Genomic DNA, 144,179 nt, shown 5'->3' on the forward strand with positions numbered 1-144,179 from the left:
TTTCCTCTGCTGGTCATTTGTGTAACAATTATATCCCCATTACCTTAGCTGCCGATATGAACTGCAAATTATTTGAAAACTTCATGAAGTTAGACGTTTTTAATATAGATTAAATGCTTGAAATTCACGTGTGTGCACTTTGGACTTCCTGCTACGTCCTTTTGCCATGGCTACGTCTGGTTATTTGTCCATTCTAGTGATATGCAGGAATGGCTGCCCATTCCGTTGTTATAAGTGGTTATTCTTGGGCCAAGGAATGTGTAACTTTATCATTAAAAAAAGCTAGCAGTGTGCCTTAGCAGCTAAAATTTTGACAGTGATGTTTTCTTTTTTGTGTATACTACCAACCTGCTGAAATATTTCAGGGTAGGTTTCGACGCCTCGGATTGAGCCATTCTCTTGTCAGAATATTTCCAAATGCATTGAGTTCCTTGCTACAAAAACCGCGTGGCGGCACTAACATTTTCGGACGGTCACGACAGCTGGTATTTTAAGGCGAGCAGACACTTAATTAATTTTTACTATTTTTAGTTCTTCATCTGATGTGATGTTTTGATTTTGGTAGCTTTGTATTGGGTTGTTCCGAGTAAGAACTCTCTTCGAAGTAGAAGAATATGCCACCTGTTGATTATAAATTGTGCTTCCACTACAACCCTACATCATTATACACATTCTGATCAGTGAATGTTAGTGCAAGGATGGATGTTCAGGCTGGGTATCGTCTTTTTCCGTTTCAGCCTGCGCTCTTGACTCATGTCAGACAGCATACATCACATGTTTATGGGGTGGTTACAAAGAGACATTTATAAACATTTAAATCAAATGATCAGATTATTAAATAAAATGTACCTCCGCAAGTCGCCACGTTACGATGTTTGGATATATGTTAATGTGTATTAAATGAGGCCTAATGCGCGAGCTTATGGCGTACACGACGTGATGTGCGGGGCGGTAGCAGAGATAAAACGCAAGCGATATTCCTCGTTGTGTTTTTATTGGCACAAAGAAAAGTAAACAAGAACATTTACTGATGTCGACAAAGTAGTCGAAACAAAACACAATTTAAGGGGGTAGGACGTCAAACGGGCCGACTTGGAAAAGGATAGGCATCACAGGACATTTTAATTTCCATTGTCTATACTGTCACAAATAAAAACGTAAGACTTTATAGGTATGACCTGGAAATATTCAGGATTCACACTCATAGAAGTGGAAGTACAAAAACATAACAAAATAATTTTTTTCATGTGAAATATCATCTTTTTGTCACTTACTATTGGCTGAATTTGTTGCTATAGGTACAAACCTATTAAAAACTGTAGTAAAAATACAGATAATTAACTATAAAATTTGAAATTTTTCTAAACATGAAGTTATCTTCTCATAAATTAAATAAATTCTAGAGTTTCATACACCTGTTCTGTGCAAAATTCATCATAGAATATAGTTTACTTACGAAGAAAGCTCTCTGGGGACTGTTTCCGATCATGTGAGTGTCGTAGGAAAGTAGTCCGCTTGTTGATAGCGATCTCTGGCGCTGCTGTCGATCAGCGGTGCTCGGTAGCAGGCCCTGGCTGCCGTTGGCTGAAACACGAGGCTCTGTTTTTGTCTGCGGCAGCGGTCTCGGTCGTACCGTAAAAATATGTTTTGGTTTCACTTGCTGTAATTAAGGCATCCCGCATCTCTGTTCCGTCATGCAGGATGCCGATGTCGCAGGCGAACGGGACGAGCGCTGCACAAAGTATACACTTACTGAACTAGATATTCGTCATCCCCCTAAAAAAAAGTACGGTGGTCCCTTTCTATGGCTGAAAGCGGTGTATAACTGGTACCAGAAGGTCGTTAACCCCTCCGTTAATGATGAATATCGTCGCAGTGGAATATGTATGTTACAGTTTGTTGTATGGTATCTGGGCAGCAAGACTGGTCGATGTGGAGACGTTACAGAAAGCGAAAAAGGACCCCAAGAAATTATCGTGAATGAAGTTTCCCGATTTGTTGTGTCATCGCAACTTCCACAGCCAAGTAACAGTGAGCGAGAGCAGTGGTTGTAAAACCGACAGAGACGTAATAAATATGCCACGCGTTGTCAATAACAAACGGTTACAAACCTAAAACGAACTGCTGTCACCACTCAACGCAGGTCCATCTGAACCATTTGCAAGCATGCAACACATTTTGGGCGTAGGACACCTTGCAAAAGGCCATTGCTCTCAGGGGTAAAAGAAACTGCACGTATTCAGTGGTGAAAACAAAATTAAAAGTAAAAAAAAAATGGGGAATAGCTGACTGCAGGCATATAGTGTAGTAAGTCACGATTTGGTCTCTATTCAAATTGTTAAAGGGGTCGAGTGCACACACACGGCCTAATAAGGTAGTGTAATGATGGTTTAGTTCAGGTCGGATGTGGCTCTATTATATTTTAGGGTTTGTTTGCGTAAGAGGACTTTGACCCTAACATTCTGGTTACCGTGAACATGAACCAGGATTACTTTTACATCAACATTCCACCTGACTATATGCTTCATGATAAATAATATGTTTGAACTAACCAGTGTCATAAGTTTCAAAGAGATGGACAAAGTGTACCATACATGGAAGAAAATGTTTTACAAAAGTGGCCACTTGCTGAGATTATTTGTGACTGTTGAAACTGAATTTAAATTTCAGTTTCTGGATACCATATTACGGCCTCTCGTGGTGAAAATGTCGATGGCCTTAACAGATAGAAATCGACTTTCGATTTGTGAGTTCTTTGAGATGATAAGCGTCATTCCTGTGCTGGTTCATTATCAGAGGATCTGTGCGAAACTTTCGCACTTTTATAGTTTTAAATAATGACAGTGTTTGGAGTAAGTGTAGTCGTCAGGATAAGAATGGTTGTAAGCAAGGTTCGATTCCTGCCAGATTCAAATTTTTCAACAAAGGTGCTCGTTCTATGAATATTTACGTGAATTGTAAAATACGAAAGGTTAGAAAAAATTTAATGTGTAGTTTTTAACCATGCGGTCTTGATCAACAAATTGGATTTCTTTCTGCAGTATACAGCTAGAAATAAGAAGAAATGCGTTTTCCATAGAAATGACAATTAAACGTGTTAGTTAGTATTTATTGTATTCAAATGACGTAGGTGTTCGAGGTAAACGGAAAAAATCGGAAAGAATAATGACTGATACGAGAGTCTCTTCAGTTCCTATTTTATACTGCAACCGTCGGTTCTTTTATTTTCACGAACTGTTGCATTCGCATAGAGCAGTTCGAGAATTACGCCCATCTCATACTTCGAAACATTTTGTGTTCTTCTTTCGTTTTCCATTTCGCCAAACATAAACGAAAGGATTAGTAGCGGGGTATAAACATACTTTTGCTTTTCACAAAAGTGAGATTACGTGACAATGACGACACTCATCAGATGGGCTCTGGCGGTCGCAGAGGGTGGTCTTACTGGTAATTGGGAGCTCCAACGTCAGGCGCGTAATGGGGCACCTTAGGGATATGGCAGCAAGAGAGGGGAAGAAAACCAATGTGCACTCCGTGTGCATACCGGGGGGAGTCATTCCAGATGTGGAAAGGGTCCTTCCGGATGCCATGAAGGGTACAGGGTGCACCCATCTGCAGGTGGTCGCTCATGTCGGCACCAATGATGTGTGTCGCTATGGATCGGAGGAAATCCTCACTGGCTTCCGGCGGCTATCTGATTTGGTGAAGACTGCCAGTCTCGCTAGCGGGATGAAAGCAGAGCTCACCATCTGCAGCATCGTCGACAGGACTGACTGCGGACCTTTGGTACAGAGCCGAGTAGAGGGTCTGAATCAGAGGCTGAGAAGGTTCTGCGACCGTGTGGGCTGTAGATTCCTCGAATTGCGCCATAGGGTGGTGGGGTTTCGGGTTCCGCTGGATAAGCGGCTACACGGGTAGCAAGGGTTGTGTGGCGTGGGCTGGGCGGTTTTTTAGGTTAGATGGCCTTGGGCAAGTACCATGCGGCGACCAAGCAGCAATCGGTATTGTAATTGTAAACTGTCGAAGCTGCGTTGTTAAAGTACCGGAACTTCAAGCGCTGATAGAAAGCACCGAAGCTGAAATCGTTATAAGCACGGAAAGCTGGCTGAACCCAGAGATAAATTCTGCCGAAATTTTTACAAAGGCACGGACGGTGTTTAGAAAGGATAGATTGCATGCAACCGGTGGTGAAGTGTTCGTCGCTGTTGGTAGTAGTTTATCCTGTAGTGAAGTAGAAGTGGATAGTTCGGTGTGAATTATTATGGGTGGAGGTTACACTCAACAACCGACCTAGGTTAATAATTGGCTCCTTTTACCGACCTCCCAACTCAGCAGCATTAGTGGCAGAACAACTGAGAGAAAATTTGGAATACATTTCACATAAATTTTCTCAGCATGTTATAGTCTTAGGTGGAGATTTCAATTTACCAGATATAGATGTTTAGGACGGGTGGTAGGGACAGAGCATCGAGTGACATTGTACTGAGTGCACTATCCGAAAATTACCTCGAGCAATTAAACAGAGAACCGACTCGTGGAGATAACATCTTGGACCTACTGATAACAAACAGACCCGAACTTTTCGACTCTGTATGTGCAGAACAGGGAATCAGTGATCATAAGGCCGTTGCTGCATCCCTGAATATGGAAGTTAATAGGAATATAAAAAAAGGGAGAAAGGTTTATCTGTTTAGCAAGAGTAATAGAAGGCAGATTTCAGACTACCCAACAGATCAAAACGAAAATTTCTGTTCCGACACTGACAATGTTGAGTGTTTATGGAAAAAGTTCAAGGCAATCGTAAAATGCGTTTTAGACAGGTACGTGCCGTGTAAAACTGTGAGGGACGGGAAAAACCCACCGTGGTACAACAACAAAGTTAGGAAACTACTGCGAAAGCAAAGAGAGCTTCACTGCAAGTTTAAACGCAGCCAAAACCTCTCAGACAAACAGAAGCTAAACGATGTCAAAGTTAGCGTAAGGAGGGCTATGCGTGAAGCGTTCAGTGAATTTGAAAGTAAAATTCTATGTACTGACTTGACAGAAAATCCTAGGAAGTTCTGGTCTTACGTTAAATTAGTAAGTGGCTCGAAACAGCATATCCAGACACTCCGGGATGATGATGGCATTGAAACAGAGGAAATACTAAAATCTGAAATACTAAAATCTGAAATACTAAACACCTTTTTCCAAAGCTGTTTCACAGAGGAGGACCGCACTGCAGTTCCTTCTCTAAATCCTCGCACAAACGAAAATATGGCTGACATCGAAATAAGTGTCCAAGGAACAGAAAAGCAACTGGAATCACTCAACAGAGGAAAGTCCACTGGACCTGACGGGATACCAATTCGATTCTACACAGAGTACGCGAAAGAACTTGCCCCCCTTCTAACAGCCGTGTACCGCAAGTCTCTAGAGGAACGGAAGGTTCCAAATGATTGGAAAAGAGCACAGGTAGTCCCAGTCTTCAAGAAGGGTCGTCGAACAGATGCCCAAAACTATAGACCTATATCTCTGACGTCGATCTGTTGTAGAATTTTAGAACATGTGTTTTGCTCGAGTATCATGTCGTTTAGCGAAACCCAGAATCTACTACGTAGGAATCAACATGGATTCCGGAAACAGCGATCGTGTGAGACCCAACTCGCTTTATTTGTTCATGAGACCCAGAAAATATTAGATACAGGCTCCCAGGTAGATGCTATTTTTCTTGACTTCCGGAAGGCGTTCGATACAGTTCCGCACTGTCGCCTGATAAACAAAGTAAGAGCCTACGGAATATCAGACCAGCTGTGTGGATGGATTGAAGAGTTTTTAGCAAACAGAACACAGCATGTTGTTATCAATGGAGCGACGTCTACAGACGTTAAAGTAACCTCTGGCATGCCACAGGGGAGTGTTATGGGATCATTGCTTTTCACAATATATATAAATGACCTATTAGATAGTGTCGGAAGTTCCATGCGGCTTTTCGCGGATGATGCTGTAATATACAGAGAAGTTGCAGCATTAGAAAATTGTAGCGAAATGCAGGAAGATCTGCAGCGGATAGGCACTTGGTGCAGGGAGTGGCAACTGACCATTAACATAGACAAATGTAATGTATTACGAATACATAGAAAGAAGGATCCTTTATTGTATGATTATATGATAGCGGAACAAACACTGGTAGCAGTTACTTCTGTAAAATATCTGGGAGTATGTGTGCGGAACGATTTGAAGTGGAATGATCATATAAAATTAATTGTTGGTAAGGCGGGTACCAGGTTGAGATTCATTGGGAGAGTCCTTAGAAAATGTAGTCCATCAACAAAGGAGGTGGCATACAAAACACTCGTTCGACCTATACTTGAGTATTGCTCATCAGTGTAGGATCCGTACCAGATCGGGTTGATGGAGGAGATAGAGAAGATCCAAAGAAGAGCGGCGCGTTTCGTCACAGGGTTATTTGGTAACCGTGATAGCGTTACGGAGATGTTTAACAAACTTAAGTGGCAGACTCTGCAAGAGAGGCGCTCTGCATCGCGGTGTAACTTGCTCGCCAGGTTTCGAGAGGGTGCGTTTCTGGATGAGGTATCGAATATATTGCTTCCCCCTACTTATACCTCCCGAGGAGATCACGAATGTAAAGTTAGAGAGATTAGAGCGCGCACGGAGGCTTTCAGACAGTCTTTTTCCCCGCGAACCATACGCGACTGGAACAGGAAAGGGAGGTAATGACAGTGGCACGTAAAGTGGCCTCCGCCACACACCGTTGGGTGGCTTGCGGAGTATAAATGTAGATGTAGATGTAGATGTAAATGTAGCACTATGGGACTTAAAATCTGAGGTCATCAGTTCCCTAGAACTTAGAACTACTTAAACCTAACTAACCTAAGGACATCACACACATCCATGCCCGAGACAGGATTCGAACCTGCGACCGTAGCGGTCGAGCGGTTCCAGACTGAAGCGCCTAGAATCGCTCGGCCACTCCAGCCGGTTCGTCACTCATCAGCGATTGTCTAGAAAATTTATGTATATAGTCTGCCATGTGCTTATTCATACCTCTGTTATCATATTCGCATCTCCAGGGCGCCTTCCATTCCAATTCATGGAGTTAGTCGTAGTCAAATGCATGGCTGGCTGACGACGATTTGCTGACCGGTTGTTAAGGTTGGTGCACCAAAGACGCATTTGAAACGCAGTTTATTTTTAACCGCAATCACGGGATGGTGGTTATCTTGCTTTTAAACCGACGTTGGTGCACTCAGTCAGTCGTGCGACTTCTTTCCTTACGTTATTCCTTCATTCACCTCTGGCAATTAGCTGTTGCTGTGAAAACTGTGAAGTTGCACCGTAACTCGGAATCTACGTTGAAACGTAAGCCCTGGCTTCAGTTAGTCATGTAAATCAAATCAGAGGCCGGGAGAAAGCAAGGGCATAGCATAATGCCTAGTAAATGTTGGCGTGTTCAAACCAGTCTTACGGTTTACATCGAAATAGTTCCCCAACTTACCATATATGCAAGATGAGGCGTCTACGTTTCCTGTTTCCTAAGCTCAAAAAACGGATTTGGAGCGAAGTAATGCCGAATGAAAAAAAAAGAACAAATATCTTTACGTAAATGATAAACACGTCACAACCTCAGGGAAGCAAATGCATTAATATGAGTTCAATTTCTTCAATTGTAACTTTATTATTATTGCAAAACAATTACAAACTCTGAAAGTTCTTTGGTACTGACCTAATGATACAGCTCCGAGACGTATATGTATTTACACTAGGTTCTCGAATCGGTATTCTTTTGTACATAGGTTATTTTCCATATTATCAAAAAAACTGATATGTAGCCGTCTCTGTGGTTTTCTTCACAGTCTTGGCCGCGCGGGATTAGCCGAGCGGTCTGGGGCGTTGCAGTCATGGACTGTGCGGCTGATCCCGGCGGAGGTTCGCGTCCTCCCTCGGGCATGGGTGTGTGTGTTTGTCCTTAGGATAATTTAGGTTAAGTAGTATGTAAGCTTAGGGACTGATGACCTTAACAGTGAATTTCCATAAGATTTCACACACATTTGAACATTTCTTTCACAGTCTTGATGTGTTCTCGCAATTGCATTAGACGATCAGTCCAAATAATCCTCCAAGCTGTTTTCTTCGGCACAACGGTAGCTTCTTTAGATAGGTTAGAAAGTTCTATAATCTTTCCGCATTCACCATTATCCATTGGCATGGTCCTTCACTGCTCCAAACATTCTGCGTAATATTTTCCTCTTGAAAATTCTGAAGGTTTCGTCATCTTCTTTTTCGTCAGTATATAGACTGCTGTATACTATGTATCTGTATCAGTAATATCTGTGTACAGCGAACGTCTTTTTCTGCGCTTGCGATGTTCAGTTGTTACCACCAGACAATGACATTACTAGACGAAAGCCGGTTCGTGATTTTAAAAAAAAAAAAAAATGTTTCGCAGAACGTTGGAGAAGTGTTTCCCGTTTCAGTTTTTATTACATTCTATCATGCATCCAAGTATGATTCAGTTAATGTTACTTTAAGTGTTATATATTAAATAAAAGGATAGTTTTACTTTTTATTTTCAGGTCTGAATACGAAATTATGAGACAATGGATATCTGTAATCTAAACACGTAAATGCGATTGTGACTGTCAGCACAAATTATTTTAACAAATAAAGCAGTCACGGTCGTTAGCAAACGCCAAAAAACGTCGCACCTCACAAATGATACAGAATAAATCAGGAAGAACAGAAAATATTTTCGAAGATTGTAGTAAAATGTTCGTATAATATGTATGCAATTTACACTGACTACAGAGGTACAACTTGTTACAAAGATAAGTTCTAAATTCTCTTGTTAAGACTCCAGTTGCTATGAGTTCATTTAGCGATTCACATTTATGTTTTGAAGTTAAAGTAGTTGAATTTACATCAATGCAATTTTAAACCGTGATTGTTATTTATTGACTAATTGTACTATACGGTTATAAACGCTGAGTATGCATATATAATTGTACACGATTTTAGTACTGGAAATGCTGCTGCTGCTTGTAGATAGTACAGTAGACGATTCCGTAACCGCAGAGTACCAGTTTCAGGAGTGTTTACTCATTTCACTAAATGCACAATGAGTGAGACTGGTGCGATGTACAGTAGGCATATCTCATCTGAAAATGCTGATTAAGTAAAAGTGAATTAACACAGTTCTTCATCAAACACACACAGTATTTCTACTTGTATCAGTGCTCCACATACGAGAATATGTCGGAAGTTATGCATGCACGGCCTCCATCCTTCTCATTATTTTACAGTGTGTGCAACACCTTGAAGAAGAAAATGTAAAACATAAATAAATGTACATACCTTGTTTGGTATCAGGTTTTTTCGGGTATAACAGTTTGTCAAGTTTCTTTTCCACAAATGCTTTTAATTTCAATCCGTACTTTCCTGAAAAAGAATGCCAATTGCGTGTATGACTCCAATCAGTAGCAAAGTCTACAATGGCTTTAGCATCCAACTGCTGCACTCGTTGTCTAAATTCTTCTTCCGTAAAAACATTTTATCGAGCTTCCTTCAATAAACGATCGTACCCAACGTCGTGTTCTTTAGCAATGGCATCAGCTCCACTTCGTGGTGCGTCTATATTTATAGGATTTCCAGGTCCAACGTAATCACTACCAGGTAATGTTAATCCTATATTTTTTACTCTTTCAACTAATTTTGTAGCACCGTACGCTACTCCTGCACCTGCTAAAGCTGTTACACCAGCAGCTCCAGCTATTTGACCTATAGATAACGAGGTGCTTAAGGTCGCACCATCAACTGCTGTTTCAGCTGCCCCAGATAAAAGTGGCGTATTTTCAGATGCATCTGTTTCTATTGCTGTATGACCTTCTTCACCGTACTGATATGGACGACGCTGGGGCAATCCAGTATTTACGTCTTCTGTTGGCCTTGGCTCCATTTCAAATTCAACAACTTCTTCGTCTAAATCACCGTATGCTGGATTTTCTCCATACCTAATTTCATCTGCAGCATCTTTACGGAACATTGTCCTTATACTATCACTCCTATTAACATTAAAAACGTTTCCCCGTTCCGCCATTTCAATATCGTCCACTGGTCCTGGATATAAAGTTCCTCCGTCGTACTGTATTGAACCATGTTGTCCCGTACTTAAATACTCATTTAACCAAGACATTGTGCTGACTAAATAAATGTTACTAGTTTCTGCATTTATATACGTAACAGCAACATCTGTCACTGCATGGCGCAAATGGCTGTGACAGATTACTCGCGATTTCTTTCTGACGCCAAGCTTTTGCTGGCGTGGGTGCTTGCCCAGATAGCCTGCTTGAAAAGCCAACTATCTCAGCTCCACAGCCACAGGCGCCATGGCGACCTTGGGACCAGGGAACCCGGAAGGGGGTGGGGGGGTGGGGGGAGAGATAGAGTGTATGCTCAACGAATCGACGAACATGTGCGGCCGAACGTGCGTCATTATTCATGTTGAACATACACTTCTTGGAAATGTTATATTTAGATGACTTGCTAGATTTAGATGACTTGCCACATGACGATTCGAATGTGCATAGGCCCCGTCATGATGAGAGAACAGCCTATCCTTGTAGCCAAACAAACTTTTTGTAGTGTCCTCGTCGACGCTGTTGAGTCGTGTACCATAGGAATCAAGGGAGAGGATGTTGTTTGGTGGACGGTATCCTCTTTCTACAACACAACTGCACACATGTATTAACAAGGCTCTTTATTTACTTAAACAGATAGCTGCTACTTAACTTTAACAGCGTCCATGTGTTGTGGTAAAAGCTCTTCCGTAAAAGTCCACTTTAGCCACAGTGCTGGTGAAGTACAAGTCCCGCTATGTGATGAATAACAGACGCTGAACTGGAGTGCGAGTTGGTGCGTCAGTGTCTGAGCTACTGACTAAGCGACTGAGCAAGTGCCTGAGACCGTCTGAGACTGCCTGAGGCCCTCCACTCAGCGACGGCGATCTGAATACTTGCCGTCGAGAGTGTGTTGGCGGCATGTTGCTTTGCTTGTGAGTCTGTCTTTGACCTCTCTCCTGACAGGCGCGTTTGATCCAGACCTACTATCGATCTTCTTGCTACGTCTTTGCCGATCGGTGTGATGGCGACAGCTTACGCCAGCACACTATTCCCAACAATGTTGGAAGCTCGTTCTGAAGAAAGTCTAGATAAAGGGGTCATGTAACACAACAGGCCCAATCAGCTGCTTCTCTATCATACCATACCACAAAGGGAAGCGATCTTACAATGTATATCCACAAATGCATGTGGGTTTTCGTTGAACCACCATTGGGGTTACGAGTGTTATCGATACCTTAGTGAGTGAAAGTGACTTCATCGCTAAAGAGTATCATAACTGTTCAACAATTTTCTGTTTCCCCACAGCCAAATTCCAACCGTTACAGCAAAAGTAATTGCCCGAAATCCTAGGATTGCCTTTCCTACAAATTCCAGTGAAACAGAACTTGCAACTTTAAATAAAAATAAAAATATGATTACTAGTGTGAGTATTAATTTAAAAATACCTGGTGTTAACGTAAAGCCTACTGCATTTGGTAACTCAGCTGCTATGGAAACAACTAGTATAGACCATAAACGTGATTTTTCGCCTATTTGGAAATCATGGTATGGGTATAAAAATGATGAGGGCGACTATTTAACTACCGTTCCTGCACATCAATTTGGGCAACCCATTAACTTAAAATACTATTATGCGTGTGCAACAAGTACAAAAGAAAAAGCTCTACACAACTGGGGTTGGAAATGTGTACAATCATGTGTTTCCTACGTAGATGCAGGTGCTCGTACTGTAAGTATTATTGTTAATTACGAATACAAACCTACTTTAGGTTTTCTTAAAATCCTAAAACCACCAAATATTGATATTTTCCCAATAACATCTACTGTTCAGGGTGCACCTCGACGGTACGCAATCAATGGTGACAAACACTCCACTCCATTCGTAACATGTGATAATTTTTCTACAACACCATTTGAACCAGCACAAATACATGAACAGTTAGTAGGAGCTATTTCTCCAGTAACAAACATGATTCATCTGGATATAATAACGCAATAGAAAAAGCTGATATTGCTTCTGCTGGGTTTAATATTAGACTTCATGATACCAGTGTTTAGACAAGTCTTCATGTAGGCATAAATCCTACATATGCTTTAAGTACGAGTAGTTTGAACAGTGATTTTACAAAGTATACAGATACTCAAATGTTATTTGAAGTGATAGCTGAAGGTTCTGTAAACTCAGATGGTTTAGAAACTCATTATCCTCGGGCAAATGTACCAAATGTTCGAGTTTCTGATATGATATATATGTCTAATGTAAAAAGGAATGAGGAATCATCAGCGTACAAGGGTTAATATGAAATACAAAAAGTGTAATATTTATTTTGTATAATGTAATATTTTATTTACCTTTGTAAACAAGTTATTGAAAATATATGTATTTCAAAATTACAATTGGTTTTCATTTAATATTCCACATTATACATTTGTAATAAGCTGAAAAAAGCTAAGGGATAAGGCTCTTTTGTTGCATTTTTCAAATCTTCAAATCTACTCCACCTTATAGTTTTCACACGAATATCCTTAAAATCAGGGTGCCTGCAAACTGCAGGTTGACTGTTGAAAATTAGTAAAAGTGTTGCCCTCCTTAAAACTGCATCGCCTTTATACTTCACTCTAATGTTACATGAAATTCCCTCGCACACTGTTTTAAAATCTTCTAAGGCTCCTTCTTCAATACTAATTTCATTGCCAACAATTAATCTTCTATTAACAGCATCTTGCATTGCGAATTGATTTGTTTTGTTATTACATCTACCTATATGACCAACATTAAGAGCTAAAGATACAAAGTAATCAAAGAACCAATTTTTATCACTATTTGGAGGACCAACAATACACAAAGTGTTTATCTTTTTTGACTGTACATATTTATCATTATTCCAATAATACAATCCATTCTTATTGAACCACGAAACTAAATTTAACAAAAATTCTGTAGCTTTATCATTGTCATCTTCACATTGGAATAATAGAATTTTGTTTAACCAGGTTAAACAATCGCCCAAAGTATAATAATATTCCCATACATTGTTAGAGGTAGCATATAATATACTATCCTGTGAACCAGAACATAAAAGCGATTCAATTCCGCTAAGATCTAAATCGTTAATGGTTTTCTTGTATAACTCTAATCCCATATCGAAAAATCTTTTAAATTTAGGATCAATAAAATTCATGAAGTAACCATGATCAATTGGAAGCACGTTTGTAATGTTCTCAGGTGATATACAATTGTACTGAAGAAGCACGGAAAGAACCTGGCGCGCGATTGTTGTCGGGTTGCACCCTTTTCCTGTAATGATCTGTTTGCGTCTCGAATAAGACTGTTTACATGGCGCATTATTTGCGTGCCTCTGGTCGCTGTCACCATCAGATCGATTACTTTCCCCTTCCAGTATTGTTTGGTATCCTGAGAGGCAACTTTCCCATCGTACAATTTCAGCTGGATAAGGTAGTCTTTTAATGGCTCCTCCAATCCAAGTTTTCCCGCGGCTATACCCCTTTTGCACATGGAGGTATAACAGTACATTGAACCAGTCGATATCTGAAATTTCTGCAATTGCTGTTTTCCGTCTGTGGAGCTTCTTAATTCTGGAGGAAATAAATGTATCACTTCGGAGCCAACATCTGCATCTCCTCGAGGAATAGACACAGTCATGAATGATGTGGAAATGGTCTCCGTCTTCTCTCCAGAAGAGAATTTCTCCAGGATATCTCTTTGAGAACTCAGTAAGTTTGCTATGCAAGATGTCAGCATCTCCCGGTCTTTCTGTGACAATGACGTCACTGTAGTACCACCTGGTAGAGACCTCACATAATTTAATAAATCCTGTAAACCACGGGAACATGAGTAGGAAGTCAGTTCGTATTTTGTGAAACAGTTCATGGTTATATTCAAGCACGTTAACAAAGCTCTATCGTCTTCTCCCAGTGAAGATAGGATACTCGTTACCAGGCATGTGAGGAGCTTCAGGGATGGTTTCTTCACTTCGTCTTCCAGCATCATCCACATCAAGGTTATCAATTCCACCATGTGTTCCATTTTCAGAATTCTGCAAACAAATTATCAAACATTAACTCATCATCTCCATCAGAACCGGAAACTGCACCTAGACAACCTCCACAACGTACACTACGAAATAGTGGGGTGTTTGCACAAAATGAGCACCAATAATTATATTTAGTTACAATGAGTGGTGCAAATACACCTTCCACAACTTCCATAGGATTAACAACTAGTGATATGTTGCCGACACAAAACATTTTATAAATCTTTGCAAAAACAGACATAATGTCTTAAGGGATGACAGCAATAAGTGATTTTATAATGTTACTTAAAATCCGTCTTGATTGCAAATTTTTTTTTATTATACATATGACCGGTTTCGGTTCATTCAGAACCATCTTCAGATCTGATATTTCAGCTACAGGAGTAACCCGTCCAAATCCAGCAACTTTCACATGCTACGTCACATCAAAAGTAGCCCAAGAGAACAAACCCCAGTTTGATCCTGCAGCCATTAACAACCAAGACACAAAGAGTTTGAAGCAATTAGCTGTCAGTGAGCTTTGATTTATATCAATGGGGAAAGTTAAAAATTTGTGCCGTACAAGGATTGAAGTTAAGGCGAAGATGGCCAATAATCCGATGCACAATGACCTCGAACTTTTACGGGAATCGGCGAGATACCGAGAGGAGTGAGACTAATGAGCAGTGTGTGGTGTAAGTTGAGAATTTGGGTCTGACTGCAGGCGTGCTAGGATATAGTAGTGATCTCTGTGTCCGGATGCCCTATTAGTCAGCACATCTGCCTAGTGCGTAGGAAACCCGAATTTGAATACTGGCGCGTACAAATTCTAAAGACTTTAATTCATTTGTGTTTTGATTCATAATGGGTGCAGGAACAAAATGGTGTCTGTTCATTCGGAAATTATATATTTAATTGTTTGCGTTTGACTAACACATTCAGTGAGTATTTACTTGGGTCAGATACTAATACTGATAAAAATCTGACATGTGTTTTATGAAAACTCCTTAAATAATTTATTACCAAACACTGTTTCTTGTAGACACGCCACACCTCCCGTATTACGGAATCTAAATTAATGATTATTTTCAATATTAATGACGAAAAGTGCGCAAATACTCGGAAGTTATTATTTTCATTCAAATATTTGTCTAGAAAATCTTTTTTATAAAAACACCATCTATTCTGTAGATTAATCGAGTTTCTGTCTGTTACCCGCGTCTTCCCTGCACAATATTACAGCTGCGTGACTCGCAGTCTTCTTCAGGTGCTGCCCGACACTGATTCCCGTGTGGAACGAGTCCGGTGTTTATGCCTACTTTGTACTAAACGTTCCCTCTACAGTCCACGCTGCACCTAGCGCTTTGTCCGCGGTGTGCGCCGACCAATAGCAACGGCTGTAGCGTTTTCTTCTAGCCCGGCTGTTCCGAAAGCTGTGCGCTTACTTTGTGGTTATTATCCGTTGTCAGTACAGTTGGATTAAGTTCTGAATGCGTCCAAGCTGTGCTGGACGTTTTATCTTCCGATTGCCGTCATTTGACTCCTTCTGTGTATTAGGACGTTTTGTTACCGTGTTAGGCGTTCCGTCTGACGTTCTTGCCCCCCCCCCCCCCCCCCCCCCCCGCCCAGGGGCGGCTGCAGTGTTATTTTCAGGCTGATTAAGTTCAGATTGTTTCTTGAGACTCGGAAGAACGTCCTCACGCATTGTGTCTGTTGTCTGACGTACCATTTGTTACCACAGCCTTTGTTACATGTATAACAGACACTGTACCTGAGGACTTTCTTCCGAGTCTCGAGCGACAATTTGAACATAATTAGCCTGAATGAGATTTTCACTCCGCAGTGGAGTGTGCGCTGATATGAAACTTCCTGGCAGGTTAAAACTGCGTGCAGGACCGAGACTCGAACTCGGGACCTTTGCCTTTCGCGGGCAAGTGCTCTACCATCTGAGCTACCCATGCATGACTCACGCCCCGTCCTCACAGCTTTACTTCTGCCAGTATCTCGTCTCGTAAGTTCCAAACTTTACAGAAGCTCTCCTGCGAACTTTGCAGAACTAGCACTCCTGAAAGAAAGGATATTGCGGAGACATGGCTTAGCCACAGCCTGGGGGATGTTTCCAGAATGAGATTTTCACTCTGCAGCGCTGATATGAAACTTCCTGGCAGATGGTAGAGCACTTGCTCGCGAAAGGCAAAGGTCCCGAGTTCGAGTCTCGGTCCGGCACACAGTTTTAATCTGCCAGGAAGTTTCATAATCAGCCTGAACATAACACTGTAGCCACTCCTATGGGGCGCAGGAGGGGGGGAGGGAGGGCAAGAACTTCGGACGAGACACCTAACACGGCACACCATGGTAAAAGAAAGTCCTAATTCACAGAAGGACTCAAATGACAATCGGAAGATAAAACGTCTAGCACAGCTTGGACGCTATTCAGAACTTAATTCAGCTATACTGACAACGGATAATAACCACAAAGTACGCGCACAGCGTTCGGAACAGCCGTGGCTGGAAGAAAACGCAACAGCCGTTGCTATTGGTTGGCGCACATCGCGGACACATCGCCAGGCGCGGCGCGGACCGCAGAGGGAGCCCCTAGCACAACGTAGGCATAAATACCGGACTCGTTCCACACTGGAATCAGTATCGAACAGCACCTGAAGAAGGCTGTGAGTCACGCAGTTGAAACATCGTGCAGGGAAGACGCTAATAACCTGCAGAAACCCGATTAATCAGCATGACAACGCCTCGCCGGGAAAGCCTGAAGAATTAAACCATCTACTTTGTTTAACTAACAAGGACTATAGCTGTTGCAGTCGTTTGGATTCCCTCCGAAAAAGTTGTCTATCACGCGATTTCGGTACTGGGAGACTCCGGTAAAAAAATAAAATAAAATAAAAAATAAAAATAATTGTCTACAAAACTTCATGTCAAATTCTGCGCAGTGGAAACAAGGTTCTTTTAACAGTTGCGTGTAGATGCAGTGCTGCCAATCTCCTACGAAGGGGACGCACACTATATTCGATTTACAAACTACCTGTAGCCATCTTGAAGACATCGATCTCTTCGCTCCACTCTCACACCAGGGATGCGTATCTTCTTCGTGACTCTGGTCCCGTCATTTTGGACGAAACTTCAGTGGTTCCCAAAGACGCGCAAAGCTTTGTCGATCGAGTTTTAAGGGATATACTTCAATGAAGCGATCAAAATTTTCTTACAATTGCGATAGTTTTATTACCACTATAATCAGTGCCACAGAAATTAGGGAACAAAATGTTTCGTTATTCTGTTGAACGGTAATTGTACAACGATGACTGTACAATAATTAATGAATACATCACATCCAGTTTGTTACCTGGAGGGGAAAAGATTTAACTCACTTGTGATTCTGTCCAACTTGAAGGAATAAATAACGTTCAGCTGTAGGCCTATAGTTCTTGACTTCTTTAAACGCGTCATATATACTCTTACAATGTCGTCAACTGTATTTAAAGAAAAGTGTTATTATTGTGTTAATTAGAAATCTTAATGTTAATCAGGGTTATTTAGTTTAGTAGTATCTGACTAGGCGATTATATCATCGTTGCTAAATTCATTGAGTCCAATATAACTGTCGTCATACGATCTGATTCTGTCATGCCTTTTCAAATGATAAGAAAACAATATCTTATAAATGTAGCCTTCGTTACCACCGTTAATAAAGCGCAATATTAGACTCTTCAAAGGGGAGGATTATATTTACCAGAACCTATTTTTCACAAAGACAGTTACAAGGGGCTTTCTCGTGAGTTCGCACATTTAGCGATATTTATGTTTGTGATAAAGACACATACAGCCAAAAAGTAAACAATGATTACTTTATAACTGCTAACATTGTTTTCAAGGAAGTTTTGTAAGGTAAAGAAATTCTAAAAAATAAAATAAATCTGAGAAAGACAATATTTGCTTTATATATGTTTTAAAGTTAACCACATTGTATAAAATGATATCGGTTACACACAATTAGATTAATATTTATTACTGCTACTCAAAATATAATACTTTTGTATTACTAAATACTTTGATTTACTTATTTCTGCATTACTATATTACCTATCGGTGACTGATCAGCACAGAACGTGAAAACCGAGGGAAGTGGCGCAGTGGTTAGACATTGGACTCGCATTCGGGAGGACGACGGTTCAATCCCGCGTCCGGCCATTCTGATTTAGGTTTTCCGTGATTTCCCTAAATCGTTCCAAGCAAATGCCGGGATGGTTCCTCTGAAAGGGCACGGCCGACTTCCTTCCCCATCCTTCCCTAATTCGATGAGACCGATGACCATGCTGTCTGGTCTCCTTCCCCAAACAACCAACCAACCAACAGAACGTGAATTATTTGCACATGTCAATTAGTTTCATTGAAATTACTCTACACCAGCACTTCCTAAAGTATTTACTAATCCTCCTTAAACATCATGTACAGTTTGCTATTACGTTCACACTTACTAAAATATTACTGTCGTATGCAAGATAGGAAATATTCCAGTGAATGATGCTTAATACTATGATGCTTAATACTTGGAAATTTCGTATCCATTGTTCATGCTCTTACGACTGCCGAGACATTATCGTATGGAACACACGACGCAGTTACTGAATCACCTACAATGGATACCAGGGAATGTTGGTATTAGGTACAACGAATGTGCAGACCAACTGACGGAAACGGTGCAGCATGTACTTGGTTGGTTGGGTGGTTGGTTTGGGGAAGGAGACCAGACAGCGTGGTCATCGGTCTCATCGGATTAGGGAAGGATTGGGAAGGAAGTCGGCCGTGCCCTTTCAGAGGAACCATCCCGGCATTTGCCTGGAGTGATTTAGGGAAATCACGGAAAACCTAAATCAGGATGGCCGGAAGCGGGACTGAACCGTCGTCCTCCCGAATGCAAGTCCAGTGTCTAACCACTGCGCCACCCCGCTCGGTGCAGCATGTACTTCCCGCCGTCATATTCGTACCAAACAGTAGTTTTCATAATACGCACGTCTAACAAGTAAAAACGGAATAGACAGTATCAGGGAACATGTTCCGTAACATCAAAGTCACATGGTATTGGGCCGGCCGGTGTGGCCCTGCGGTTCTAGGCGCTTCAGTCTGGAACTGCGTGACCGCTACGGTCGCAGGTTCGAATCCTGCCTCGGACATGGATGTGTGTGATGTCCTTAGGTTAGTTAGGTTTAAGTTCTAGGGGACTGATGACCACAGATGTTAAGTCCCATAGTGCTCAGAGACATTTTGACCCATGGTATTGGGCGATTCAGCAACGGATTCCAGGTAATCCTTGCTTCACAACTTGAAGCTCAAAGAAAGTATTACTAAGAGCAGATTACATGAATAACAAAACAGGGTTCTGAGGATTCTGTACAAACTAAATCATGTATATAGATATTTCATCTATAGGTCCTTATGAGTGAGTTTGCTACCACAGAAATATACGAAATATATGGCTGTATCATTTGATTGCATAGACACTTAGGAGACCAAATTTTTGGCACCACCAGGGAACCGTAGACTTTAGTATTTGACATAAATTTCAACTTGATACGTCAATCCGTTCCTGAGAAAAAGTGTTATTAACAGACGGACTGACGATCACACGGACAATAAATGGCGAAAAATATCTTTTTGTGTGTATGTGTGATATAATCACAAATTAATAACAGCTGGAATTTTTGCTTTATTTGTATTGTGAAACCTTATTTCTTGTCATACTTCAAGATTTTAGGTTTCTTTTGAAAATGTTGACTTAGCAGCTTAAATTTTTGTACTGCCAAGCGACAGTAGATATTACTGTTTGACATAAATTTCAACTTGGAACCTCTACTAGTTCCTGAGAAAAAGTGCTCTTAACAGACGAACAACAAAGTGATCCTATAGCGGTTCCGTTTCTATCGATTTCTGGTAAAACGAAACGTTTGTTAAAAATTAAAATTTGCTCTACAATCTGGGATTTCCGTCCCCTTGAAGAGAGCATCGAACAGAGTAATAGAACGTGATACACACAATCATCCAAGAAAACTACGCTATGCAATATTTTAAAAATTACGGATTATTTTTCGTTGAGAGTAACTTAATTCCATGAATACGTTTGTTGCCACATGTATTTTCGGTTTCATATATCTTGTGAAAAGGAACTTTATGTTGTGTAGGGCATATTAAAAATTTGAGGTTTTTATTGTAACTGTGGAGTAAGACTGACGTACTGTCTAGACTAATTATCTCGCGTGGTTGTTCGCTTATCACTGACAATTTGGCTATGTAATACGTTGTCTTACGCATTTTGTGATGAAGACAGACAAGTGTCCTGTTTCCTTTAGAATGTCACTTTACTGTGCAGGAAACGCATATCACAAATGCTGACTTCAATGCAATTTATTTACCGATCAGTTTCAGTCCAGAACGGTGTTCACGGTACTGTACAAGAATAAAATAAGAATTCCAGAAAAAACAGTGATCAGGACGATCCGCACGCTCACAAACTACGCTAACAACATTCAGAAGACGATGCTTACCCCAAATATGCAATTCTAAGACAACATTATATGTTACACATTCTTTGAAATCCAAGGTACATGACTGAAGTCCAGCAGAACTGTTCTGAACACAATAATTGTATGAAATGCAGGCGCTAATCGCTACAAATGAAGACATTAAACCTGCTTAGGATACTGTCTTCATTTGTAGTGATTAGCATCTGCATTGCATACAGTTATTGTGTACAGAACTGTTTTGCCGGACTACAGTTATGAACAGTGCCTTTCGTAAGTTTTTGGGACAAACAGACTAGTTTTGTATTTACTTTGAGAAATATCAGATAACTAAACGTATTATTTTTGGTATTCCAACAGACAGAATGATATTCACAGAGCAATAAATTGAACACTTTACTTCATTTAATGACTCACAAATTACAATTAATTTCATATTTATGTGAAATAGTATAGATTTGGGACAAAGTGCAGCAATAACCAAAACCTAGGAAATAATGAGGAATTACTATTTCGTACTTCTACCACGACGTTGTAGCACTTGTGTCAGCCGTCTTGGTATATTTTGTACAAGCTTCTATAAGCACTGAATACTTAGATTTTCCATTTCTTCCTACAGTCGTTTCCTGACGTTTTCTTTGGACTGTATGGGACTTTTCGAATATTTCTTTCTAGCGCATCCCGTAAATTCTCTATGGGGTTCATGTCCGGACTTCAGGAGGATTGACAACTTTTGGAGAGTTGTACAGGAGCCACAGCCCCACAATATAGGCGGTATCTATGGACTCGTTACCCTGATAAAATTTGAAACAGTCTCATATCCCCATATTTTATGCGCTCTTCTTCAAATAGTTCCTTAGAATCTGCAAGTATACATTTTTATCCATTGTTTCGTCAATGAAGACCAGCTGACCCACTTCCTGGGCCGCATAAAACCCCAAACTATAACATGATCCCTGCCATGTTTCACTGCAACTTGCATATTTTTCTGTTACAGCTGTTTGTTGGGCTGCCGCCAGACCGTTATTCGTCCATCCGGTCCTGATATGATAAATATTGTTTCATCCGAAAAAGTTACTTGTTTCCACCACTCCATGTCCTTGTTTATGTGTTCCCTTGAGAATATCAATTTCTTCTTCCTATTGGGAGAACCGATGTAAGGCTTCCTTCCTGCAGTTCGCCCATGGTAATTTTTCTCTGTGCAGCACTCGTCTGATTGTGCAAGGACTGGTCTTTTTCCCAAACTCTTCCTCAGCCTCAGTGACAATTTGTGTAGTGTGATTCTTGGATCTTTCTTGACATTTTGTACCACTGGCCTCCCTTCTCTCCTCACAAATATCGTAGGACGGCCTGCCTATGGCAGATTCTCTATCCTGTCTTCATATTTATATCGACGGACGATGTTCCTTACAGTACTTTTCTTCATATTCAGTAACTTTGCTATTTCTCAGCATGTTTTTCCCTTTTCGTGGTGGAATATAACTAACTGCCTCCGTTCAAAAGTGCTGCTTTTACTTCTACGTATCATTGTATACAAACGCACATGTGCTTCCTTTGAGCTCTCGACAGGTAATGACTGACATCGCAGGAAGTAACGAATGAGAGAGATAGGCACACTGACCCTGTTGTCAACACTTGTGCCAAAACTTTTGAAGTGCAGGGTTTCATATTTCACAGTAAAAAATGGGTCTTGTTCTTGTTCAAATGTGTGTGAAAATCTTATGGGACTTAACTGCTAAGGTCATCAGTCCCTAAGCTTACACACGATTTAACCTAAATTATCCTAAGGACAAATACACGCACCCATGCCCGAGGGAGGACTCGAACCTCCGCCGGGACCAGGTCTTGTTCTGTTGTAAACAAACAAACCTACGTGATTGCACTTTTCATCGCCCATAATTACATATACAACTTGCAGACGTCCATCTTTATATCCCTATTAACCATCATGAATTCTCTCATACCCAGACATTCTGTGCATGATGTTTGTCCCAAAACTTATGAGAGGCACTTTACCTTGGATGTAGAAAACTGTGTGATTTATAATGTTGGTTTTATAGTTGCATGCTCGACGTTGTTATTGTAATTTTTGACCTTGCAGGTCGTGTTCGTCACTGCATTTTACTGCAATTTTTGTTTTGCTTTTGTACAGTACCGCCAAGATAATCCTGGACTGTAACCGGTCGGTAAATAAATTCTATTGAAGTCAACATTGTGTTACGCATGCCGATATCTGCCTGGGCAGATGTTTTGACGTAATTGTATCTTGTTAAATGGGCTTTGCCTGAAACGCACACACACACACACACACACACACACACACAAAGGAAGCAGCCACTAAGAGCAGTTGAGCAGTTGGTCCGATACCTCAAGACGGGCCGCGCACCTGTGCCGCCGTAACTACCCGCTCTCCCGGCAGAGTGCACCGCTGCATCTCCATCGGCCGATGCTTGCAGAAAGTACGTGGCCGGCCCGCGCGGGTTTTTGCCGGAGACGGTCCCGGCACGTCCATCTCCAGTGTCAGGCTACACGCGGCCCTAAATCTCCGGCGCACTCGCTGGCTGCTACGGGCGCTCATTGCGCCTTTTGTGCAGGCCGTACTCGTACTCCATTACGCGCCTACTTGCTCTCTGGCCCGCGTCACTCTCGGCGGCCAAATTGTCCGTTTTTGCGCGATTGTTCCCCGCCGTCCGGCCCTCTCCGTCCGCTCTTTGCAGACAATTGCCGGCCGCGGCGCGTGCTGCCGAGAGCACGTACACCCCCCCCCCCCTCCCACTCCAATCCCCATCGCGCTCATGCCCGACACATTTATTGTTATTCCGGTGGCTGGCGGCGCGGCGGTGCGCTTAATGTGCAAAACTGAAATATCGTTAGGCGGTGACTCGCCGGCTCGCGGTATAAATTGCACGACAGACAGCCACAAATCATACGGCGACCGCGCGATCCGCAGATAGCGGCCGCCTGGGACGAACAGACGCGCGGGCTCACACACACACACACACACACACACACACACACACACAGTGCGCCCGCATCAGATGCGCCGTGATTTACAAAGTGACATTTGTCAGCGTTGCAGGCTTGCTCCTGTACGCCTTATCTATCAACAAGTTCGCCGCCCACCACACACTACTTGTCATCCTTATCCAGTGAGCGTTATCTGCTACGGCGGCATTTCTTTATCGCCTGAACCAACTTATCATCAGATTTCCGCAGAAAGTAATCAAAGAATAACTCTGTCAGGTTTAACATATCTGACGTGTCTTATAGAGTGTTTTAGAATTGCCGGCCCGAGTGGCGGAGCGGTTCTGGGCGCTACAGTCTGGAACCACGCGACCGCTACGTCGCATGTTCGAATCTTGCCTCGGGCATGGATGTGTGTGATGTCCTTAGGTTAGTTAGGTTTAAGTAGTTCTAAGTTCTAGGGGACTGATGACCTCAGAAGTTACGTCCCATAGTGCTCAGAGCCATTTTAGGTGAATTATGTATATTATCTGTTTATTTATATATTATTTATTTATCCTAACCAGACAACGGCCTAAGGCCCTCTCTTCTTTCGTACAGCGATTACCAAAAAACACTACAAAACACTCAGTTTCTATGCGTAATTCTGATTCCATTGTGTACAACTGAGAAATCATTATGAGATGAATTGAAAAGTGGGAGTGGACAACAAGTACCAAATCTGAGATTTGCCAGGAGAATCAAAAAACAGTAACATAAGATTCAGAAATGAAACTATAACCAGCCACAAGTACGGTTCAACAAGTTTTATTTGGATCAAATCATGACCAGTTTCGGATTCTTACAAAACCATCTTCAGATGGTTGTTACACCATTTTACAATATTGTTACAGCCTTTAACACCCATTTTACTGAAAATAATCGCACAGTAGAAAGTACAGAAAACAACTACCAGACGTTACAGGTAAGTGTGGCACAATGAATCTTCCAGAGGAGATGGAGACTCATATTCATAACAACACTTTCCAAAGAATAGAGTCATCCAACACCTCCTTCATAAACAATTTCCAAGAGGTCTTCTCATTCTTTTCAACCAATGCAATATTCTCACTGTTCAAGACACCCTTAGTAACTTAAAAGTTATACCTTTACTGTTAAATTCATATCCAAATTATATCTACAGTCTGATGGATTAACGGATTACTATTTATAATGTAAAATACAACCGTACATTCAGTGTTCAGACTTAGGCTTACCACTACAATAGAAAATGTATTGAAAATTTATTTTATTGTGCCTGTGTACTGCATACATTCTTTGGTATTCAGCATATTAGAAACTATCGGAAGCGATTTGACTTCTTTTCACTTTTTTTTAATTAATTTCATTATACTAGCAAAGACATATTTTACTACACCCATACGCTCTCACAATATCTGTGACCTAACATCTTTATAACTGTAATATCTTTGAAAACTTTGTTTGTGTTACTCATGTGAAGCTCGGCCACGCTTTGTAGGTCCCGGCGGAGGTTCGAGTCCTCCCTCAGGCATGGGTGTGTGTGTTTGTCCTTAGGATGATTTAGGTTAAGTAGTGTGTAAGGTTAGGGACTGATGACCTTAGCAGTTAAGTCCCATAAGATCTCACACACATTTGAACATTTTTTGGACACTTTGTAAATGCTTATCGTGTGCGCTGCCATTGAACAGAGAATGGCGTGGTGTAAGGTGTTTTCCAAGGAATGAAACAGCACTCGCATAGTGCATATCCACAAATGTATTAATTCCAAAATACTCAACAAAAGTACAGGGTGATTTCGTCTCCCGGAAGCATACAGCACGAATGTTTTTATGGTGTCACATATCAATATCACGCTACCGGCGCTTCAAAGTTGGCTGCGGAATTGCAAGTTTCCGTCAGACAACGGTCGTGCAGGATGTGGTGGACCCAATGGCGCGCGCCTACTGAGCCACAGTTCCAGGAGCTTCGTACCGTGAGCGCCGCCTGCCGCCGTGTTATAGGACGGCTGGCGGCAACCACACAGCCCACTCACACTCGGAGACACTTCGCTACGTGACGCTATGCAGTCGCCGCCTGTTCGCGGCTCTGACACGTTTCAGTTAAGAGAGCTTCTCCGTTGTTGATACTGAGAGCTGGACTCCATTTCTTGGTGTATTATTTTTAATGAGTCTTCGTATGCTTGTAGAAAAAAAAAGTTAATTAAATTTCCTGCTTACCATGTTAACTTGAAGGCTGATCATTTCTGCTCCTGTCCAGATTTCCTACGACAACTGCCACACCACTGTGTAATCCCCATCTCCTTAACATTGTGTACGAAATGACACACAATGGTTTTCACCACAGTTAACGTTTTAATGACCTTAAAACCCTTTCATACATGCTTTGTTAGAGGTCATAATAAATTATGTTAAACTTAATCAAATAGTGAACAAAAATCTTTCTTTCTATCCTACTACAGCAAATCAATAACCGATACAAAACGAGGCCCCAACAAGAAAACAAAACGAAATGTGTGACAACCATCTGAAGATGGATTTGTAAAATGGTTGAAATGGCACTAAGGACTATGAGACTTAACATCGGACGTCATCTGTCCCGTAGACTTAGAACTAGATAAACCTAGCAAACATAAGGATATCACACACATGCATGCCCGAGGCAGGACTCCAACCTGCGACCGTATCAGCAGCGTGGTTCCGGACTGAAGCGCCTGCAACCGCTCGGCCACAGCGGGCGGCTGGATTTGTAAAAAAAATCCAAAACTAGTCATGGTTTGATTCAAATAAACCTTGTTAAACCATACTTGTGGCTGGTTGCTGTTTCAGTAAAAACCTCACTGTGTTACAGCCACGATTCCCAACATGTCAATTTTCAACAAAATAGCGTTAAGAATAACAAAGTTACGACATGAAGTCACGACAGAGGTACGCGACCGTATGAAAAATATGTGCAGTATGCAAAATGCTGACAAGCTGGCTGAGGAAAACGTCATTGGCTGGATGGGAGCTGACTTTGTTATTCGAATATTGCACGTTTCGGAAATTGGCATCAGCAGATATCCTGGAGCTTCATATTACACGTAGACACAAGAGTTACATGTAGTAGTAGTAATAATCGTAAGCAGACGATCATTTTGAACCAAACTTGGTACACATATCTGCTACTGTTAGGTAATAATAGTTGTGGGCGTAGGAATCACGTACTTTAGTTCAGGAGATATGACGTCATAAACAATGAGATGCTTGAAAAACTTCCGCATCATGCATGACGTTTAATTGTATTGCTTCTGTGCTGCTAACTGTACTCGCAATAAGCTTCGCAGCCAGTATCAACATATGCCGCCAAATGACCTTACAAAAGTACACCATGGTACCACAAATAACTCAGAAGATTCGTCCTCGCACACTGAGGTGCGTGAAAAACGTCCGCAGTGTGCATGACGTATAAATTTATTACTTCTTTGCGACTAACTCTTTTATCAACACATTTTGCAGACAGTATCAACGTATGCCAATGAATATACCTACAGAATTGTATCATTGTATGACACACAGATCAGGAAATATGACGTCATAAACACTAGTATGCGTGAAAATCTGCTACATCATGCATGTTGTTTAAATTTATAACTTTTTTGCTACTAATTCTACTCGCACCACATTTTGCAGAAAGTATCCTCAATTCAGCTGAATGTATCTACACGAAAACGTCATTGTACGACACTTATTTCATGAGATATGACGTCATAAACACTGATATGGGTGAAAACATGCCGCATTATGCATGAAGTCTTAATACACGCATTCTTTACGACTAGGACACTCCTGCAGTAGATTCAAGTTAAGGAAACCACTGGCACCTGGCAGTGCTTTTTAAAACTTTCAACAGCAAAGTGCAAATTAGTGTGGTCGAAAACGATAGCCCTCTGTAGAGCTATGAAGAGGCTTTGCCATAGAAAAAGTTAGCAAAATCACTTTGTTGATCAGCGCTTAGAAACTGTATGGGATCATCTCACGCCGAGGCTATTGGAGGACTACATGTAATGTTTGATTTATAATAAAAAAAATTCCAAATGAATATTTGGGAAATGCCGGGTTTGTCAGCTAATTTACATATAAAAGAGGAAGAAACCCATCAGTAAACATGGGAAAGAATCACTTGTGAAACACTAGGACCGCAGGGAAGCTGGCAAGATAAAATGACAGTTATCAGCTCTGAGGATTTTGGTCGAATTTCAATTAGCCTGTAAAGAAGAAACAGTTGCATGAATCAAGTTATATAAGGGGGACGTTAATCAGACATGCAAGAAATTAGCGGCACTAGCTTAGCACTGCTTCAGCACTCTTGAGGGAACGGGTGGACATGATTCACCAAAATGATCTCCATTTGCAAGGAACTAATAGAATCTGTGGTGCGGAAGTCAGTAAATCATGCGTCCTCGTAAAAATTCCTTCAGGATTAAGAACGCCTACTCGAATCTACCAGCCTATCACGAAGTAATACATACAGAACCAAATGTCGTCGTCTGGGTCTGAAGGCGGCACCGAGAGAGACTGAAGCTTCGAAACCCTCCCCTAACGAAATTTTGCAAATATCCATCTGGAAGCTCCCATGCAAAGAAAGACACACACACAAACACACACACACACACATACACACACACACACACACACACACACACACACACACACTCAGAGAGAGAGAGAGAGAGAGTGAGAGAGAGAGAGCGTTAGCATGGCTTGGTTCGCGTCCTTCGGACATACCTCTATTCAGAAACTTTTGAAATTCCATCATCTAGTCACTATGGCAAAAAAGAGACTTGCGTCCTGGTCGTGGCAGCCAACTACACAGTGACACTTGGATATCTTATCCCTCACTCCAAACCACTCAAGGCATTACCGATCTTGTGCCTCTATAACGAAACGGAGAAAACTTCCTGGCAGATTAAAACTATGTGCCGGACCGAGACTCGAACTCGGGACCTTTGGCTTTCGCGGGCAAGTGCTCTACCGACTGAGCTACCCAAGCACGACTCTCAGCTCGGCACACAGTTTTAATCTGACAGGAAGTTTCATATCAGCGCACACTCCGCTGTAGAGTGAAAATTCCATTCTAGAAACATCCCCCAGGGTGTGGCTAAGCCGTGTCTCCACAATATCCTTTCTTTCAGCAGTGCTACTTCTGCAAGATTCGCAGGAGAGCTTCTGTAAAGTTGGAAGGTAGGAGACGAGGTACTGGCAGAAGTAAAGCTGTGAGGACGGGGCGTGAGACGTGCTTGGGTAGCTCAGTCGGTAGAGCACTTGCCCGCGAAAGGCAAAGGTCCCGTGTTCGAGTCTCGGTCCGGCACACAGTTTTGATCTGCCAGGAAGTTTCATATCAGCGCACACTCCGCTGTAGAGTGAAAATTTCATTCTAGAAACTTTCATGTTGGCACCACTCCATTAGGACGAGCCCATGTGCAAACAATTCTCAACTTTGCAAGAGGCAAGTCTTCTAGCACACTAGAGGAAGGGGTTGGTACATAACACAGAGTGCCTTACACCAAGCCAGCTGGTGTCTAAGTGGTGTCCAGCCTTTGAAGCTTCAGTCCCCACAAGCTTTTAAAATGGAACCAATAAGGCGCCTTATGTAACGAGGAAATGCAGTTCAAGGCCGGGTTACAGATGTAAGTAGGCTGTTTAGGTTTTTTATATTGGTAACGCCACGTAGCGCTCTGATGAAAATCACTGGCTGTGCTGTGTGCATTAGTTTGCATTGTTGTCTGCCATTGTAGTGTTGGGCAGCTGGATGTTAACAGCGCTTAGCGTTGCGCAGTTGGAGGCGAGCCGCCAGCAGTGGTGAATGTGGGGAAGTGAGATGGCGGATTTTTGAGAATGGAAATCTGGAGGTGCGTCCACCAGAAACAGTACATTTGTAAGAATGGTTGTCATGAACTGCTGTATATATTATGACTATTAAGGTAAATACATTGTTTGTTCTCTATTAATATCTTTCATTTGCTAACTATGCCTATCAGTAGTTAGTGCCTTCCGTAGTTTAAATCTTTTATTTAGCTGGCAGTAGTGGCGCTCGCTGTATTGCAGTAGCTTGAGTAACTAAGATTTGTGTGAGGTAAGTGATTTGTGAAAGGTATAGTTTAATGTTAGTCAGGGCCATTCTTTTGTAGGGATTATTGAAAGTCAGATTGCGTTGCGCTAAAAATATTGTGTGTCAGTATAAGCACAGTCTTGTATAATTTTTCTAAGGGGACGTTTCACAGATCGAACGAAGACGCGTTCCGCACGGCGTGCGGCGTCTCCCACACATCTGTGTCACACTGGACATACACGTTTAGGTACAAAACAGAAACTCATCCACTGTCATAACAGTTTTTTAAAAAGTTTGCTCATGGTTTGCCTCTACCTGGAGGTACACGTAAATTACAGAAGGAAGATAAGATGTGGGAGGTACTAGCAACTAATCGTATGCAATTATTTCTGTTACTTGTTGAATTCCACAACTATTCTTTTTATCACAATGGTGGAAACTGGTATCACATAGAGCAAGTCAGCGAGACCACTGGCTTACATGTTTCCGGTGCCCCATTAGATGTCCTTAGAAGTTTGAAGGGAATTTAGTTTTTCTGGTATTTTGAGGAAAATCGTTCTGAAGCCAGGTTCCTGATACACAAAATGACTTCGATAAGGTGACTGTGATGTGCAGTGGTACTGAGTGGATTTTACGTTGTTGAGAACGTTTCATTTTAGGTAGAAGTGTAACGCTTGAATATAAGTAAGAGGGAATGCAATTACTGAGATGACGATGGAACAAACACGGAATACGGTAGTTTTTACGCTCATTTTGGGTTGCAGGCATTAAAACTTTTCGTAGACACGGTGATAACGGTCGAAACAGCGATCGTCACAAAAGTATCGCACATAAAGCATTATCACCAGTTCTAACCAGTGTAGGTCTCTTATAAATGCCCTTGAAGAATACAAGAAAGTATTAGTGTTACTTCGAGTACATATTTAACCTCGATAGGAAATATTATTTTATATTTCTGCAGTGAATGAAGTGACTATACAGGGTGAGTCACCTAACGTTACCGCTGGATATATTTCGTAAACCACATCAAATACTGACGAATCGATTCCACAGACCGAACGTGAGGAGAGGGGCTAGTGTAACTGTTTAATATAAACCATACAAAAATGCATGGAAGTATGTTTTTTAACACAAACCTACGTTTTTTTAAATGGAACCACGTTAGTTCTATTAGCACATCTGAACATATAAACAAATACGTAATCAGTGCCGTTTGTTACATTGTAACCTAAATTTGACGCTTGAAACCTCCGACGTTCAGTTGCGTTTTGCAACAAACACGGGCCACGGTCGGCGAGCAGCATCTGCAGCGACATGTTTACGATGACGACCGTGCTTACGAGTGTGGCTGTAGTGCACTGTTGTGGTTTGGTCTAGCTGTCGCAGTGTCCGCATGTAGCGCTTGCTGCTATTGTTATTCTGCATTCGTCTCCGCACGCAGACCGACTGTAGTACACCGTGTTACCAGACGTCTGTGATAGTGTAGTGTTGTAGGAACTGTGACCATGGTGTATTCGAACTCTGAAAAGGCGGAGATGATACTCATCTATGGCGAGTATCGACGAAATGCAGCTGAAGCCAGCAGGGTGTATGCAGAACGGTACCCGGACAGAGAGCATCCAACGTGCCGCACATTGCAAAACATCTACCGCCAACTGTATGCAACAGATATGGTCGTAGCACGCAAACGGGTCCGTAACAGGCCCGTCACAGGAGAAGCAGGTGCAGTTGGTGTGTTAGCTGCTGTTGCCATGAACCCACACATGAGTACACGGGACATTGCGAGAGCCGGTGGCCTGAGTCAAAGTAGTGTCATGCGCATACTGCATCGTCACCGCTTTCACCCGTTTCATGTGTCGCTACATCAGCAATTACATGGTGATGACTTTAATCATCGAGTGCAATTCTGTCAATGGGCATTAACAGAGAATGCGTTGCAGTTCTACCTGTTTACCGATGAAGCGGGTTTCACAAACCACGGGGCAGTGAATCTACGGAACATGCATTACTGGTCCGTGGACAATCCTCTCTGGCTCAGACAGGTAGAGCGACAGCGACCGTGGACTGTAAATGTATGGTGCGGAATCATTGGCGACCACCTCATTGGTCCTCACTTCATTGCAGGGGCCCAAACAGCTGCAACATACATCGCGTTTCTACAGAATGATCTTCCAACGTTGCTCAAAATGTCCCACTGGAAACGCGTCGACATATGTGGTATCAGCATGATGGTGCACCTGCACATTCCGCAATTAACACTAGGCTGACCCTTGACAGGATGTTCGACAGGCGTTTCATAGGACATGGAGGAAGCATAAATTGGCCAGCCCGTTCTCCTGATCTTACACCTCTGGACTTCTTTCTGTGGGGTACGTTAAAGGAGAATGTGTACCGTGATGTGCCTACAACCCCAGAGGATATGAAACAACGAATTGTGGCAGCCTGCGGCGACGTTACACCAGATGTACTGCGGCGCGTACGACATTCATTACGCCAGAGGTTGCAGTTGTGTGCAGCAAATGATGGCCACCACATTGAACATCTATTGGCCTGACATGTCGGGACACACTCTGCTCCACTCCGTAATTGAAAATGGAAACCAAGTGTTTACGTGGACCTCACCCCTCATGGTAATGTACATGTGCGCCAGTGAAAAAGACCAATAAAAAGGTGTGGACGTAATGTGCTGTTCCAGTCTCTTCTGTACCTAAGGTCCATCACCGTTCCCTTTGGATCCCTACGTATTTCGGTGCTCTCCGATACACACGATCGAACAGCGGAGGAGTGGTACTCAAGCGTCAACTTTAGGTTACAATATCTCCGGATGTAATTAACATTTTACAATGCAACAAACGTCACTGATTACGTATTTGATTATATGTTCAGATGTTCTAACGTAACTAACGGGGTTCCATTTAAAAAAACGTAGGTTTGCGTTAAAAAACATACTTCCGTGCATTTTTTTATGGTTTGTATTAACCAATTACACTATCCCCTCTCCTCACGTTCGTTCTGTGGAATCGATTCGTCAGTAGTTGATGTGGTTTACGAAATATATCCAGCGGTAATGTTAGGTGACTCACCCTGTATATAGTAGAATGAGATAACGATCTGAGAGAAGCATCTTGTTTATGAACCATGAAAGTTTTCATTGAAATGAAAGAAGAGACTGAAAGCGAAGACGTCATAGGCCATAGTTACATAATTTACTAGCAACGCGAAATCTTGAGGCCTTTATGTCAACATTATGACGGTTTGAAAATGGCTCTGAGCACTATGGGACTTTACATCGGAGGTCATCAGTCCCTTAGAACTTAGAACTACTTAAACTTAAGTGACCTAAGGACGTCACACACATCCATGGCCGAGGCGGGATTCGAACCTGCGACCGTAGCGGTCGCGCGGTTCCAGACTGAAGCGCCGGAGACCGCTCGGTCACTCTGGCCGGCCAACATTATGACGAATGAGGAACTTCTTCGAAAGTAAAGCAACTGCAAAGGAGATATTAACTGTATAAACACAGGACTGCTTAAACACAGTAAGCATCCGATTAACTATGTTAATAAAGACCTGAGACTGCACGGATACTTCGAATAATTGATAAACAAGGGTAATGCAAAAGAAATTTGTTATTACTATAAACTGGCATTTAATGTACTTACAGACCTTATGACACATTTTAGCCGGCACCAGAAAAAAACTGCTCCGTTGAAAAGGCGAAATTCGTCCTTGCTGACTACTCCTCCAGTGTCTGAACCTATCGCTCTAATTTATTTTGGTTGCGTGATTGGAGACGGTGAAGCGAATCGTGATATCACCTACAGTCATAGAATTTGTCGTTGGACTCTTCACTGAGCTACGCATGATATTTGTACCATCAAGAAAGAGTGCAACACTTTAAAAGAATCTCATTCTCTAGACACTAATCTGTACGAAAGCGCGTTCCCTGTTTATTAACCGCACTCTCTCCATGAAAGCAAGGACCTCGCTAAATGGACAACATATAGCTGAAACCCTAGCTGTGAAGCAGTCGGTACTTTGCTATACTGCCATATAACGTCGTAAGGGAGTTCCTAAAAAATATCAGAAGTGCTCTCTGCCTAGGAAATTTTCCTCTTACAAATACATCTAATAGGGTACATTTCTCAAGAGTTCAATGACAGACTGCTGGCCATTAAAACTGAAACACCACGAAGGCTACGTGCAACAATCGTCATACTGGCATGAACTATACTACATACTTGAATATCCGTATGATTATGATTTTAGTGCAACAGCACAAATTAGTTTAAAATATATGTATATATTTAGTAATTACATTTTTATTTCGTAACAGCTTATTATCAATGTAATAGAAATAACATCTGTGTGAGTGTTCTTTGCAATTTTCAATTGATTGTCTTAGTGTAAATAACGGGATTTTGCAGCTGTTGCTTAAAAAATGGCTCAAAGAAAGAGTTGAGACTAATAGCTGGTTTTTAAGGGTGATTCGCGAAGATTATAGTTCTTACTTAAAGACATAATGAAAAAGAAGGCGATGTCATGGAATCTAATACTTATCTCTTTTTTCACTCACTTTCTACAATTTTTTTTTTTTTTTGCTTCCATTCATCCAGTCAGAAGGGTACACATAAAAAAAAATTCCGGCAAGGAGTTAACTATCAAAAAGTATTTATTAATTGGTAGTTATTTAATTAATGATTAAATAAAGAAATAAGTGCTGGTAATCAAGTAAATACCTTCTGGAATAGCCTCCATTTAAAAGAAAATTCTCTGATTTCGCTGAACAAAAATATTTCATCCGAACCAAATGCAGTCATCGGAAGAAACAGCTGGCCGCTTTAAGACCGGGATTCAAAACTCTCAACATTACTCTAGTCAACCTATTAAACGAAACTTCATTTCGAACATTTTTTTAAAATTTATGGACACTGTTTTCGGATTCTGACCCAATGTGAGCCAAGTGAAATACCTTGATTCAGGGAATCAGAGACGCAGGTACTCACACGGACAGTTTGACGGATGTCAGGGCACGGCGGCCATTGCTGACCCCGTGTTGTACCGGTGCCTGAGCCGCTTCACCTGTTGTTTGGTCATTTCACTTGCTGACTTTTGCCTTCCTTCGTCTCCTTTGTCATTTTACGGATGACGGGCGCGTTATTTATGCATGAGTTTCAAGCAGGAAGATAGAGGATGTCTAGTTTTTAGCCTCATGGATACCTAATCACAATTTAATGTTCACCTGTTTTTCACCTGAAGACTTGCCTTTGTGGTCACTTAAACAGTTATGACTGCGTGATTAGCCCTAGAGCACTAAAGAGGGAAAGTGTTATATTGCTACTAAACCATCGTAAATTTTACTACTCCAAATTTTAATCAAAGGAATTCACTAGGCCAGCCGGGGTGGCCGAACGGTTACAGGCGCTACAGTCTGGAACCGCGCGATCGCTACGGTTGCAGGTTCGAATCCTTCCTCCGGCATGGATGTGTGTGATGTCCTTAGGTTGGTTCAGTTTAAATAGTTCTAAGTTCTAGGGCACTGATGACCTCAGCAGTTAAGTCCCATAGTGCTCAGAGCAATTTGAACCATTTTTTGGATTCACTAGTTAACTGCAGTTGTTGGATATGCGATGGTTACATACAAAGTAAGCACAAAATGTCCTATTTTATATCCTATAACGATAATTTTACTGCACAAAATGTTATTGGAAAAGAAATCGTACTTTGTGTTCTGCACTTGTTACAAATTATTACAATTATAATAGCTTGAAGAGTTCATTAGACACAAAATGAGAGTTTCCTAATATAGACACTGTTATTACAATCTAAGAAAGACTTAGCTCAGTGTTTTGTACATACTGCTCTCCAGCGGTGGTCACGAAATATCGTCGTCAGTCTTCATTTGCTCGAAAGAAAAAATGGTCATACATATCTCCATTGAGGTGGTTGTAGGTTCTGCTGCTGCTGCTGATCACGCGAATTTCTTGAAGCAAACCCTATGCGCCTAATCAATGTTGTGCTAATTCCGCTTGAGAAAGATCTGATTAGAACTGAAGAGGGTCAATGTGATATAGACCAACCCTCTTCTAATTGTGACTGCTTGATATTTTACCTAATTTACTAAATTCTAAACGATAAAGCAAATGCATCAGCTATTAGAAAACAGTGACAGCACTACTGAACATTGGCATTTACAAGAGCGCCAGTGTCAGCAAACTGCTGGAGTCAGGCAATAAATAATTTAGCCGCTGTTAACAACAATAGCTGCCATGTAGGATATCAAGAGCAGGTGCCGAGACTGGCGTCAACCGCGAAGAGATACCAAGTGCAATCGTAAATTTTACGATGGTTTAGTAACCTAGGGATAATAAATCCATTTCTGGCAGCTGTTGAGGTTTAATTATCTGAACTAGACCACTTATTTACTTGCGTGGATCAGAACAGTACTAAAATTTAATGTTTACTTTCTTTGTCTAAAATAAAATATTACAATCACATAAGTGAGCCGGCCGGGGTGGCAGAGCGGTTCTAGACGCTACAGTCTGGAACCGCGCGACCCCTACCGTCGCAGATTCGAATCCTGCCTTGGGCATGGATTTGTGTGATGTCCTTTGGTTAGTTAGGTTTAAGTAGTTCTAAGTTCTGGGGGACTGATGACCTCAGAATTTAAGTCCCATAGTGCTCAGAGCTATTTGGACCATAAGTGAATACCATGTTTTGCCACCGTAATAACAGTCTTATCAACGCGCGTTTCGCTTTATTTTAAAACATCTTCAATGGTGATTCATTCTTAACATGTTGGATTTTTGTACACAGTTCCTTCACAGACACGAAGTATATTACCTTTTTTATGTTGTGTAGGTCCACTGCCATCTCCCCATTTCCTGCTCTTGGTACAAATTAGACGAAATGTGTATATTTCGTACCAATGAAACTTTTCTGTACAGAAGTCTAACACTTATTAGTAGAAACGACGCGAAGCATGAATAGTCGCTGAAGATACTTCAAAATGAAAAGAAAAGCATACGGTGTTAATAAGACACTTACTACAGTCGCAAAAGACGGCTTTACGCACTATTTCTTTTACAACTGCAACTATGGAATGAAAGGCCGTAAAATAAAGAGGTAATCATCTATTACAATCTTATTTAGTATTAAATATAACAATACAATAGATTCTGTAGTAAAATTTGAATGTGACCCTCAGTTGTTTTGTCAATGAGAGGCTGCTTGCCTGATCTTCGTCAATCTCGCCCCTCTACGTTTTCATTTGCTGTGTAAGAGCTCGAAGGCGTCCATATTTGTACGCTTCAAATGTATTGTATCATATTTGAAATCTTTGAGGGAAAATGTTATGTCAAAATATAAGAGAACCGTTAAAAGTGCTTCTGATTTTTGCAACTTTATTACAACATTTATGTAAAAAGTACACAACTCCCAATATGAAAATGTGGGTTCAACTTTATGGTTAGTTGTTTCGCGCACGAAATATTATTTTTGTATGTTTAGTTCGTCCTGAATCTTGATAGCCTCAACGCCAGGCTTCAAATGTGACTTCAGAGCTCTTATATACAAGTTTCTATCGTAAATCTCAGTGACAACTTCTAGAAGTTTTCAGCTTCTGTCATAACGATCTGTCGCTAGAGGACCCTGTATCGAAACCTAGTGTCGATCCACTCTGTCTCATAAACACCAATTTTACATTCACTGCACACGTAGGTTTAGATAAAGAACTTTGAAAACTCGTACACTCTTAGGAGTTCTAGGAGTAAAATACTGGAAAGGAAAGGTTATTTACGCCCTGTACAGGAATTAGACGGCAATAATAATAGTTGAAGGACATGAATGAGGGCATTATAAGAGAGGAAACTGAGGTAAGATTTAAGATTATATATCAGGTTACATACTCTTTTCTTCGAGAAAGCACCTAACGAAACCAAGAAGAAATCTGAAAAGCATTTAAAATTCAGGAGTGAAACGAATAGCAACTTGAAAAGAGGTTGTAAGATGAAGAGTAAAACAAGGCTAACGAAATTCGGCAGAATTAAATGCTTTGACTCTGAAGAAATGAGGTTATGAAATACGAAAACAAAAATAGTAGTAAAGTTTTGCTGTTTGGGCAGCAAAATAACTAACTGTGGTAGAAGAAAAGAGGACGTAAAACACAGTCCGGCCATAATAAGAAACATATTTCTGTAGAAGTGAAATTTCTTTGCAACTAACAAAAATGTCTGTATGAAGCGTAGCCTCGTATAAAACGAAAACGTGGACGATAAATAATACAGACAGAATGAGAACAGAAACTTTAGAATGCTAGTGCCGCAGACGAAGGCTGAGGATTAGGTGGGTAGATCGAGTTAGTCTTCTTCTTCTTCCGTATCCGGATGCACCAATTATATCTTCCCTTCCCAGTAATTAGTAAAGTAGGTTGCTTTGTCATTGACTTTCAAAATATAGTCTTTAGTGCATGTTGTATCTGGGCAAATGAATATGTGGTCCATGTCCTGTATTGCTCCGCATTCACGCCTATCGTTATCACTGTAGCCCCATTTAAATAGGTTTGATTTGCACGCAGTTACTCCAGTGTGCAGCCGGTTTAATGAGCTCCAAGTTGTAAAAGGTAGTTGAAATCCTGCAGATCCATCCTCAAGTAGTTCCACTGTGGTGTGTGGCAACATTTCTTCCCAAAGAGATAGCCGCCTTGCAACGGGCTTGGTGGCGAGCTGTTCAGTAGTTTCAATGACACTCCTGCGGGATTTCAGCCGGACATGTTGTTTTCGGTGCATATGCATCGGGTTTCGAGGATCATTCTTTTGTTTTGATCTTTAGATCTTGGCGGCTACTTGTCTGCGGATAGTGGGTGGTGCTAACCCTATGATGGGATTAATTTTGTCTTTGGGAGTTGGTCTGAGGCATCCTGTGGCAACACGTACAGTTTCGTTTACGGCGACGTCAACTTGCTTAGTGTGAGCAGAGTTCCTCCAAACCGGAGCACCAAAACTAAAGATCGAGTTAGTAATGAATAGGTACTGAATCTTACGAGATGCATTCAAGTTCTAAGGCCTCCGATTTTTTTCTAACTAACTACTCACCCGAAATCGATGAAACTGGCGTTACTTCTCGACGTAATCGCCCTGCAGACGTACACATTTTTCACAACGCTGATGCCATGATCTCATGGCAGCGGCGAAGGCTTCTTTAGGAATCTGTTTTGACCACTGGAAAATCGCTGAGGCAATAGAAGCACGGCTGGTGAATGTGCGGCCAGGGAGAGTGTCTTTCATTGTTGGAAAAAGCCAAAAGTCACTAGGAGCCAGGTCAGGTGAGTAGGGAGCATGAGGAATCACTTCAAAGTTGTTATCACGACGAAATTGTTGCGTAACGTTAGCTCGATGTGCCGGTGCGTTGTCTTGGTGAAACAGCACACGCGCAGCCCTTCCCGGACGTTTTTGTTGCAATGCAGGAAGGAATTTGTTCTTCAAAAGATTTTCGTAGGATGCTCCTGTTACCGCAGTGCCCTTTGGAACGCAATGGGTAAGGATTACGCCCTCGCTGTCCCAGAACATAGACACCATCATTTTTTCAGCACTGGCGGTTACCCGAAATTTTTTTGGTGGCAGTGAATCTGTGTGCTTCCATTGAGCTGACTGGCGCTTTGCTTCTGGATTGAAAAATGGCATCCACGTCTCATCCATTGTCACAACCAACGAAAAGAAAGTCCCATTCATGCTGTCGTTGTGCGTCAACATTGCTTGGCAACATGCCACACGGGCAGCCATGCAGTCGTCCGTCAGCATTCGTGGCCCCCACCTGGATGACACTTTTCGCATTTTCAGGTCGTCATGCATGATTGTGTGCACAGAACCCACAGAAATGCCAACTCTGGAGGCGATCTGTTCAACAGTCATTCGGCGATCCCCCAAAACAATTCTCTCCACTTTCTCGATCATGTCGTCAGACCGGCTTGTGCGAGCCCGAGGTTGCTTCGGTTTGTTGTCACACGATGTTCTGCCTTCATTAAACTGTCGCACCCACGAACGCACTTTCGACACATCCATAACTCCATCACCACATGTCTCCTTCAACTGTCGATGAATTTCAATTGGTTTCACACCACGCAAATTCAGAAAACGAATGATTGCACGCTGTTCAAGTAAGGAAAATGTCGCCATTTTAAGTATTTACAACAGTTCTCATTCTCGCCGCTGGCGGTAAAATTCCATCTGCCGTGCGGTGCTGCCGTCTCTGGGACGTATTGACAATGAACGCGGCCTCATTTTAAAACAATGCGCATGTTTCTATCTCTTTCCAGTCTGGAGAAAAAAAATCGGAGGCCTTAGAACTTGAATGCACCTCGTATAGGGAAGACAGGACTTTTATGGCACAATTTAGCTGCAACCAGCTATAGGCTGACATAACAGCTTCGAGAAATGCATAATGTGGCAAGGGAGGGATTAGTGGAGAGGTCTGAGTACATTAAAGAAGTTTAGTGTATGCAGGCCGAAGTAGCTAGAAAGGATGAGATAGTCTAGCGTGAAAAGCTGCATCAAAACAATCTTTGGTTTGAGAATCACAACAGCAACAACAGGTACACTTTTGAACCACTACATTATGGATGCCTGCTTAATAATGTTTTGGTCCACTTTGTAATGCATTACAACAGCAGTTTTAAGTGGTATGGCTTTGACAAGTCCTTGATACGTTTTCGGAGTTATCTGATCCCGATACTAAGTACATAACGCGCAATTCCCGTAAAGTACGGGCTGGTAGTCTGTGGATGCGTCCCAGGTAACTTCCATCATGGCGAATATGGCGGCCAAGACATCACCGTTTGTTCCCTGTCATGCTACACAAACCACTGTAGACTGTTCTGGCCTCGTGACACGGACAGTCTTTCTCTGGAAGATGCCATCATCGTCAAAGAAGACATCAAGCATGAAACGCTTCAGTAGTCTACAATAATTTTCATGTTCTCCACATGTATCATGGTTTCTTAGAGTGCTACCTTATATCCCATGAAAGACCTGGTGAATGTCCCCGTTAGTGTATTTCGAGAAGCCGTCCCGATGGATTACAGTTTATCCTGAAAACGACCACAACCTTGTGTAGCATGATTTATCTGACTAAGCTGTAAACTACCAGTGATCCACGGTCAAATGTCGATGAACCCGTGCACACTGGAATCGTAATTGACGGTGTCGTTGTGTCAACCATGGAAACACTTGTCTGCTAGGGTGCCCCATATTGAACAGTGTGCCAGCATCAGCACCGCATTCTGTCTCAAATCTGCCGTACATCCGCATCTATCCTACTACACAGAACTGCCAGGCTTCCGATATCCACACTCTATGATTAGGGTGGACGACTCGGCTTCTAATCTTGGTTCATCATCTTCAACCGCATTTCATAGATGCTCACAATAGCAGCATGCAAAAGCCGATCAGCTACACCGCTGCCAAAATGATCGTTCATAACCTCTGGATCTCAACAATCTGCACTTTGTCAAAGTCGCTTATGTCAGTAGGTTTCCCAGTTTGCAGCCAGTACCGTCACTGAATGATTCCCCGTTCGTTCCTCCTCCGCTAGTACACCTTCCTTATCATATCACGGAATGCCATCAGACAGCCTTCAGTCTCGAGGTGGGCAGTTGTCATTATGTTCTGCTCATCACTGTAGGTATATTGGTGTGCAAACAAATTTAAGGACTAAAGAAAGTTTCACTTGACGTGTAATTGCCAAGTAATACAACTGTTGGAACTGAAGAAACTTGAGCCATACGTAGAAAGAACTGCTACAGTGTAGTGCAGAAGGTAACTGAGAGAAGTACACAATGAGAAGAATATATATGATACTATTGCTCAAAGTCAATAATTACAATGAAGTCACCGTGTAAGGTGCTCATGTCATTTTGAGATTTGTATGTTATCGATGTGCACATCAGAGAGAGGGCTAGTTACACAACTGTTAAACAGTTCCCAGTCTTTGCCTCTGCGCAGTCTGATACATTCTTAGTTGAAGTATAGTACGCGATGGATGTATTTAGTAATGCTGTGTTCACTTGTGATGGCATCTGTTGGATGAAGAAAGATTTATTGTAAAAGACAGAAAGCATGAATATGATGTATAAACTGAAAGGTGAAAGGAATATAAATTTAGAATCCTCTGTGCCCGCGGTGGCTCAGATGGTATGCCGGCACGGTAGCTCAGCGTGTTCGGTCAGAGAGCTGGTTCGCCTCTGTAATAAAAAAACTGAGTGAAAGAATCAACGACGAACTTAAACGAATGTCATGTGACGTCCGCAACGACCATACACAACGATGAAAAAAAAAAAAATGGATAGTGCGTCTGCCATGTAAGCAGGAGATCCCGGGTTCGAGTCCCGGTCGGGGCACATATTTTCAACATGTCCCCAATGAAGTACGTCAACGCCTGTTTGCAGCTAGGGTGTCCATTTAATTATCATTTCATTTCTAGCAAAGCTGCATGGTCATCCACGGTAACTGTTCTTTGGGAACAGATACTACCGTCATATATATTTTGAATAATGTTATTTTTTGAAGTAGTTTGAGGTAAGACTGTAGCACTGCGCACCCAATTTGTAGAAATGATTATTGACAGCTAGTTAACCTCGTTCACTTGCTCAGAGCTGAGAGAAAGACCACCCCACTTCCCTGAGTAAGTTCGCAGCCCCCATGAACCAAGCATCTTGCCGTTGGTGGGGAGGCTGGTGTGCCTCAGCGATACAGATAGCCGTATCGTCGGTGCAACCACAACGGAGGGGTATCTGTTGAGAGGCCAGACAAATGCATGGTTCCTGAAGAGGGGCAGCAGTCTTTTCAGTAATTGCACGGGGTAGCAGTCTAGGTGATTCACTGAGCTGGCCTTGTAACATAAACAAAAACTGCCATGTTGTGCTGTTACTGCCAACAGCTGAAAGCAAGGGGAAACTACAGCCGTAATTTTTCCCGAAGGCATGCAGCTTTACTGTATGGTTACATGATGATGGCTTCCTCTTGGGTAAAATATTTCAGATGTAAAATAGTCCTCCATTCGGATCACCGGGCGGGGACTACTCAGGAGAACGTCGTTATCAGGAGAAATAAAACTCTGATCACAATTTATTGGTTATAAACTGCAGATTAAAACTGAAGAAACTGCAAACAGGCAGGAATTTAAGGAGATGGGGCCTGGATAAACTGAAGAACTAGAGGGTTTCTGAAGTAGCATTACGGAACGATTAACAAGAACAGAGGAAAGGAATACAGTAGCAGAAGAATGAACAGCTTTGAGAGTTGAAATAGTGAAGGCAGCAGAGAATGAAGTAGGTAAAAAGACGAGCGCTAGTAGAAATCCTTGGGTAACACAAGAGATATTGATTTTAATCGATGAAAGGAGAAAATGCTAAGATGCAATAAATGAAGGGGAATACAAACATCTAAAAAAATGAGATCGACAGGAAGTGCAAAGTGGCTAAGCAGGAATGGCTAGAGGGCAAATGTAAAGATGTAGAAGCATATAATACTTGTGGTAAGATAGATACTAACCACAGCAAAATTAAATTCGGAGAAAAGAGAACGTAATATTGATTACGGAAATGTAAGGGGACGCAGAGGAGGAGGAGGAGGTGGGAGATATGATACTGCGTGAAGAGTTTGACAAAGCACTGAAAGACTTAAGTCGAAACAAGTGCCCGGGAGTAGACAAAATCCCGTTAGAGCTACTGATAGCCTTGTGAGAACCAGACATGACATCACTCTTATTTCTGGTCAGCAAGGCGAAATACATTCATACTTCAGAAGAATATAATAATACAAATTCCAAAGAAAGAAATTGCTGACAGTTGTGAAAATTAGCGCACTATCAGATTAATAAGTCAAGGTAGCCAAATACTAACACGAATCCTTTATACAGGGTGAGACAGGAAAACGAGAACATTTCCACAATCCAATAAAACTAGAAGTGATGAAGGAAATAAATTGGGCTCCTAGTAACTGAAACCTTATGACTTTGCCATTTACGAGACATTGCTGGCATTTATCACTTTTTTTAATTACTACCTTTAAATGGCGTCCTCCTGTACGAATACATTCGTGAAATCTGCTGTTGTGATTCCTCATTGACCGCTGCATCATCTCAGCTGGGACACTGTGAATTGCATTCCGAATTGTTTTAACTCATCCAGGTTTCTAGATTGGGGATTAAAGGTGGGCTAGATTTCATACAGAAACAAATGTAGTGGGAAGGTTACAGCCGCGATTTATGTTGCTCGGCTGGACACTACAGAAGGCGAGTCATAGTTTGCAATAGGTTGCGTGATCACCACAGGCGGCATGCACTCCTTGCAGCGTTTTCCCACACCGACCACAAAGCTGGTAAGGAGTAGTGGCGGTAAAGTGTTCCATTCCTCCTACAGGGCGCCGTTAATGCATGTCGACGTGCTGGAATGCGTCTCCACAAGCGACCCACACTTGCTCGATGGGATTTACGTTCGGGGAAAGGACAGGTTAGTCCATACGCCGAATATCGCTCATTGCTAGAACTACTCCACCTGCGTTGTCCAATGCCGTAGCGCATTGTCATGCATAAAAAATGAAATTAGGGTCGAATGCAACCCTGAAAAGTAGCACATGAGGAAGGAGTACTGCATCGCAATGACGTTAACCGATCAGTGTACCGTTTTCAAAGTTTTGGAGGTTGTACGCCAATGCAACGTTATGCCTTGCGACATCAGAACATCTGGACCACCAAGACAAGTATGTTCTACGATCTTCCTGGGTGCATTGCGTGTTCCCACCTCTCGCCTCATGAGTATACGTACGGAATCATTATTCTTACTGAATGTTCTCTCATCTGAGAAGAGCACAAGACCGCACTTCTCGTGAGTCCAGTCCCTACGATCATCATCACAAACAGTGCCGCGCGACTTGAGGCTGTTAACATATCACAATATGCTGCTCATCGGCCATACAGGCGCAGTGCCACCGTGGAGCTAGAAATTACGTGCCTTGCAGTCCTGTTAAATGTGGTTGCAACTGCACCCGATGTTTGTCGTGGCTGCCTTTTGCCTGTTGGAGAGAGTAGCGGTCATCTCGTTCTGTGACTGATCATGGTGGACCATTCCGTCGCCTCCGGCCAGCGGTGTCTGTAGTTCAGACCGCTCCCCATACACACGAAACAATGGTGCGAGCAACACCGAACACGTGTGCTACACTCGTCACTCTTCGTCCTTCTTCCAGTATCCAGTCGATTCGTCCTGGTGTGAGGTCATCTAATTGTAGTCGCTGGAGCCTGTTGTAATGAGGAACACCATCAGAATGCACCATAAGTGTTCACAGATTAACACACACCATTTTTTCCCATTCCCTCAACCGCCTTTTGTTAGTGGCCCAGCCCCATTTGACGCTACGGTGAAGCTGACTTCACGCTATGTGACGTCTAGCTTTCTGTGTACGACTGGGATACTTCTAGCGACATGCCCATGCACTACTATTCGTTTTCACAAAGTAGTTCCTATGTTACTATACCCGCGTCGTTGCAAAGCAATGTATCTGTTGTGGACTGGCAAGACAGCCAATCCACAGTGACGGGTAGCCGAAAGGCACGCATTAAAGCTCACGCAGACTGGCGTGAGGTCTGGAACAGTTACGGGAAATTATAGTAGCAAATAAAGTACGTAGTTGAAGTAATACTTAACTTTATTCCATAATTGGTGAACATCGCTCTTGTTGATACATTATATAATCTCAATATACACTGGTAATGGCGCCTTGCTAGGTCGTAGCAATTGACGTAGCTGTAGGCTATGCTAACTATCGTCTCGGCAAATGAGAGCGTATTTGTCAGTGTAGCATCGCTAGCAAAGTCGGCTGTGCAACTGGGGCGAGTGCTAGGACGTGTCTCTAGACCTGCCGTGTGGCGGCGCTCGGTCTGCAATCACTGACAGTGGCGACACGCGGGTCCGTCGTATACTAGCGGACCGCGGCCGATTTAAAAGCTACCACCTAGCAAGTGTGATGTCTGGCGGTGACACCACAGTATCTATTGCTCAACTTTCGCTCCGATTTTCTCATTGCGACAAATAATGGGTGTTGTGAGTTGGCGGGAGAGCAAACACCGTATTATTAGAGGAAGCCGAAAGGCACGCGTTTTAGCTCACGCAGGCTGGCGTGAGGTCTGGAACAGGACAAGGAAATTAGACTTTAGAAAAACGGACGTAGCTGGTGGAATATTTAACTTTAATCCACTAATGATGAGCGTCGCTCTTGACGGTACATGTTTTACAGTATCAATAGTAACTGGTAATGGCGCCTTGCTAGGTCATAGCAAATGACGTAGCTGAAGGCTATGCTAACTATCGTCTCGGCAAATGAGAGCGTATTTTGTCAGTGAACCATCGCTAGCAAAGGCGGTTGTACAACTGGGGCGAGTGCTGGGAGTCTCTCTAGACCTGACGTGTGGCGGCGCTCGGTCTGCAATCACTGATAGTGGCGACACGCGGGTCCGACGTAAACTAACGGACCGCGGCCGATTTAAAGGCTACCACCTAGCAAGTGTGGTGTCTGGCGGTGACACCACAATGGGAATCGTGCCTTACTCGCACTACCGTTTTGTGTTATTTTTCTGATAAAAGGTGTATGGGTGTAAGACACATCCACTCCCAGCAGCTGCCTCAAGAAGTAAGAGATATCTCTGTGCCTATCAGCAGCGCCCGTGCAAAGTGGCCGGCAGGTGCTCGGGCAGAGTTTACTGCTGCGTCAGCCCGTCCACTTTGCAGTCCCCAACAGCAGCGTGTAGAGACGCCGCTTGGCCCGGGGCCGGGGACAAGCGCCGAATTCGCGGAACCGTCGTGGTCCACTGTCGGCGCGGCGTCACGCCGCTCTCTGAGGGGCAGTGGCCGCCGGTTTTTGTGGCACATCTGGACGGGTCCCCGGTTGGGCGGTGGCCCCGAGGAACGGGTCGTGGCGCACGACCACAGCAACACGAGAAGAGGGCACACGCAAGTTGAAGGCGTACTGTATGACCAAATCTGTCCTGTCGTTGTATGAACTGCGTGGGAGTATATGTGTTCCGCATCTTTATAAAATACTTTTGATTAGTTCAGTGCTATCCCTGCCCTCTTCCATCTACCATATCTTGTACTAGGGTCTCAATATACTTAAATCTAGGCAGGATAAGCAGCACCATCAAAATACACTACTGGCAATTTTAATATTGCTACACCAAGAAGAAATGCAGATGATAAACGGGTATTCATTCGACAAATATATTATACCAGAACTGACATGTGATTACATTTTCACGCAATCTGGGTGCATAGATTCTGCGAAATCAGTACCCAGAACAACCACCTCTGGCCGTAATAACGGCCTCGATACGCCTGGGCACTGAGTCAAACAGAGCTTGGATGGCGTGTACAGGCACAGCTGCCCATGCAGCTTCAACAGGTACATGCAGCTTCAACACGATGCGACAGTTCATCAATAGTAGTGACTGGCGTATTGTGACGAGCCAGTTGCTCGGCGACCATTGACCAGACGTTTTCAGTTAGTGAGAGATCTGGAGAATGTGCTGGCCAGGGCAGCAGTCGAACATTTTCTGTATCGAGAAAGACCCGTACAGGACCTGAAACATGCGGTCGTGCATTATCCTGCTGAAATGTAGGGTTACGCAGGGATCGAATGAAGGGTAGAGCCACGTGTCGTAACACATCTGAAATGTAACGTCCACTGTTGAAAGTGCCGTCAATGCGAACAAGAGGTGACCGAGACGTGTAACCACTGGCACCCAATACCATCACGCCGTGTGAGACGCCAGTATGTCGATGACGAATATACGCTTCCAATGTGCGTTCGCTGCGATGTCGCCAAACATGGATGCGACCATCATGATGCTGTAAACTGAACGTGGATTTATCCGTAAAAATGACGTTTTGCTATTCGCGCACCCAGGTTCGTCGTTGGGAACACCATCGCAGGCGTTCCTGTCTGTGATGCAGCGTGAAGGGTAATCGCAGCCATGGTCTCCGAGCTGATAGTCCATGCTGCTGCAAACGTCGTCGAACTGTTCGTGCAGATGGTTGTCGTCTTGCTGATGTCCCCATCTGATGAGTCAGAGATCGAGACGTGGCTGCACGATCAGTTACAGCCATGCGGATAATACGCCTGTCACTTCGACTGCTAGTGATACGAGGCGGTTGGGATCCAGCACGGCGTTCCGTATTACCCTCCTGAACCCACCAATTCAATATTCTGCGAACAGTCATTGGATCTCAATCAACTCGAGCAGCAATGTCGCGATAGGCTACAATCCGACCTTTATCAAAGTCGGAAACGTGATGGTACGCATTTCTTCTCCTTGCAAGAGGCATCACAACAACGTTTCACCAGGCAACGCTGGTCAACTGCTGTTTGTGTATGAGAGATGATTTGGAAACTTTCCTCATGTCAGCACGTTGTAGGTGTCGCCACCGACGCCAACCTTGTGTGAATGCTCTGAAAAGCTAATAATTTGCAAATCACAACATCGTTTTCCTGTCGGTTGAATTTCGCGTCTGCAGCACGTCATCTTCGTGGTGTAGCAATTTTAATGGCCAGTTGTGTAATAACTGATGAATCTGTTGTCTAATGGGAAGTAACGTCATCGGATGCTCGTAAGAAAATGCATAATGTCTCAGACAAATCTTCCTCTTTTTGTAATGTAAGGTAGCATAATTCAAATGCGTATAATGTTATACTTGTGACAAAGAGAAGAAAACGATAACACACACTTAAAAGATTAAAAGTGAACTTCATGAGGACGTTGCATTGTATTATTTTAGTGTATTATCATCAAGTAATATGAGGAGGGACGAACACTTCAAACCAGTATTAGGAAAAGCGAATAGAAGACTTACACTTTTCGAGGGGTTCAGAGAAAATGTAGTCCACCTATAAAGCAAATCGGATACAAGAGGCTAGAGAGACTACTACTACACTTTCGATCTTCTTATCTCCAGGTGACATAAAATTATTGACATCAGCCTACAAGATAACGCTATTACTGTGGCCTCAATTAAAATAAAAACTCTCCTGTGTCACTGGTCGCAATAAGAAAGTACATCTAAGATAAAAATAAATAGAGGCGTGTCTGGAGATGCCTTGAAGAGTGGTGGGATACCAAGCTGAGTGTCGCCTGCCATAGGGTTCGACAACTAGGAGTGGTGGTGTGGCATCACGAAGGAATTACGCGAATGGGACGGAAATCGGTAGATGTGATGTACATGTACAGACAAAAAAAAATACTTACAATTTCAGAAAAAATGCGTAATCTATTCAAGAGAAAGAGCTTTGCAAACTGAGCAAGTCAATAGCATGTTGGTCCTCCTCTGGCCCTCGTGCAAGCAGATATTAGACTTTCCACTGATTGATATAGTCGTTGAATGTCGTTCTGACGGATATCGTGCCAAATTTTGTCCAATTGGCGAGTTAGATCTTCAAAGTCTCGAGATGGTTGGAAGACCTTGCCCATAATGCTCTATATGTTCTGAAAAGGCGAAATATCTGGCTATCTTGTTGGCCGAAGTAGGCTTTGCCAAGCACGAAGACACACAGTAGAAACTCTCGCCACTTGCGAGCAGGCATTATGTTGCTGAAATGGTAGACTAGGATGGCTTGTCATGAAGGGCAACAAAACGAGACGTAGAATATCGTCGACGTACGGTTTTACCGTAAGGGTACCGCTGCTGGCGACCAAAGGGGTTCTGATACAAAAAGAAATGGCACCACAACCCTCTCTATGTGACGGTGAAACTGCAACAGAAATGCTCTGGGAAATGGGAATCTTTGGAAGGAATGTTTCCGGACTCTGTTCGATAAATAGAGAGAAACTGTATTTGAGGAAGACTGTGTCACCATGTAATCGCCACGATCGCATATCTTGTGTTCAAGAAAACAAGATATAAATGTTTTTATGTATATAAACTGAAGCGACGAGTGAAAATTTATATCAAGGCTGGGACCAAGCAGCAATCGGTATTGTAGTTGTAAACTGTCGAAGCTGCGTTGGTAAAGTACCGGAACTTCAAGCGCTGATAGAAAGCACTGAAGCTGAAATCGTTATAGGTACAGAAAGCTGGCTGAAGCCAGAGATAAATTCTGCCGAAATTTTTACAAAGGTACAGACGGTGTTTAGAAAGGATAGATTGCATGCAACCGGTGGTGGAGTGTTCGTCGCTGTTAGTAGTAGTTTATCCTGTAGTGAAGTAGAAGTGGATAGTTCCTGTGAATTATTATGGGTGGAGGTTACACTCAACAACCGAGCTAGGTTAATAATTGGCTCCTTTTACCGACCCCCCGACTCAGCAGCATTAGTGGCAGAACAACTGAGAGAAAATTTGGAATACATTTCACATAAATTTTCTCAGCATGTTATAGTCTTAGGTGGAGATTTCAATTTACCAGATATAGACTGGGACACTCAGATGTTTAGGACGGGTGGTAGGGACAGAGCATCGAGTGACATTATACTGAGTGCACTATCCGAAAATTACCTCGAGCAATTAAACAGAGAACCGACTCGTGGAGATAACATCTTGGACCTACTGGTAACAAACAGACCCGAACTTTTCGACTCTGTAAGTGCAGAACAGGGAATCAGTGATCATAAGGCCGTTGCAGCATCCCTGAATTTGGAAGTTAATAGGAATATAAAAAAAGGGCGGAAGGTTTATCTGTTTAGCAAGAGTAATAGAGGGCAGATTTCAGACTACCTAACAGATCAAAACGAAAATTTCTGTTCCGACACTGACAATGTTGAGTGTTTATGGAAAAAGTTCAAGGCAATCGTAAAATGCGTTTTAGACAGGTACGTGCCGAGTAAAACTGTGAGGGACGGGAAAAACCCACCGTGGTACAACAACAAAGTTAGGAAACTACTGCGAAAGCAAAGAGAGCTTCACTGCAAGTTTAAACGCAGCCAAAACCTCTCAGACAAACAGAAGCTAAACGATGTCAAAGTTAGCGTAAGGAGGGCTATGCGTGAAGCGTTCGGTGAATTCGAAAGTAAAATTCTATGTACCGACTTGACAGAAAATCCTAGGAAGTTCTGGTCTTACGTTAAATCAGTAAGTGGCTCGAAACAGCATATCCAGACACTCCGGGATGATGATGGCATTGAAACAGAGGATGACAAGCGTAAAGCTGAAATACTAAACACCTTTTTCCAAAGCTGTTTCACAGAGGAAGACCGCACTGCAGTTCCTTCTCTAAATCCTCGCACAAACGAAAAAATGGCTGACATCGAAATAAATGTCCAAGGAATAGAAAAGCAACTGGAATCACTCAACAGAGGAAAGTCCACTGGACCTGACGGGATACCAATTCGATTCTACACAGAGTACGCGAAAGAACTTGCCCCCCTTCTAACAGCCGTGTACCGCAAGTCTCTAGAGGAACGGAAGGTTCCAAATGATTGGAAAAGAGCACAGGTAGTCCCAGTCTTCAAGAAGGGTCGTCGAGCAGATGCGCAAAACTATAGACCTATATCTCTGACGTCGATCTGTTGTAGAATTTTAGAACATGTTTTTTGCTCGAATATCATGTCGTTTTTGGAAACTCAGAATCTACTATGTAGGAATCAACATGGATTCCGGAAACAGCGATCGTGTGAGACCCAACTCGCTTTATTTGTTCATGAGACCCAGAAAATATTAGATACAGGCTCCCAGGTAGATGCTATTTTTCTTGACTTCCGGAAGGCGTTCGATACAGTTCCGCACTGTCGCCTGATAAACAAAGTAAGAGCCTACGGAATATCAGACCAGCTGTGTGGCTGGATTGAAGAGTTTTTAGCAAACAGAACGCAGCATGTTGTTATCAACGGAGAGACGTCTACAGACGTTAAAGTAACCTCTGGTGTGCCACAGGGGAGTGTTATGGGACCATTGCTTTTCACAATATATATAAATGACCTAGTAGATAGTGTCGGAAGTTCCATGCGGCTTTTCGCGGATGATGCTGTAGTATACAGAGAAGTTGCAGCATTAGAAAATTGTAGCGAAATGCAGGAAGATCTGCAGCGGATAGGCACTTGGTGCAGGGAGTGGCAACTGACCCTTAACATAGACAAATGTAATGTATTGCGAATACATAGAAAGAAGGATCCTTTATTGTATGATTATATGATAGCGGAACAAACACTGGTAGCAGTTACTTCCGTAAAATATCTGGGAGTATGCGTGCGGAACGATTTGAAGTGGAATGATCATATAAAATTAATTGTTGGTAAGGCGGGTACCAGGTTGAGATTCATTGGGAGAGTCCTTAGAAAATGTAGTCCATCAACAAAGGAGGTGGCTTACAAAACACTCGTTCGACCTATACTTGAGTATTGCTCATCAGTGTGGGATCCGTACCAGATCGGGTTGACGGAGGAGATAGAGAAGATTCAAAGAAGAGCGGCGCGTTTCGTCACAGGGTTATTTGGTAACCGTGATAGCGTTACGCAGATGTTTAACAAACTCAAGTGGCGGACTCTGCAAGAGAGGCGCTCTGCTTCGCGGTGTAGCTTGCTCGCCAGGTTTCGAGAGGGTGCGTTTCTGGATGAGGTATCGAATATATTGCTTCCCCCTACTTATACCTCCCGAGGAGATCACGAATGTAAAATTAGAGAGATTAGAGCGCGCACAGAGGCTTTCAGACAGTCGTTCTTCCCGCGAACCATACGCGACTGGAACAGGAAAGGGAGGTAAAGACAGTGGCACGTAAAGTGCCCTCCGCCACACACCGTTGGGTGGCTTGCGGAGTATAAATGTAGATGTAGATGTAGATGAATCGAACAAGGGTCGCCCGCTTACTAGGCAGATGCATTAACCACTAAGCCACCTTGCCACAGCGGTTCACACAACAGCACCAATTACCCTCTCACTCCTCCCTCCTCGATCCATATTCTCACTGGCGCACAATCTACTGGTATGAGACAAGTAAAGTCTCTGAATGCGTGTCATTCCATTTGCATAAGGAAGAGAAAGTTAGAGAGCGTGCAGAGGCTCTTAAATTCATTTTCTATTGCTCAATATGGGTTTGGAATGCGACCAAAAATCATTAATATTGGCATGAAACATCCTTCCCCATGCACAATACAACTGGTTGCGGTATATGTATGTAGATATAACATATTTATCTCTACGTCATTAGTGAATCCGCCATCCTCTACAGTCTGTTTTTCACAGACCTCTCTACTATTTGATCAGAAGTATCCGGACACGTATTAGAGGATATTAATATGGATGGGCCTAGCTTTTGCCGTTTATGGCAGTCTGAACTCTGCTGTGGATAATCGAAGTGGGGCGTCGGAATGTCAGTGCTGGATCTGGAGAAGGTAATGGCGCTACATACAGAAGTCTGGAAAGAAGTCGACGTTTTAAGTCAATCCGACGGTGTTCCATTGGATACAGTCCGGGACCCCAGGCAGGCCAGTCCATTTCGAGAACGTTATTGACTTACAGGTGCTGCTTTGTGACAGGGTGCATTGTCTTGCTGATAAAAATGATCATCGTCTCCAGACTTTTCCTCTACTGTAGGCGGAACGCAGTGCTGTAAAATGTGTTCATAGCATTCCCCATTTAGCGGTTTCTGGCACTGAGGACTATGGGACTTAACATCTGACGTCAGCAGTCCCCTAGAACTTAGAACTACTTAAACATAACTAACCTAAGGACATCACACACATCCATGCCCGAGGCAGGATTCGAACCTGCGACCGTAGCAGCAGCGCGGTTCCAGACTGAAGCACCTAGAACCGCTCGGCCACAACGGCCAGCGTCGTATGCTGTGTGGACCTTATCGGATGTGATGCCAATAATATCTACTATCCACTCATGGATTTCTAGAGAAATCGGTTGCACATTCCTGGAAGATTTCTCAAATGCAAAACACAGGGTATTCTTACGGGGTACACTGAAAGCCATGACTGCAGTACGAGGTGCATTCAAGTTCTAAGGCCTCCGATTTTTTTTCTAATTAACTACTCACCCGAAATCCATCAAACTGGCGTTACTTCTCGAAGTAATCGCCCTGCAGACGTGCACATTTTTCACAACGCTGACGCCATGATTACATGGCCGCGGCGAAGGCTTCTTTAGGAGTCTGTTTTGACCACTGGAAAATCGCTGAGGCAATAGCAGCACGGCTGGTGAATGTGCGGCCACGGAGAGTGTCTTTCATTGTTGGAAAAAGCCAAAAGTCACTAGGAGCCAGGTCAGGTGAGTAGGGAGCGAGTGCGCTATCTTGGTGAAACATCACAGGCGCAGCCCTTCCCGGACGTTTTCGTTGCAGTGCAGGAAGGAATTTGTTCTTCAAAACATTGGAACGCAATGGGTAAGGATTACGCCCTCGCTGTCCCAGAACATGGACACCATCATTTTTTCAGCACTAGCGGTTACCCGAAACTTTTTGGTGGTGGTGAATCTGTGTGCTTCCATTGAGCTGACTGGCGCTTTGTTTCTGGATTGAAAAATGGCATCCACGTCTCATCCATTGTCACAACCGATGAAAAGAAAGTCCCATTCATGCTGTCGTTGCGCGTCAACATGGCTTGGCAACATGTCACACTGGCAGCCATGTGGTCGTCTGTCAGCATTCGTGGCACCCACCTGGATGACACTTTTCGCATTTTCAGGTTGTCATGCAGGATTGTGTGCACAGAACCCACAGAAATGCCAACTCTGGAGGCGATCTGTTCAACAGTCATTCGGCGACCCCCTAAAACAATTCTCTCCACTTTCTCGATCATGTCTTCAGACCGGTTTGTGCGAGCCCGAGGTTGTTTCAGTTTGTTGTCACACGATGTTCTGCCTTCATTAAACTGTCGTACCCACGAACGCACTTTCGACACATCCATAACTCCATCACCACATGTCTCCTTCAACTGTCGATGAATTTCAATTGGTTTCACACCACGCAAATTCAGAAAACGAATGATTGCACGCTGTTCAAGTAAGGAAAACGTCGCCATTTTAAGTGTATAAAACAGTTCTCATTCTCGCCGCTGGCGGTAAAATTCCATCTGCCGTACGGTGCTGCCATCTCTGGGATGTATTGACAATGAACGCGGCCTTATTTTAAAACAATGCGCATGTTTCTATCTCTTTCCAGTCTGTAGAAAAAAAATCGGAGGCCTTAGAACTTGAATGCACCTCGTATATGAGCGGCCGAGACCGCCGTGAGTTAATTAATAAGCGTGTGTACGACGGTAGTGAAAAAGCACTGAGAATACCACAGTTCACAATCCAAGAATGTCATAAATACGGCTTGCGGCCCCACGACTACTTATCGCCTGTTTTTATTATTTCTTCTCTTCATCTTTCTCACAAAGTCTGTAGGCTGAAGAGCGGCATACTAAGCTGCTGCCAGCCCGCCGCCTTCGGGGGGAATTGAAATTCAATAAAAAATAAATAAAAAAAACACGACTACGTGGAAGTACCGGCACGCCCTGTTGCTCTCGCGTCCCATGCGGAGCCGGAGCTATCGAGGCGGACAACATTAGCGGTAACAGATAACGTAGTTCTTAAAAGGATGGTACATGTTTTTGGCTTCGCAGTGCAAACAGCTCTCCTGAAACGTTGCCAGATGTTTGTTGTAATAACTGGGATTTTTGACAGCATGACTATTCTTTAGCCGCGTGGTCTTGGACGCCTTGCCACGGTTCGCGCGGCTCCCCGAGTCGGATGTTCGAGTCCTCCCTCGGGCATGAGTGTGTGTGTGTTGTCGTTAGCGGAAGTTACTTTAAGTTAGATTAAGTAGTGTGTAAGCCTAGGAACCGATGACCTCAGCAGTTTGGTCCCATAGGAACTTATCACCACCACCACGCTATTCATTAAATGTATCAGTTGAAACAATAACGATATCTTTACTCCACTGAGCATAGACGAAATCTAATGTGAGTTTTGCGGCATTCTAGCGTGGCATCGCTATAAGATTATCACGCCCGACGACGGTAGGACCCCAATAGTTCAGCGCAGGTTGCATTCAAGCGATATTACAAGAAAGTTAGCGCCAGAGCTATCACCAGAAACCTTGTAAAGCTTCTCCTGCTGGGAAGCAGTATAATAGTCAACGACGCTTTGAATACGTCTCCCAGCCGGCCACGCTTACTCAGTAAACACAGAATTTTGCGGTGGCTGACGACCTGCAAGTGCTCAACTCGTGACATGCCAGAGCTTTTCTGCTTAGCTCGGAATCCGAAGCCTAGCTGACCATTCAGCAACTGGATACTTCTGCGTATAGGAAACTGGGTCACTGCAACAGCTAGATTCGTACAGATGTGGTACTTTATGTGGAGAACGTCTGGACCAACAGCACGCCTCGCTTGTCACTGTGTTTCCATCTTTCTGTACCCAAAGCGTGAACATCAAGCGCTCGACCACCAACAAAGAAATGTAGCCATGTACTGGAAGTGTCAACAAAACTACTATTCACGTTGCTGTGTAGAATGTATGTCTGGTGATATACCATCTGTCTTTCGGGAAAACATCAACCACACAATGCCGAAGATTGCCAGAGCTGACAAATGTGAGAGTTATCGCACAAACAGCTGAACAACACACGAATCAAACTTACTGACAAGGGTAATGTAAGAAGAATGGAAAGGAAATTTGAGGATGTGCTAGACGGCGGTCATTTTGGCTTCAGGAAAGGTAAACGCACTAGAGGGGCGGCTCTGATGTTGCCGTTGGTAGTAGAAGCAATACTAAACAATGACGTTCATAGGATTTGTCAATCTCGATAAAGCGTTCGAGAATCTCAAATTGTGCAATATGATCGAAATTCTGAGAATAATGGGCTTAAACTATAGGAAGAGTCGGGTAATATACAATTCGTACACGAGGCAAGAGGGTACTATAAGAGTGGAAGGCCAAGAACGAAGAGCTCGGATTAAAAAGGGTACAAGACAGGGATGTAGTCTTTCACCCTTACTGTTGATTCTATGCATTTAAGAAACAATGATAGAAATAAAACTTCCAGAGTGGAATTAAAATTCAAGGTGAAACGATATCAATGATAAGACTCGCTGATGACATTGCTATCCTCAGAGAATGTGAAGAAGAATTACAGGATTTATTTAATGGAATGAACTGGCTAAGGAGTACAGAATATGGACTGAGAGTAAACTGGAGAAAGACGAAAGTAATGAGAAGAAACAGAAATGAGAACAGCTAGAAACCTAACATCAGGATTGGTGATCAAGAAGAAGGTGAAGTTAACGAATTCTGCTTCCTAGGCAGCAAAATAACTCATGATAGGCGAAGCAAGGAAGATATAAAAAGCAGACTAGCAATGGTAAAAAGGGCATTCGCGGTCAAGAGACGTCTACTAGCATGAAACATAGGTCTTAATTTGAAGAAGTAATTTCTGAGAATGCACGTTTGGAGCACAGCACTGTATGGTAAGGAAATGCTGACAGTGGAAAAACCAGAAAAGAAGAGAATTGAAGCATTTGGGATGTGGTGCTACGGAAGAATGTTGAAAATTAGTTGGAATGGTAAGGTAAGGAATGAGGAGATGTTCCGGAGAATCGGCGAGGAAAGGAATCTATGGAAAACACTGACAAGGTGATAAGTACTCTGTTCAGACATCACGAAATAGTATCCTTGGTACCAGACTGAGCTGTATAGCGTAATAACGACAGAGTAAAACAAACATAGGACTTAATTTGAGGAAGAAATTTCTGAGAATATACGTTTGAAGCATAGCATTGTGTGGTGATGAAACGTGGACTGTGGCAATACCGGATCACAAGAAAATCGAAGCATTTGAGATGTGGTGCTACAGACGAATGTTGAAAATTATGTGGACTGATAATGTAAGGAATGATGAGGTTCTGCGCAGAATCGGAGAGGAAAGGAATATGTGGGAAACAGTGACCGGGAGAAGGGACAGGATGATAGGACTTCGGTTAAGACATCAGGGAATGACTTCCACGGTACTAGAGCAAACTGTAGAGAACAAAAACGGTAGAGGAAGACAGCGATTGGAATACATCCAGCAAATAATTGAGGACGTAGGTTACAAGTGCTTCTCTTAGGTGAAGAAGTTGGTTGGCACAGGATAGGAGTTCGTGGCAGGCCGCATCAAACCAGTTAGCATCTCAGCACGATGCCTTCCGTCAGTTTAGCATCCGCCAGTGATTCGGGTTCCGCGTCCACCCTTAGTATCGATCTGGTGGAAAGGTTTGAGATACCCAGGCATTGTAGTACGGCTGCAGCTCACCTCCATGGAGGGCGCCTCCATCGCCTTCTGCATGTCACGTGGGACCGTCCACTGACGTCACACTGCTCGTAAATACCGCGACTCGGCGCTTGTCCTCCAAAGTGATAAATAATACTGCAGTGATGCACTGTACGTTCAACTGATCTCAAGAATGTTCAATCGGGAATATGACGGTGAATATCGCAGGCTATCCTGTTAGATGATTCTTGGCTCCAGGTGATAAGGGGGTGGGAGGGGGTGAGGAAAGGCCTTAGTGACGTTTTTTTCAGTGTGCTTGTGCTTTATCTTCTTGAAGAACCCAGCGTCGAAATTATTGTAGAGCAGGCTAATAAGTCGGAGGATTCTGTTCAGATACTGCACAGCCCTGGCAGTAGGCTCAATAGTTATGAGAGCCATGCGACATACATAAATCATAACATTTTAAAACAATAGCAGAGCGGCTCCCTTTTCTTTAACTTTTGTCTTTTCCCGTTTCTCTAAGGGGTCGCCCTTGTTGCATTGGTTGAGGCAATGTTAGCGGTAGTTGATGGCCGGATATCCTTCCTGACGTCACAGCTCTCCCCCCCCCCTCCCCCCGGGAAGGTATTTGTGTACCCCCTTCTGTTTGCGTCTAATGTAGATCTCGTGGTCAAGGGCGATATTTTACACAAATTACTATAGTGTTTTACCGAACGAAAATCCGTTACTCTCATCTCTACCACTCCGTCTCACTGCCTTCTCTCCCCCATCCAAATCCTTCCTTCGCCGCACTTTAAATCCCCTCACCCTCAACCCCCTTTTACTCAGCCCTGCCCCCCCCTCCCCCCTCCCCACCACCACGCTTCTCTCCACAGGTTACCTATTTAAGCCACAGTTGCATATCAAAGTAATCTCATGATTAGTTTCTCCAAGGCATCATTGGCGAATCCAAGATCTGCGTACAATACTCCTTTACTCATTGCAAAATAATAGGAAGTACACAGTTTTTACTTCTTCTTTTCAGATCGGAAGATGATGAAATATGACAGAAAATAGTGATAAAAATATGTGCAAATGAGATTTAAAAATAAACGAAACGTTAATTTTTATATGGGGCCTTCAGCAACTACCATATGTTACATAGAAGACAAGATGTATGTTCCTCATAGCACAATACTGCCCTCGCTGACACGCCTTCGTGTTGTGGTGCATGCTCCAAGAAGACGTTCCCCTGTATGAGTGCGTATTCGAACACGATCACGACACGACCTGATGTAACAAAAAAAAAAAGAGAAAAACATGATTCTTCAGACCGAACTACACAATTCTATTCATCCACGGATGAGCCTCGATGATACTATACTGACTGACGATGTTTTCCGGTTAACATCGGAACACGTATGGGTCGCCTCAGATGCAGCCAGATGTCCCTCGATGTGTGCTCATCAGCATGCTCCGAATGCCGGCAACAGAACTGCACTCTGTCGTCAAATCCGCTGCAGATTTCATTTAGACAGCGATCAAGCCACCGACATTCATGTTTTGTAATAAGCCGTCGAGGTCCAAAAGTCAGTCACTCGGGCTTTCACCATCGGTCAATCACTTTTCATAGAACCTCCCCGCAAAGAGCCAGTACGCCGTTTGCATAACATTCGTTCCCAGGCACAAGACACATCGATCCGTCTTGCCAAAGACGCTTATGTCAGTGAATTACCCTGTTAGCAGTCTGTATCGTAAATAAACTTCTGGATAACAAGTCACTCTCATTGAGACAACAGCCTTGTCAGAGGGCGGGGGAGCGGACACAGGTTCAAGGCACCTCTTACCATTGGGGTGGCAAAATGACCCATAAAGGCGGAAGAATCAGCAATGACCGACGGTATGAGTATGCAGAAGGCAATGTAAACCACTATGGAAAGACACACAATGTATAGCCACAGAACATGTGGCCTGTAATTGAAAAACTGTCATGATGATCTCTCTATTGGCAAAAGATTCCAGACTAGTACCCCATTCGAATCTCCGACAGGGGACTGCGAAAGGGGAGGTGACTGTGAGAAAAATATTCTATAACCAACGGAAGGATAACGTTCTACGAGCCGGGGAATGGAATGTTAGAAGTCTGAACATGGAAGGGAAGCTTGAAAATTTGAAAAGGGAAATGTTAATGTGATGTTCTCTTATTGAAATAAACTTTTTAAGATTACATTGACTGCAGTCTAAACTATGGAACGGATACAAAACTCGAAATGTCGTGTTGCGTGTTGTAAGTGCATGTGATGTGCCTATTCTGTGTTATTGTTAGCAAAATTTTACGAATCGATTGACCAATGCAACTCCGAATACCAATAAATAAATACAGTCACTGCAAAATACATTCAGCCCCTTAAGCACTGAATCCTCTGGCCCTGTTTAAAACTAATAACTTTGGTCCCCGTGCACATAACAAATAAATTAGATTGTCTTATCTCTAATGCAGCAACGGTGGAACGCGATATTCTGGTCTCCCATAAATAATATAAATATGCTAACTAAAGGCTCAGCAATGTGCATTGCTGGCTGTAACTCGTGAAATACACATGAAATTCATTTGGCTGATAAACGAGAGCATTTAAAAAAATCCAATTTCTTTAAAAAATATATGACCTGGACAGGAAGGCGGTACTGATTGTGGTGAACTACTAACACTGAGTTTTTTAGCAAAATCATATTGCAAGTTAAGTCTGGCTTTTCGAAAACATCTGATAATTGAAGGTACATTACTCACAACTGATTCACAAACAATAAGATTTAAACAGCAAATATTATGTAACTTCACGAAAAGAGCATAAATACAAATCATCAGATTACATATAATTCTGTTAATAGATTTTAAAACATTACAAAAGTGAAATATCTAACTAGCATGTTTATCAAAACGGTTTACGTAAGTTTTGGAGTTACTCAACAATTACAAATTATCAGCCAACTCATCTATACTAACGCGCTGGCAAAAACAGAAATCATAAATATTTAACATCTTTACTTTGGTTGCATGAAGACTTCTGCTTCCATGTCCAACAATACTAACATACATGTGATCGAATGTATCCGGACACCTGGCTGAAAATGACTTACAAGTTCATGGAACCCTCCATCGGTAGTGCTGGAATTCAATATGGTGTTGGCCCACCCTTAGCCTGGATGACAGCTTCCACTCGCGCAGACAATCTTTTAGTCAGGTGCTGGAAGGCTTTTTGGGGAATGGCAGCCCATTCTTCACGAAATGCTGCACTGAGGAGAGCTATCGATGTCGGTTGGTGAGGCCTGGCACGTAGTCAGCGTTCCAAAATACTCAAAGGTGTTGTAAAGAATTCATGTCAGGACTCTGTGCGGGCCAGTCCATTACACGGATGCTATTGTCGTGTAACCACTCCGCCACAGACCGTGCATTATGAACAGGTGCTCGATCGTGTTGAAAGATGCAGTCGCCATCCCCGAATTGCTCTTCAACAGTGGGAAGCAAGAAGGTGCTTAAAACAGCAATGTAGGCCTGTGCTGTGATAGTGCCACGCAAAACAACAAGGGGTGCAAGCACCCTATATGAAAAACACGACCACACCGTAACACCACCGCCTCCGAATTTTACTATTGGCACTACACACGCTGGCAGATGGCGTTCACCGGGCATTCGCCAGACCCACATCCTGCCATCGGATCGCCACCTTGTGTACCGAGATTCGTCACTCCACACAACGTTTTTCCACCGTTTAATCGTCCAATGTTTACGCTCCTTACACCAAGCGAGGCGTCGTTTGTCATTTACCGGCGTGACGTGTGGTTTACGAGCAGCCTCTTGACCATGAAATCCAAGTTTTCTCACCTCCCACCTAACTGTCATAGTACTTTCAGTGGATCCTGATTCAGTTTGGAATTCCTGTGTGACAGTCTGGATAGACGTCTGCCTATTACACATTACGATCGTCTTCAACTGTCGGCGGTCTCGGTCAGTCAACAGTCGAGGTCGGCCTCTGTGCTTTTGTGCTGTACGTGTCCCTTCACGTTTCCACTTCACTATTACGTCGGAAACAGTGGCTCCACTGTTTAGGATTGTAGAAATATCGCGTACAGACGTATGACACAAGTGACACCCAACCACCTGACCACGTTCTAAGTCCGTGAGTTCCACTGAGAGCACCCTTCTACTCACTCACGATGTCTAGTGACTATTATATTAATGTGGTAATAGTAAACTGCAGGAGCGTATATAGGAAGGTTCCAGAACTGCTCTCATTAATAAACAGTCACAATGCCCACATAGTGGCTGAAACCAGATGCAAACAGTAATGAAATTCTAAACTCAGATAGGAATGTATACCGCAGAGACTGGCTGGACAGTGAAGGGGGAGGCATGTTTATAGCGATAAAAAGTGCAATAATATCGAAGTAAATTGACGGACATCCGAAATGTGAAATAATTTGCGTGAAGGTCACGGTTAAAGCAGGCTCAAACCTGGTAATTGGATGTCTCTATAGGCCCCCTGGCTCAGCAGCTGTTGTGGCAGAACACCTGAAGGAAAATTTGGAAAATATTTCGAGCAGATTTCCCGACCATGTTATAGTTTTGGGTGGAGACTATAATTTACCAAATATAGACTGGGGGACTCAAACGTTTATAATCTGTGGCAGGGACAAAGAATTCAGTGAAATATTTATAAGTGCATTATCTGAAAACTACCTTGAGCAGTTAAACAGAGAACCGCCTCGTGGCAATAACATATTAGACTTTCTGGTGACAAACAGACATGAACTATTTGAAACAGGTAACGCAGAACAGGGAATCAGCGATCATAAAGCGGTTTCTGCATCGATGATTACAGCCGTAAATAGAAATATTAAAAAAGGTAGGAAGATTTTTCTGTTTAACAAAAGTGACAACAAGCAGATTTCAGACTACTTGACGGCTCAACACAAAAATTTTATCTGAAGTACAGATAGTGTTGAGAATCAGTGGACAAAGTTCAAAACCATCGTAAAATACGCATTAGATGAGTATGTGCCAAGCAAGATCGTAACAGATGGAAAAGAAGAAAATTGCTACGGAAGCAAAGGGAACTTCACAGCAAACATAAACATAGCCAAAGCCTTGCAGACAAACAAAAATTACACGAAGCGAAATATAGTGTGAGGAGGGCCATGCGAGAGGCGTTCAACGAATTCGAAAGTAAAGTTCTATGTTCTAACTTGGCATAAAATTCTAAGACATTTTGGTCTTATGTCAAAGCGGTAGGTGGATCAAAACAAAATGTCCAGACACTCTGTGACCAAAATGGTAGTGAAACAGAGGATGACAGTCTAAGGGCCGAAATACTAAATGTCTTTTCCAAAGCTGTTCCACAGAGGAAGACTGCACTGTAGTTCCTTCTCTAGATTGTCGCGCAGATGACAGAATGGTAGACATCGAAACAGATGACAGAGGGATTGAAAAACAATTAAAATCGCTCAAAAGAAGAAAGGCCGCTGGACCTGATGGGATACCAGTTCGATTTTACACACAGTACGCGAAGGAACTTGCCCCCCTTCTTGCAGCGGTGTACCGTAGGTCTCTAGAAGAGCGTAACGTTCCAAAGGATTGGAAAAGGGCACAGATCATCGCCGTTTTCGGGAAGGTACGTCGAACAGATGTGCAGAACTATAGACCTATATATCTAACGTCGATCAGTTGCAGAATTTTTGAACACGTACTATGTTCGCGTATAATGACTTCTCTGGAGACTAGAAATCTACTCTGTAGGAATTAGCATGGGTTTCGAAAAAGACGATCGTGTAAAACACAGCTCGCGCTATTCGTCCACGAGACTCAGAGGGCCATAGACAGAGGTTCCCAGGTAGATGCCGTGTTTCTTCACTTCCGCAAGGCGTTTGAGGCAGTTCCCCACAGTCGTTTAATGAACAAAGTAAGAGCATATGGACTGTCAGACCAATTGTGTGATTCAATTGAAGAGTTCCTAGATAACAGAAAGCAGCATGTCATTCTCAATGGAGAGAAGTCTTCCGAAGTAAGAGTGATTTCAGGTGTGCCGCAGGGGAGTGTCGTAGGACCGTTGCTATTCACTATATATATATTATTGTGGATAACATCGGAAGTTCACTGAGGCGTTTTGCGGATGAAGCTGTAGTATATCGAGAAGTTGTAACAATGAAAAATTGTACTTAAATGCAGGAGGTTCTGCAACGAATTGACGCATGGTGCAGGGAATGGCAATTGAATCTCAATGTAGAGATGTGTAATGTGCTGCGAATACATAGAAAGAAAGATCCTTTATCATTTAGCTACAATATAGTAGGTCAGCAACTGAACGCAGTTAATTCCATAAATTATCTCGGATTAGGCATTACAAGTGATTTAAAGTGGAATGACCTTATAAAATTAATCTTCGGTAAAGCAGATGCCAGACAGAGATTCATTGGAAGAAAATGCAGTCCGAAAACAAAGTAAGGAGGTTACAGTTCACTTGTTCGTCCACTGCTTGAATACTGCTTACCAGTGTGGGATCCGTACTAGATAGGGTTGATAAGAAGAGATAGAGAAGATCCAACGGAGATCAGAGCGCTTCGTTACAGCATGACTTAGCAATCGCGAAAGCGTTACGGAGATGATAGATAAACTCCACTGGAAGACTCAGCAAGAGAGACGCTAAGTAGCTGGGTACGGGCTTTTGTTAGAGTTTCGAGAACATACCTTCACCGAGGAACCAAGCAGTATATTGCTCCCTCCTATGTATATCTCGCGGAGAGACCATGAGGATAAAATCAAAGAGATTAGAGCCCACACAGAGGCATACTGACAATCTTTATTTCCACGAACAATACGACACTGGATAGAAGGGAGAACCGATAGAGGTACTCAAGGTACACTCCGCCACACACCGTCAGGTGGCTTGCGGAGTATGGATGTGAATGTACATGTACATGGAGTACCTGGAATTAGGTGGCAGCACAGTGTACCTAATATGAAAGTCGTATGCTTTTGGGGGTGTCCGGTTACTTTTGATCACATAGTGACATGCATTAATCAAACTCTTGGTGGCTTCACACAGCACACCACAAAAACTGCTTACTCCATCGTCTTTCCCTCGCAGACAACTACTTACAACTGTGCGCCAAGCGCTCTCTTACTCTAACCCTACTATGAAGCAGTATCTCTGGGTCTGCGGTCACGCTCGGTCAGCGATCCGCATTATCGAGCTTATCAGAGATATTCATCAACGGTAGTTTACTAGTTTGATTGTAATTTACTAAATTATTATCTTATTCTGGTGTCACCTACAAGTTTGCCGCCGGCCAGAGTGGCCGAGCGGTTCTAGGTGCTTCAGTCTGGCACCGCGCGACCGCTACGGTCGCAGGTGCGAATCCTGCCTCGGGCATAGATGTGTGTGATGTCCTTAGGTTAGTTAGGTTTAAGTAGTTCTAAGTTCTAGGAGACTGATAACCGCAGATGTTAAGAGCCATAGTGCTCAGTGCCATTTGAACCATTTTATTAGGGCTCAGTGTAGATATAATGTGGGTCAGTGAAGTGAAATGAAAAGAAGACAAAGATTTTTTATCAGAAGAGTTTAGGGTAATATCAACAGCAGTAGAAATAGTGTAATGAGAGTAAGATTTGTTAACAGCAGGAAGGTAGGGCAGAGAGTGAGTAACTGTGAACAGTTCAGCGACATGGTTGTTCTCACCAGAATCTTCAGCAAACCAAAACCGGCAAAGGTAATTGAGGTACACACGCCACGTCGCAATCCGAAGATGAAGAAATGGAAAAAGAGAGAATATGGGCTTCGTAGTTGGAAAGAGAGAGGTGAATGCCTGTGTTCTGCAATAGATTTCAGCTAGTAACAGCGAACTTTCTGTTCAATGAGTAACTTACAAGTAGATATCCTCGGAGTACTGAATCAACTTAACTCACTTAATAAAAGTAAGTCTTCCAATTCACACAGTATACCAATCAGGTTCCCTTCAGAGTATGCGGACGCAATCGCTCCATACTTAACAATCATATACAACGGCTCTCTCGCCGAAAGGTCCGAACATAAAGATTGGAAACTGGCACAGGTCACACCAGTATTCAAGAATGGAAGTAGGAGTAATCCACTAAATTACAGGGCCATATCATTAACGTCGACTTGCAGCAGGATTCTGGATCATACACTACTGGCCATTGAAATTGCTACACCACAAAGATGAGTGCTACAAACGCGAAATTTAACGGACAGGAAGAAGATGCTGTGATACGCAAATGATTAACTTTTCAAAGCATTCACACAAGTTTGGCGCCCGTGGCGACACCTACAACGTGCTGGCATGTGGAAAGTTTCCAACCGATTTCTCATACACAAACAGCAGTTGACCGGCGTTGCCTGGTGAAACGTTGTTGTGATGCCTCGTGTAAGGAGGAGAAAAGCGTACCATCATGTTTCTGACTTTGATAAAGGTCTGATTGTAGCCTATCGCGATTGCAGTTTATCGTATCGCGACATTGCTGCTCGCGTTGGACGAGATCCAATGACTCTTAGCAGAATATGGAATCGGTGGGTTCAGGAGGGTAATACGGAACGCCGTGCTGGATACCAAAGATCTCGTATCACTAGCAGTCGAGATGACAGGTATCTTATCCGCATGGCTGTAACGGATCGTGCAGCCACGTCTCGATCCCTGAGTCAACAGATGGGGTCGTTTGCAAGATAACAACCATCTACACGAACAGTTCGACGACGTTTGCAGCAGCGTGGACTATCAGCTCGGAGACCATGGCTGCGGTTACCTTTGACACTGCATCACAGATACGAGCGCCTGCGATGGCGTACTCAACGACGAACCTGGGAGCACGAATGGCAAAACGTCATTTTTTCGGATGAATCCAGGTACTGTTTACATCGTCATGATGGTCGCATCCGTGTTTGGCGACATCGCGGTGAACGCACATTGGAAGCGTGTATTCGTCATCGCCATACTGGCGTATCACCCGGCGTGATGGTATGGGGTGCCATTGGTTACACGTCTCGGTCACCTCTTATTCGCATTGACGGCACTTTGAACAGTGGACGTTACATTTCAGATGTGTTAGGATCCGTGGCTCTACCCTTCATTCGATCCCTGCGAAACCCTACATTTCAGCAGGATAATGCAAGACCGCATGTGCAGGTCCTGTACGGGCCTTTCTGGATACAGAAAATGTTCGACTGCTGCCCTGACCAGAACATTCTCCAGATCTCTCATCAATTGAAAACGTCTGGTCACTGATGGCCGAGCAACTAGCTCGTCCCAATACGCCAGTCACTACTCTTGATGAACTGTGGTATACTGTTGAAGCTGCATGGGCAGCTGTACATGTACACGCCACCCAAGCTCTGTTTGACTCAATGCCCAGGCGTATGAAGGCCGTTATTACGGCTAGAGATGGTTTTTCTGGGTACTGATTTCTCAGGATCTATGCACGCAAATTGCGTGAAAATGTAATCACATGTGAGTTTTAGTATATTTGCCCAGTGAATACCCGTTTATCATCTGCATTTCTTCTTAATGTAGCAATTTTAATGGCCAGTAGCGTACATTTTGTTTGAATATAACAATTTACCTCGAAGAGAACAGTTTGTTGACACACAATGAACACGGATTTAAAAAACATCGTTCTTGTGAAACACAACTACCTCTTTACGTGCAAAAAGTGTTGAGTGCTACTGACAAGGGACTTCAAATGGACATTGTATTTCTAGATTTCCATAAGAGTGAAATTGGTTGCTTATGCAATATCATCTCAGTTATGTGACTGGATTCGTGATTTCCTGTCAGAGAGGTCACAGTTCGTGGAAATTGATGAAAAACAATTGACTAAAACAGAAATGATTTCTGGAGTTCCCTAAGGCCCTCAGCAGTTCCTTATCTATATAAACTATTTAGGAGACAGTCTGAGCAGCCGGATTCAGTTGTTTGCAAATGATGCTGTAGTTTATCGCTTAGGTAAGTCGTCAGAACAACAAAACGAGTTGTACGAGGTGCATTCAAGTTCTAAGGCCTCCGATTATTATTCTAATTAACTACTCACCCGAAATCGATGAAACTGGCGTTACTTCTCGACGTAATCGCCCTGCACACGTACACATTTTTCACAACGCTGACGCCATGATTCCATGGCAGCGGCGATGGCTTCTTTAGGAGTCTGTTTTGACCACTGGAAAATCGCTGAGGCAATAGCAGCACGGCTGGTGAATGTGCGGCCACGGAGAGTGTCTTTCATTGTTGGAAAAAGCCAAAAGTCACTAGGAGCCAGGTCAGGTGAGTAGGGAGCATGAGAAATCACTTCAAAGTTGTTATCACGAAGAAACTGTTGCTTAACGTTAGCTCGAAGTGCGGGTGCGTTGTCTTGGTGAAACAGCACACGCGCAGCCCTTCCCGGACGTTTTTGTTGCAGTGCAGGAAGGAATTTGTTCTTCAAAACATTTTCGTAGGATGCACCTGTTACCGTAGTGCCCTTTGGAACGCAATGGGTAAGGATAACGCCCTCGCTGTCCCAGAACATGGAGACCATCATTTTTTCAGCACTGGCGGTTACCCGAAATTTTTTTGGTGGAGGTGAATCTGTGTGCTTCCTTTGAGCTGACTGGCGCTTTGTTTCTGCATTAAAAAATGGTATCCACGTCTCATCCATTGTCACAACCGATGAAAAGAATGTCCCATTCATGCTGTCGTTGCACGTCAACATTGCTTGGCAACATGCCACACGGGAAGCCATGTGGTCGTCCGTCAGCATTCGTGGCACCCACCTGGATGACACTTTTCGCATTTTCAGGTCGTCATGCAGGATTGTGTGCACAGAACCCACAGAAATGCCAACTCTGAAGGCGATCTGTTCAACAGTCATTCAGCAATCACCCAAAACAATTCTCTCCACTTTCTCGATCATGTCATCAGACTGGCTTGTGTGAGCCCGAGGTTGTTTCGGTTTGTTGTCACACGATGTTCTGCCTTCATTAAACTGGCGCACCCATCAACGCACTTTCGACACATCCATAACTCCATCACCACATGTCTCCTTCAACTGTGAATGAATTTCAATTGGTTTCACACCACGCAAATTCAAAAAACGAATGATTGCACGCTGTTCAAGTAAGGAAAACGTCGCCATTTTAAGTATTTAAAACAGTTCTCATTCTCACCGCTAGCGGTAAAATTTCATCTGCTGTACGGTGCTGCCATCTCTGGTGCGTATTGGCAATGAACGCGGCCTCATTTTAAAACAATGCGCATGTTTCTATCTCTTTTCCAGTCCGGAGAAAAAAAATCGGACGCCTTAGAACTTGAATGCACCTCGTAAAACGATTTAGAAACGATATCTGTATGGTGCAAATATTGGAAATTGCCCCTAATAATGAAAAGTGTAAAGTCATCCACATGAGTGCTAAAAGGAATCCGTTGAACTTCGGTTACACGATAAATCAGTCAAATCTTAAGGTTGTAATTTCAACCAAATACCTACGAATTAAAATTACGCACAACTTAATTTGGAATGAACACATGGAAGTTGTTGTGGGAAAGGCAAACCAAATACTGCGTTTCATTGCCTACACTACGCTTGTCCGTCCTCTTGTGGAGTACTGCTGCTCAGTCTGGGATCCTTACCAGACAGGATTAACGGAGTACATCGAGAAAGCTCTAAGAAGAGCAGCACGTTTTGTATTATTGCGAAATATGGGTGAGAGGGTCACTGACATGATACAGGATTTGGAGTGGACGTCATTAAAACAAAGGCGTTTTTCGTTGCGGCGGAATCTTTTCACGAAATTTCAATCGCCAAGCCTCTCCTCCAAATGCGAAAATATTTTATTGACGTCGTCCTACATCGTGAGAAACGTTCAGAATAATAAAATAAGGGAAATCAGAGCTCGCACGGAAACATACAGGTGTTCGTTTTTTCCTTGCGCTGTCCGTGATTTTAATAATAGAGGATTATTGCGAAGGTGGTTCGATGACCCTCTGCCAGGAACCAAAGTGTGATTTGCAGACCATCCACGAAAATGTAGTTATAAAACTCACACAGATTAGGAGGTGAACTTGGAAAAGACCGAGTGATGTGGGAAGATTTCAGTTAGATTACAACATGGTCAGACAGAGATTCCGAAGTCTGACATTGGATTGTAAGATGTACCCAGGAGTAGATATACACTTATATCACAATGTAGTAGTGATGAAGAGTGTTCCGTAAAAGATTAGTCGGGAACAATCAACACGCAAAGAAGAGAGATACAGAAGCACTAAGGAACGACGAGATACGCTTGAAGTTCTCGAGGCTATAGATACGGCAATAAGGAATAGCTCAGTAGGTAGTTCGGTGGAAGAGGAATGGACACATCTAAAAATGGCAGCCACAGATGTTCGAAAAGAAAACATAGGTACAAAGAAATTAACTGCAAAGAAACCATGGGTAACAGAAGAAATAACTTTAGTTGATCGACGAAATAAGGATGTACAAAGATGTTCAGAGAAATTCAGGAATGCAGAAATACAAGTAACTTCAGAATGAAATACATAGGAAGTGCAGGGAAACTAAGACGAAATGTGAATAAATCGAAATGAAATTATTCTCGGAAAGACTGACTCGGCATACAGAAAAGTCAAAACAATCTTCGGTGAAATTAAAAGCAATAGTGGTAACAGAGCTAAACGCAGAGGAGAGAGCGGATACTTGGAAAGAGTGCATTGAAGGCCACTTTTAGGGCGAAAATCTGTCTGATGACGTGATAAAATGTGAAACAGGAGTCAATATAGAAGAGATAGGGGTCCAGTGTTAGAATTAGAATTGAGTAGAGCTTTGGGACTTGAGATCGAATAAGGCAGTAGGATTGGATAACTTTCCATCAGCCGGCCGCAGTGGCCAAGTGGTTCTAGGCGCTTCAGGTTCGAATCCTGCCTTGGGCATGGATGTGTGTGATGCCCTTAGGTTAGTTAGGTTTAAGTAGTTCTAAGTTCTAGGGGACCGATGACCTCATATGTTAAGTCCCAAAGTGCTCAGAGCCATGTGAACCATTTGAACATTCCATCAGATTTTCTAAAATCATTCGGGAAGGTTGCAGCAAAACGACTTTCACGTTGGTGTGTACAATGTATGAGTCTGGCAGTATACCATTTGACTTTCGGAGAAACATCATCCACACAATTCCGAGTATTGTAAGAGTCGACAAAGCGCGAGCATTAACACAAAATTATCTTAATACAGGGCTTCACAACATACGTGTTCGCGGAGCAAGCTGTGAGCAGCAAGGCGCGAGCACGGAGTAGCGCGAGCACGCTACCCCCACTACCGGACCAGAGCGGAGAGTGGGGAAAGTCACATGGGGCACACAACAGCTGCCGCCAATCAATGTAAATCCACGGCCACCTGCAGGGATATCATTCACGAATTATTACTGCGAAAAATGAAACAAATAAAGGAGAATGTAAACATGCCACATAATTTTATTAGCTTAGTGTATGCCGCTACATTCGCATTAATTTGTGAACTGTTACACAATAAAAGGTGTCACTGAAGTGTGGGATTCTCGGTTATCTTGTACTTTTTGCCCTTTACAATTGCATCTATGTTCGGAGTAAGTGTTCTTGTGCATTTTAGGCGCAGCGTGCAGTTTAAATTTCGATCAGACAATTCGTTTCTCAGGCGCGTCTAGTTACATTTCATTGCAGAGAACAGTTGTTCACAAACATACGTGGAACCGAACATTGATATTATTGTAGCCGCCAGTTTGTGCAAACGAGGAAATCTATTCTGAGGGAAGTGTCTGTAGAATTCCAAAATGTTTTTCTTGTTCTGAAATGTGTCTCTGTTTTCTCTGTCATACTGCAGGTCAATAATTTCTTGCTGCAGCTCAGGACGAATCTTTTAAATATTCACTGAATATGGAGACAACAGATCAAAATCACTGTCTAGTGCTGTCAGATCTTGAAAGCGCTGATCAACTAAACTATGTGAATAACGTTCACAGTCTTTGTGAACATCTTGCATGGATGATAATTTAGGACTCACCCAAAGTGTCAATTTCATTTTAAAAGCTCGTATTCGATCTATGAAATGAGTAATTAGCAGATCTTCACCTTGTAGTAAAATATTCAAAGCATTTAGATGGCTAGTTACATCTGCTAAGAACGCGAGATCACATTCAAACGTGCGCGCGCATTTCCCCTCCCTCCCCTCCCTCTCTACTGCGCGACGTTGCACCTGCTCGCGAGCACGTGCCTGAGCAGACGCGAGTACTCGCGCTCAAAACCGGCCAGTTGTTAAGCCCTGTCTTAATAGCTCATGCATGAAAGTGCTGACAAGAATAATATACAGAAGAATGGAGAAGACTGTTGAGGATTTGTTAGATGACGATCAGTTTAGCTGTAGGAAAGGTAAAGGCACCAGAGAGGCAGTTCTGGCGTTGCGGTTGATAATGGAAATAAGAGTGAAGAAAAATCGAGACACGTTCATAGGATTTTTCACCTGGGAAAAGCGTTCGAAAATGTCAAATGTTTCAAAATGTTCCAAATTCTGGGAGAAATAGGGGTAAGCAATGGGGAAAGACGGATTATACACAACATGTTCAAGAGCCAAGAGAGAACAGCAAGAGTGGATGATGGTTCAAATGGCTCTGAGCACTATGGGACTTAACATCTGAGGATAACAGTCCCATAGAACTTAGAACTACTTAAACCTAACTAACCTAAGGACATCACACACATCCATGCCCGAGGCAGGATTCGAACCTGCGACCGTAGCGGTCGCGCAGCTCCAGACTAAAGCGCCTAGAACCGCTCGGCCACAGAGTGGATGACCAAGAACGAAATGCTCGTACTAAAAATGGTGTAAGATAGGGCCGTGGTCTCTCGCCCCTAGTGTTCAATCTATGCGTCGAAGAAGCAATGACGGAAATGAAAGAGAGCTTCAAGAGTGGAATCGAAATTCAAGGAGAAAGGATGTCAGTGATGAGATGTGCTGATTACATTGCTAGCCTCAGTAAAACTGAAGAAGAATTACAGGGTGTGTTGAATGGAATGAACAGCCTAATGAGTATAGACTATGGACTGGTTGGTTGGTTGGTTGGTTGTTTGGGGAAGGAGACCAGACAACGAGGTCATCGGTCTCATCGGATTAGGGAAGGACGGGGAAGGAAGTCAGCCGTGCCCTTTGAAAGGAACCATCCCGGCATTTGCCTGGAGCGATTTAGGGAAATCACGGAAAACCTAAATCAGGAGGGCCGGACGCGGGATTGAACCATCGTCCTCCCGAATGCGAGTCCAGTGTCTAACCACTGCGCCACCTCACTCTGTATATGTGACTATGGACTGAAAGTAAATCAAAGAAAGACTAAAGCAATGATAAATAGCAGAAATGAGAGCAGCAAGTGACTTGACATCAGGATTGGTGATCAAGAAGTAGGTAAAGTAAAGGTAATTCTTCTACGTAGGCAGCAAAGTAACAAATGTCGGATGGAGCAAGGAGGACATCAAAAGCAGTCTAGCACTGGCAGAAAGGGCATTCCTGGCCAAGAGAAGTCTGTTGGCATCAGACACAGGTCTTAATTTGAGGAGTACCTTCTGAGAATGTTCGTTTGGAGCATAGCGTTGCATGGTAGTGAAACACTGACTTTAGGGAAAACCGGAAAGAAAGAGAACTGAAGTATGGGAGATTGGTGCTACAGAAGAATGTTGAAAAGCGGAATGATAAGGCAAGGAATGAGGACTTCCTCCGGAGAATTAGCGAGAAAAGTAATACAAGTAAATGGAAAACACTGAGAAGAAGAGACAGGATGAGAGGACCTGTGTTATCACAGAATAACATCCTCCGTACTACAGGGAGCTGCTGAGGATAAAAGCGATAGAACAAGCAGAGATTGGAATACATCCAACAAATAATTGAGGACGTAGGCTGCAAATGCTGCTCTGAGGTGAAGAGGATGACACAGGACGGGATTTCGTGGCTGGACGTGTCAAAGCTGTCAGAAGACTGAAGGCTAAAAATGAAAAAAATTACTAGAGTGATTCCCAGGTCGTCTCTTCTTTTTTTAAATACCCTCAATACTACGTCACGTGTCCACAAATCCTTGTGGCATTCGGTTTCGCGGTCAGTATAATGTTTTTGTCACTAGTGTGTACAAAGGGGTTGTGAAGTCAGGCCTGATGAGGCAGGACCATTATCTCAAAATGTGACTGAAGTACATTACACAAGTTGGGCATGCTTAAACAGAGCAACAAGGGACGAACAAACTGCAGTTAAAGTGCTACGTTTAGAAAACGTAGAGGTAGGGGTGTAAATGTGGAAACCCAGTTTGTTTTTGCTGTATAAAAGAAATTTTTACGTCTCTTTCAGCTTCAAAAATTAGCCAACGGTAATTCATAATGTTTAAGCAATGAGTGTAATATTGTGAAACACAAAAACTAAATATGTTAAAAATTAAAAAAACATTTTCTGCTTTGACAACAACTCATTAATTTTTCAAGAAGTGCGGGTAATGTGGAAACGCCTTAAAATTGTGGGAAACTGACTACTTCAAACGAAAACTATTGAAAATGTTAGAAAGTACTTTTTTATATTAAATTTAAATTACACAAAAATATTTTTAAACGCAACTGTATTAGAAGCGAAGTTCACTTGCAGAAATCGCATATGTAAATATCTCCTTCATTTCCGGCATACAAAGATTGACTCCACTCCTCACACACTACACACTTAATCCACAATTCTCCCCAAATGTCTCTGGAAAATACGCCTTCACAAAAATACAAATTGCATCTTCTTCAGTAGGTTTTGCTTCCCCAACTGCGAGATCCAAATGTGACTCGCCTGAAGAGACAGTTGGTGCATTGGGCTCTTCATCTGAATCCTCAGATAACTTCAGCCGTTTTTTACACGGTTTTCTAGGAGGAGCTTCAAGTTTTTTCTTGCTTTTGGCAGGTGCCTTAGGAAGCTTCTGTTTACCCTTCAGTAAGGAGTCTTCAAGGCGTGTTTTATAAGGCGAAGATGTCAAAACAGCTGATCAACCTGGCTTACGACCTCTGTTGGAAGTCGTCTCCTTTAGAGGAAGGACTGGCATGATATCTTGTGGAGACACACACGTATTTGATAAGGTATTTGACAACGATGTTGGCCTTCTGTTTTATCCATTTCAATGAGATACTGTACCAACTGTTTCTCAATAGCATCAGGTAGTACAGGCCTTCGTCAAAGTCTCAAAGAAACACATTCTTCAGGTGACATATCACTATGCGCAAACCTTTGAAGTGTCGTCTGAGGTACACTGAAAGTTATTACTGCTCTTCTTAGCCCCACCTGCTTTCCCATGAGGCTGTTATAGCCTTATTCATGTTTTGAGCATCCCACTTCTTCACAATAACTCTTGGTTTCCGATCAGTTAGCTTTCGTGGCATCTAGGAACAGACGCAAAACGTGTTAGAAGTAATGTATTTGACGTGGTATTGTGGAAACGTTTCCACAATGCTATCGTATGTATGCTTCCACATTACCTACACAATGGCCATTTTAAATTTCGGTAGATTACATTAAGCAACTATCCATTTAAGGTTGACAAAGGACTGCTAAAACCTTCTATGCACCTCCCTTTAAAAGCTATCAGACGTAAAGAAAGATAACTACAAAGTATATAGATAAATATAATAGCACAACTTACCTCGTAAAAGGTTTAGAAAACGCGCGAACGTAAATTGCATCACTCTAACGGCGTCTGTTGCTCAACTGACTTCTAACCCTCTACCGTGACAAACAGGAGCTATTGCAATAATTTTTGGCTGCCCCATTACAGTGCAGCACTCTGCAGGCCAGATACTAGACGTTTGCACATTACCCACACGCATCCACATTTACACCCCTAGCTCTAAATGAAAGACTTAGGAAGACAGAAGATGATTTCACAGTATGTCATTGTAATTGTTATTTTTTTAATATTTTGCAATGTATAAAAAATAACTTTCACTGATTTATCATCAATTTTAGCATTTTGGCAACAAGTGATTTGTACCTCAGCGACAAGCAGACTAACAGACTTTGTAATATCAACCTACTGTGACGGCTTCGTACTTAATATTACAGATATCTTATGTTGAAGTCGGGGTAAGGGCCGTTCTTTTAATTTTACGTTCTTCACTTCTTACGTATTTCATAACTATTTCTTCTTTCTTCAGCACACACCATGACCGGCCGACATGAGTTACGGGTTCCACTACCTTGAGACACTTACTACATTGACTTAAGAGACAGCGAGCTGCGTTTCACTTCAGTGAGTCGACATTTCATTACTGCCAGTCCCGAGTGGAACCTCAGCCACTAAAGTCTATCTCCAGGGCTCTATCATTCGACAATTAAAATACCTTGGTATCAAAATGATGTTGCAAGAGGTATTAGTGTTTCTCAGATCGCGATATCAAACCCCTTTAGGTATGCAGCGATCGCAATAAGAAATAAGACGTCGGGATGAATGAGAATTCCTACGACTACGACGGTTCTTGAAACAGCCAAGACCAAATGGTAAGAGCCGTACCCTTTCCCTGAAGGTTATGTAAAGTGGCGGGGAAAGGTATACGATTCAAGGTTATGAAGTAGTTCCAATGCAAGCAGAAAACACGCCATACTACTTGGCCGTACAGGTTACGAAATAGTACCTAGTTTATCAACTGCGTAACAGTCAGGTTACACCAAATGTATAGGATTGGAACGTGTTGTAACTGAACACTGTTTCGATTGGTGTAATAGCGTTTTTCAAATAGCTCAGCAAAAATAACAACGGGCTAAACGGCAAGTGATTTCAGTTATTCCGTCACGTATTTTTCTCAACACTTTAAAGAAGAAGACTTCTAACCTGGAAGGGGGGGAATGCGGAGACGCAATGGAAACAGATGCAGATGGGTTGTAAGATGCAAACTGAGAACAACGAAGGGACAAAACTGCAAGAACGTGAAACACAGGATTTGGGTGGAGTAGGGCTTGGGCTAGGGGGTTTGGCGGGTATGGGTTTATTTTTTAAATATCTTAGCACCACGCAATCTCTAAGCCAAAAAGGAAAGGGATCATCACAAAGGAATTATTCAAATTGGACGGGGATCGGTAGACGTGATCAACATGCACAGACAAACAAATGATTACAATTTCTGGAAAACGGGATGATTTATTCAAGAGAAAGAGCTTCAGAAACTAGTTTACCCAACTCTACCATTACGCAAGCAGTTATACGGCTTGCCATTGACTGACTGATCGTCGACGACATTCTATGCCCAGTTTGGTTGCTTATCATGGTAATCCATTCTTGGCTTACATTTCAGCAAGATACGAGGGCAGTTCAATAAGTCATGCAACACATTTCTTTTCTGAAACAGGGGTTGTTTTATTCAGCATTGAAATACACCAGGTTATTCCCCAATCTTTTAGCTACACAACACTATTTTTCAACGTAATCTCCATTCAATGCTACGGCCTTACGCCACCTTGAAATGAGGGCCTGTATGCCTGCACGGTACCATTCCACTGGTCGATGTCGGAGCCAACGTCGTACTGCATCAATAACTTCATCATCCGCGTAGTGCCTCCCACGGATTGCGTCCTTCATTGGGCCAAACATATGGAAATCCGACGGTGCGAGATCGGGGCTGTAGGGTGCATGAGGAAGAACAGTCTACTGAAGTTTTGGGAGCTCCTCTCGGTCTTGCGTTGTCATGAAGAAGGAGAAGTTCGTTCAGATTTTTGTGCCTACGAACACGCTGAAGTCGTTTCTTCAATTTCTGAAGAGTAGCACAATACACTTCAGAGTTGATCGTTTGACCATGGGGAAGGACATCGAACAGAATAACCCCTTCAGCGTCCCACAAGACTGTAACCATGACTTTACCGGCTGAGGGTATGGCTTTAAACTTTTTCTTGGTAGGGGAGTGGGTGTGGCGCCACTCCATTGATTGCCGTTTTGTTTCAGGTTCGAAGCGATGAACCCATGTTTCATCGCTTGTAACAATCTTTGACAAGAAATTGTCACCCTCAGCCACATGACGAGCAAGCAATTCCGCACAGATGGTTCTCCTTTGCTCTTTATGGTGTTCGGTTAGACAACGAGGGACCCAGCGGGAACAAACCTTTGAATATCCCAACTGGTGAACAATTGTGACAGCACTACCAACAGAGATGTCAAGTTGAGCACTGAGTTGTTTGATAGTGATCCGTCGATCATCTCGAACGAGTGTGTTCGCACGCTCCGCCATTGCAGGAGTCACAGCTGTGCACGGCCGGCCCGCACGCGGGAGATCAGACAGTCTTGCTTGACCTTGCGGCGATGACACACGCTTTGCCCAACGACTCACCGTGCTTTTGTCCACTGCCAGATCACCGTAGACATTCTGCAAGCGCCTATGAATATCTGAGATGCCCTGGTTTTCCGCCAAAAGAAACTCGATCACTGCCCGTTGTTTACAACGGACATCCGTTACAGACGTCATTTTAACAGCTCCGTACAGCGCTGCCACCTGTCGGAAGTCAATGAAACTATACGAGACGAAGCGGGAATGTTTAAAAATATTCCACAAGAAATTTCCGGTTTTTTCAACCAAAATTGGCCGAGAAAAAAATGTGTTGCATTACTTATTGAACTGCCCTCGTAATACCCGTCGACACTCAGTGAGAGTTTCTATTCCTTCCAGTTTTCTTGCTTGGCATACTTTATCTTGTCCAGCAATATCTCTTCCCAGCTGAGAACGTTTCGGGCATTATGGGCAGGGCCCTCCAAGCAGCTTGGTTTTCTGACGATCTGAGGCGACATTTTGACAGAAGTTGTCACGATACCCGTCAGGTGGACATCCAACAACTCTGCCAGTCAATGCCAAATCGAATAACTGTACTGCTATCGTAAGGGGCAGAGGTGGGCCAACGCGTTATTGGCATGCTCAGTTTGTGAAAGCCTTTGTCTTGAATAAATGATCGAGTTTTTCTGAAATTGTAATCACTTGAATAAACAACTTCAACATAAATACTTTCAATGGTTAAAATACGAACTAAACAACATTCTGCCCCAGGAATAATTCTCACATAAAACTGTGAGAGCAAAATAATGATGACAACTTATTCTCTATGGCTCCAAAGATCCAAACATTCCTTAACGATAATCTTACTCGGCCCAAATGATATTACAACTGGGCACTAATCGAGAGACAAATATCACAATATCAGCTCGTCATAGCTTTACAAGCGAGTGCAAAGAATAACGCTACATAATTAAGACTCAACACCACCACAGAAGGGGATACTCTTTACCAGAATCAACCAGCGCTGACGACCCAGCCAATGCTAAAGGACAACTAAAGGAAAGCAGCACAATACAGAAAATCAATTATTGAACAAAAATCTCTGCTGAGCGTAATAATTACAACGCCACTAAAATCAATCTCTCATGCACCACGGCCCCCCTTGCGATACATAACTTCACTTCACCGAATTTATAACGACTTCGACTTGTATGAAAGCATCGCATCAGGCGCCAGATGACTCCACTACGTTCGGCGTACACCACACGATAATTTACTCTGACGAAACCTAACAGATGAGGGTCACAAAGACGCAACACACGGAGGTCTGCACAATTTTGCAATAATAAATTCTCCACCGCTCCTCGTCTCTGGCTTTGGTCTCCCACCTTCTTCACACCAGGAAAAGACACTGCCTATATCGAAGTAGACGACTTGGAGGTACAGCTTGGCCGCGCCCCATACAGACCTTTGTGACTCTGCCAACACGCTGCTTGTCTTCATGGTTTTCTCAACGTTCCAGTCTGGCCCAATTGCTGGCCGCCAAATAGCTCGCTCTGGCACGCCTGCGGGAACTTGGACGGAAAACTGCAAACAAACCCCTTGACCAACCACTCCGATAGGTCCCGACGCCGCTCCACAACTTCTCTCCCGCCGTGATAGGGGCACAAGACGATGTCCTCTCCCACTTCTTGCTGCTGTCTGTATCCGGTGCCGATTCCTTGGCTGTACACGCCGACACAAATGACGCAAACGAAAAACCGCTACCTCAGCGGCCAGCAGCTCTTGCCCAAGTCGATGTCGCCTGTTTGTCCCGGTACTGCAGACCGAACTCCGGTGTGCCCTGCCGCCCCAGGGTAGCTCGGAGTGGCAATGCTGCTGCTCACATGCCGCCAAACACGCGAATTTCAGTTTCATAGCACAAACAATAGGGGTCGTCAAAACTGAGCGTGATTGCTGTTCCCATACTGCAAAACATTATTCTTAATTCGATTTTCATTTCTTGAGAAATAATGTTCGACTTGTTGAGATAAATATAGATTGGATTATTTAAATTTCTTATTCATTATTCTTAATGGTTCAAATGGCTCTGAGCACTATGGGACTTAACATCTATGGTCATCAGTCCCCTACAACTTAGAACTACTTAAACCTAACTAACCTAAGGACAGCACACAACACCCAGCCATCACGAGGCAGAGAAAACGCTGACCCCGCCGGGAATCGAAACCGGGAACCCGGGCGTGGGAAGCGAGAAACATTATTCTTATTTATTATTAGAGATATATGAACTTGAAAGATGGAACTTCACACTTTTTAATTTTTTTTTGGAAAGTTGGCTATTCTCTAGAAGTGGCCAAAGAATGTCTGGGAACATACAATGTATTAATGTTAGGAGAATATATATATATATGCTGAATGATGAATGCATGCAGCTTGCCGCTAACTTTGTGTAATGTCTTGTCTGTATAGACGTGTATCTGTTGCCTTTAAGATCCCTTCACTTTCACACATAAATCTATACAGTAAAGTAAGGGCCTCCCGTTTGTGTCTTTAGGCTGATCCGTGATAAGACAGGCGAAAAATTAGACTAATGGAGGATTATTAGTATTTTCTGTAATTTTCATTCGCTCTCTCTCTCTCTCTCTCTCCTTTGTCTATGTACAGTTTTAAATATAATATTTCATTACGTGAAATCAGCCAAATAGAATCTCTGGTGGAGCCCTTCTTCTTAGTATTCAGCGGCTGGCTTGCTGTAAGAGATCTTTACATTTATTATTATTGTTAAGCGCTGCATTCAGTTGGGAAAATCAATCGTTTGAACAATTCGTTCCTTTTATGAAAGATTTCGAATTCCAGATGTGTACGAAGCCTTTTTGGACGATTTAACAAAGACTCGGTGATTGCAGGCTCTCTTCGACACAGCTGAAACTTCCCCACTACTTACAGAGCCAACGCGATCATCAATGATTCAGACAAAGAACTCATTCGTTCATTCACTCCAGAATAAAAGGGTCACAAACCTTATTTATGAAGGAAATTGTATATTCAATCCATCTCCATTACATGTCCAGATTTCTGTTGATTCCAGGTCTTAATTCTTTCCGTTTACCGTCTCTCTCTCTCTTCAAATAACCCGCTAGTGGCACAAATGTTAATAGCTCGCTTTAGCGAGAAGAAAAGCAAATATGTCTCTTTTAGAAACTCGTCAATCTTACAACAGATACTTCCGAAGCTGTCCTCGTTACCAGTCTAACAACCATGGAGAATACATATATGTATCTCTGTTATTCCAAAGAATAAACGCACTAGAAAATACTTTGGCGTCGACGAGCTGTCGCCGCATATGTTACTAGAAAATCAGATCAGATACTTTTCAAAAGTGAATAAATGTGGATGATTTGATTGACAAAGATTAACTGGTGCGTGGTAGAGGGTAATTTTCCGTGGGGACATTACAAACAGTAGTGTATAAAGGTAGGATGAAGCAAACAGCTTGGTGGAATGACACAGTCAAGGCAGCCTGTAAACGGAAAAAGAAGGCATATCAAAAATCACTACATACTAGAACTCAGGTAGACAGAGAAAGTTATGTTGAAGAAAGAAACAAAGCCACACAGATAATTACAGCATCCAAGAAGAAATCTTGGGAAGACTTTGGAAACAGGTTGGAGACCTTGGGTCAAGCTGCTGGAAAACCATTATGGAGTGTAATTAGCAGTCTTCGAAAGGGAGATAAGATGGAAATGACAAGTATTTTGGACAGGTCAGGAAAACTGCTGGTGAATCCTGTTGATGCCTTGGGCAGATGGAGGGAATATTTTGAAGAGTTGCTCAATGTAGGTGAAAATACGATCAGTAATATTTCAGATTTCGATGTCAATGGGACAGGAATGATGATGGAAATAGGATCACATTTGAGGAAGTGGAGAAAATGGTCAGTAGATTGCAGTGCAATAAAGCGGCTGGGGTCGATGAAATTAAGTCGGTACTCATCAAATACAGTGGAATGTCAGGTCTTAAATGGCTACACAGGATAATTGAAATGGCGTGGGGGTTGGGACAGGTTCCATCAGAGTGGACGAAAGCAGTAATCACACCAATCTTTAAACATGGAAACAGAAAAGATTGTAACAACTACAGAGGTATATCTTTGATTAGCGTTGTGGGTAAAATCTTCTCAGGCATTGTTGAAAGGAAAGTGCGAATATTAGTTGAGGACAAATTGGATGAAAATCAGTGTGGGTTTAGGCCTCTTAGAGGTTGTCAGGACCAGATCTTTAGCTTACGGCAAATAATGGAGAAGTGTTACGAGTGGAACAGGGAATTGTATCTATGTTTTATAGACCTAGAAAAGGCATATGACCGGGTTCCTAGGAGGAAGTTATTGTCTGTTCTACGTGATTATGGAATAGGAGGCAAACTTTTGCAAGCAATTAAAGGTCTTTACATAGATAGTCAGGCAGCAGTTAGAGTTGATGGTAAATTGAGTTCATGGTTCAGAGTAGTCTCAGGGGTAAGACAAGGCTGCAACCTGTCTCCACTGTTGTTCATATTATTTATGGATCATATGTTGAAAACAATAGACTGGCTGGGTGAGATTAAGATAGGTGAACACAAAATAAGCAGTCTCGCATATGCGGATGACTTAGTTGTGATGGCAGATTCTATTGAAAGTTTGCAAAGTAATATTTCAGAGCTAGATCAGAAATGTAAGGACTATGGTATGAAGATTAGCATCTCCAAAACAAAAGTAATGTCAGTGGGAAAGAGATATAAACGGATTGAGTGCCAAACAGGAGGAACAAAGTTAGAACAGGTGGACGGTTTCAAGTACTTAGGATGCATATTCTCACAGGAGGGCAACATAGTGAAAGAACTGGAAGCGAGGTGTAGCAAAGCTAATGCAGTGTGCGTTCAGCTACGATCTACTCTCTTCTGCAAGAAGGAAGTCAGTACCAAGACTAAGTTATCTGTGCACCGTTCAATCTTTCGACCAACTTTGTTGTATGGGAGCGAAAGCTGGGTGGATTCAGGCTGCCTTATCAATAAGGTTGACGTTACGGATATGGAAGTAGCTAGGATGATTGCAGGTACTAGTAGATGGGAACAATGGCAGGAGGGTGTGCACAATGAGGAAATCAAAGAAAAACTGGGAATGAACTCTATAGATGTAGCAGTCAGGGCGAACAGGCTTAGATGGTGGGGTCATGTTACACGCATGGGAGAAGCAAGGTTACCCAAGAGTCTCATGGGTTCAGCAGTAGAGGGTAGGAGGAGTCGGGGTAGACCAAGGAGAAGGTACCTGGATTCGGTTAAGAACGATTTTGAAGTAATAGGCTTAACATCAGAAGAGGCACCAATGTTAGCACTGAATAGGGGATCATGGAGGAATTTTATAAGGGGGACTATGCTCCAGACTGAGCGCTGAAAGGCATAATCAGTCTTAAATGATGATGATGATGATGATGATGATGATGATGAGTTGGCTATTGATTCAGCTGTTGCGTGCCTACACAAAGGCTGAGTCTGAGGTAACATTATCGCGAGTGGTCGCGAGCGAACTGTTGTTGGCAGTAGTCGGACGTAGCTTGGTGTAGAGAGAAGCCGCGCGTCAGGACAGGCATCTTGCTCTGACCGTGCTAGGGGCGCCAGAGGAAATTTTGACATTAATCGATGGTTTCTGGTAAATTACCTGTTTGCTGCGCGTAGTTGTTGCTTGCTTGCGCACTGGAGGGATTTAGTCAGATTTGGGTATGCGTACTTACTTACCTATCCGTGGCTTGGCCCTTAGTGACCAAATACCTGCTCCACATTCCTCCTCCATCGTTCCCCGTTGCGAGCCTCCTGCCACCACTCGCCCTCTCCTAGTCCCATGTCCTCGGTGTCAATATCGTCCATCATGCCCGCGGTCGTCCCCGGTACCTCCTTCCAGCTACAGCTCCCAGAAACACATGGGGGTATCCTCCCTTCATTCATCTTTGCTACAAGTCCAGCCCAGGTCAACCTTCTTCTTCTTATTCATTTTATAATGTCAGACTGTGCGTAAAGCTCTTTTAATTCTTGGTTTTTTTGGAATTCTCCATTTCCCTGTTTGTGAATCTATATTTTTTTGGAGGACTTTTCGTTCGAAAACAAGTAGTTTCTCTTCATCTGTTCTGCTAAAGGTGAGGCTTTCACAACCGTACATAACCATTGGTATAATCATACGTTGGTACAGCCTGATCTTAAAATTTCTTGACAGGGATCTTTTCTTCAGCACATCCTGAAGGCTAAAGTATGCTCTGTTGCCTCAGATAATTCTTGCATTTATTTCAACTTCACAGTGGTTCTGAACACCGCAGAGACTATTTGAGCTTTTGAATCGGAGACTGTCCACCGTGAGCGGTTCCCCATCTCTCGCTGACTTGCTCAGGACAATGTATTCTGTCTTATTTTCACTGACTTGCAGGGCTGCCCTACTGGCAATCTTGCAGTATGAGCCTGCCATTCTTCTGAGCTCTTCTACCACTGATTAGGATCATATCATCCGCGTATGCCAGTCGAGTCACTGACATGTTGTCTCGGGGTATTCCAATGGGGTCAGTTTTCATAAATTCCCAGTCTATTTTTTCCAGCACAAGGTTGAATAATATAGGGGAGAGGGCGTCTCCCTGTCTGAGGCCGGTTCGAACTTCCAACTGTTCTGACAGACCGGTACTTGTCTGTAATTTGCAGAGTGTTTGTTCTAGACACATTGCCACAAAGCGGATTATTTTAGATGGAAACTGAAATTCCTTTAGTACTCTGAATATAGTACCCCTGTGTACGCTGTCACAGGCTTTCTTGAAGTCAATGAAAAGCATGTGCATGTCTGTATTATATTCCCAGCATTTCTCCGTTGCTTGACGTAGGGTAAATAGGTGGTCGAGTGATGATCTGTTGCGTCTAAACCCACATTGATAGTCTCCCACAGCTTCTTCAGCAAGTGGTAGTATGCTATTTAGGAGGTATAGAGATAGTACTTTATAGCTGATATCCAGCAGAGATATTCCCCTATAATTGTCAGATACCAGGGGTCATTCTTTTTCAGTAATGGATAGAAGATGGCCATTTCCAATCTTCTGGGAGACTTTCTTGCTCCCAGAGCTTCCGTATGAGGCTTGTCATGGTTCTTACAAGGTCAGGTCCTCCATTTTTTATGAGCTCTGCAACAATTTGGTCTTCACCGGCCGCTTTGTTGTTTGTTTTTTTTTTTCATTTTTTGAGTATTTGTGTAATTTCATATTCAGTGGGAGTAGTCACTTCTGTGTCCACAGCTTGTGTGAATTGAGAAGGAAGAAGTTCTGTGGGGTCTTCGCAATTTAGGATCTGGGAGAAATATTCTGCCCATCTTTGCCCTACCTCTTTTCCATTCATTTGTATTCTTCCCTTTTTTTCTTTAATCAACTGTTCTTTCTTTACATACTTTTTGGTACATTTCTTCACGTTTTGATACATTTGTCTAGTCCTGTGGTGAGTGAGATCTTCCTCTGCCTCGTTAAGTATGTCATTGTAATATTTCCTTTTTCCCTGTCTAAGAACTGTTGATGTTTCTTTCATTATTCGAGTAAAATTCTCTTTTAGTTGTTTATTGTTCATGTTTTCTAACCACTCCTTTCTAGCGCTCCTTCTTTCCTCAATTTTTCTTTCGCATATCTGGTTGAATCACACCCGGTTAGGTTTTTTCCGTTTTCCCACAACTTTTGCGGCTGCTTCATTCAGGGTGGTTTTGAGTTTCGTCCAGTCTTCATTTATGTTATTGTGACCAGACTCCGTTTGCTCCACGTTTGTTATCTTCCCAGCTAATTCTGTCACAACCTGTCCCTTCCTTTCTGGCTCCTTTAACATATTTACGTTACAGATTACACTTTTGGTCATTGTCTTTGTCGCTTGCTTAAATTTTACTGTCATTTTAGCTATTACTAGTAAATGATCAGTGCCACAGTCTGCTCCACAGTATGACCTTGTGTCCTTGATGCATTTGAAAAACGTTTTTGGGTACGTACATGATCTATCTGGTTCACAGTTTGGCCATCAGGTGATATCCATGTCCCCTTATGAATATTTTTATGGGACAACATGGTACTAGATATGCATAAGTTGTGATCTGTAGCGAATGTAATTAAAAGGGCTACCATTGTCATTAGCTTCTTTTATGTTAACTGACATTTCCAAAGACGGGCTTGTAAGTTGTCTTTCAACCTACCTTAGCATTGATACTATGGTTTGGGAGTGAGTCATATGTGAGACTCAGTTGACTATAGAATTCTTCTTTCATGAGTTCATCTATCTCTTCAAACGGATCACGTGCATTTAGAAAGGTCACACTATACTTTGTCCATCAATTCTTATGTATTAAATTCTGTTATTTATGAATTTGAATTCTTTTACCAAGTTTAGCAGTGTGCTACTAACATAAAAGCCTGTTCCAAATTCTCGGTGGTCACCACAATCCACACGTAGAATACTTCCTGTACTTGTTCTCACAGTCCCTGTTCCTGGCCATCTGATTTCTTGCAGTGCTACAATTTGTAGTGTGTATATTTCTAGTTGGCTGACTAGAATTTGCATGCTTCCCGGCCTGAACAAACTTCTTACATTCCATGTTCCAAATCTTAAGTCCGGTTTTCGTTTCCGAGTTCTGTTCCAATTAAGACAGTCCTGTTTCCGAGGCACGGGTAGAGTATCCTGACCAGATCTTGTTTTCAATGAGAGGGGGTAGCCATCTGCACAACCCCAACCTGGAGGACTAGAGACCTTGTATTTGGGGGTCTAGTTCTAGGAACATTGCCTTCTCTGTGGGTCAGTGACTTGTCCTAGCCACGCTAGCTTTGATCCACCCCGGGTATTTTATTTCCCCGGTACCTGGTGAGTGTTCCCCTATCCGCCACCTGGTGTGGCGCCCGATGGGGGACTAGCAACCCCACACCGGTGGGTATGCATACATTGAAAGTAATATTCGTATCTTTGTTGTTGCCAGATATGTGACTGGGGATTAAGGACGTTGTGGAATAATCAAAGATTTTGCTAATCAAACTGTCCAAGGGAAAGAAAGGTCTGAGTGTGAATCCTCAGTTTTCAGAATATATGAAATTAAAAGTTTATATTGATTCCTTTCATTTTTACATCGCTTAAGGCTTGTCGACTAAACCCCTAATGATAATTTAACTTCTATAAAAAAAAAGAGCAGGAGTTGGATCATTAGTTTATAATTATTTTTTATGAAAAACTTTCAAGCTGAGTGTCGAAACATCATAGAAACGTTTGTCCCACTCGAAGATATGGCGTGTATGTCACCCAATGCTGAGAATGGATACGGTGTGTGGTATGAGTGTAGACACAGTATCAGAGCTGTCTTTTATAACCAGATGTGAACGTGTCCGCACGTCGCGAGTTAACCAACTCTGAACCTGCGATGGAGATCGCTGTAAACATTATGGACGATGTTTCCGAAGACAGCTGTGTCTAGGGTGCGTGTTCAGTACTGTGGATACAGGGTCTCCATAGACTTAAATCGATGCACAGATCTACCACGAGTCTTTGGCGAACGAACGTCACGCCACCTCCGCAGAGCAGTAAGGGGTGATCCACACTCGACTGTCAGTCAGATGGCTGTACATTTGAATGTTGGATTCAGCCTTTCCAGGACTGTATGGAGACAAACGCACCATTCATTCTTCAGTGGCCCATGACTGACATCATATCTAGTGCCTTAAGTTCTGGCCATTTGCCATTTAGCTGCAAAATATGTTTGTATAGTATCTCCCATTATTTCCGATACACGAAATAGCAGCGCATTTCAAATCTCTCATGAATTGCAATGTGGGACTGCTCGTGCCGCCACATGAACACACAGGTAAGAGCAGGAGGCAGATCACGCCTCTGATTTCCAAACACACAACTCGGTCAGGAGGAGAAGTTGCTATTGTCAGTAATGTGATGAGTCGCGGCTCGTGAAATAGAAAATGTTCAAATGTGTGTGAAATCTAATGGGACTTAACTGCTAAGGTCATCAGTCCCTAAGCTTACAAACTACTTAACCTAAATTATCTTAAGGACAAACACACACACACACCCATGCCCGAGGGAGAACTCGAACCCCCGCCGGGAGCAGCCGCACAGTACATGACTGCAGCGTCGAGACCGCTCGGCTAATCCCGCGCGGCGTGAAATAGAACGTTACAGGCTTTCCCATTGCGCCACTACTCGTAATGTACGCCTTAATATTATCCTACTCCTATATCTACAAAAATGTTCCATAATCCACTGTATAGTGCATGGCGATGGATACATTGTAAGAATATTATCCCGTTTCTTTCCTATTCCGATCAGATAATGAGTAAGGGGAAAGAAACATTGTCTAGATGTCTCTGCAGGCACTCTGGTCTCTCGAATGTTTCTCTCGTAGTCCCTACGCGAAGTATGGTAACACAGTCGTTTTCAGATAATAGTTCTCTAAATTTTTGCAACAGGGTTTCGTGAAAACTACAACGTCTTTTTTCCAAGGATTTCAAATTTAAGTTACCCATGTATTTTGTAAAACTGTCAAATGGTATGTACCGCCCTATTACGATACTGATAACACATCTCTGGATTTATCCGATTACTGTTGTCGTGCCTGCTTCATAAACAAACACTGGGACAGTCTTCCTCCCGTGTCCCTGATTTTACGAGATCATTTATACGATGTGGTTGGTCAAGATGTTCAGTAATCTTTTAATCTTTTACTCTAGTGTACTTTCTCTTTGTCATAGGCATTATCTTACATTCATCCTCATTTAAAGAGACCTGCATTTCATTACACCAAGTGAAAATTTTGTCCAATTATCTTTGAAACTGGCTACGATCGTTCAAAGACGATAATTTGCTGTACACAACGGCACAATCACCGAAAGATCTTATACCGCTGCTGATCACATCTGATACATTGTTTATATACAGGGTGACAATGACTGAACTACAGGGTGATCAAAAGTCACTATAAAGGTGAAAACTTAATAAACCACGTAATAGTGTAGATAGAGAGGTAACAATTGACACACATGCTTGGAATGACATGGGGTTTTATTAGAACAAAAAAAAAAAAAAAAACAAAGTTCACAAAATATCCGACAGGTGGCGCGTGAAAGATCTCTTGCGCGCGTTTTTTGGTGATGATCGTGTGCTCATTCGCCACTTTCGTCTGCTTGGCCTCCCAGGTCCCCAGACCTCAGTCCGAACGATTATTGGCTTTGGGATTACCTGAATTCGCAAGTGTATCGTGATCGACCGACATCTATAGGGATGCTGAAAGACAACATCCGACGCCAATGCCTCACCATAACTCCGGACATGCTTTACAGTGTTGTTCACAACATTATTCCTCGACTACAGCTGTTGTTGTGGAATGATGGTGGACATACTGAGCATTTCCTGTAAAGAACATCATCTTTGCTTTGTCTTACTTTGTTATGCTAATTATTGCTATTCTGATCAGATGAAGCGCCATCTGTCGGACACTTTTTGAACTTTTGTATTTTTTTGGTTCTAATAAAACCCCATGTCATTCCAAGCATGTGTGTCAATTTGTACCTCTCTATCTGCATTATTTCGTGATTTATTCAATTTTCAAATTTATACTGACTTTTTGATCACCCGGTATATGAAAAAAAGTATTTATAAACTACGATGTGCATGCACTTTATTCAAAATGTAAACGTCATTACAGATATTCGGATTTAGGTTATGACTTGTTCGATATGCCTGCCATCATTGGCGATGATGTGCCCACGATGAACAGCGAAATTGTGCATGATGCGTTGAAGTGTCTCAACATCTATGCTGTCGATGACGTCCTGAATGGCTATTTTCAGCTCAGCGGTGTTTTTTTGACTATTGCTATACACTTGTCTTTAATATAGCCCCACAAAAAGAAGTCACATGTGAGCAGACCCGGAGAATATGGCGGCCAATCAAGGCGCATGTCAGTGGCCTCTGGGTACCCGAGAGCCAGAATGCGATCTCCAAAGTACTCTTCCAGGACATCGAATATGTGGTGTCACCGCCAGACACCACACTTGCTAGGTGGTAGCCATTAAATCGGCCGCGGTCCGCTAGTATACGTCGGACCCGCGTGTCGCCACTATCAGTGATTGCAGACCGAGCGCCGCCACACGGCAGGTCTAGAGAGACTTCCTAGCACTCGCCCCAGTTGTACAGTCGACTTTGCTAGAGATGGTGCACTGACAAATTACGCTCTCATTTGCCGAGACGATAGTTAGCATAGCCTTCAGCTACGTCATTTGCTACGACCTAGCAAGGCGCCATTATCATTTGCTATTTATCTTGTGATGCATGTACCGTCAGACCGATGTTCACCAATTATGGATTAAAGTTAAGTATTCCCGAAGCTACGTACTTTTCTTCCTACTATAAACTCCTATAACTGTTCCAGACCTCACGCCAGCCTGCGTGAGCTTCAACGCGTGCTTTTCGGCTACCCATCATAGTGGCTTGGCTGTCTTGCCAAGTCACAACAGAATACTCTCCTGTTTGGATGTAGTCGAGCTCCCTCTTGCATGAACCACATCTTGTCGAAATCATGGTCACTTTGAATAATGGGGATCAAATCTTCTCGCAAAACCTTCACGTACCGTTCGGTAGTCACCGTCCCATCAAGTACTTCGTGACAGGACATTGCACACGACACAGTCACCCGTTGAGGGTGAAGAGACTTCTCGATCGCTAAATGCGGATTCTCAATCTCCCAAACGCACCAGTTTTGCTTATTGACGACCCCATCCAAATGAAAGTTGGCAAAACTAAACCTTGCGCATGATAATTCCCATCATGCCCCGCGGACAAAGGTGCAGTTGGAACGTTCTAACACAAACCGTTCAGAGGTTATAATGATTTTATTTCATATAGTTCAATAATTGCCACCCTGGCCTTTTGCATACGGAGCTTCATGTTTTTAAATATTTCAGATATGAAAAACCTTTTATAATTTGCTGATTCTAGCCACGCGACAACTTGGCGTCAGTAAAATGAACAGGTTTCTTAAAAAAAAAAAAGGCCTCTACAGTTTGTCTGACGAACTGGTTTCAGGCTCTGTCTCCGGTTGATACTGATCTTCGGCCGGACATTGCTGCTTGTCCTGTTCCAGAGGTTGCCCCTCAGTCTGCAAGATCCGGGCGGTCGCAGAGGGTGGGCTTCATGGTTGTGACTCAAATGACTCTGAGCACTATGGGACTTAACTGCTGAGGTCATCAGTCCCCTAGCTTAGAACTACTTAAACCTAACTAACCTAAGGACGTCACACACACCCATGCCTGAGGCAGGATTCGAACCTGCGACCGTAGCGGTAGCGCGGTTTCAGACTGTAGCGCCTAGAAGCGCTCGGCCACTCCGGCCGGCCTTAAAGGTGGTTGGGAGCTCCAACGTCAGGCGCGTAATGGGGCCCCTTAGGGATATGGCTGCAAGGTAGGGGACGAAAACCAATGTGCACTCCGTGTACATACCGGGGGAGTCATTCCAGATGTCGTAAGGGTCCTTCCGGATGCCATGAAGGATACAGAGTGCACCCATCTACAGGCGGTCGCTCATGTCGGCACCAATAATGTGTGTCGCTATGGATCGGAGGAAATCCTCTCTGGCTTCCGGCGACTATCTGATTTGGTGAAGACTGCCAGTCTCGTTGGCGGGATGAAAGCAGAGCTCACCATCTGCAGCATCGTCGACAGGACTGACTGCGGACCTTTGGTACAGAACCGAGTGGAGGGTCTGAATCAGAGGCTGAGACGGTTCTGCGACCGTGTGGGCTGCAGATTCCTCGGCTTGCGCCATAGGGTGGTGGGGTTTCGGGTTCCGCTGGATAGGTCAGGAGTCCACTACACACAGCAGGTGGCTACACGGGTAGCAGAGGTTGTGTGGCGTGGACTGGGCGGTTTTTTATGTTAGATGGCCTCGGACAAGTACAGAAAGGGCAACAACCTCAACGGGTGCGGGGCAAAGTCAGGATATGCGGGGACCAAGCAGCAATCGCTACTGTAATTGTAAACTGTCGAAGCTGCGTTGGTAAAGTACCGGAACTTCAAGCGCTGATAGAAAGCACCGAAGCTGAAATAGTTATAAGCACGGAAAGCTGGCTGAACCCAGAGATAAATTCTGCCGAAATTTTTACAAAGTCACAGACGGTGTTTAGAAAGGATAGATTGCATGCAATCGGTGGTGGCGTGTTTGCCGCAGTTGGTAGTAGGTTATCCTGTAGTGAAATAGAAGTGGATAGTTCCTGTGAATTATTATGGGCGGAGGTTATACTCAACAACCGAGCTAGGTTAATAATTGGCTCCTTTTACCGATCTCCCGACTCAGCAGCATTAGTGGAAGAACAACTGAGAGAAAATCTGGAATACATTTCACATAAATTTCCTCAGCATGTTATAGTCTTAGGTGGAGATTTCAATTTACCAGTTACAGACTGGGATACTCAGATGTTTAGGACGGGTGGCGGGGACAGAGCATCGAGTGACATTATACTGAGTGCACTGTCCGAAAATTATCTCGAGCAATTAAACAGAGAACCTCCTTGTGGAGATAACATCTTGGACCTACTGATAACAAACCGACCCGTACTTTTCGACTCTGTATGAGCAGAACAGGGTATCAGTGATCATAAGGCCGTTGCAGCATCCCTGAATATGGAAGTAAATAGGAATTTAAAAAAAAGGAGGAAGGTTTATCTGTTTAGAAAGAGTAATAGGAGGCAGATTTCAGACTGCCTAACAGATCAAAACGAAACTTTTTGTTCCGACACTGTAATGTTGTGTGTTTATGGAAAAATTTCAAGGCAATCGCAAAATGCGTTTTAGACAGGTACGTACCGAGTAAAACTGTGAGGGACGGGAAAAACCCACCGTGGTACAACAACAAAGTTAGGAAACTGCTGCGAAAGCAAAGATAGCTTCACTGCAAATTTAAACGCAGCCAACACCTCTCAGACAAACAAAAGCTAAACGAAGTCAAAGTTAGCGTAAGGAGGGCTATGCGTGAAGCGTTGAGTGAATTCGAAAGTAAAATTCTATGTACCGACTTGACAGAAAATCCTAGGAAGTTCTGGTCTTACGTTAAATCTGTAAGTGGATTGAAACAGCATATCCAAACACTCTGGGATGATAATGGCATTGAAACAGAGGATGACACGTGTAAAGCTGAAATACCAAACAGATTTTTCCAAAGTTGTTTCATAGAGGAAGAACGCACTGCAGTTCCTTCTCTAAAACTTCGCACGAACGAAAAAATGGCTGACATCGAAATAAGCCTCCAAGGAATAGAAAAGCAACTGAAATCAGTCAAGAGAGAAAAGTCCACCGGACCTCACGGGATACCAGTTCGATTCTACACAGAGTACGCGAAAGAACTTGCCCCCCCTTCTAGCAGCCGTGTACCGCAAGCCTCTAGAGGAACGGAAGGTTCCAAGTGATTAGAAAAGAGCACAGGTAGTTCCAGTTTTCAAGAAGGGTCGTCGAGCAGTTGACCAAAACTATAGGCCTATATGTCTGACATCGATCTGTTTTCGAATTTTAGATCATGTTTTTTTGCTGTCGTATCATGTCATTTCTGGAAACCCAGAATCTACTCTGTAGGTATCAACATGGATCCCGGAAACAGCGATCGTGTGAGACCCAACTCGCTTTATTTGTTCATGAGACCCAGAAAATATTAGATACAGGCTCCCAAGTGGATGCAATTTTCCTTGACATCCGGAAGGCGTCCGATACAGTTAGGCACTGTCGCCTGACAAACAAAGTAAGAACCTACGGACTGTCAGACCAGCTGTGTGGATGGATTGATGAGTTTTTAGCAAACAGAACACAGCATGTTGTTCTCACTGGAGAGACGTCTACAGACGTTAAAATAACCTCTGGCATGCCACAGGGGAGTGTTATGGGAACATTGATTTTCACAATATATATAAATGACAAATGACATAGCAGATAGTGTCGGAAGTTCCATGCGGCTTTTTGCGGATGATGCTGTAGTATACAGTGAAGTTGCAGCATTAAAAAATTGCATCGAAATGCAGGAAGATCTGCAGCGGATAGGCACTTGGTGCAGGGAGTGACAACTGACCCTTAACATAGACAAATGTAATGTATTGCGAATACATAAAAGGAAGGCTCTTTTATATTATGATTATATGATAGCGGAACAAACACTGGTAGCAGTTACTTCTGTAAAACATCTGGGAGTATGCGTGCGGATCGATTTGAAGTGGAATAATCATATAAAATTAATTGTTGGTAAGGCGGGTGCCAGGTTGAGATTCATTAGGTGAGTCCTTAGAAAATGTAGTCCATCAAGAAAGGAGGTGGCTTACAAAACACTCGTTTTACCTATACCTGAGTGTTGTGGTTTGGCAAGACAGCCAACCCACTATGAGGAAGTCGAAAGGCACGCGTTTAAGCTCACGCAGGCTGGCGTGAGGTCTGGAACAGGACAAGGTAATTATAATAGCAAATAACGTACGTAGCTGCTGGAATACTTAACTTTAATCCATAATAGGTGAACATCGCTCTTGACGGTACATGTTTTACAGCATCGATAGTAACTGGTAATGGCGCCTTGCTAGGTCGTAGCAAATGACGTAGCTGAAGGCTATGCTAACTATCGTCTCGGCAAATGAGAGCGTATTTTGTCAGTGAACCATCGCTAGCAAAGTCGGCTGTACAACTGGGGCGAGTGCTATGAAGTCTCTCTAGACCTGCCGTGTGGCGGCGCTCGGTCTGCAATCACTGATAGTGGCGAGACGCGGGTACGACGTATACTAACGGACCGCGGCCGATTTAAAGGCTACCACCTAGCAAGTGTGGTGTCTGGAGGTGACACCACACCTGAGTATTGCTCATCACTGTGGGAACCATACCAGGTCGGGTTGACAGAGGAGATAGAGAAGATCCAAAGAAGAGCGGCGCGATTGATCACAGGGTTATTTGGTGAGCGTGATAGCGTTACGGATATGTTTAGCAAACTCAAGTGGCAGACTCTGCAAGAGAGGCGCTCTGCATCGCAGTGTAGCTTGCTGTCCAGGTTTCGAGAGGGTACGTTTCTGGATGAGGTATCGAATATATTGCTTCCCCCAACTTATACCTCCCGAGGAGATCACGAATGTAAAATTAGAGAGATTCGAGCGCGCACGGAGGCTTTCCGGGAGTCGTTCTTCCCGCGAACCGTACGCGACTGGAACAGGAAAGGGAGGTAATGACAGTGGCACGTAAAGTGCCCTCCGCCACACACCATTGGGTGGCTTGCAGAGTATAAATGTAGATGTAGATGCAGACGTTATCAGTCGCAACGGCAGAAGTGATCTTACTACCGAGTGTCTTGGTTCGCGGACACAGGGACATACGCCGGATCGGACTGCGATGTTGGCCCGTCCGTGGGAGTGCGCGCGGCCCCGTCCAGTGCGTGCGGGCAGTCCCTTTGTACCCGCCGGAGCGGACCGCGGTGCCTCGGCGACGCAACGGTGGCGCGGCAGAAGGGGCCTCTGCGCCGCTGTACCAACTAATTACCTGCGGGAGCCGTACGTCTCGGGCCGGGCCGGCGCCTCGTTTATTTGTGGCGGGGGCCGCGCAGCGTCTCTCGATCGCTACCGCCTGCTCGCCGGCCGCCTGATTAGCATCTCAACATCCCGGCTCGGCTGAAAAAGATATTACTAAGTGCTGCTGCGCCTACCGGAGAAACAAGAACGCCGCGCTGTCGGCCTCCGCGGGGTGGGCACTCCCTATTTATCGACGTGCGCTCCTATTTCTCTCCAAACCCTCCCGCACCTTCCACCAGTTTCATCCGGGTGGTGTTCTTTCTTTTTTGTTTCCGATGCTGCGGTTGTTCCTTTCCTGTTCGGACGTACGTCTGTCTGTCGGAGCGCGCGCGGGAGGCGGCCGATAGACCTCACCGCCGATGACGTACGGACACGAACAATGGAGATGAAGACGTCTCATATAATGGCCAGATACATCTTCTCCCCCACCCTCGGCGAGATTCCAATGGCCGGTACGTCGGCGCCCCTGCGTAGGCGGGCGCATTAATCAGCTGCTGTGGAGCTGGGGGGAGGAGGCAACAGGCGCACATGTCCTGTGGCGTACGTGAGCGCTGCTGGCTCTTACTGCTGGCTCTTACTGCTGGGATTGTCCAGAGGGACGTTGGGGCTGATATTGGTCACTTGATTACACAAAAAGATAACTGCCGAGGTTTAGTTGACCACGTTCATTCTACGCCAAAGACACTGCTCACATACACTCACGTGACGAAAGTCATAACAGACCTTCTAATATCGTGTCGGACCTCCCTTTACCCGGCGTAGTGCAGCAGCTCGCCATGGCGTGGACTCAACCACTCGAAGGAAGACCATCCAGAAATATGGAGGCACATATATATAGCCGTCCATAACAGCGAAAGTGTTGCTGGTGCAAGATTTTGCGCACGGACTGACCTCTCGATTATGTCCCATAAATGGAGGTGGGGGAGTTAGGTCATTTTGGTGCGGGGGGGGGGAGGAGATATAGGGAAGACTGGGGGGAAGGGGAGAATCAAATATACAGAAAGGGGGAGAAGAAAGAGAGATCATGAACTATATGTTATGTTAACCTGGGACCTAGAAACGACGGAGAGGCTCCGTCCCCGCCGCAGCCGCAGTAGTCCGCAACACCACGACGACTACCGCAGTCCACTTCACCCCTCCGCCGCCTCACACCGAACCCAGGGTTATTGTGCGGTTCGAGCCCCGGTGGATCCCCCAGGGAACGTCTGACACCAAACTAGTGTAACCCCTATGTTTGCGTGGTAGAGTAATGGTGGTGTACGCGTACGTGCAGAACTTGTTTGCGCAGCAATCGCCGACATAGTGTAGCTGACGCGGAATAGGGGGAAACAGCCCGCGTTTGCCGAGGCAGATGGAAAACCGCCTAAAAACCATCGACAGACTGGCCGGCTCACCGGACCTCGACACAAATCCGCCGGGCGGATTCGTGCCGGGGACCGGCGCTTCTTCCCGCCCGGAAAGCCGTGCGTTAGACCGCACAGCCAATCGGGCGGGCTATCAACTATATACGCTTCCGTCTCAATTTTCTTCTTATTTGTCTATTACAAATGCGGAGCAGTATAATCTGAATCCGGTATATAATTGAATTCCCTATTTATATGAAACCATTAATTTTCATAGGTAGGATATTATCATTAGCTAAGTTACAGTCATTACTACAGCAGCTTGTTTTTAGTTATATTCTGTAAGTTGCATTCAGTAGGTTGCGATCAGTAGGCTTGTCTGATAATGTACAGTAAGTGGCTATTTGCAGATGCTCACTATTTTCCTATTTATAACCAGTAAATTTTAGCAGTATTTTACACACTATAGCTTGGACATACATTATTGTATTTAGTTACTGCTAGTCAGCTATATACATCACAACTTTTCACAGCTACAATTAGACCACCTATTACTGTTGGTACATTTTTTACATGTAGCCAGTTTTTCAACTTTTTTACACAGATTTTTAGTAAGCTGATCATCTGTAGCTACGGGTTGTTAGGCATCTACCGTTCTAGGTAAAAAGACATTTCTATTACTAAGTTGTTAGCCATTTACATTTCCAGGTAATTAACCATTTATTATTGCAGGTGCTAAACAATCTACAGCCTACAGGTGGTGATTTATTTTGCTACAGATGGTTAGCTGAGTGTAAACAATGACCTGACGACAGTCTATCCTTAAAGTTACAGATGCTTTACTCTACAGTTACAAGTGAAGTTAACGGGTAATAAGCACTTTTAGTCATTCAGGTTAGGAAGTCAAACCTTTTCTACTTACTTTATACGTCTTATGTGAATGTAGCTAGTTACATTCACTTCGCTAAGCGTATTTAGGACTTCGTATGCATTTCTGAACTATTTATTCCACTGTATCAAAAGTACACAACGATTCCCACATTTCCTTTCTCCTGTAGTTAACGTTGTCACTTCGTTTCCGGTACTGATTAGGAATTGTTTCTCTGTGTACTCCAGTTATCGCTTCTCTCCACTTGATGCACCTTGTGCTCTGTTTTCGCCGGCGTATTTCCCACTATTGACATCTCGGCACCGGTTCACCGACGTACCCTAAGATTTACAGTACCACACAATTTGTGTACAAGCCGCTAGATACAATTCTTTCACGATAAGTACTTGCAACATGCATATATTACAGTATTTGTGGTTTCATTATTATATAATTGTGCCCAAGCTTCTTTTCCTTTAGTCACGTTCTGATACCTAATATCAGCTAATGATTGAGAATAGTCTCTCCACTTACACCAGTCATAGGCTCCAGTCCCATGATGCGCTTCGTCTTTGTTTCTGTTGGAAGGTTCCCTGCAAGCATGCTACTGACCTCGCTACAGATATTTGGAGATTACTTCCCAAATTTCCCATCCATAGCGCCACTTATCATTGATATTAACATATTTTATTTATCATTAGTTTTGCATATTACTTATTACGCTGCTTATGTCCACTTACATTTTTGTTAATGCCTTGCGATAACTACAGTAGTGTAAGGTTTTGTTTTACTATTTTGTCGTACTTTCATCTCCACCCTGTGATTAACTTCAAGATATGAATGTCATTAGCTGATTAGCTCCTGTTCTGACATGGTGTCTGCACTTGTTGTTTCGCTTCTTCATACCATTTTTGTACTGGCACTATGAACCACATGTAAGCATTTACCTGCTATACAGTGTTAATGGACGCAGTATTATATTACTTACTGCTCCTGTATCTTTTTATGACCACGGCATTTTGCTGTATGCATTTTATTGTTGACATTCCCAAATAGTGCCATAGGTATAATAAGTATGTACCATATTTTATATTTGAATTTTTAAAATTTTTAAACTTTTCGTCCTCATTTTTATATTCTTATCAGACTCCTACTTATTTGTAGCGTATTTTGCCGTGAAGACTTCCGAAAAAGGCCGTTAAGTACCCGAAACAGGTAAAGAAATGAAAACTCTTTTATGTACATGGTTGATGATTATTTCGTTGTACCTTCCTAAATTTTATTGACGGCGTATGCTCTTATTTCTTAACTATTTCTCGCCCGTATTATATATGAGATTGCATGAAGTCTCCCGGAGTATTTCAGTAGAGAGAAAGCAATAGAAAATGAGTAAACGCTGATATGGACATTCAAAGATAAAGTTCATCTCGTGCTATATGCACGTTTCTAACATCGTAGTGATCTTCTAGTTGAAACTAACTTTGTTCGTCCCTAGGTTCCATTACGTTTGGTAGAGAATTGCTCCCTACCCTACTATTCACATCTCAGTTTATAAGATTGTATTTTTTTCCATTTTATTGAGAGATTCTTGCATTTCAATTTAAAAATATTGATTATGCTCCACGCTTCACGAATCTAGGCTGTACGCTTCTAAGATTTTCAGATACACTCTATCTGTCTACTCTGTCAGTTTTACTGCCCAATCATACATCTACATACATACTTCGCAAGCCATCGTATGGTGCGTGGCAGAGGGTACCTCTACCACTATTAGTCATTTCCTTTCCTGTTCCACTCGCAAATACAGACAGGGAAATTGGAAATTTGTGGTAAGGTCTTATGGGACCAAACTGCTGAGGTCATCGGACCCTAAGCTTACACACTACTTAATCTAACTTAAACTAACTTACGCTAAAGACGACACACACCCACGCCCGACGGAGGACTCGAACCTCTAACGGGGGGGGGGGAGCCGGGCGTGACAAGACGCCCCAAACCGCGCGGCTACCCAGGGGCACAGGGAAATATGGCTATCTATATGCAACCACACGACCCGTAATTGCTCTTATCCTCGTGGTCTTTACGCGAAATGTGCAGTGGCAGCACTAGGATCGTTCTGCAGTCTCTAGTTCTCTGAATTTTCTCAATAGTGGCACTCGGAAAGAACGTCGCCATCCTTCTACAGATTCCCACTTGAGTTCTCGAGGCATCTCCGTAATACTTGTGTATTGGTAACAAACCCAACAGCCTGCCTGTGAATTGCTTTGATTGTTGTTGTAGTGGTCTTCAGTCCTGAGACTGGTTTTATGCAGCTCTCCATGCTACCCTATCCTGTGCAAGTTTCTTCATCTCCCAGTACCTACTGCAGCCTACATCCTTCTGAATCTGCTTAGTGTATTCATCTCTTGGTCTCCCTCTACGATTTTTACCCTCCACGCTGCCCTCCACTACGAAATTGGTGATCCCTTGATGCCTCAGAACATGTCCTACCAATCGATCCCTTCTTCTAGTCACGTAGTGCCACAAACTCCTCTCCTCTCCTATTCAGTACGTCCTCATTAGTTCTACCCATCTAATCTTCAGCATTCATCTGTAGCACCACATTTCGAAAGATTCTATTCTCTTCCTGTCCAAACTATTTATCGTCCATGTTTCACTTCCATACATGGCTACACTCCATACAAACGACTATCAGAAACGACTTCCTGACACTTAAATCTATACTCGATGTTAACAAATTTCTCTTCTTCAGAAACGCTTTCCTTCCCATTGCCAGTCTACATTTTATATCTTCTCTACTTCGACCATCATCAGTTATTTTGCTCCCCAAATAGCAAAACTCCTTTACTACTTTAAGTGTCTCATTTCCTAATCTAATTCCCTCAGCATCACCCGACTTAATTCGACTACATTCCATTATCCTCATTTTGCTTTTGTTGATGTTAATCTTATATCCTCCCTTCAAGACACCATCCATTCCGTTCAACTGCTCTTCCAAGTCCTTTGCTGTCTCTGACAGAATTACAATGTCATCGGTGAACCTCAGCGTTTTTATTTCTTCTCCATGGATTTTAGTACCTACTCCGAATTTTTCTTTTGTTTCCTTTACTGCCTGCTCAATATACAGATTGAATAACATTGGGGAGAGGCTACAACCCTGTCTCACTCCCTTCCCAACCACTGCTTCCCTTTCATACCCCTCGACTCTCATAACCGCCATCTGGTTTCTGTACAAATTGTAAATAGCCTTTCGCTCCCTGTATTTTACCCCTGCCACCTTTAGAATTTGAAAGAGAGTATTCCAGTCAACATTGTCAAAAGCTTTCTCTAAGTCTACAAATGCTAGAAATGTAGGTTTGCCTTTCCTTAATCTTTCTTCTAAGGTAAATCTTAAGATCAGTATTGCCTCACGTGTTCCAACATTTCTACGGAATCCAAACTGATCTTCCCCGAGGTCGGCTTCTACCAGTTTTTCCATTCGTCTGTAAAGAATTCGCGAAGGTATTTTGGAGCTGTGACTTATTAAACTGTTAGTTCGGTAATTTTCACATCTGTCAACACCTGCTTTCTTTGGGACTGGTATTATTATACTCTTCTTGAAGTCTGAGGGTATTTCTCCTGCCTCATACATCTTGCTCACCAGATGGTAGAGTTTTGTCAGGACTGGCTCTCCCAAGGCCGTCAGTAGTTCTAATGGAATGTTGTCTACTCCCGGGGCCTTGTTTCGGCTCATGTCTTTCAGAGCTCTGTCAAACTCTTCACGCAGTATCGTATCTCCCATTTCCTCTTCATCTACATTCTCTTCCATTTCTATAATATTGTCCTCAAGCACATCGCCCTTGTATAGACCTTCTATATACTCCTTCCATCTTATGCTCTCCCTTCTTTGGTTAGAACTGGGTTTCCATCTGAGTTCTTGATATTCATACAAGTGGTTCTCTTTTCTCCAAAGGTCTCTGTAATTTTCCTGTAGGCAGTATCTATCTTACCCCTAGTGAGATAAGCCTCTACATCCTTACATTTGTCCTCTAGCCATCCTTGCTTAGCCATTTTGCACTTCCTGTCGCTCTCATTTTTGAGACGTTTGTATTCCTTTTTGCCTGCTTCATTTACTGCATTTTTATATTTTCTCCTTACATCAATTAAATTAAATATTTCTTCTGTTGCCCAAGGATTTCTACTAGCCCTCGTCTTTTTACCTACTTGATCCTCTGCTGTCTTCACTACTTCATCCCTCAGAGCAAACCATTATTCTTCTACTGTACTTCTTTCCCCCACTGCTGTCAATTGTTCCCTTATGCTCTCCCTGAAACTCTGTACAACCTCTTGTTCTTTTAGTTTATCCAGGTCCCATCTCCTTAAATTCCCACCTTTCTGCAGTTTCTTCAATTTTAATCTGCAGTTCATAACCAATAGTTTGTGGTCAGAGTCCACATCTGCCCCTGGAAATGTATTACAATTTAAAACCTGGTTCCTAAATCTCTGTCTTACCATTATATAATCTATCTGATACCTTTTAGTATCTCCAGGGTTCTTCCATGTATACAACCTTCTATCATGGTTCTTAAACCAAGTGTTATCTATGATTAAGTTGTGCTCTGTGCAAAATTCTACCAGGCGGCTTCCCCTTTCATTTCTTAGCCCCAATCCATATTCACCTACTATGTTTCCTTCTCTCCCTTTTCCTACACTCGAATTCCAGTCACCCATGACTATTAAATTTTCGTCTCCCTTCACTATCTGAATAATTTCTTTTATTTCATCATACATTTCATCAATTTCTTCATCATCTGCAGAGCTAGTTGGCATATAAATTTGTACTACTGTAGAAGGCGTGGGCTTCGTGTCTATTTTGGCCACAATAATGCTTTCACTATGCTGTTTGTAGTAGCTTACCCGCACGCCTATTTTTTTATTTATTATTAAACCTACACCTGCATTACCTCTATTTGATTTTGTATTTATAACCCTGTATTCACCTGACCAGAAGTCTTGTTCCTCCTGCCACCGAACTTCACTAATTACCACTACATCTAACTTCAACCTATCCATTTCCCTTTTTAAATTTTCTAACCTACCTGCTCGATTAAGGGATCTGACATTCCACGCTCCGATCCGTAGAACGCCAGTTTTCTTTCTCCTGATAACAACGTCCTCCTGAGTAGTGCCCGCGCGGAGATCCGAATGGGGGACTATTTTACCTCCGGAATATTTTACCCAAGAGGACGCCATCATCATTTAACCATACTGAATAAAGCTGCATGCCCTCGGGAAAAATTACGGCTGTAGTTACCCCTTGCTTTCAGCCGTTCGCAGTACCAGCACAGCAAGGCCGTTTTTGTTAGTGTTACAAGGCCAGGTCAGTCAATCACCCAGACTCTTGCCCCTGCAACTATTGAAAAGGCTGCTGCCCCTCTTCAGGAACCACACGTTTGTCTGGCCCCTCAACAGATACCCCTCCGTTGTGGCTGCACCTACGGTACGGCCATCTGTATCACTGAGGCACGCGAGCCTCCCCACCAACGGCAAGGTCCATGGTTCATGGACCATGCTTTGATGTCTCTCTTTATTCCAACATGGTGGGGTTCCCAGACATTCGAGCAGTACTCAAGAACAGACCTTACTGGTTATCTATAAGTGGTCTTGTTTGCAGCTGAGCCACACTTTCCTAAAACTCTTCCAGTAAACCGAAGTCGGTTCATCACACCAACTAGAGATTTTGTCTGTCGTCTTGTATGCTCCTATACTCTCACAGCGACGACCTCCCTGGTGCACTGCTCGCAACACCCTTGTCTGTGATGAAAACTCGCCGTCGACGAGAACGTACTGGGCTCTGTTACTTAAGAAATCTTCGAGACATGTATATCGGAACCCATTCCGTATACTGATCCTCTTGTAAAAGTTTGAATTGGGGCACCGTGCTAAACGCTTTTCGGAAATCTAGGAAAAAGGAATATGGCTTCTGTGGTTCAAACGAGGAAAGTGTTACGCCGTGAACTCTTTGACTGAACGCTGTCAGACTGATAAACTAGAATTTTCATGCCTTTTGGGTATGTAGATTAAAATTTCGATATGCGAACTTATCTTTAGTTGGAGAGTTCTTTCTTATGAAAGATATCTTTGTAGCTTCGTTTTCACCTAGATACGTTACACGTTTTGTACTACCTTCAGTGGATTTATTTGTTTATTTTCCTTCTGCAAATTTTTTTTTACATGCAACCCTTTAAAGAAACTTTTGATATAGAATATTCACATTTGTAAAATGAGCGGTTATTGTCAAATATTTTACAATGGTTTGGATACAGTAAAGAGCTGAGAAGCGTGTCATTCAACTGAGCCTTCTGTGTTGTTTATATACGTATATTCGGTATGTCTCAAGGTTCTAATTTGTAGTACATTTGGATGTATGCATTTGTTTACATACCTCACATGAAGCTATTGGACGTTTATGCTATTGGCTTTAGGTTCAAATGGCTCTGAACACTATGGGAGTCAACTTCTGAAGTCATCAGTCCTCTAGAACTTAGAACTACTTAAACCTAACTAAGCTAAGGACATCACACACATCCAAGCCCGAGGCAGGATTCGAACCTGCGACCGTAGCGGTCACGCGGTTCCAGACTGAAGAACCTAGAACCGCTCGGCCACACCGGCTGGCTGGCTTTAGTTCTACAGTCCTACGCAGGCTACAGCTTGACATCTGCAAACAGAAAATGTTATTTTATTTTTCTGTTTATTATACATTTCCGCCCGAGAATCACTATGTATCGTGTTATTTAGCATGTTACGGTATTTGATATGGTGTGGTGTTTTTACTTTGCTTGTACCGATGTAAGACGATGATTTCATTCGCTTTTATCGTTATATATGCATTTTCTACGATCTGTTCGCGAGGCAAAGAGTTTCTTCGCCATTTAGTGTTGTGGCTGTATAGTGTTCAACTACTTCGTGGCACGTTTCTTTGGACGTGGCGGCGGATTGTAGGTGTTGTTGACGTCTATAGTGTTTACCTCGCGCGCACGTATGTGTGTGTATGTGTTTGTGTGTATGTCCTAGACAGAGAGAGGGAGAGAAAGAGAACTTAACACTACTAAAGACAACAACACTTCAAATCCGCGCTCCACATCCCAGACAAACATGACACAAAACAAATGAACACTACACAGCCACAACAACACGGAAAGGCAGCGGAAACCCTGTGCCTGGCGAACAAATCGCATAAAATGCATATGTAACGACAAAAGCGAAAGAAATTAATATGTTACCTCCATGCAAACCAAGTAAAAACACCACAACATCAAAAACTGTAAGTAACACGCTTAATAACGTGATACACAGTGATTCTCGATCGGGAAGACACTATCAACTGTTTGCTGTTTGCAAATGAAAGGCTGTAAATTCCGTAGTGCACCTAAAGCCAATAGCACAAACATGCAATAGCTTCACGTGAGATATGTAAACAAATGCGTACATTGCCTTTATTACCAAATGTAATACATAACTAGACCCTTTAGGCATACCGTAAGCAGATATCATAGAATGCTTCAACTCAGCGATACATGTCTGAAATCTGTACTGTGTGCAAACCAATGTAAAATATTTTACGATAATCGCTCATTTTACGTGTGTAAATATTTTGTACCAAAAAATTCTGTACAGGTTAACATGTAACAACATTTTTTCAGAAGGAAAATAAACAAACTAACCCATTGAAGATATCACAAAAAGTGCTGAAAAATGTATGGGTGAAAACAAAACCACAAAGGTGTCTCGCATAAGGTAGAATTCCTCTCCAGTTTTCTTAGCAAACACGGAAATAAGAAGAATTGCAATACACACAAGAAGATTATTTTCAGTATAGGAAAAAATTCTTACAATTGAAGTATGTGATGGCTATTGGGAGTGTAACGTTACTCGAACTTTTGAGGTGGAGATCCAGCGAGCCCAGATCACGTGCACTTGCAGCTTATCAATATCTTTCGGACTTTGAAAATTGCCAAAACAGTAGCGTGAGGAGCATTTTACCGACAGGTAGCATTTACAGTTGGCTGTTATGCAGTGACCGTAGAACGACTGGCGACGACACAGCTTCACGTCAACAAAAAAAAAAAAAAAAAAAAAAAAAAAAATGGTTCAAATGGCTCTGAGCACTATGCGACTTAACTTCAGAGGTCATCAGTCGCCTATAACTTAGAACTACTTAAACCTAACTAACCTAAGGACATCACACACATCCATGCCCGAGGCAGGATTCGAACCTGCAACCATAGCGGTCGCTCGGCTCCAGACTCTAGCGCCTAGAACCGCACGGGCACTCGCCGGCTTCATGCCAACAGAGTGGCAATAAGAATAGTCATGTGTCCCTCCAACAGGATTGCAATACAAGAATATCGTAGGACTGTTCGACTTTCAGTGACCATCAGATGAGTGAAAACTGGAATCCAGGCAGATGTTCCAGGTCCACTGTCACCAAGAGCCCTTGGAACATTACGGAATACCTAAATCAGAAGCTCTGGATACTCGGCAGTATGTGAGAAAAACGGTAATCCCTGTTGTAGTCTTTATGGCCATTGTGTCAAATGGCATATTTCAGCAAATATATGGAAATGCTTCTCACTGCAGCTAACATCTCAAACGCCTGTAGGGATGTACTGATTTCTGATTGGCCTGACCGGCTCCTTAATTTGTCACCCATAGGGTATATCTGCTTTGCAATCTGAAGATATGCACTGATCAGGCAGAACACTACGACCGTCTACCAAATAGCCGGTATGTCTACATCTGCCACGGCTACCAGCGGCGACGCGTCAAGGCATGGAATAAATGACGCCTTGGCGGGTCGCTGAAGGCAGCTGACACCAAATCTGCACACACAAGTCACCTAATTCCCATAAATTCAGGAGAGGGGTGCGATGAGCTCTGACTCAAAGTTTAATCACAGTCAGATGAGTTGCAATAATCGCTATGTAGGCGATCTATACTATTCTACACCTTATTTTACGCCTATGTGACGATGCTGTGCTGATTATATTTATATGTTTTGACGATACCATTATGGCCTTATCACTTTAGGACATGGTTTAAAAAAGATCTGAGGATGATCATTACGGACTGAAACCGGTCATCGTCTAAAGAATTGCTATTGTGATCAGAGACTGGAATATGGCTCTGAGCACTATGGGACTTAACATCTATGGTCATTAGTCCCCTAGAAAGAACTACTTAAACCTAACTAACCTAAGGACATCACACAACACCCAGTCATCACGAGGCAGAGAAAATCCCTGACCCCGCCGGGAATCGAACCCGGGAACCCTGGCGCGGGAAGCGAGAACACTACCGCACGACCACGAGCTGCGGACAGACTGGAATAAAATACATTTGACAGCCAGATGATGAGTTCAATAGGGTTCAGATTTGGCGAGTTGGGGGGGGGGGGGGCAAGCACATGAGCTGTAACTCGCCATGGTCTTCCTCGAACCATTCCATCACACTGCTGGCCTTGTGACAGTGCTAATTAACTTGTTGACAAATGCCACGGCCGTCGGGAAACACGATCGTAGTGTAAGGGTGTACGTGGTCTGCAACCAGTGTAAGGTACTTCTCGGCCGTCATGGTGCCTTGCACGAGCTCCACTGGAGCCATGGATGTCCAAGTGTATGTTCCCCAGAGCATAATGGAGCCGTTGCCAGACTGTATCTATTCCACATTATAGGTGTCAATGAGGTGTTCCACTGGAAGACGACGAATTTCCGCCCTCCCGTCTGCATGATGAAAAAGGTAGCTGGATTCATTATACCATACAACGCTCGGCCACTGCGCCAACGTCCAGTGCCGATGGTCACTTGTCCATTTCAGTCGTAGCTACCGATATCGTGGTATCAACATTGGCACTTGCATGCCTGGGTGTCAGCTGCGGAGAAGTGTTCGGTGTACTGGGTGTTCAGCCACATTGTACTGTGGCCAGATTAAAATCTAATATTAGTTCTGAAATCCCTGGGCTAGAAGGACAGAGCGGATGAGGTTATGTTTGTGGAAGGGGGCCAAAATAGGTTACTGTCAGTTGCACTCAACATTTGAACTTTATTTGTTAAAACACCCAATCACACAAGCAAGAATCAAAACTTTAAAGGTTTTAACGAAAGACTTTGTTTGATTTAATTTAGATCGGCTGAAGGCCACATCGAAAATCCAAGACACAAGGCGTAAGCAATGAATTGAGTTCTTTTGGAGGCTTCACTTCTTAAAAAAAAAATTATCTTCAATATAAATAGGCTGAAGGCCTTAGCTTAGATCTTTCCCATAGAACTTGGCTGAAGGCAGAACAGCATATCAACAAAACAATTTAACGGCTTAAGGCCTAGGAAGAAGAGCTTTCAATTTGAAAACGCTGAAGGCCTTATCTTAAAATATTTCGTCTAAAACTCGACTGAAGGCCTCATACTAAAGAATAACAATCTCATTACTTAAGGGCAAGACAAGGATTTTTAATTTTTAAGTTAAGAGAGACTAAAACTCGGCTGAAGGCCACACAGCATGCAGAAAACAATTTTACAGCTTAAGGCCTGAAGGGAACTTATGACTAAAAAGGAAATCATTACGTAAAACCCAAGGAGCGGCGATCAGAAGGTTCCAAGAGTCGGCTTGGGAAGGTAACATTAACGCACGTTTAGGTGAGACAGGCAGCCAGGCCGGCAACCTCTTCAGCGGAAATGAACCCAACCGCAAGCCAGCCGACGAACCAACCAACAAGATCAGTTCTGCTCCGCCCGACCAGTTAAACGTCAACAAGGTGTCAATAGCACAACGTTCTGGATACTGGTACCCAATCCAGATAAGTCAGAATAAGCGCCCAAAACTACCAACACCTCAGTTGTCGAACTACACGCCGTGCTGGAGAGCATCAAGACGACGAGGATAATACACTGCCGAAAACTACGACAACGGCCTGGGCAGGTAACCGGAACGTCAGTGGCCACTAGACAGAAGATACCGCTGGTATACTTCATTAATGACGGAATCAATTAAATTAAACACCACACAGGAAAACGACTGCAATTCTAGCCGACTTCAATGCACGTACATTGTTGCTCGAGGGAATCTCCCAGCCGGCCGCGGTGGTCTAGCGGTTCTAGGCGCTCAGTCCGGAACTGCGGGGCTGCTACGGTCGCAGGTTCGAATCCTGCCTCGGGCATGGATGTGTGTGATGTCCTTAGGTTAGTTGGGTTTAATTAGTTCTAAGTTCTAGGCGACTAATGACCTCAGAAGTTAAGTCGCATAGTGCTCAGAGCCACCTGAATCTCCCAGAAAGCGACAACCCGGATCAAACGAAGAGATGTGATAGCAGTTGAGGCTTGATGGTAGGTTAAGTGAGCACTCCCCTGTAGTGTAAGTCTGCAGGCTTTGGTGGCCAATGTTACTGAAGTTAAAATGTTCTGGGTTATTAGGCCGCGTCATGTTCTAGCAGTAGTAGACACCAAAAGATCCTGAGGAAGATCCCAGCAGAGGGGTCGAAACGTCGAACATTTTAGAAGAAACATGACGCGGCCTAATAACCCAGAACATTTTAACATCACTCAACTTTAGTGTCCAGGATCGGTAAGCGACGAACTTCGTAGTCCCCTCGCAACAATCGCTTCGCAACTCCAACCGCACGTGTACGCCGCCAGCGGCTTCGACCTGATCACGCGCCACCGGGACTTCCTCGCTGCTCTGCCCCAACTGACCGACTGCCACACACAGCACACCCAGAAAATATATCCGCCACACCGAAGATAGTACAGCAGTACTAGTATCGATAGATGCTGCTGCTGCCACTCACTGCGAGACGACAGCAACGTTATGGCGGTAACCGAAGAAGAAATAAGACACCACTGGACTGCAACCAATGATAAGAAAACAAGGCATGACGCGAGCCATTCACAGCTCACCGGCCGGAGTGGCCGAGCGGTTCTAGGCGCTTCAGTCTGGAACCGCGCGATTGCTACGGTCGCAAATTCGAATCGTGCCTCGGGCATGGATGTGTGTGATGTCCTTAGGTTAGTTAGGTTTAATTATTTCTGAGTTCTAGGGCTCTGATGACCTCAGAAGTTAAGAGCCATTTGAACCATTTGAACCATTCACAGCTCAAGTTCCGCCACATTTCGCCTCCTGTACTGTTTTACCTAGCTTACGACGTCCGACATCTGTGAGTTGAGGCCACCTAACTCCACGTCTGGTCACTGTTTCGCCTTGTTCTCGCCACGTACTGAAGAAACTCAGCACAGCGCTCCTCTAACACCCGATGAGACATGCAGTTTCCGAAATTTTCGTGGAAAGCCTCCAGGCCATCACAATCTGCCCTCAGTCAAACTCAGATAGACAGCGCGCCTTCCCCATTCTACACACGGACAGCACACGCTCAGCACCGTGCGTGTGTCTGACTAGCAGTCATTCTTCGACAGCTGACGCTGCTATCGCCTGGAAGGGTTTATATCGATAGTAAGTCGTTGCTCATAATGTTCTGGCTAATCAGCGTATAATTGCATACCAAACTCTAACCAATGACCTTTCCTAATTTGTTTTCGTTTACCATAGTTCCACGACCTGCCCAACATCCTCGTTATAGTCACCCGCAGATGAACAAATCGAAAGTTTTTCCAGTGCCAAATATTTATGATGTATATATGCAGAATGAAGCGACGAATGACAATTTGTATGAAGGCTGGGATTCGAACCTGGGTCTCTGCTCACTTATTAGACCACTGAACACTACTTTACGCTGGCACGGCGACTTTCCTGTTGGAGAGCCTGTGGAATGCTGTTCGAGCTTAGGAGCAATACCAAGTGGGCTGAGGCATAAATGGGAATTTTATGTAACTGAGGCCTTGTTAGTGTAGTGCGTGCAGTTGTGCAGAGCTACTGTGCCAAGATTGTGTGTGGGTACCGCGTGCTCTAAACCAAAATCACAAAAATGTGTCCGTGTGTGGACCTCTGCTTATTCGTCGCCAGTTGATTCGTGAACGACACCGACCATTCTTATCCTGTATCGTTACTGATGACGAGAAATGATGTCTTTGTATTTACGGAAGAAAAGGAAAGGAATGACTGAGCCCAAACAAAGCAGCAACTCCCTGTACAATGACATGTAGGCGTCCACAAAAGATAATGTGTTTAATCTGGTGAAACAACGACGGCGTGTTGTACTACGAATTGCTTCTCCGAGGCGTGACCATCACTGCTCACATTTACTGTCAACGACTGAGACGTCTTGCAGACACAGTCCAAGAAGAACTATCAGGAACAGTGCGTGAATCGATGTTGCTCCACGATAACGCCTGGCCTCATTCTGCTAGACTGACAAAAACACTATATTGAAATTGGGTTGCGAAGTCAGCCTGCGCCCACCTTATCCACTTCATCTTGTGGCCTGAGACTTTCACCTTTTACACTCTCTATCGAACAACCCCCAAGCAAATTCACTTCCGGTCGAAAATGGGCTCGAACACGGCTCGACAAGTTCTTCATCTCAAAAACCACATAATATATATAGTCACAAATTCTAAAATTACCCAAGTGTTGGCAGGCTGTTTAAAATAGCGAAGTAGAATAAATTATTGACGACTAATATGTCTCTAATGTGTATCTGTTGTACACTACTGGCCATTAAAATTGCTACACCAAGAAGAAAGACAGATAATAAACGGGTATTCATTGGACAAATATATTACACTAGAACTGACATGCGACTACATTTTCACGCAATTTGGGTGCATAGGTCCTGAGAAATCAGTGCCCAGAACAACCAGCTCTGGCCGTAATAACGGCCTTGATACTCCTGGGCATTGAGTCAAACAGAGCTTGGATGGCGTGTACAGGTACAGCTGCCCATGCAGCTTCAACACGATACCACAGTTCATCAAGAGTAGTGACTGGCGAATTGTGACGAGCCAGTTGCTCGGCCACCGTTGACCAACGTTTTCAAATGGTGATAAATCTGGAGAATGTGCTGGACAGGCAGCAGTCGAACATTTTCTGTATCCAGAAAGGCCCGTACAGGACCTGCAACATGTAGTCGTGCATTATCCTGCTGAAATGTAGGGTTACGCAGGGATCGAATGAACGGTAGAGCTACGGGTCGTAAGACATCTGAAATGTAACGTCCACTGTTCAAAGTGCCGTCAGTGCGAACAAGAGGTGACCCAGACGTGTAACCAATGGCACACCATACCATGACGCCTAGTGATACGCCAGTATGGCAATGACGAATACAAGCTTCCAATGTGCGTTCACCGCGATGTCACCAAACACGGATGCGACCATCATGATGCTGTAAACAGAGACTGGATTCATCCGAAGAAATGACGTTTGCCATTCGTGCACCTAGGTTCGTCGTTGAGTACACCATGGCAAGCGCTCCTGTCTGTGATGCAGCGTCAAGGCTAACCGCAGCCATGGTCTGCGAGCTGATAGTACATGCTGCTGGAAACGTCGTCGAACTGTTCGTGTAGATGGTTGTTGTCTTGGAAACGTCCCCATCTGTTGACTCAGGGATCGAGACGTGGCTGCACGATTCGTTACAGCCATGCGGATACGATGCTTGTCATCTCGACTGCTAGTGATACGAGGCCGTTGGGATCCAGCACGGCGCTCCGTATTACGCTCCTGAACCCACCGATTCCCTATTCTGCTAACAGTCATTGGATCTCGACCAACGCGAGCGGAAATGTCGCGATATGATAAACCGCAATTGCGAGAGGCTACAATCCGACCTTTATCAAAGTCGAAAACATGATGGATTCTCCTCCTTACACGAGGCATCACAACAACGTTTCACCAGGCAACGCCGGTCAACTGGTGTTTGTGTATGAGAAATCGGTTGGAAACTTTCATGTCAGTATGTTGTATAAGCCGCCACCGGTGCCAACCTTGTGTGAATGCTCTGAAAAGCTAATCATTTGCATATCACAGCATCTTCTTCCTGATGGTTAAATTTCGCGTCTGTAGCACGTCGTCTTCGTGGTGTAGCAATCTTAATGGCCAGTAGTGTATCTGTTAAACATATGAATAAACGCTCCAAACTTATGAATCAACGCAATATTAGTTACGAATACAGCAGCTGGTTTCTTTCTGGTGTCCTCGGTGACGACAGAAGCCAACATTGCGTCACTGAAATGCAATGCGTGTGAACATCAGCGACGGAGCACCTCAGCAGCCAGAACCTCTTGCCACAAAAAGCGTAATGTTTACGACACCGGCGTTGGCCCCTGGTCTCTGCTCGCGGCGTCGAAAACCCACGGGTCTGATCGTTTGGGAGCGGAGCGGGGGCCGCAGACACAGCAGTCGGCGGAATAACAGTGTTCACACCACTATTGTCTGTCCACATAAAGCGGCCGAGATGGAGCCATAAATCCGGGAGCGGTCCCTCCATTTCGGCGGCCGAACAGCGGCGTAATGGCGGCGCCCGCGCGGGATTAGACGTGTGATTTATTTTATTGGAGCGCTGCTTTTTAATTGGCCGCCAGTAATCGGGACCGATTGCGTCTGCATCCGCGGCTGTTCGTTATCTTTAAGGCCGCGATCTCGGCACGGAGTGGCCCCACTGTCATTCCTTTTAGCGCCGATCGGCAATAGAGAAGAACGGTTTTTTGACCGTTGGCAGGGGTGTATACTGCAGTGAAAGTTCCCACGCGAATTACATTATGCAAAACTTTGTTGTCTACACAACTGGAATTAACTATGCTACACCACGAACATGACCTGCTACAGACGTGAAATTTAACCGACAGGAAGAAGACGATGTGATCCGCAAATGATTAGATTTTCAGAGCATTCACACAAGGGTGACGCCGGTGGCGACACTTACAACGTGCTAACACGTGAGAGTTTCCAACCGATTTCTCATACACAAACAGCAGTTGACCGGCGTTGCCTGGTGAAACGCTGTTGTGATGCCTCGTGTAAGGAGGAGAAATGCGAACCATCACGTTTCCCACTTTGATAAAGGTCGAATGCTGCTCGCGTTGGTCAAGTTCCAATGACTGCTAGCAGAATATGGAGTCGGTGGGTACAGGAGGGTAATACGCAACGCCGTACTGGATCCCAACGGCCTCGTATCACTAGCAGTCGAGATGACAGGCATCTTATCCGCATAGCCGTAACGGATCGTGCAGCCACGTCTCGATCCCTGAGTCAACAGATGGGGACGTTTGCAAGACAACAACCATCTGCACGAACCGAACAGTTCGACGACGTGAGCAGCAGCAGGGACTATCAGCACGGAGACCATGGCTGCGGTTACCCTTGACGCTGCATCACGGACAGGAGCGCCTGCGATGGTGTACTCAACGACTAACCTGGGTGCGCGAATGGCAAAACGTCATTTTTTCGGATGAATCCAGGTTCTGTTTACAGCATCATGATGGTCGCATCCGTGTTTGGCGACATCGCGCTAAACGCACATTGGAAGCGTGTATTCGTCATCGCCATACTGGCGTATCACACAGCGTGATGGTATGGGGTGCCATTGGTTACACGTTTCGGTCACCTCTTGTTCGCATTGACGGCACTTTGAACAGTGGACGTTACATTTCAGATGTGTTACGAGCCGTGACTATACCCGTCATTCGATCCCTGCGAAAGCCTAAATGTCAGCAGGATAATGCACGACCGCATATAGCAGGTCCTGTACGAGCCTTTCTGGATACAGAAAATGTTCAACTGCTGCCCTGGCCAGCACATCATCCAGATCTCTCACCAACTGAAAACGTCTGGTCAATGGTGGCCGAGCAACTGGCTCTTCACAATACTCCAGTCACTACTCTTGATGAACTGTGGTATCGTGTTGAAGCTGCATGGGCAGCTGGACCTGTACACGCCATCCAAGCTCTGTATGATTCAATACCCAGGCGGATCAAGGCCGTTATGACGGCCAGAGCTGGTTGTTCTGGACACTGATTTCTCAGGATCTATGCACCCAAATTGCGTGAAAATGTAATCACATGTCAGTTCTAGTATAATATATTTGTCCAATGAATACCCGTTTATCATCTGCATTTCTTCTTGGTGTAGCAATTTCAATGGCCAGTAGTGTACGAGAGGCTTTCAATAAGTAAGGCAACACATTTTTTCTATTGGCCAATTTCGGTTGAAATCATGCGGGATTCTTTGTGAGACGTGGTGGAATACACTCGCTTCCGCGACTAAATTTCGATGAAATTTCGATAGATGGTGGCTCTCTACGCAGCCTTCAAATTAGCATCTCTGACGAAGTCATATTGCAAAAAGAGTTCTGTCATTAATTTTTTTTGTAGTAAACTGGACCGTCACAGATATTCATAGGCACTTGCAGAATATCTGCAAAGATCCGGAAGTCAACAATAACACGGAGCACGGAGAGTCGTTGTGCGATGCGTGTGTCATAACAAAGATGTGAGCCCCTCCACGCTCGCACAAGCATGGCGACCAACTCAAAAGGTCTACTGTCACCTCTGCATTGTTAGTATTTAGAATCGAGGAGATCACAGGAGCGAGGAAGATTACCCATTAATACGGGCGCATCTGGGTGACAGAAGTGGTCGGGAAAGCTTGACAGAATCAAGCTTGAAAGAAGAGAGGTTTAAAGGGCAGAGGGAAAAAAGTGCCAAGGCAAGTGCCAAGGGAAAGAAACCTCTGCGACATTGTCAGGTTGGGTAGTAGGGGCAGTAGCGGTTTCTGGCTATCTGCGACAGATCGTGCAAGGTAAGGTTATGTTAGTGGTTGGGTATCATGCATCAGTACCATAGAAGCAATGCCAGATTGTCATGGAATGATCAGTCCTGCCGAGGAGGTGAGCGCTGCTGCTGCTGGGCCGACGATGTCTCCTGGGCCAGCTGCTGCTGCTGCTGCTCCTGTAACATAGCCATGTCGATGTATGTTTGTCAGTTCGATGGTCCTCGAAGGAACTGGCAGTGTGAAATGTGTTGGGAGATTGTTTGTGAATCGTGTTTGGCTTCCCTGCGATTGCCAGTTCTCATGGCAGAGGCTCAGCTAGCAAGCAAGTCAGTGGCTAATGTGCAGGGGCTTGCCTAATTGTGTCGTTTGCGTAGTTACGAAGTTAACGTAGATGGTTAGTCCCTAAGGTGTGTATTTAGACGCTTGTGTTTCCATCTATGGTTGTGATCGTAGTTGCCCACGTGTATGATGTGAGGATTGTTCGAGTGACTTCGTTTCTTGTAGAGTCGTGTGGCGAGTTTTTTGAATACCTCCTAGAGAGTCTCCAGTCGGTATTCTCGGTGAAGGTCCGCTGTCCGAGGGTGGGGTCATCGTAGTAAAGCTGTCCAGTCTCCCGCCTGCCGGTCAGCTGCACAAATTTGTAACTGCTGCAGTGTTGGAACGTGCGGACACTCTCTTTCAGCGTGTTGGTCGCCACAAAAATGCAGACGAACTGCTCGTTCGCCATGACAATGCAAGGCCTCACACAAGTCTGTGCACACGAGAGGAGCTCAGAAAATTTCACTGGACTGTCCTTCCTCGTCTTACGGCTCGGATCTCGCACCTTCTGATTTCCATCTGTTTGGTCCGATGAAGGATGCATTCCGCGGTAAGCGGTGCATGGAGATGATGGGATGACGGGGAGATTACTGTTGCGCATAACGTTGGCTTCGAAGTCGACCAGTCGAGTGTTACCATGAAGGCATACAAGCCTTCCCAGTGAGGTGGCGCAAGGTCATCGCAGAGAACGGAGGTTATGTCGAAAAATAGGGTTTTGCAGCCAAAAGAGTGCGGAATAATATGGTGTATAGAAATGCTGATCAAAACTGATGTGACTTCGGGAAAAAATAGTTGCATCACTTATTGAAGGCCCCTCGTAGATCTGCGTCCATACTGCACAAGTCACCTCAGTCGCGCCGCAGAGTCTTTCCGGTAAGCCAACATCACTAACAAAATGGTTCAAATGGCTCTGAGCACTATGGGATTTAACATCTGAGGTCATCAGTCCCCTAGAACTTGGTGATTCTGTTGTTTTCCATTCTGGCTACATATCCAGCCCATTGCAGAGCTTTTCGAAATCCAGCCTGGTAATCTTGAATAATGATTTCTGCGTAAGGTTTAAGTTTTTCCAGAATGATCATTGACAGGATTTTGTATGTTATGTTCAGCAAACTCGTTACTCTGTAATTTCCACATTCCATTGTGTTTCCTTTCTTGTGTACGGGACAAATTATTTTAGTTTTCCAATCTTTAGGCAGAGTTTCAGTTTTCCAAATCATTGTGATAAGGTTATAAATTTCTTTGTGTAGTTTTCTTCCGCCCTCTTTTAACATCTCTGCTGATATCTGGTCCTCGCCTGCTGGCTTGTTGTTTTTGAGCTTTTGAATGGTGTGGATCACTTCCTATTCTTTGATTCTAATGCTGTCACTCTCAGACATTGCGTAATTGAAGGTTATGTGCGGATCAGTGAAGTTTAACATTTCTGAGAAATACTCTTTCCATCTTTTTAGGATACCTTCCAACTGCGTTAGCATATTTTGATTTTTATCTTTTATGAGTAGGTTTTCACTTTGATAACCTCTCTTACTTTTCTTTGTATATTGAAACAACTTCTTTGAGTTTACATTCCTGCTTTCCACTTCTATAGATTCTAGGACTCCAGTTAGACATTTCCTTTTCTCTGTTCGTAGAACTCTTGCTGTTTCTCTTCTAACCGCATTGAAGGTCTCCCTCCTGTCCTCATTCTCCTTATTATGCAGCCACAGCATCCTGGCTTCTTTCGTCCTACTCTCTGACACTTTACATTGAACAATTTCTATTTCTTCGTTTTCTTTTTCTTGCCCAGTGTTTTTTCTGCTGCATCTGTTAGTACAGTCTTTATTCTTTCCCAAGCCTTCTCGGCACTATTTTCCTCCTCAGCTTCCTGCAATGCTATAAATCGGTTATCTATTTCAATCACATAGGCTTCTTTAACAGACAGTTCCTTCAGTCGTTCGATGTCTAAATTAGGGTTCGGTGTGGCTTTTGGTTGTTGATTCAAAATCATCTTGATTTTCATCTTCCCTGCCACTAGAAAATGAATAGGAGCCAATTTCAGTTCCTCTGTACATTCTGACATTTCTTACAAATGAAGTTAAACGTTGATCTGTCATAACATGGTCAATCTGATTTACTGTTTTGCCATCTGGAGAGCACCATGTACCTTTGTGTATATCTTTGTGAGGGAACATTGTCGAGCAAATTCTCATATTCTTTGACAGTGCAAAGTTGATAATTTTTAATCCGTTTTCGTTTGTGGTCGAGCGCTTGCTATGTTTCCCTATTTTTCCATTAAAGTCCCCTAAGATAATTCTCATATTTCTTGTTGGAATACTTTCTACTACTGTCTCTAATTGTTCGTAATACTCATCTTTCTCATCCTCAGTTGAATATTCAGTGGTGCATGGACATTTATGAATGTTATATCGTACCACTGGTGTTTGATTGTCATGTAAGACATTCTTTTGTTAATGGGATGGAATTCCTTAACCCGATTAACAATCCTGTTCTTAACAGCAAAACCAGTACCAAATTCAAGATGTTTTTCATCTCCCCCATAAAAAATGGCACAATTATCCTCTGTGTGTGTCCCTTCTCTAAGCCACCTAACTTCCTGTATAGCTACAATGTCTGTCTTGTATGTTTTTAGTTCAGATATCAAAGTCGCTGCCCCAGCTGGTTTATTAAAGCTACGAACGTTCCATGTCCCAAATGTGAAGCAGTGTTTCTTGTATCCATCTCGCGATTTCCTGTTCCATAGTCTAGTATGATAAAAAAACATTAGGTTAAATATATTTCAATTCTTTCAATTTAAATCTGTGTTTCATACTAGAATGTCGTGTTCCAAGTTTGGCACAGCTTTGCCACAGGAGACACGAAAGCGGTCGAAGACGTCCGTCTTCTGGTCGGCTCCTGATCGTTGTCAGAAGGAGACTTGTTTCTGATTACGCAAAGACTTCTATTATTTGGAAAAGAACAACCCGGATTTCTTTACATAATCAGTATGAATTTTATAATTACCTAAGGGATCTTTAACAATGAACAGTAAAAAAAATTACATTTGCAGATGAAATCATTAATAAATGGGTCAGCTATGAGTTGTATAGAGGACAAGGAGCGGCCTTCTGTCTACGACCAGGATGCCGCAGTATTCTCTGCTGTAGTAAAGGCTGTTTGACATTTATAAAAATAATATGGCATGGAGGTTAAAAAAAGTATAAAGGAAAAGAACAGAATAAGAAATCTGGTAAACACTAAATATATTCAAACAATTCTCACTAGCAAATTAGGGCTTATTTATAAACAATATAACTTACATAAGTATTTTTCTAACTGTATGGTGCGATCAGATTTCAGACTGCCCTGTGCTGTCTCCTTGGTTTACGTTTTTGTCACAAATTACAGTCATTACTTTTCTCCTTCGTTAAAGACAATTCTTGCACCGTTCAACACCTTCACAACAATAACTTGCTGATTTACAGTTTCGAACATAAATTATTTGAATTTTATTAATTAATAATGTTGTCTGAACGCTGGCAAGACCGCTCACTTTTCTAGCTTAAAGTCGACTTTCTTTACGTATTCACATTACAAGCAGAAGTACATTAAAATCTGAAGATCTACCAAAGTTTTTTTACTGTCATCTTTTATTTAGGTCGAAGCGGAACGTCAGTTCAGCTTCTGTTAAAATGTTTATTTGACTACACAATCGATGTATTATCGTCCGCGCTAGATGCGCATCTTTACAGTTACGTAAATTTTATAAAACAAATGTCTTTCAAAGAATAGGTCTCATCTCATAAGTTGATCATTTAATATAAAGATAGGTGAATGCCTTTCCAAGGGTACTCACAGCTTTCATACTACGGAAATCCCAATAATATTACATCGCTTCCCGCGTGAGGAGTAATGATTCTGAAAGATCGTTACGACTCACGCGCAGTCGTAATATTATTGGATTCACGTACTTAGTAAATGAAGTATTTCAGGATCTCTCCTTGTAGGGAGCAAAACAAAACATCACATAAGGCATATAGAATTATACACGTTTCACACTAAGTCGTCAAAGCTACTCACAGTTGCTTGATCATTAACAAACTTGGTTGTGGCATGATGCCATCTTAAGTGTTCAAGGATTTAACGTAAGTTCAATTTTTTTTCGTGTTCTCAATAATTACTCTCATTCAATCAATAGAAACATTGAAATACTAACATAGATACAAGTACAAATCAAATACACATACAGATACTTATATACATAAATATTGACAAGAAAAAACTTCGATTACAGTATTGGTGCAATTCCGCCAATTTTGAACAGAACATAAAACTTTTATCAGTCTTTCTCGTAGCGACGTCACTCTTCACTTTGTAGTTGGGAGTATTTCTCATGAACTCGGGTGATTTTCACAGGGGAATTGTTTCATCACCTTTCACTTTTCACTGCACTAAAACTGGGGATCACCTTTTCACATTCTGGTGGAAAACACTGGGATTTTCACTGTGTGAAGGGGGAAGTGATATTTCTTGACTCGACGATAAATCGGGTCATGTCGGGAATCAGGAAAGTTGATGACTGGTTCAATGACGAATGAGTCAGTTTGGTGGCTGTCTTAATCTCATTCCAATTCATGTTTCAGCACATGAAAATACAGAAAAAAATCTGTATTAGGACTCGCTCATTAACTAGCATCTTAATCTAAGGGAATATAGAGTAAGAATTTAAGACAATAAAAATTACTACATAGACTATGTACATATACATTATATATTATTCATATTTTGTGTCTAGGTTTTATATTCTTTCGTTAGCAAATATTAGCAAAACACGTTTCGTCTTGTACAGGTCTTTCTTAAGCAATGTATTTAGCAATATTGCCGTAGCAATTTTCATAGTTAAGGGAAAGTCATCATTAGTGTCCTTTTCATGTAAATATAGTAAAATCGTACTTAGTTCATCAACGTTTTATTATTTTTATGTCCATTTTCATCTCAAATCTGGAGCACGCTCGCGCCCGTTATGGAGAGGAATGCTTATTGTTGAGTGCGGGCCGGCGAGCAGTCATTGAATGTTGCCACAGTGCTTCACAGTCACGTGGTAACGAACTGGCGGTTTGACAGCGTTGGCAGTCCGCGTCCTGCACGAGGCAGGTAGTTCAGTGGCTACCAACCCTTCTTTTTTTTAAACTTGTGCATTTTGTTGAATCGTGGGTACTGGAGCAGCCCGTCAAGGCGACATGGTCAACCTGGACGGTAAATTAACTGCACCAGCGACGAAGAACAGTCATCGATGAAAATGACTACTGTCACCTATTGTAGTGAGTACAATAGCCTGTCTATTCTTTGACTGGTGGTCACTGTATCGTCGTTGCAACGTGAGAATACTTGTAATGCTACTTCACACGTGGAACATCACTCGTGTCCATAAGTTTATTACAGTTTTGATTCACACAAGAGATAACTACTAGTTTTTCGTGCCCGTACATGTGTCAAATTACGATTTTATACACGTGTCCATCATTTTGTCACTGAGTCACACGCAGCAATCCATACGTGTCCATATATGTGTCTCTATACCACAGAGTAGCACAGGTAATGCTAAAATTACTTATCATAAAAGGATCATTTACAAAACAAACATAGTTTTTTTTTATTACTGTCCAAGACCTAACGAAAAACGTGTTTGCTATTCTGAATGGTGCTTCTGATGCACGTTAGATTTTACATGTATTTTAAATCTGATTCTTTTATTGTTCTATAACAGCCTTTTTTTGTTTCTTTTTTTTCATTTCCTCGGTTACATCAATAATCAGTAAAATATACACACTTTGGCGTGCCGAACAGTTCACGTTCAAAATTTCATCCAACAGAAATCGGGAAAATTATTCATATTTCCTAGGATGCTTTTGCTCACAGCAAATCAGATTTACATCACGTTTCGATAAGTAACTGCAGATACGCATTAACCAACGAGCCACGATCGTCAGTACACACAATATACACACGTCAAGTCTTTTGAACCAATTTCCAAATTTCTTCCCCTACCGGGTAGGGTAGAAAGGTAAGAATGCTAAAGAAGAAAACTACAATAGGATAGTGCAAGGAAATGAAAGATACGAAGATAGATAATAGGTGATATAATCAGTTGAGCAAATTCATTCTTCGGCTCCAACGTTTTTAGTGTCATCCACGTGGCATAACTTGACTTCATTATTAAAATCTCGCACAAATCCGCTTCCAAAGCATCTTCAAATATATCTCAAAATCACAGCATGCGGACATAGCAGAAGAATATAAGCAGATTATCTCAGTCCTCAACTAGGTATCTTAATATCGAAGGTTTATGTATAATACTCGTGACATAGGAATAGTCTCTCTAAGTTTCTCCAATACAGGACCTAATTATCATTATAAATGCATATTTCGTAACTGGTTGACTCATAGTAATAAATAAATTAAAGTTGCTCTCCAGTTGCGAGTACCATTATTGATTTCTTTGTACATTAACTATATGTTGCTGCTTATACTCGGTGTAATCTACAGATTACAATGTATCAGGTTTGCATCGTACATGGTTCTAGCGACTTAAAATATCAATCCTTTGAAAGCTTAACTTAGGTTAATACTTCACATATACGGAAATTCTGGTCTGAATGAGGGATTTAAAGAAAACCTTTAGTACTTGGTAAAAAAGGAGATTTGCCGTAACTTAAAACTAAAGCAGCGGGTTGCACTTTGGCACATCCCTTAATCAATTCAACTACTGCAGCCCTCTATTCCTCAATAAACTTAAAACTACCTTAAAACTAAGGCAAATGTTATTTTTTCAAATACGTAGAGTACCTTCTTCATCACTTTATATCTTTCAAGCTCCATCATTACTTTGTGTCCACCTCACTCATATGATTACGTCACCTGAAGAATTCATGTACATGCTGTTGACTCACATACTTTCTAAACAGTTCACACTCTTGTTTCAATTTGCAGCTTAACATAATAAATGATTTTTTTAAATGTTTTTCATGGTACTTCTTTAGGTCTACATGGTGGTAAAGTCCTTTTATTCGTCCACTAACTGGATCTGCCAACACGTAGCAACCAATATGTGGCTTCCTGACTATAACAAACGGTCCTTCGTATAGGTGTTGCCACTTACGACTTTTACGTAAGATGAGAGATGGTCTGAAGTGTGTCCTCAGAAGAACACGCTCGTTCAGGCGATACGACGGAACTTTATTGACGTGCTTGTCAAATGTTTTTTTCTTAAATTGGCATGAGTTGTGAGAGAGATCAGGGCTTGTCTTTACTTATTATCTAGGTTGACATCTGGACCTTGTATCTTGGGGATAGGATCAGTCCATTCATTGCTTTCCTTTTGCCTGGAGATTAATTCTGAAGGTGTGAAACCGGTCGAAGTGTGCGGAAGGTTATTTACAATCTCTTCAAATGGAGTAACGAAATCGACCCACCGTGGTTGCTGGTTCGGTACATAGGTGCGAATAAAACGATTAAACTCTTTGAAGACTCGTTCTGTCGGGTTACTTTGCGGTCTAAATCTTGAGATTAGAATCTGCCTAATACCATTATTGGCAAGAAACTGTCTCCACTCTTTTCCAACGAAGTTTGAAGCATTATCAGACAACATGGTTTCCGGCTTACCAAAACGAGGAAAATAATCCTTTTCTATTCGTCTTATTAAAGATTTTGCACTGGAAGACTTCATCGCGTATAAACGCACGTGATTAGTGAAGAGGTCTAGCAAAACAGCAAGGTACTTAGCACCTCCTCTTCCTCTAGGAAGTGGACCCGCATAGTCGAGACTGACTATTTGGTTAGGACGCTCAGTGTAGATAGGATTCAAAGGTATGACATTCGAAAGATTGAAAGGCTTTGCCTTCTGACAGATTAAACAAGTACTTCGCAGTTTATGAATTCTCTTATGGAGATTGGGTACGTAGCAATAGGCAGAAATCTTTCTTTTACACTTCTCGGGGCCATAATGGCCCCAGTATAGGTGAGTGTACCATATGAGATATTCAACGTACTCCTCAGGAATACAAACACACCATTGCTCCGTCAACATAGATGTACGATGAAATAAAACACCATTGTGTGATTTATAAAATTTCGACAAACGATGATTGGGGTTGTCTTGTAGAAGCTGTTTGACTCCATGATAAAAAAAGAAAAAACTAAATAACTCAAATATATTTCCATTCTTTCAGTTTAAGTCTGTGTTTCATACTAGAATGTCGTGTTCCAAGTTTGGCACAGCTTTGCCACAGGAGACACGAAAGCGGTCGAAGACGTCCGCCTTCTGGTCGGCTGCTGATCGTTGTCAGAAGGAGGTTAGTTTTTGATTACGCAAAGACTTCTATTACTTGGAAAAGAACAACCCGGATTTCTTTACATAATCAGTATGAATTTTATAATTACCTAAGGGACCTTTAACAATGAACAGTAAAAAAAATTCCATTTGCAAATGAAATCATTAATAAATGGAGCAGCTTTGAATTGTATAGAAGACAAGGAGCGGCCTTCTGTCTACGACCAGGATGCCGCAGTATTCTCTGCTGTAGTAAAGGCTGTTTGACATTTATAAAAATAATATGGCATGGAGGTTAAAAAAAGTATAAAGGAAAAGAACAGAATAAGAAATCTGGTAAACACTAAATATATTCAAACAATTCTCACTAGCAAATTAGGGCTTATTTATAAACAATATAACTTACATAAGTATTTTTCTAACTGTATGGTGCGATCAGATTTCAGACTGCCCTGTGCTGTCTCCTTGGTTTACGTTTTTGTCACAAATTACAGTCATTACTTTTCTCCTTCGTTAAAGACAATTCTTGCACCGTTCAACACCTTCACAACAATAACTTGCTGATTTACAGTTTCGAACATAAATTATTTGAATTTTATTAATTAATAATGTTGTCTGAACGCTGGCAAGACCGCTCACTTTTCTAGCTTAAAGTCGACCTTCTTTACGTATTCACATTACAAGCAGAAGTACATTAAAATCTGAAGATCTACCAAAGTTTTTTTACTGTCATCTTTTATTTAGATCGAAGCGGAACGTCAGTTCAGCTCCTGTTAAAATGTTTATTTGACTATACAATCGATGTATTATCGTCCGCGCTACATGCGCATCTTTACAGTTACGTAAATTATACAAAACAAATGTCTTTCAAAGAACAGGTCTCATCTCATAAGTTGATCATTTAATATAAAGATAGGTGAATGCCTTTCCAAGGGTACTCACAGCTTTCATACTACGGAAATCCCAATAATATTACAGTAGCCTATGTCCGTTTCCTTTGAATACATTATCCGAGGCAAATCGTTGACGTGAGCCAGTAGGTACAAAATCAGCTGGCCGCGTTACGAGCGCTGCGCAGGTTAAGCTTGGTGATGGGGCTGCCGCCTCACAGCTTCCAAGCTTGCTGAATAATATTTTGGATTACCATTTCGTAGGCAGATTGCCTTTCCCAGGCTCCGCGCTCTGTCTGACCCGTAGAGATGCCTTCCGCCTCGTCTACCGTTGGAATGCTATAAAAACATTCTCTTCCAGCATCGGAGTCGTTGACTTCCTCTTCACTGATTTTGGTCCAGGCCGAGTATTTTATTTCCCCGGTACCCACCATATCTGGTGAGCATTCCCCTATCCGCAACCTGGTGAGGATCAAAAGTATCCGGACACCTGGCTGAAAATGACTTACAAGTTCGTGGCGCTCTCCATCGGTAATGCTGGAATTCAATATGGTGTTGGCCCACCCTTAGCCTTATTGACAGCTTTCACTCTCGCAGACATACTTTCAATCTGGTGCTGGAAGGCTTTTTGGGGAGTGGCAGCCCATTCTTCACGAAGTCCTTCACTGAGGAGAGGTATCGATGTCGGTATGAGGCCTGGCACGAAGTCAGCGTTACAAAACTTGCCGAAGGTGTTCTGTAGGATTCAGGTCGGGACCCTGTGCAGACCAGTCCATTACAGGGATGTTATTTTCGTGTAATCACTCCGCCACAGGGCGCGCATTATGAACAGGTGCCCGATAGTGTTGAAAGATGCAATCGCCATCCCCGAAATGCTCTTCAACAGTGGGAAGCAAGAAGGTGCTTAAAATACACTCCTGGAAATTGAAATAAGAACACCGTGAATTCATTGTCCCAGGAAGGGGAAACTTTATTGACACATTCCTGGGGTCAGATACATCACATGATCACACTGACAGAACCACAGGCACATAGACACAGGCAACAGAGCATGCACAATGTCGGCACTAGTACAGTGTATATCCACCTTTCGCAGCAATGAAGGCTGCTATTCTCCCATGGAGACGATCGTAGTGATCCTGGATGTAGTCCTGTGGAACGGCTTGCCATGCCATTTCCACCTGGCGCCTCAGTTGGACCAGCGTTCGTGCTGGACGTGCAGATCGCGTGAGACGACGCTTCATCCAGTCCCAAACATGCTCAATGGGGGACAGATCCGGAGATCTTGCTGGCCAGGGTAGTTGACTTACACCTTCTCGAGCACGTTGGGTGACACGGGATACATGCGGACGTGCATTGTCCTGCTGGAACAGCAAGTTCCCTTGCCGGTCTAGGAATGGTAGAACGATGGGTTCGATGACGGTTTGGATGTACCGTGCACTATTCAGTGTCCCCTCGACGATCACCAGTGGTGTACGGCCAGTGTAGGAGATCGCTCCCCACACCATGATGCCGGGTGTTGGCCCTGTGTGCCTCGGTCGTATGCAGTCCTGATTGTGGCGCTCACCTGCACGGCGCCAAACACGCATACGACCATCCTTGGCACCAAGGCAGAAGCGACTCTCATCGCTGAAGACGACACGTCTCCATTCGTCCCTCCATTCACGCCTGACGCGACACCACTGGAGGCGGGCTGCACGATGTTGGGGCGTGAGCGGAAGACGGCCTAACGGTGTGCGGGACCGTAGCCCAGCTTCATGGAGACGGTTGCGAATGGTCCTCGCCGATACCCCAGGAGCAACAGTGTCCCTAATTTGCTGGGAAGTGGCGGTGCGGTCCCCTACGGCACTGCGTAGGATCCTACGGTCTTGGCGTGCATCCGTGCGTCGCTGCGGTCCGGTCCCAGGTCGACGGGCACGTGCACCTTCCGCCGACCACTGGCGACAACATCGATGTACTGTGGAGACCTCACGCCCCACGTGTTGAGCAATTCGGCGGTACGTCCACCCGGCCTCCCGCATGCCCACTATACGCCCTCGCTCAAAGTCCGTCAACTGCACATACGGTTCACGTCCACGCTGTCGCGGCATGCTACCAGTGTTAAAGACTGCGATGGAGCTCCGTATGCCACGGCAAACTGGCTGACACTGACGGCGGCGGTGCACAAATGCTGCGCAGCTAGCGCCATTCGACGGCCAACACCGCGGTTCCTGGTGTGTCCGCTGTGCCGTGCGTGTGATCATTGCTTGTACAGCCCTCTCGCAGTGTCCGGAGCAAGTATGGTGGGTCTGACACACCGGTGTCAATGTGTTCTTTTTTCCATTTCCAGGAGTGTATCAATGTAGGACTGTGCTGTGATAGTGCCACGCAAAACAACAAGTATTGCAAGCCCCCTCCATGAAAAACACCAACGCCTCCGGATTTTGCTGTTGGCACTACACACTCTGGCAGATGACGTCCACGGGGCATTCGCCATATCCACACCCTGCCATCGGATCGCCTCATTGTGTACCGTAATTCGTCACTTCACACAACGTTTGTCCACTGTTCAATCGTCCAATGTTTACGCTCCTAGCACCAAGCGAGGCGTCGTTTGGCATTTACCGGTGTGATGTGTGGCTTATGAGCAGCCGCTAGACCGTGAAATCCAAGTTTTCTCACCTCCGCCTAACTGTCATAGAACTTGCAGTGGATCATGATACAGTTTGGAATTCCTGTGTGATGGTCTGGATAGATGTCTGGAAATTACACATTACGACCCTCTTCAACTGTCGGCGGTCTCTTGTCAGTCAACAGCCGAGGTGGACCTGTACGCTTTTGTGTTGTACGTGTCCCTTCACGTTTCCACTTCAGGATCACATCTGGAACAGTGGACATAGGGATGTTTATGAGTGTGGAAATCTCGCATACAGACTATGACATAAGTGACACTGAATCACCTGACTACGTTCGAAGTCCGTGAGTTCGGCGGAGCGCCCCATTCTGCTCTCTCAAGATGTCTAATGACTACTGAGGTCGCTGATATGGAGTACCTGGCAGTAGGTGGCAGCACAATGCACCTAATATGAAAAACGTAATTTTTTGGGGGTGTCGGGATACTTTTGATCACATAGTGTATATTGGTAGTACTACTATTCAGTAAGATAAATGTCTTAATAAATTGTATAGTGTACGTCTTACGTTGTGGTTTTATCTTTCTCTGCTGTACACACTTTCTCTTTTGAGTGACCTAACGCGTTACAACATATTGTCTATAATCGTTCAACTAATTACATTTTTGCACCTACTTAACCAAAAATGTTGAATCTGACCTGCCTAAAACAGCAAAAATATTCTAAGAAATTTAAGTGGTGAAAACTAGAAATTGGCTATATGCTAGAGACTTGAAAGGCATTTAAGAAATTAGATAAATACTTTTCTATACATATAACTCCATCACCTATGAGCAGACTAACGGAGCTTCCGATATTATACACCGTATTGTTTATACAAACCTTATAATACGCGTTTATACTGATAGTATCGGCTTGTTTCTGCACTGGTACGTGACTCTGGACATGCTTTATGGCATCATTTTGCTCAAAAATGTTGTTGTTTATTACTTCTTAATACTTTAAGGTCGTTAGCCAAATAGCCATGAAGCAACTAACTTATAATCCTAGGGGAAAACCATATAGTTCTTCCCAGTCACTAAATAGATCTACAGTCAAACAAGATGAGCGAGTACAATGCTGGTCACCTTCTCGGAATAATAAGGGGATGATCATTGAGTGTGGCAACTGTGCTCCGTGGTAAGACTGTCACAGTGAAAACAACAATATTAGGTGTGTAACAAAATCATGGGAAAGGGGTAGGACATTTCATATGGTGTTATAATTTAAATCATGTCTGAGTGTAACCGATTTTTATTTGCTCTTATTATTTGACACAAAACACAAGTGGTTAACAGAGAACAAATTTTCTAAGAATCTAGGCTTAGGGGCCGATGACGTCAGCAATTTGGTCCCATAAGACCTTACCACAAATATCCAATTTTTTTCTCCTTCTCAGTGTGATCCATTTATCTCTTTTCTCGACGATTCTGTGGAGAGCCTTCTCACTCCTTACCTTATCAGTCCACCTTATTTTCAACATTCTTCTGTAGCACAGTATCTCATATGCTTCGAATCTCTTCTGTTCCGGTTTTTCCAAAATTCATGCTTCCCTACCATACAGTCCTGGTGCTTAAGTGCTTGTCGTCCCTACCCACCTTGTCAGTACGAATAAAATAATTGGGGCGAAGTTCGCAGGTCCCCTTGTGAGGTATTTACTGTAGGGGAATCTGTAGCATCAGAGAATTTCAAGTGTATTTCTTCATTGCTTAGTACTTCCGTATCCCATTTCTTTACCCGTTGATATTTCCTGACCAGTCTCATAAATTCCAGTCTCCCGTTCCATTCGCAAATATGCCTCCACATGAGCCCTAATTTCTCGTATATTATCTTCGCGGTTCTTAAGCGCAGTGTACGTTGGCGGCAGTAGAATCTTTCTGCGGTCAGCTTCAAATGCCGGTTCTCTAAATTTTCTCAATAGCTTTTCTCGAAAAGAACGTCGTCTCCCATCCAGGGATTTCCAATTGAGTTCCCGAAGCATCTCCGTAACACTTGCGCGTTGTACGAACCTACCGGTAACAAATCTAGTAGCTCGCCTCCGAATTGCTACGAAGCCTTCTTTCAATCTGATCTGGTACGGATCCCAAACACTAGAGCAGTACTCAAGAACAGGTCGCACCAGTATCCTGTATGCGGTCTCCTTTACAGGTGAACCACACTTTCCTAAAATTCTCCCAATAAACCGAAGCCGACCATTCGCCTTCCCTACCATAGTTCTCACGTGCTCGTTCCACCTCATATTGCTTTGCAACGTTACGCCCTGATATTTAAACGACTTGAATGTGTCGAGCAGGACACTAGTAACACTGTATCCGATCATTACAGGTTTGTTCTTCCTACTGACCTACATTAACTTACATTTTTACACATTTAGAGCTAGCTGCCATTCATCACATCAACTCGAATTTCTGTCTAAGCCGTCTTGTACCTTCCTACAGTCACTGAACTTCGACACGTTACCGTACACCACGGCATCATCACCAAATTGCTGCCCACCCTATCCACCAAATCATTTATATGTACAGAGAACAACAGTGACCTGTCACACTTCCCTGGGGCATTCCTAACGATCCCCTTGTCCCTGATGAACCGTCGCCGTCGAGAACAGGATACTGTGTTCCATTAACTAAGAAATCTTCGAACCACTCACATATCTGTGAACTAATTCCATATGCTCGTATCTTCGTTAACAGTCTGCAATAGGGCACCGTGTCAACTGCTTTCCGGAAACCAAGAAATATGGAGTCTGCCTGTTGATCCTTATCCATAGTTCTCAGTATATAATGTGAGAAAAAGGTAAGCTGAGTTTCTCACGAGCGATACTTCCTAAAACCATGCTGATTCGTAGACATGAGTTTCTCAGTCTCAGGAAGGTTTATTATATTCGAAATTAGAACATTTTCAAGGATTGTGCATCAAACAGAAGTTAGGGATATTAGTCTGTAATTTTTTTGGTCCGCTCTTCTTATGTACACGACTCACCTGCGCTTTTTCCGAGTCGCTTGGCGTTTGTGCAGGGTGAGTGATTCACGGTAAATGTATGCTGGGTAAGAGGCCAGTGCTATAGACCACTCTTCGTAAAATCGATCTGGAATTCCATCCTAACCTGGTGATTTAATTTTTTTCAAATCTTTCAGTTGTATCCCTACGCCAGGTGTGCTTATTACTATATTGTCCACACGGGTGTTTGTTCGATGATCAAATGACAGTACGTTTGTACGATTCTCCTATGCAAACGATTCCTTAAATTTGAAATTTAAAACTTCGGCTTTCGTTTTGCTATCTTCAACTGCCACACCAGACTGATCACCAAGGGACTGAATGGAAGCCTTAGACTTTTTTTAGACATTTTACATAAGACGAGAACTTTCTGATGTTCTGTGCCAGATCTTTGCTAAGTTGTGACGGTGGTAGTTGTTGTATGCTTCGCGCGTAGCTCTTTTCACCGACGCAAGAATCTCTACTAACCTTCGCAAGTCGTCATCTATTTGTTTCCTTTTGAACAAAGAGTGCAACAGCCCATGCTTCCTCAACATCCGCCAAATTTCGTTATTAAATCATGGTGGGTCTTTTCCACCCTTTATCCGCTTACTAGGCACATAACCACGATTTACAGTCTACTTAAATTTTGCTCATAAATCCGTTACAGCCATCTTACTGGAACTAATTGATGCCAATGAGATGTTAATAACTGCTTATCTACACTATCTAGCAGAAACACTCCCCTAGCTTTCTTCACTCACTTATTAACTTTCAAAATCATAGTTGTTATAATGAGATCATGATCGCTAATCCCAGTTTCTACACTGACATTGTCGATAAGGTTCGGCCTATTTGTAGCTACAATGTCTAAGATATTTCTATTGCGTGTGGGCTGCCGAGTTAGCTGCTCAGGAGAAGTTTCAGAAAGCGTGGTGAAAAGTATTCCGCATAACTGAATCCACAGACATCCCAATCTATAATCGGCAGGTTGAACTCGTCTCGAACTAGTATCGTATGATCCAGGTATTCATGCGTTGCCCGGACTTGCATTTATTCCAGTCTTCTATTAGCACATCTCCTCCTTCCCCCTCTCTCTGCCCAGCTGCTCCTGCCCCCTTACTTAGAGCCCACATATAATAGCTGAATCGTCCGCCATCTTTCCCCAACTCTGAGGATCCGGCAATATTTACCATGCGAGTGATTAACCTATTTGCGTAACTATTCCCAGTATTTCATATAAAACATTTGATGCAGGATATATGAAGTATACCGAGCAACAACTAATGTCTGTAGAGATATTTAGAATGACCTTTTTGTACAATAGAAAAATTGGAATGTAACATTACATGTCTATAGGCTTGGAACATGCGACGTAGTTTGTACTTACACTATTGGTCATTAAAATTGCTATACCACGAAGATGACGTGCTACAAACACGAAATTTAACCGACGGGAAGAAGATGCTGAGATATGCAAATGATTAGCTTTACAGACCATTCACACAAGGTTGGCGCCAGTGGCGACACCTACAACGTGCTGACATGAGGAAAGTTTCCAACAGACTTCTCATACACAAACAGCAGTTGACCGGCGTTGCCTGGTGAAACGTTGTTGTCATGCCTCGTCTAAGGAGGAGAAATGCGTACCATCACGTTTCTGACTTTGATAAAGGTCGGATTGTAGCCTATCGCGATTGCGGTTTATTCTATCGCGACATTGCTGCTCGCGTTGGTCGAGATCCAATGACTGTTAGCAGAATATGGAGTCGGTGGGTAGAGGAGGGTAATACGGAACGCCGTACTGGATCCCAACAGCTTCTTATCACTAGCAGTCGAGATGACAGGCATCTTACCCGCATGGCTGTAACGGATCGTGCAGCCACGTCTCGATCCCTGAGTCAACAGATGGGGACGTTTGCAAGACAACAACCATCTGCACGAACCGAACAGTTCGACGACGTGTGCAACAGCAGGGACTATCAGCACGGAGACCATGGCTGCGACTACCCTTGACGCTGCATCATAGACAGGAGCGCCTGCGATGGTGTACTCAACGACTAACCTGGGTGCGCGAATGGTAAAACGTCATATTTTCGGATGAATCCAGGTTCTGTTTACAGCATCATGATGGTCGCATCCGTGTTTGGCGACATTGCGCTGAACGCACATTGGAAGCGTGTATTCGTCATCGCCATACTGGCGTATCACACAGCGTGATGGTATGGGGTGCCATTGGTTGCACGTCTTGGCCACCTCTTGTTCTCATTGACGGCACTTTGAACAGTGGACGTTACATTTTAGATGTGTTACGACCCGTGGCACTACCCTTTATTCGATCCCCGCGAAAGCCTACATTTCAGCAGGATAACGCACGACCGCATGTTGCAGGTCCTGTGCGGGCCTTTCTGGACATAGACATGTGCTGCCCTGGCCAGCACATTCTCCAGGTCTCTCACCAATTGAAAAGTCTGGTCAATGGTGGCCGAGAAACTGGCTCGTCACAATACGCCAGTCATTACTCTTCATGAACTGTGGTATCGCGTTGAAGCTGCATGGGCAGCTGTATGTGTACACACCATCCAAGCTCTGTTTGACTCAATGCCCAGGCGTATCAAGGCCGTTATGACGGCCAGAGGTTGTTGTTCTGGGTACTGATTTCTCAGGATCTATGCACCCAAATTGCGTGAAAATGTAATCACATGTCAGTTCTGGTATAATATATTTGTCCAATGAATACCCGTTTATCATTTGCATTTCGTCTTGGTGTAGCAATTTTATTGGCCAGTAGTGTATTAAATGTAATGAGTTAAGAACTCCGTACCATTATCCTCAAATATGGATGTTATGAAGTAACAACCTGTGCCTGTTACTAGTTTTCTCCCAGGTATAGGCACTTGCAAAAGTGGTGATTATTTTTTGTCATAAGTGGGTATTTTATGAAATGTGACACTGTGAAGCCCCTCGGATTGTACCGTGCATGAACTCAACCCTAGAAGAATGTTCGTATAGACCTGTCTTGTTAGTTTTTGTTCACTGGATTAAATTAGTTCTTGCACATCAAGAAAGTCTGTGTTAACCACGGTTTTGGCCCCAAACAGCAACTGTAAAATTTGTATATCTAGGATTTACGCTTTTAGTATATGTCCTTATCATTAACAGAAAAATAAGACATAAAATTTTTTGCATGTTGAGTTGTGATCAAAACTATATTCTTTGAAGGCTATGTTAATTGTGTAGTTTCTCTCACAATGACCAATCCTCTATAAAAATATCCTCTGATATGAAACTTATCTCCGCAATCTCCTTTCTTTCAGGACTGCTAGTTCTGCAAGGTTCGCAGGAGAGCTTCTGTAAAGTTTGGAAGGTAGGAGACGAGGTACTGGCAGAAGTAAAGCTGTGAGTACCGGGCGTGAGTCATGCTTCGGTAGCTCAGTTGGTAGAGCACTCGCCCGCGAAAGGCAAAGGTCCCGAGTTCGAGTCTCGCTCGGGCACACAGATTTAATCTACCAGGAAGTTTCATATCAGCGCACACTCCGCCGCAGAGTGAAAATCTCAGTCTGGAAATATCTCAGTTCCCTCACAATGGTCAATCCGCTACAAAAATATTATGTATCAGTCGGCCTACCGTACCTTTATAAGAAATGGTGTTAAGTATTGTACAGTTGGGGATGTATGTTCATGATAACGACATATAGAATCATCACAATAAGTATTCCTCTCCAGTTTTCTAATTGCGACAATATCTCGGGAATCGAAAAATTTTTAGACTAGCTGCTTCAGTATAGTTTTTAACTGGGGAAAGAAATGCAATTCTATACAACGTTTTTCATGTTTATAACTAGTTTTATTAACATATGCTTACGATACACAACAAAGCGCCAGGTCTTGGTTCGCAGTTGTCTCTGAGGCAATTTATGGCGCATCTTTTTCTTCGATCGGGGTCACTAGGAAATCTAAACACGTGAAAACAATTTTTTTTTCATTGGTTAGTGCAGCTCACAGCTGAGCAGCCCCGATATTTACTACGAATTCTTCAATACATTTAATTAGAAATCTCCCCACGCATCCTGACTCATGTGTAAACAATTACGAATAGAGGATAGTTCAACTCAAGTTATAGGAGTCTCACTCTTACCTGCCCATCTCCTCCACCCCCTCTCTCTCTCCATCACCTCCACCCTCCCCCACACTCTGTACTACATCTTCTCATGTCTCCTCTGTCCATCTGCTTCTGCCCTTTTCCCTGCACTCTTCTTCTTCCACCCTTCCCCTGTCTGTCTTCTGCTCAGTCCTTTCGTTGCCCAACTCCTCTCCTCCCTTCTCTCTGTCAATAATCTCCTCACCCTCTATCTCATCCCTCTATCTGTGGTCATCTTCTCCTTTCTCCTATCCTTATGTCCATCTCCTCCTATCCCCCACTCTCTCCAGGTTGTCACCTCCACCCCAGTAGGAGGCTCGTGGTTCTTATGCTACAGTATTTCTTCCCTTGTGTGTACCAAATATGGTTGAAATCGTTCCAGCGCTTTTACGATCAGCTCTTTACTAATGAATTTGTCCACGTACGCACATATTAAATATATTTCACATATATTTAAAATACTTTACGACAGATGGCCTCAGATGTTAAGTCCCATAGTGCTTAGAGCCATTTGAACCAAAATACTTTACACTCAATTCTACACATTTTTGCCTGTATCTCGAGCGAATTTTGCGTTTCATTTTAACGAAACTCAATGTTTATGGTATCATATTTCGTTAACTACGCTACTGGCCATTAAAATTGCTACACCAAGAAGAAATGCAGATGAAAAAAAGGGTATTCATTGGACAAAAATATTATACTAGAACTGATATGTAATTACATTTTCACGCAATTTGGGTGCATACATCATGAGAAATCAGTACCCAGAACAACCACCTCTGGCCGTAATAACGGCCTTGATACGCCTGGGCATTGAGTCAAACAGGGCTTGGATGGCAGGTACAAGTACAGCTGCCCATGCAGCTTCAACACGATACCACAGTTCATCAAGAGTAGTGACTGGCGTATTGTGGCGAGCCAGTTGCTCGGCCACCATTGACCAGACGTTTTTAATTGGTGAGAGATCTGGAGGATGTGCTGGCCAGGACAGCAGTCGAACATTTTCTGTATCCAGAAAGGCCCGTACAGGACCTGCAACATGCGGTCGTCCATTATCCTGCTGAAATTTAGGGTTTCGCAGGGATCGAATGAAGGGTAGAGCCACGGGTCGTAACACATCTAAAATGTAACGTCCACTGTTCAAAGTCCTGTCAGTGCGAACAAGAGGCGACCGAGACGTGTAACCAATAGCACCCCAAACCATGACGCCTTGTCATACGCCAGTATTGCGATGACAAATACACGCTTCCAATGTGCGTTCACCGCAATGTCGCCAAACACGGATGCGACCATCATGATGCTGTAAACAGAACCTGGATTCATCCGAAAATATGACGTTTTGCCATTCGTGCACCCAGGTTCGTCGTTGAGTACACCGTCGCAGGCGCTCCTGTCTGTGATGCAGCGTCAATGGTGACCGCAGCAATGGTCTCCGAGTTGATAGTCCATGCTGCTGCAAACGTCGTCGAAGTGTTCGTGCAGATGGTTGTTGTCTTGCAAACGTCCCCGTCTGTTGACTCAGGGATCGAGACGTGGCTGCACGATCCGTTACAGCCATGCGGATAAGATGCCTGTCATCTCGAATGCTAGTGATACGAGGCCGTTGGGATCCAGCACGGCGTTCCGTATTACCCTCCTGAACCCACCGATTCCATATTCAGCTAACAGTCATTGGATCTCGACCAACGCGAGCAGCAATGTTGCGATACGATAAACCTCAATCGCGATAGGCTGCAATCCGACCTTTATCAAAGCCGGAAACGTGATGGTACGCATTTCTCCTCCTTAGACGAGGCATCACAACAGCGTTTCACCAGGCAACGCCGGTCAACTGCTGTTTGTGTATGAGAAATCAGTTGGAAACTTTCCTCATGTCAGCACGTTGTAGGTGTCGCCACCGGCGCCAACCTTGTGTGAATGCTCTGAAAAGCTAATCATTTGCATAGCACAGCATCTTCTTCCTGTAGGTTAATTTTCACGTCTGTAGCACGTCATCTTCGTGGTGTAGCAATTTTAATTGCCAGTAGTGTATTTGTCATACGAAGATATAATTTTGGAGGTACATTCAGTGCTATATGTAGCTATTGTCTGCGAAATGTGTTATGAGTAAAGTTAGTAGTAAAGAGGTAATAAATTAGAAAGTCACCCTGACACAGAAGTTTTCCGCAAATCTCAGTGTCTATGTCATTTCTCCTGATGTGTCGTACAACGGTATACTTTTTCTGGTACATTCAGTGGTATATGTGAATGCTGAAAAATTTGTCGCAAATACGGGCAACAGTAAAGAAGTAATAAATTAAAACGTCACACTTCATGCGTCAGTTTTACTGCATGAACAGCGAAAATGTGGTAAGCGCTAAACTTTTTCCTTTCATCGTTCTGTGAGAGTTGTCAGCAAGAGGAGTTCCATAAAGGTTTGGAACTATGTGTAAAGTTGTAGCCTTCAGGTAACCAAACGTAGCCATTTCCAATCAATAATCAGTTGAAAAAATAATTAAACTGAAATCCTTAGCTGCCGACAGGTGTTGATATACATCAATGGGGACAGTTGAAAATATGTGCCCCGACCAAGACTCGAACCCGGGATCTCCTGCTTACATGACAGACGATTTATCCCTTTTTTTTTTATTTTAAATCTCATTTTGTACGTTTTCGTTCGTTGTATCTGCTCGGGGCGGTCGTCGCAAGACACCCATTTCAGTTCGTCGTTGTTCCATTAACTCAGTTTTTTTTTTTTTATTACAGAGGGCAGCTAACCCTCTGACCGAACGCGCTGAGTTACCGTGCCGGCATCTGAGCCACCGAGGGCACAGAGGATAGTGGTATGTGTTCTTTTGGGAACAGATACTGTCTTCATATTGTAGAAGGCTACCCGGCCATTGACCTTCTTCTGTGCGAATGCACGCGCTTTGCCCAAACTCTTACGGGACTCGACAGCTTAGCCTGCCGCGAGTAATGAGTGAATGGGCAAATATCTATTTGGAGCACTACGAGTGTAGGCTGTGGATAGTTGCGAATGTGGGTGTCACGGGGAGCGTGCAAGGGATAAGTCCCTGCAGTCGCACTACCCTCTGTGCCCTCGGTGGCTCAGATGGATAGAGTGTCTACCATTGTAAGTACGAGATCCTGGGTTCGAGTCTCGGTCGGGGCTCACATTTTCAACTGTCCCAATTGATGTATATCAACACCTGTTGGCAGCTAAGGGTTTCAATTTAAATATCATTTCATTCTAGAGAAGCTTCACGGTCATCAATGGTACGTGTTCTTTCGGGAACAGATACTATCTTCATATAATAATCAGTTGATTTGGACTAGAGGATCCAGGCGATTCCATGTAAACACAGCCCACACCAAAATAGAGTCACCACCAACTTGAATAGTGTCTTGTTGGCAACCTGATCCATGGCTTCCTGTGGTCTACACCACTCATGAACCCAGGCATCAGCTCTTACCAACTGAAATCGGTACTCATCTGACCAGACCCCGGTTTTGCAGTCGTCTAGAGTCCAGCTGATATAGTCACGAGCCCAGGAGACGCTGCAGGCGATTTTCCGCTGTTAGCAAAGGCACTTGCTAAGAGCTCTCGTTCTTAAATATTGGATGAGTGAAGTATGGGTATTCGCGCTTCGTGATATATACCGCTTTTTCACACCTCCGCCACCACCGCTATGACAGATAGGTGATTCTCACTTCCACAGAGATTCTTTCCAGACAGTAAGTGATACGTGTATCAAGTTTGGTGAAAATTGCTCCTGTGGTATAGGAGGAGGTGTGGAACAGACATACATCTACACTGAGGACACAAAAGTCATGGGACAGCGACATACACACATAAAGATGGCGGTAGTATCGCATACACAAGGTATAATAGGGCAGTGCATTGATCGAGATTTCATTTGCACTCAGGTGATTCATGTGAAAAGGTTTCCGACGTGATCGCGGCAGCACAACGGAAAATTTGAACTTTGAATGGCAGTTGGAGCTAAATGCAGTCTTTGAACGCGGAGTGGTAGTTAAAGCTAGACGTAGGGGAATTCCGTTTCGGAAATCGTTAGGGAATTCAGTATTTGAAGATCCACAGAGTAAAGAGTGTGCCGAGAATAACAAATTTCAGGCATTACCTCTCCCCATGTACAACGTAGTGGCTCAAAAATGGTTCAAATGGCTCTGAGCACTATGGGACTTAACATCTATGGTCATGTGTCCCCTAGAACTTAGAACTACTTAAACCTAACTAACCTAAGCACGTCACACAACACCCAGTCATCACGAGGCAGAGAAAATCCCTGACCCCGCCGGGAATCGAACCTGGGAACCCGTGCGTGGGAAGCGAGAACGCTACCGCACGACCACGGGCTGCGGACAACGTAGTGACAGTCGGCCTTCAGTTAATGACGTAGAGCAGCTGTATTTGTGTAGAGTTGTTGGTGCTAACACAAAATCAACATTGCGTGAAATAACCGCAGAAATTTTCGAAAATATCTTAATCTGGCCAGCCCGAAATCAGCGTTAAGTCACATCTCCGCATACAGTTATAAATTTGGAGTGTAATTAATTTTTCACCGTCAGGACAAAGGGCTGATTCTCAATGACGGACGTATTCGTTAGGAAAATGCGGTGAAATTTGGCGTTAATGGTCCCTTTGCTAACAACAGCCTGCTGTGCCTTTCCTGCGCTCGTGACCACATCGGTTCGACCCTAAACGACTGTAAAACCGTGGTCTGCTCAGATGAGTCCCGATTTTAGTTTGTAAGAGCTGATGCTAAGCTTCGAGTGCGGCGCATACCCCATGAAGCCGTGGATCCAGATTGTCAATAAAGAGAATGCAAGTTGGTGTCAGGTTCATAACGGTGTGGCCTGCCTTTACATGGATCCTCTGACCCAAATGAACCGATAATTCACTGGAAATGGCTGTGATCGCCTACTTGGAGACCATTTTCAGTCATTCGGGAACTTCACGTTCCCAAACAACAATGGAATTTTTGTGGATGACAATGCGCCTTTTCACTGGGCCACGACTGTTCACGACTGGTTTTATAAACATTGTGCATAATTCGAGCGAATGATTTGGCCACCCACTGAACATTTATGGAACATAATCTAAAGGTCAGTTTGTGCACGAAATGCTGGTCCGGCTACACTTTCGCAATTATGGGCGGCTGTAGAGGCAGCATGGCTCAATGTTTCTGCTGGGGACTTTCAGCGACTTGTGGAGTCCATGCCACGTCGAGTTGCGGCACTATACCGGGAAAAAGGAGATCTGACACGATATTAGGTGGTATCCCTTGACTTTTGCCACTTCAGTGTACAAGCACATCCATTTTCATAATATCTATGGCTACTGCTGGCTATTAAAACTGCGACACGAGGCAGGACGGCGAATAATAACATTTGAATTTACTACACAGAGTTGCTATCTAGGACAACAACGGCCCCAATCCGGCTGGGCACTGAGTCAAACCAGTGCGTCATCCCACGCTGCTTCAACTCAGTTGTCAGAGTTCATCGATCGCAATGGCTGTCGAGAGGTGGTAACCGAAGTTCGAAATGTTCAAATGTGTGTGAAATCTTATGGGACTTAACTGCTAAGGTCATCAGTCCCTAAGCTTACACACTACTTAACGTAAATTATCATAAGGACAAACACACACACCCGTGCCCGAGGGAGGACTCGAACCTCCACCGGGACCAGCCGCACAGTCCACGACTGCAGCGCCTTAGGCCGCTCGGCCAATCCCGGCGATAACCGAAGTCCAGAAGTTTCCAGTACGATAACATGCTATGGATGCCAGCAGGCGAACTCCCTCTATATGGAAGTAGGTAAGAGACAAAGATGCAGGTGCTTTAAGTGAGGGCACACGTCAGAAACGTAGCAGCTGCTGTAACAGTCTATGCGAACACGAGTCGATCGTATTGTGTCATACTATCAAGGTATTCCTGATCCTGTGTGATGATGACGAATGTACGAGGTGCATTCAAGATCCAAGGCCTCCGATTTTTTTTTTTTTTTTTCTAATTAACTACTCACCCGAAATCGATGAAACTGGCGTTACTTCTCGACGTAATCGCCCTGCAGACGTACACATTTTTCACAACGCTGACGCCATGATTCCATGGCAGCGGCGAAGGCTTCTTTAGGAGTCTGTTTTGACTACTGGAAAATCGCTGAGGCAATAGCAGCACGGCTGGTGAATGTGCGGCCACGGAGAGTGTCTTTCATTGTTGGAAAAAGCCAACAGTCACTAGGAGCCAGGTCAGGTGAGTAGGGAGCATGACGAATCACTTCAAACTTGTTATCACGAAGAAACTGTTGCGTAACGTTAGCTGGATGTGCGGGTGTGTTGTCTTGGTGAAACAGCACACGCGCAGCCCTTCCTGGACGTTTTTGTTGCAGTGCAGGAAGGAACTTGTTCTTCAAAACATTTTCGTAGCATGCACCTGTTACTGTAGTGCCCTTTGGAACGCAATGGGTAAGGATTACGCCCTCGCTGTCCCAGAACATGGACACCATCATTTTTTCAGCACTGGCGGTTACCCGAAATTTTTTTGGTAGCGGTGAATCTGTGTGCTTCCATTGAGCTGACTGGCGCTTTGTTTCTGGATTGAAAAATGGCATCCACGTCTCATCCATTGTCACAACCGACGAAAAGAAAGTCCCATTCATGCAGTCGTTGCGCATCAACATTGCTTGGCAACACGCAACACGGGCAGCCATGTGGTCGTCCGTCAGCATTCGTGGCACCCACCTGGATGACACTTCTCTCAAATCAGGTCGTCATGCAGGATTGTGTGCACAGAACCCACAGAAATGCCAACTCTGGAGGAGATCTGTTCAACAGTCATTCGGCGAACCCCCAAAACAATTCTCTCCACTTTCTCGATCATGTTGTCAGACCGGCTTGTGCGAGCCTGAGGTTGTTTCGGTTTGTTGTCACACGATGTTCTGCCTTCATTAAACTGTTGCACCCACGAACGCACTTTCGACACATCCATAACTCCATCAACACATGTCTCCCTCAACTGTCAACGAATTTCAATTGGTTTCACACCACGCAAATTCAGGAAACGAATGATTGCACACTGTTCAAGTAAGGAAAACGTCGCCATTTTAAGTATTTAAAACAGTTCTCATTCTCGCCGCTGGCGGTAAAATTCCATCTGCCGTACGGTGCTGCCATCTCTGGGACGTATTGACAATGAACGCGGCCTCATTTTAAAACAATGCGCATGTTTCTATCTCTTTCCAGTCCGGAGAAAGAAAACCGGAGGCCTTAGAACTTGAATGCACCTCTTATTTAGGCAACGTTCCTTGTCCTAGGAGCCTCCACCCGTGGATACGTCCATCGTTTGGCTGTACACAGACACGGGACGTCTGGGAAGATGATGTAGCGCCTGTCTCTGTTCCCGCGCGAAGTGAATCCGCTACAGCGGTCGCCCATCTGGTCCTCCGTGCAACTCCAGATATTGTCGCACTGTCTGTGTGTGTATCATCCGGAAAGCAGACCCTTGAAATCCATTACTCTTCAAGCTATAGTTAATAACTCTGAGACCTTTGATTAACATAGGCTGCCGTACTATGGTAAGATTTCAAAGAAGAGTGGTGCCAGTCACACAGCAACATCTCCCAGGCTTATTTTGTACCTCAGAGATTCGACTATAAATATAGTCAAAGAGAACGATCTACTGCTTTTAAATTTCAGGGGTCTGGTGTTTATAGCATCCATTGTGGTGATTGTCCAGTGAGGTATATCGGTCAACAAATAGGTGATTTAACACACGTTTCCAGGAACATCTTAATTAGGGTAGCTCGAAGTCAGAGTTAAGCGCACATCTCCGCAGAATGGGATATACAGTTACAAATTTGGGCTCCAATTTATTTTGCACCGTCAGGACAGAGGGCTGATTCTCAAAATCCACGAGGGGACTGAAATTGTTCGCAGTAGGAGCACATTCCAAAAATTGCATAATTTAAATAAGCAGAGACACTGCAGTATTCTAAGTAAATTTGATTGCTTGGAAAGTGAAATATAATCCCTTGGATTCCACGACCCTCTTTATTATTTGTGGTGCATTATTTCCTCACTTTTCATTTTTCTAGTATTATCCTGGAACATTGGGCTGTCCTAATGATGGACACGTCTTCGATTTTAGTGTTCTTTGGCTCCTATATACAATGTTCTACTGTCAACGCGCACCCGATCCTTTGGAGTTAAAATCCCGGCGACACTCTCACGTGTTGTGGTCTTGCGTTGTGAACTAGCGCCTCCGGTCGTATGGCAATCCCAGCCAGTTTTTCGAACAGCTGATGTCCTCCCACGCTTTACCCTCGCGACAACCAACTACAGGTTATGCACATTTCAAAAATGGTTCAGATGGCTCTGAGCACTATGGGACTTAAAATATGAAGTTATCAGCCCCCTAGACTTAGAACTACTTAAACCTAACTAACCTAAGGACATCACACACATCCATGCCGGAGGCAGGATTCGAACTTGCGACCGTAGCAGCAGCGTGGTTCCGGACTGTAACGCCTAGAACCGCTCGACCACAGCGGCCGGCGTATGTACATTTCATATAACGGTATATTTGGACTTTCAGACTATTTTAGGTGGTTCATTAATCTGTTCTGGGCATCCAGGTTTGCCACTGTAAACGGGGTGTCGTGTTATCTGATGTTCATTTTCATTTCTGACTAAATGCTGTTGGTAAGTTGTCTTAAACAAGTTTCACACATTATAAGGTTTGAATACTTCTCGTCTTTCATCTGCATTCAGTTTGCTCATGGACGCACATGTATGTCCAACAGCTTAATTAACTTCTTGCTTTCCCATTTTTAATCTTACTTGACTTTTTCCGTCTAGTGGTTTTATCTTTGTTATAACTGGGCTGGTTAATTGGTTCCGTTTCTCAGACGGACGCTCCATTGATGGTACGTAATTTTATGTCTCTAGTAATACATTTTAATTATTTTTATTGTATTAACAACGTTTTTTTGTTGTATTACCTCAGCCCTTGCACTATGCGCTCCAATTCTCACCCACTTATTACAGTTATTATAGTTATTATTTGTTGACTCCTTCCTCCCTTCATGGGGGGGGGGGGGGGAGATGGCGTCTCTTCCATGTGTTAATCTATGTGACACA

Source organism: Schistocerca cancellata, chromosome 7 (assembly GCF_023864275.1).
Source record: "Schistocerca cancellata isolate TAMUIC-IGC-003103 chromosome 7, iqSchCanc2.1, whole genome shotgun sequence".
In the NCBI taxonomy this organism is placed as follows: domain Eukaryota; kingdom Metazoa; phylum Arthropoda; class Insecta; order Orthoptera; family Acrididae; genus Schistocerca; species Schistocerca cancellata.